The 144,179-nt window shown below is 38.5% G+C and overlaps 1 protein-coding gene across 4 annotated transcripts; it reads left to right on the plus strand.

Moving 5' to 3' along the window:
- Positions 1-10,657: 10,657 nt before the first annotated feature.
- LOC131050802 (inositol-pentakisphosphate 2-kinase) lies at positions 10,658-88,093 on the plus strand. Of its 4 annotated transcripts, XM_057985078.2 has the most exons (10): positions 11,043-11,061; positions 11,164-11,276; positions 20,117-20,247; positions 49,579-49,722; positions 49,995-50,207; positions 85,219-85,366; positions 85,886-85,926; positions 86,223-86,333; positions 86,506-87,147; positions 87,418-88,093. In XM_057985078.2, the coding sequence occupies exons 4-10, from the start codon at positions 49,621-49,623 to the stop codon at positions 87,565-87,567; spliced, it is 1,407 nt and encodes a 468-aa protein (XP_057841061.2). In that variant the 5' UTR covers positions 11,043-11,061; positions 11,164-11,276; positions 20,117-20,247; positions 49,579-49,620; the 3' UTR covers positions 87,568-88,093. The 4 variants fall into 4 exon arrangements, with proteins under 4 accessions (XP_057841062.2, XP_057841059.2, XP_057841060.2 ...); XM_057985077.2 differs by lacking the exon at positions 20,117-20,247 and having other exon boundaries at positions 11,035-11,061; XM_057985076.2 differs by lacking the exons at positions 11,043-11,061; positions 11,164-11,276; positions 20,117-20,247 and adding an exon at positions 10,659-10,828.
- The last annotated feature ends 56,086 nt before the right edge of the window (positions 88,094-144,179 follow it).

Below are 144,179 nucleotides of genomic sequence, written 5' to 3' on the forward strand. Positions count from 1 at the left end.
CCTAGTTAGGGAACCGTCAGACAAGAGACCTTTGTAATTTCTTTTGATGTGTTCAGTTGGATCAACTTCTATAAAGGAATCATTTATGTATTTATTGACCGAAGTGGTCGTTGTATAGTGGTTGTGTTCGCCTATAAGGCAAGATGTAAATGACATGAAACTTATGTAACCTTAACTATATTAATTGCCAGAGGGATCTTGCAGTTGAGCAGACCCGGAGATGTAGCCCTCTAGGGGTGAACTCCGAGATCATATCTGTGTTATGTGATGCTTTTGTCTCTCTTGTTTCATTCTCAGTGCTAGCATGTATGGTTGCGTTTTGTCAGTGTATAATGGGGATTTAATGGAGTTATTTCTTGAATGCATGAATAAATTCCTCTTGTTAAATTTTGTAATTAGGGTCATAAAAGATTGTAAATATGATTATGGAAAGTATTTTGTTAATGTTAATGAAAAGAAGTAAGCATGGAAAGAAACTCACTAGGTTACAATTATTGGATTAACTTATCATAAAGCTTGTAATTTGAATGTAATGAATGGATAACAAATATTGGATTAACTGTCATAATATCTAAACTGAAAATCTAATGGATGAACCTCATTTGGTTATTTACCTTTTTATCTTAATAAGTGAGCATTGTCATATTCGCTCTATTTCACTAAATTGGATGAATTCATTTAGTTATTTACATTTCAACCTTAATAAATGAACTTCACCATAATAGCTAAAATTGATCTAAAATGGGAGAACTCATTTAGTTGTTTATATCTTAATCTTAGCAAATGTATCTCTTCATATTAACTTTATTTTAACTTTAAAAGAGTGAACTCATCGAGTTAGTTATATTTTAACCCTAATGGACGATCTTCATTATGATACTTACATTTTTAATCCTTAACGAATGAATTTCATCTTATTAGCTATATTTTAATTAAAGGGATGAACTCATGTGGCTATATTACATTTTCACCATAATGAATGAACATCATCTCTTAGCAATATTCTAACTACAATGAATGAACTCATTTGGCTAATTACAATTTTAACCCCTATAAATGAACTTCGATATATTAGTTGCATTGTATCTAAAATGGATGGCTCACCAAGTTAACCATACTTAAACCTTAATGGGTGAATTATTAAGTTAACTATGTTTTAACTTCATTGGGTAAAATCCCTCTTGTAGGCCACTTCTGCGATCATAATAGATGAACACTTCATAATCTCTATAATGTTAATTCACTGAACAAATCATATCCATGTTCCAAGTAATAACATGTAATTAAGTTATTCAGTTTAATTAGATCTAATGTCGTGAGTTGAGTTAGGTGTTAAGTTACGTAATCACGTTGGGGAAACTCCTTAGGTTCGTTTAGTCTTCCGCTGTGCTATCTATGCGTTAGATAACTCCAATGTATCTTAATGCTACGACTTAATATTAACACTCTTCTTATTATTATAAAAATATATATTTACACTCCATTTGAGTGTTTTAGCTTTAACCCTTCCGGGTTTCCTGGCGGGGCATTACACTTTATCAGTCCAAGTGGTGAAGCCCTAATTTTCACCACCTTATGTATCAATTTTATAATTGTTATGATAAATAAATTGTATGATTGTTTGGTGTGTGTGTATATGTAAACCATCATACCTAACTAATGTTCTCTTGGAGTAGGAAGAATTAAATGTTTTGTTTCATGGTTGATTCACTTAGGGTTGAGAGAGTTGAGTAAGGATTATCAAAATTAAAACTCTTCATGCATATTCTCATAATTTACATAGCTAATAAGATCGTACTAGGTTTCGTATACGCTGAAATTTTTTCTCTATTTTACTTATCCATAAATGATGCTAAGTCTAGTTGTGATTTAGTCAATGCATTTTCTTGAAAGTATTTAAGAGTATTTCTATAGTCATTTTATATACCTTTCACTATCATCATATTTAATAACTATTGATAATGTGTTGTGTAAATGTGTAATTGTGTAAGTATTTCTATATATATTTAAATATATACTCATTCAAAAGGTTTTGCTTTACACCACTTAATGAAGTAGAAGAAACATCTGATTTTGAAGTAGTCACAAAGTTATCACTAAGTTGTTTAGACAAAGTGGGTTGCTTTTCAGGTTCAACCGTATCATCCTGATTTTTAGTCTTAGGCTCTATTGGGGGTATTTTATATTCTCCTATAAAAGAAGGTGTAAAACCTAAAGATCCCCAATAATCACCTAAGAGTACCTCTTCAAATGAAGAAGTATCTTCAACAGGAAATGGTGATTCATTTTTAATAAAAGAAGTAGGAGTACTTGGAGAAGATTTGGAATTAGATGAGGTTTGCAAACAAGCTTGTAAATTGGTAACAACATGCAAAGTATACATCTTGTTATTAAATGAATTTAACTTGACGATAAAGAGTAGAAGGAACAACTCGCATACTGTGAATCCAATTTTGTCCTAACAAAAGATTGTAAGGCTATCAAACATGACTTGAATAGGTGCATATAAAATAAGAGGTCCTACTTTAATAGGAAAGGTTATAGTACCTAAAGAATTTCTAGCAACATTGGCAAAATCACGAATAGAAAGAGATTCAAGTTTTAGAAGAGAAGTATCCACATTGATCTTACACAATAGATAAATGCTACAAACATTGCAAACAAATCCATTGTCCACATAGGTTCGTCTTATAGAATTGCAATTAATAAGGAAAACAATCATAAGAAGATCATACTAATTTTGAATCTCTTGAGAAGGCAACTCATCTTCTGAGTATACAATTTGAGCTTTAGGTGTTTTCATAGAGTCAAACAAAGAAGCCATGTTATTAGCTGTCATTGTAGGTGGCAAATCTAAGTTCTTTAAAGTATCTCGTAACATTCCATGATGTGTGAATTAAATCCCAAAGGGATATCTTGGTAGGAGTAGCTTTCAGTTGTTCAATAAGATCATACTCTTTACCAAGATGTTGTGATATATGAGGTGCTCGTGGAAGAATGGGTTGAGAATAAGGAAGAGAAGAAGAAATCATTGGAGGAGGAATGGGTTGCCTAATGTTCCTTGTATTGTAGGTATGGGCAATTGAATTATAACTCTCTCTGGTAATTTGTTTAGCATACTCATAAGGACTCTTGGCAGGATACCCTCTTTGCACAGTAACAATTGGTTTGTTAGGAGTGCAAAAGGCATTATTACTATAACCGCCTTGATCTAAAAATAGAGGCTTGTTAAGAGGTTAAGAAGTTTGAGGATAACTAGCACCTTGAACCACAAAAAGAGGTTTATTGGGTGTTGGAAAATTATGTTCATAGCCAGTCACATTTATCTTGTTAATCAATCTCTTGAATATTTTAAGATTGGTTGAAGAAGTTTTAGTAGAAATGAAATCACCAAGACCATCCTCTAACATAGCATAATCATGACCACTAAATGGTTGATTATGGGATTTAATGGGAGATAAATCATCATAAAGAGGATTGTCATATATCGCCATGTTACTAGATTTGGAGGATGACTCGATAGGGATGACTTCATGAGGAGAGCCATCCAACTTATCTACGTCATCATTACGAAATGGCATAACAACTTTGTTGATGAGTTTTTGGCAAAATGTTTGTTTAGAAGGCTTAGGATAAAGAAACTCATCAAGTTCTTCCTTACTAAAAGTGTAATCATCACAAGAAAATGAATTATCAAAGGAATGAAAATCTTGTAAATAAAGATTTGTCATGATTGAAAAACTAACTTTTGAAATGAAAAGTGCATATAAAACTTAAAGACACACAATGCATAGAACAATATTTTTGAAAGTTTTATGTTTTTGATATAAAAGAAACATGCAATAACAATATCTATGTAGATTTATGTTTTAGTATAGCAATATAAATTTTTATTTATTATTTTGATTATATTATGATGTAAAACATTGACCGAAAATTATTTTCATTTAAATTGTATTTGTAAGTGTAGTGTTGTAAATTGTATTTGAGGAGGAGAATTCTTAAGGTAAATCTTATAAAAATATGATAGATATGATGTAGTGGTCAAGGTGTATGATGGTTTCTCTTGGCCTACTATTAGTTCTATTACTCTTCCCGTTGAGGTTGGTACTAAGTGCTTAGATGTGACTTTTGCTATCATTCCTACATTGAATCAATTTCGTGTGAAGTTGGGACATCCTTGGCTCTCTTCCATGAAAGTGATCCCTTCTACTATTCATAAGTGTCTAAAATTCCCTCATAATTGCACTATCATAACAATTAATCATGACATGTACCAATCCATGGTGAGGCGTAGAGATGTCACCCTTGAATACTTTTGGCCTAAACAATTTGAGCCTCTTAAGCCTCGAAGCGATGCTCTTTTTCTATCCTATCAAAAGTGGAAGAATGAGATTATCTCAGATCTTTGAGTAACCCTAGAGATCCTAGACTTATTCCTCCTCCTCATGATGGACTTGGTATCCTTTCTATGCCTTCTATTGCTCCTATATATATCGCAGTCCTACCTCCTATGTCTTACAAAAGAAAGCGTCTGACATCTCCTATTTCTCGACCTAGTAGACCTTCTCCCATACCTCCTCCTTTAAGGAAGAGAAGAAGTTTTTGTCCATTGATCCTAATCCTTCACGACCCTCAACTAAAAATAAAATAAATCTTTGTGCGAGAGAACACCAACAAAGACGTTGTGCTAAGGCTTGTAAAATTTCTTCTCAAACCATTTCCTTGCCAAAGACACCAAATGTTGACTTAGTCCCATTTGTCTAGCTTTCTCCTAAACCTAGGGAGGATGTTCAACCTAAATCACCAAGATTTAAAATGCTTAAGAAAAATGATGGTTCGTGCTCTATTCATATTAGAGATCATATTTTTATTAATCTCGATGGATAAATGGATAATGATGTTGTTGATGATAACAATGTCGATTCTAATGATTTTGATAATATGTATGAGATTGTTAACATCGACAATAATTTTTCTAAACAATTTTCAAAAACATTAATCCTAGCTCCTAGTGACAGAAAAAGTAACCCATCATTAGAGCATGGTCCTTGTTTGGAACTTGTAGTACCTCCATCTATTGTACTCGAAGTTGCTCCTCTTGCATCTTGTCCACATTCCCAAAACAATGTTCAACAAGATTGGGAGGCAGACGATTTGCTTGACTAGCTTCATTCGTGTCATAGTTTCTCTCCCCTCTCTTGCTTATTCTTAATGTGTTTCCTCTATGGCATGTTTTTTTGTTATGTTAGATTCTCTTTGGATTCATCGTTGTCACTCTGTTGGCGCGAGGTAATAAAGATGTCAAATTTGTTGTGACATTCTTCTATTTGTATCTTAATTCTTCTATTTGTCGTCCCTTGTATTGTCTACTTGGGGACGATACAAAGCATTGAGATCTCTTTTGGTCTCTTTCATGTTGACCCAAAAGGAACATGTTCCCTTCTTCCAACGTGCTTGTGGTTCCACTACCTTTGGGGGATGAGGTAAATTCAATGCAAATATTCATGATATACATTATTTATCATAAGAGCATTCTGACCCTAGAGTTACTGGATCCCTTATGTGTTTTTATGTTTTGTGATCATTATCATTTGATTTTTCCTTTCTTACTATAACATGCAAATTACAAGCATGTTACCATATGTAACTTTTTTTGATACTCAGGTTACTTTGCAAATTGAGCCTTTTGCTTTGTAATTTGTAATTTTTCTTTTTTCATGACTCATAGCAAGCGAATCTTACTAGGCTAATAGTCATGATTCTCTCTCTCTTTCCTCTCTCTTATGATGTCCCTTTTATCTTGATATTATCCTAAAGTCCCTTGGGGGCTTAGTGTGTCTTGTCTCTTTGATATTTTGATGAAAGTTTTCTATGTAGACCTTTGTACTTTATCGTGAGTATGCTTAGTCTCATACTGCTGCTAAAGTGGGGCTAAATGTAGCATCCTAAATTGTACTCGCCTACAATTTTGTCCTCACTTTGGTATTCATCCTCTAAGGCTTGATTAAAGAACTGATTCTACTCACACATATTACTGAACTCATTTTTCTCACCATTTGCACTTTCTCCCCCTTAATCCTGGAGCCCTAATGTCCAGGATCATGGCGTTGGGTGTCATGGTCCTCTCAAAAAGGGCCCATTTTGGGTCTTCATATTGGTCACCCAATTTGGATGGGGACCTAGATCCTGTGTCGGCCTGTGTCAGAAATTCAATTTGTTTTTTGACCAACAAGTATAAAAGGAGGTCTACCCCTCTCATTTTGATACCCAATCGATCAATTTATCATCCTACAGTCTAGAAAATTCAAGTGAGAAAGAAAGCAACCTTCGATCAAGCATTTGAGCAGAAGTAAAGTCAAGATTCAAGCATTGGAGATGGCATTCATGTTCTATGTTTTATGAAGAATATCTCCATGAAACCCTATCTCCTTATGAAGACAAACAAAAGTTCATTAAAGGTATATCATTAGGTTTTCATTGATTTTTAGCCTTTCCCTCAAAAGAAAAGTATTTTACTACAATACTTCATTTACATTTTCAATTCAATTTCATGGTCAATTCCAAAACTGGGGTTTAACCTAAGGAAAACTCTTATTCCCAACAATTTCCCCTTTTTCATTATGTGTAGGAATATGTACAATTTTGTGTTTTGGAGGATCAATAGGGTTCGCAAAGATGAACAAGTTCACTTTTTGATGGCATAAAGTTTAGAAGACCAAGGCGACCACCACCACAGTCCTGATGAATCAAGTTGAATTTTTGGGAACAGATCCAAACCACATCCAAACCTTCATATTCTACTCAAATCCAGGTTTGTGGCTCCATATGATGACTGTAGCTTACTGTTTCTATCAAATTGCTTCAATAACTCACTATTTCACCCTAATCTTTAAATAATTCAAATTCAATTCAATCTCAGGGAAATAAAAGCCCCAATTAGGAGGTTTGGAATCTAATTAAAATATTGGTCTATTAGGCTTAGATCTATCAAATTCCTCTCTCTCCTTAATGTGATGGTAATTAAGCAAAATTAGTGGTTTTATTACATTCTATGGTGAAATCCTAATTTTCACCGTTACAGTATAGTGTATTTATTTTTCTTTTATATTCAATTGGGGTTTCTTCACAAGTATGCAAAATTTTATGAGAAAATGTAAAGACAGTGTGATGATGTTACATACAAAAAATTAAGTAGGTTCACAAAATATAGAAAATAAAAGCTAAGTTGAAACACAGTGAATAATGTTGTATTGATTCAATAAAATCACACTATAAATATCACAAGACTCACCAATGGGGTAACCTACTTTGGGCAATGCTCAATATAATATAATATATAAATACCTATTGTACAATCCAAACTCTCATATTTGTACTAATTCTACTCCATAGAACTATTACCTCCCAAACATGTGGGATAAGCTCACTTAAAAGCATTTTGTACTATCCAAACCCTTCTACTAATTCTACTGAATAAACCTACGACATTCCAAGCATGCGTGATAAGCTACATTAACAAGAGGGACTACTTACAATGCATATGTATCTAATGCTTTCATTAATCCTACCTTAACACAAAAGTTTTTAATTAATAAAATAGTTAGAAATGCAACCTCTAACATGTCCTTCCCCTTAAAAAGCTATCCTCAAAGTTTGGGATGAGGAAACTCATTTTACAATTAGAAGAGGGCTTCCCATGTTCCATCTTTTGGTTGTATACCAAGCAATTAGATGAGAGCTATAGTGATGGTGCATTTGGAGAGTAAGAATGAACATATATCAAGGATAAACTCCAGTGTTGAGAGGATAGAGCCCATTATATCTAGCTCAAGTAATGTAGACTAAGCATGAGTGTGTTGCATGAGAACCTTTTTCAAATAAGAAGAATGGTAGGAATGGAGTTTGGAGAAGGGAGAATAATTCAACTTATCTACAACTTAATTCATCTGTTGTAAAATTTTATAGGGACCATAGAAACTAGGCGCTAACTTCTGATATGTCTCCATCTTTAACAATAACTATTTTGAAAATAGAGTTGAATTAAAATATCACGTCACCATGACAAAAGTGCGTTATAAAAAGCGACGATTAGTTCATTGCTTCATATTTTCCTTGCTATGTGTATATTATTCTTAAGGGTACAAATAATGGTGTTGTGTGTACAATAGGTGGAATCCACTACATGCAAATTTGAGCTATATAAAATATATGTCGACAAAGATAGAGACAATTGACCATATATAGACTCCATATGATGTTATCTTGGTTGTTGGGTGATATGCAATATTATACCACCATTCTATAAGGGGTAACCATTTGGTCCAATGTTATTGGGGATTTGAAGAAAAGCATTGTAAATAGGTCTCTAGACACTTATTGATATTTGTAGTTTGGCCATTTATCCATGGATGATACACAAAGCTCCTCTTGAATTGGGTACCAGCGTTTTGGAAGCATTCTCTCCAAAAGTGGCTAGTGAAAATGAGATCATAATCACTAACAATGAAAGTAGGAATACCACAGAGGTGAGAGATCTAATCCACGAATGTTTGGGCAATGGTGGAGGTAGTACAGGGGTGGGCTAAGCAACAAAAATAAGAATATTTGGAGATATGATCTACTAGTACTAGAATGATATATTTCTCTATAAACTTTGGTAGGCTTTCAATGAATTTTATTGAAATGTTGATCCACACATAGATAGGAATGGGTATTGGTTAAAGTTTCCTTGGGGTAACAACTATTTCATCTTTGTCGCATTGATACTTTTCACATTCTATCAAAAACTATTTTTTATATTTTCACACCTTTATACATTCCCTCAACATGTAAATTAGGCCATAACACCTTTGTATTCCCTTGACATTCCCAATAAATGAGGCTCATAAGATGATGAAGGTGTCATGGGAGTTCAAACTCCTTAAACAAGAACTTGGATTCATGTTGTCAAACGACATTGTATGACTTAGTTCTACAACTTTTGATAGCTCCAAGGGTGATGTGGAAGTTGAGGTTCTTTGCTATGTGGCTCCATAGTATACATAGCTCTATTTTATTGGGGCACTTTGTATATGTCTACCTCCTTATGTAATATATTTGTTTATTATTTTGGTTGACATAGGCATCTTATATTTTCTTATCCTAATAAGCTAGCCTATGATATAGGTTGATAGGGCATTTTTGTAACTAGAAGCCCCAACTCTTGTAACTACAAACTCTTGATCTAAAGTTGTTGTGCCTTTGCCAATGTCTAGCATAGAAATTTTCACATGTATTTTGCAACTTATTTAGTACAACAAGTGTGATCCTTATGTTGCCTATTTACTTATAAAAATAACTACTCATATATAATGAGTGAGAAGGAATTAATTCATATTAATACAAACAAAATAAATTAAATTTAAAATAATTTAAAAGTAAAATAAGATCTCTTTAGTAAATACAATTAAAATATAATGGATATATACCTAAGTAATACTAACATATCTAACTATCTTTAGAAGAATCTATGTAAAAGATGTAAAGAGATATTTCTAATTCTTTTACAAAAAGAAAAAAAAATACTATTTCTTATTTGACATCAATAGTATTTCTTCACATTATTTAAAAAAAATATTTATCTTCATATTTAATTTTTAAATATTTATTAGAATATAATTTACATTTGTTTAATTTACCTAAATGTATATTAAAGGGTTTTTATTCTTGCCTAGATTAAATGTTCAATGTGAATGGAAAAAATATCCAGTGGTGGAAATTGCCCAAGCCCTAATTTTGTAAATGATGGTGTGCATGCACTAGTTGGTTATTCTAATATAAAGGTTTGTATCTCATAGAGCCAAAATCCTTATTGTTCAATTGAGAACTAACTCTCATCAATTTCGATGTGAAACAGGGTGGTGGAAAAGGTAAAAAAAAAACGTGGGAAGAAAGGGTGTTTATTTTTTGCACTTCCAAGGCAGTTGAATTTGAAAGCCAAAATTCTTATTGTTCAATTGAGAACTAACTCTCATCAACTCTGATGAGAAACATGGTGGTGGAAAAGCCCAAAACAAACTTGGGAAGAAAGAGTGTGGATTTTTTGCACTTTTGAGGTTGTTGAATCTGAATGACACTTCATTTTAAAGTGTGCTGCTTATAGAGACATTAGGAGCAATTATGATAATGTTTTGATAGCTAGTTCTTGATATAGCCTTTTCAATGAGGGGCCTGTTGAAAAACTGGGGGAGCTCATCATCATCTTGTATAGAAAAAAGAACCAAAATGCACAAGTCAATGATGACAACGCTTACCATCACATAGGCTATTATTGTTTAGCCTTGTGAACTTTAAAAGTTCTTCTTCTTCAAGCCTCTTCAATTTATTTCCTATCCATTGTTATGAGATGATAAATTTTAAAAATTAAATTAAAAAACAGCCCATAAATTGAACTAATCATTAAGAAAATTTAAATAAGTCAAACATACTATTTATTAAGTGTGGTTTATAGGTGGAGATTAATGTTTTCCCTGCACTATTTTGATATTAGTGGCTACCTTGGAACCCGTGCATGATATAAAATACGAACTTAAAACGAAGTTTCTATCTCCTCAAATTTTTGTATTAAAAAATTCTTTTGTATTTTCTGCTGAGGTTTTTTTGACGTGTCTATTAAAAATTGGGGAAAAATATTAAGCATATCACCAAAGTTTCATGTTGAGGGTTCTGGTGGGAAATGGCATTTGCAAACCAGCCATAGAACTCAGAATCTAGTAGCTGTAGAATGAGCATTTGCATTCTTCAGTATCCGAATCATCTGGTGGAAGCTTTCCTCTTAACATTCCAGGCATGTACTAATATCATAACAAATGCCTTTGATCAGTCATTAACAATGTCATTTCTATGCATTTGCAGTTACCAACACAGCTCTATACAGCCACGCTAAGACTTATTTTGCTTTACCTTTTCTTTCTATAAGTTAAGACCTGTTGTTTGTTAGCTTTTTCTTTTCCATTTTACATATTTGTATGAAGCAGTCACACTGCTACTACTTTGCAGATTAGGATACGGACAATTCAGGTATGCTTACCCTTCGAACTCATTAATAATCAATACTGAACATGGTGTTGAACGCACTGATGTTCGTATTTGCTAAAAACTCTGACGAAAAATTTTGAACAGTTTTTTTACGCTAGGAATTTGTGCTGTTGAGAGTCCAGCAACTCTACAAGAGATGCCCCCTGTATCATGCATGCAATGTTCAAACAAAAAATAAAAGTTAAAACCATACAGCGGTGAGTCTGATAAACCAAAGTTCTAATTTATTTATTTTTTATTTAACATTTTTCAAGATGTATCTTCTATTATTTCATGGGACAAAGAATTACCTCAATCTGACTAAGGGAATTCCCTTACTTCGAAAGCTAGAAAAGATAACAAGGTACATATATTCAGTTTTTTTTCCCCAAATTTTATAAAATGCTACAGAAGATCTCCCTAAGCTTTCTTTGAGGCAATCAGCGTGTTAACTACGAGTTAATCAAAAGACTTAGGGATTTCAATCATTGTTTTCCTCTTCCACTACTTCATCGGTAGACCGGAAGCATAATCCAAACAGAGACCCTCTTATAGTCTTTCACCAAAGTAGACAAAGTTATACTGTATTGAAGGTGAAAATGGACTGGTGGGAAAAATAATAGTTTACAAATACCAAGTTCACAAAATATCTGATATATAGTTTGTGTTTCCATCTAAAAGACCTTTCAATGAGTTGCTGAGGATAAGTTTATTCTATACTTGTTTCTAAGCATGCCCAGGACAAGACTGCGGACAATAACATTAAGTCACTATTGAATATGACATCATGATGAAGTTTTAACAATTGTCTACCTTTGCCAGTTAATTATGTAAGCAATGTCCATGCAGCCTTCAATGCTAAATTTCTTAGGCTTTACTAAAAATACTTGTGCAAGGGCTCTTCAAATTAGGGAATGTAAACATCCATGTTTAGATGGACTCTCGTATGATATGTCAAACATCTGATATTTTAGTATAACAGTAAAAACAGTCAATTAAATGTTTATCTTTTTCCTAAAGAAATAAATTTGAATCCAAAATGATTAAAAAGTAAAAACCAATTGCTCCCTCCGTTAATACCTCATATCTCTGTTTATGCCCACACAGAATGACATGCCATAACATTAAAGCTGATAGAATATTCAAAATAGTCAATGTTCTCTTTGTAAATAGTGCCATACAGGAGAAAGTGATTATCAAGTTTAGAAGCATGACAAGCCAATGGACGATTACTATGATGAAAATAAATTTAGCGAAACTATTCATTGTTAGAGTGAGAATAGTAAATAAATTCATCAAAGAGGTATTTTTATGACATCGTATCTTCATGACAAACCAAATGTGTCTTCAACAAAGGTTTTGTTCTGACCAGTGAGATGAAACGGTGATGCCATGCTCACTCATCCTTTAGAGCATGTTTTGTATTTACATGGAAAAAGTTGCCAAAATCTAACACAAGTAGGCTAACATAAATTTTTCCAGGGCTTTTTAAAAAAAGTTAAGAAACACATCTGGGTAACAAAATTTTCTTTGACAAAAGCCATAATTTAAAGATAGAAAATAAACATAAACATACCTAGAACTGGCAAATTCAAACACTTTTCCAGTGCTGGAAAAGTGTTTTAAGTGCAATATCTGCATTACACAGTATAGCCAATTCTTGAGTTTTTTTATCAGTCCCCCTCCTCTTTGAAAATTTGACTTGCCTGCTTGTTGCATTCTCTATTCTCTTATGTCCATCTTCCCTCTACCCATAACTGCTTGAGATATATTCTTTTTTCCCAAATAATTTTGATATCTCAGAGTTACTATACAGGGGATATGAAGAAGATGATAAGGTGGCTTGGCATGGTCTTAGAATACAAAGGGCTACTGAATTAGTAAACTAATCAAGCAAGAAAGTATACTACTCAGAAATTAGAGTAGAAGCATTCTTATTTTAGGAAGAAAATCCCAATCTAGCCCAACAGCTAACCACACAGCTTCACATCCTTTTCAAAAATATGCTACCCAAAATGGAAAGGCCATCCATTCAAGAAGAATTCTATAAAACTAACTGTGTCAATTGATTTCTCTTCCTTAAGTAGATCTTGTTACTGAACAAAAAATAAATAGCTTGTACCAGAATGAACAATCAAATTGGGAAACTTGTTCTGTAGTGTAATATCCCTTAGGAATCTGCCCCTGTTTTGCTGATTTAGACTCCAAGGAATATTGTCAAACACTTTGCACACAAGGTTTGAACTTGCTGATTGATGATTCTTTCAGTATTTTAAACGAAGATGATGATAATATGCATTAAATAGGCTCAAAGAACATATGCAAATGACTGAAATGAAATGAGGATGTAATGCAAGATATATATAATGCAATTATATAGCTGATGTGCCACTACAGCCAAAGGGCATTAATGCAAACACTTGGCAAGCAACCTACCAAAGTAAATAAACACCTACAGCAAGAGGGTATTTTTGCAGACAATTCAATGCAACTCCAAACTCCTTTATTGCAGCCTTCAGACTGATTATATTGACTGGAAATGTATAGGCATTATCACAAATGGTTGGCATGCAAACTTATTATGACTGAAACTAATACCCATATGATGTTGCAGCAATAATGCATTAAGACAAACAGTTGTCTTGCATTCTAAACTCAGTAAACCTGATTGCAAGTGGATTGCCAAGTCTCAGCATACAAAGGCAAGATTGATTACAATGCAAGACTATTCGATGAAACAATTACAAGGCTGCCTCAGCATCGATTTAACTGAGTTAACTATATGCAAACTAGTATGAGAATGAAGCTGGAAATATTGACAGCAGATTGTAAACTTCCACGTGGCTGTGTTGAAGATTGTTTAGCAGTAATAACATGGCCTTCCAATGATGACTCTTTCAATCTGCTCTTCAAAACCCTTCTAGCTGCTCAAACAACTTGGATAATCTTTCACCATTAAGCTCGAACTTGACCTCTGGATGAAGCCAACAGTTAAGCAAATCTTCAGCTGATATCTCACAACCTCAGAATGCTGATACAATGAAGAAGCTACACTCTCCAATGCCGAAATAGCAGAAACCCTAAGGTTCCTTCTCCAAGAGAAGAGCTCTCCAAACGTACAAGTATAAAATGATCGAATGATGCCTTCATTTACTTTTCGATGGCCTTTATATATTTCTTCAATTAGGTCGATCCCTTCTAGAAGTCTCATTTAAATCATTAAATGCTTTTATAATTTCACTTAAGTCATTTAAATGACCACTTCAACCATAAAGTTATATTTTATCATTGTGATGCACTTTATTAAATGACTTTTAAGTCATTAAGTGGCCCCATTCACATAAAGTGGAAATATAACATTATAATTGCACTTTATAATTAATTATTAATAAAGTATTACTTTATTAATAAATAAAATAACATAACTCCAGAAATAATCATTATTTCTTGTTTCCGTCTGAACCTGGGAGTTAACCATTGTATCCACTGTGCATCCAACTGCCTTACTAAAAACAGTAAGGGCCCCTCTCTAACATCCCCTGACTTACTATAAATAGTAGGTCCCTTTAAACGGAACTAGAAACCTCTGAATATCAATGCCTCAGAACATATGAAGGATCTAGAGAGATAAACACTTACAATTGCCACCTGAAGAGCTCCATAACGCCCAAATTGGACCCTCTATTCCACCACACTAGCCTACGAAGGTCAACTGATAGGCTAATCCTTCGAATTCTGATGCTCATGCGAATGGGGACATTACATGTAGGATCTCAAAGGCGTGTCTGGGTAGGGATGGTCACAATTTTTTATTAGTCACCTGGCAGACAAAAAAATGCAGAAATGGTTGTTAAAACATTAAAAGGCACATAAATACCTTCATATGAGATTCAGGCTGATTGACATACCAAAGCTAGTTAAGCCTTTTACCATGCAACTTGTAAAGCACAGAATGACTTCTCTTGGCAAGATCAAAATACAAACATTTGGCAAGATCAGGGTGAACTTTCTTAAGGGAAGCAATCAGCTCGGGTGAATCATTCTTGGAATAATCAACAACACCTTGCCATGCACAATAGCCTAAATACCTGCATAGGTGAAAATGAAATTATGCTTATGCTATCAGTTTCTACACTCAAGTCTTAATTGGCATTTATCTTTACAATGTCTTTTGCAAAATTTACAGTGTGCTCATTAAAGAATTAAAATTTCAATTAGTCTCCTAAAATTATCTGCCCCTAAATAGCAATATTTGTAGAAGAAATGTATTCTGCAAATAAATGATCATTTAGAAAAGACTGCCAAATATATTTTGAAGATATAGATAAATTTGTCATTTCATGTAATTGATTGATGAACATATAAAAAGGAATTGAACTTTAGAATTGTACTGCTCGTTTTAAAGATAACCACACTTATTAAGATGTCTGAGCTCAAAGTTTTGCTGTGGAAAATTTCTCAAATAGCAGAATATGTACAGAGGTCTAAAGGCCAAGACATCCTGGTCATTCCAGAATTAGACATGATTGCAGGAGGAATTATTTCATCACTTTGAACCTTAGAAGGTCAATTGGCTCTCTTCTGTGTACCTAGGAAGAGGGTTTGTCCTGCTTAGTTGGATGGGTGGCAGCTCAAGCTTGTAGTATCTACTAAAACAAATTAGGGATCTAGGATTGGGAAACTGGAAATATTTGCATAGCACATGATCATCAACAATCCAATGCTTAACTTCAAAGCTTGGCTGTGGAAGTGGCGACTTGATATTCAAACTGATGCTAGGCTATGAAGGCCACAGCTGAGTAGAAGATTGCATCTAATGCTAATGATGACCCAGGAGTCCAAGCTATCACCTACATCAAGCTATTAGTATCTATTACGGAATTCGTGGGGACTCTATTTGTGTGCTTGGTATGTGTCCAGAAGATGATTTCTTTGTTTCCTCAAGAAGTTGCAACCTTTAAATTTAGGCACTAGACACCGCAAAAGATCTCCAAGGCTGCTAGATTGATTACATTCTCATGTCAACTGATTGCAACTAGGAGCATCAAGCTCCCTGTGTCTACCATTAACATAGTAGAAGCTTAAATGATGTACCTAAGAATCTATTTGTTTAGAACACCACATATTGTTAAACCCTAAAAACTGAGAGTGGTGAATGCAATGTTGTCAAAATCCCAGGGCAAAGGCCATATCACCATTAACGTTGACCTCTTCTGAAAGAGTTTCAACCACATATTGATCCAGAGCCTTGAGAGGGTTGAATAAGACAAGACAATTTTTGGACACTACTTCCCAAACCTGGTTGGATCCACTTGGATCAGACTCTCAACAGTCCACAAACCCCTCACAAGGCACTGAGCATCAGTGATGACATACCAAGTATGATGGACAACTCATCATGCAATACCTAGCCTAATCCCCTCTAGGCTTCAATACTCAATCACAAGACAAGCTTGAGCATGATATGGAATACCTTAGGTAGACATCCAAGAACCTTGGAACATGTGGGCAATGACTTTTGTAGACCCCAAATAGGTTTGGTTTGGTCACAACCTCCAGTCTAAAGTTTGGCACCTCATAGACCGCCTCTAGACCTAGTAGCTTTCAATGTAGGACAGCACCATCACACACAACCACAAGGTGCATGAACCCAGCTTACATACATGGAATGAATTGTTTGAACAAGGCCTAAAACATGTTACAAACTCAGACCTTGACACCTTGAATAGACCCTTAAAATGAAGACTCTCCTATTAGGCCTAGAGCCCCAATTAGGCCTATTTTACAAAGGGACTATCCTCCAATTTGATCAAAGAGCCTAACCACCTATTGGAACACCTCGAATACATCTCCAAACCACCGAATTCCACAATATTTGGGGTCCACCCCTTCAAGTTTCGGCCCACTTCACAAATTTGCAGTCAAATGATAACCTGTCACATAGAGATGCCAGGTTAAAACTGTTTGGATCTCACTTCTCCCTTCACGGCCATCCCTGCAACCTTGAGAATCTTATAGTACACATATAACCCTGACATTCTGCCAAGTGGCATGAATTTTGGACAGGGGAATGTCAAGTTATTAGCATTTTGGTTTAAAACCCTAGGTTTAGAGGGGTTTTCTTGACCCGGTAAGACAAAATTGATTGGATCTCCTTCAAATCTGCACCAAAACTTCTTAAACCGGTTGGGAATGAAAGTTAGTTCAATGCTCTAACATCCCATACATATCTTTGGCATCCACCAATCCGTACAAGAAGGTACAGAGGTCTGAAACACGTGATTTGCAGTGAATTGCAGGGAAAATAGTGATAGCTTTATTGCCAATCCTCCAAAAATGCATCAACAACCATTGCCTCGGTCAGAGAGAGGCTTATATAGTCCAATTACAACTTACCAACTGGCCATAACCACCTTTTGAACCATATGGCTGTTGGAATACAAATTTTGCAAAAGTTGTCATGCACTTTTTGCAACATTGACAACATTGTACTCTAGCCTATCAAACTCACCTAGACACATGTCAATCATGACAAATAGGCCACATATGGCTCAAATATGACAAATACATTGATCTCACCCATTGTTGCACACTTGGGTGACCATTGACCACTAGTTGACCAAATAGGTCTTGATAGGTTACAAAGCACAAAATGGCATGAATGCCTTACACCATTGTCAAAACATCATGAAATGGTCCAATGGACCTTATTACATCACAAAAACATGAAACAACACAAAAACCAAAGACTATGATCCTCTTGAGCCTCTAGGTGCTCCCGCACCACATATTAAAAGGGCTTCTCTTGAGCAGAGTGCTTTGCTATCTCTAGCTCCAAGGGAACTCAACAGATCCTTTTAGCCCAAGTCACTCTGTAGATGACAACATCAGACTTAGCTGGCAAATAAAAGCTGTTGGTAGCAGAACAGATTCTTCCTCTATTGTTGACGAAGAGTACAAGTTCTGCACTTTTTGTCCCATTGCTAATCTGTCCCAATATTTTCAATTCCATTTCACTGTATTGTATTTTTGCAGGGACTGTCTGTTTTTTGACTAATGGCATGCATTTAATAATTTTACAGGGTTTAAAGTTTATTGAGCAGAAGCATAATTTTTAATTCCCTACCAAGGGAAAACCTTGCAAGCTGTCTATGTTGAAAATTTGCACTTCAACAACACAAGTGTAAATTTTATTTTGCAAAATATATCTCTAAATAGTTTTCAAAACACTACTATTCCTTGGCTACTGATTTTGGACCATGATTCTATCATAAACCTCCCAAAGAAAAAAGTTCTTAAACGAGACCTTTAATGAAACCTGCAACTAAATTCCAAATATTTTTACAACATATGTTCCATTTGCTCGAGGATTTGCCCATATGCACATGTCTTCCCATCCTAGAAACTTCTTGAATCTTCATCTCTGGTTGATAGCACTAGAAATTTGTCGAGGGAAGCAAATGGCATTGGAACAATCAGAATTGTCATGCCACCTGAAGTTACAATCGTTGTGTTGATATGGCAGTGTGACTACACACGAAGGCATAATACGTTTTGCAAAACTAAAGTCCAACTCCAGGGAAAAATTCTATGATATATCTTAAGTTTCTTTGGTATATGTTTGAAATATATAGAGTGGGTGTCACATTTTTGTTATCCATGCAGTCTCCTCCAACCGATCTAAAGATTATTCTATGCATGGAGCTTCTCAAGAAGTGTGTATCTCTCTTGTAATTAGGAAAGCCAAGATTTGAGGATGAAATGACTAGAATTTGGACTTGCAGAACTTATTATAAACTTGAATGTAATGTCCCCTTCTCAGCAGTAATCAGTTCAGTTGGCCGTTAGCCTATTCCGGAGACCCGTAGGCCGGAAGCAGAAATTAGGGTTTCCTACTTCTAGGGGGATATTTCAATGTTTTTGGTGGCTTGCATGTTGGAGTTTTACAGTTTTGATTCTGGATTCCTTCTGGGTTTTCAGAAAGATTCGCAATGATGGTACATGCATAGCAAGCAGTGGAGTTTGGTAAACTTACTATTTTTAGTAAGTGGGGGGCAAGGCTCATTTCTCTAGTTTTTTCTGGGTTTTTTGAGAGTTTCGCGATGGTGTGACATGCAAATGAATCTAGAGACTTTTCTGGACTTACTATTTTTAGTAAGTTGTGACGGCAGCTCAAAATGTGGTTAAAATGCATTTGGACCCACTTACTATTTTTAGCAATATGCTATTTTTAGTAAGTGCTATTTTTAGCAGTACTATTTTTGGCAGGGTTTTTGTAGCTTAGTGCAGTGGCTATATCTGGTAGGGCAGTTCTCTCAGTTTGATCTCCCATAATCTTGGAGCTTGTTTTGGCAAGTTCAGTATTTGATGAAATGGTGTTTTAAGTGAATTATAACTTAAGGCAAAAAAATGGACGACTTACCTAAGGGGTTGCTTAAGTTATATTAATATTATAAGTCATTTTCTCAATTATATATTTGGCGCTCACTTTATGTATTATTTGCATTTTAATAAAGTGATTTGTCTAGGCAAAATGGGACGACTTGGTGAAGGAATGAAATGAAATGAAATGCAATTTAAGGAAAATTTGAGTGTCATTGTTTAGTCCCACATTGGAGGGAAAAGGAGGTTCGATTTGGGAGGAAGTTATAAATAAGTGCCTTGGCCCTCATTTGAGACTATCCATGAATATTGTAATGAAGTGTTGTTGAAACTCTTGCTTCGAGGACTGCATACCTCCTAGCCTCCTTCAGTTTCGTGCTTGAAAGATAGCCCCTAGCCGAATATTGTGATTGTTTCTCATTCAAAGGAGCAGATTGGGCTTAACCAAGATGAAGATATTTGTTGTTTATTGATTTTTGACTGTTGTTTTTAGTTTTGGAGTTGCTGTTTTGTGTGGTGCTGAACGTGAAATTCATTAACAAGTCTTTGAAAGTTCAGGCTCTGTTTCTGGGTATTCTTCCTTTGTTTTCCTCTTGGTTAGGCGATCCATTTTGCTAAGTTTCGTGGATTTTGGTGTTGATTTGGATTTTCTAGACTAAATTGCCCTTCTTGCCAGGTCGTACAATGCTGGAGGCTGCCTTGGAAAGCATGCAGTGATATTGGCTCAGATTTGTAGCGAGTTGTTGGCGTTGGCTTGGACGCCTTCTCTTCAGAGATCATTCGCACTTGATTTCAAGTCATTCGGAGGTGTGTGAGTAAAGTTATGAGCATTTAGGTGATTTCTCTCATTGCTGGTCTGTTATTTCAGTTAGCTGTTCTTTATATCAGACCTGAATTATTTACCTATTTGGTTACTTTCCATATGTTGGATAGCTCATATTTGTTAGAGGATCCTATTGACGTGGCTAAAACCGTATTGGTACGACTCTTATCCGGCCAACGCAGAATAGAATGTTCTCGATGTGTATCCTATCCTCTCTCGAAATAAGGGATCCCTAATGCTGTTTTTAAGTGATCAACGGGGACGACCTCAAGGTTCCAACTGTCAGTTCATGACTGCAGGAGAACTCAGTTGTTTGATGTGTTTTGCTGGAAACACCAAGGGGACTTACGTGGTTAGATAAAATCAGTTTTGGTTGTATGGGTTCCCTAAGACTCTACAGTCTTGACTTCATCGAATTTCTCTTTAAGATGATGCTATTTGGACTTCAACTTTTTGATAAAAAAGGGAAAAAAGAGGGGAGCCGAGAGATAAAGCAGCTAATTAATCTATCTAAGACAACACATTCAGGAAAATAGATTGAAACCTTCAAAAACCAGATTCAACTTTACCAACTAACAAAGCACAATTACGTAAAACCTGATGCAATCTTCAAGGAGAGTTGGATTTTCATGCTATTAAACATAAATGTAGAACTTTTACATCCATCCATTTGATATTTAACAACTGAACTAAGCATATAAGTGGGTTCAGATTAACCATGCAGGGGGAGTGATAATCAATCAATCCTTAATGGTATGAACTCGAAGGTTTCTATCAAATACTAACCTGAAAATACTATCTGAAAACGAAATACTTGACATGAAAATTAAATAGTGAAGAAGGAGACCATGCACTCACATAAAATCAAGACAACTTTAACTTCCATTAAATCTGCATAAAGTTTGCCAGAGTTTCAGCAAGGATCTTAGAACTTATTACAAATAGAGGGAAAAACAATCCCTTATATAGATTTCCAAAATTGGATGAATGGCCCAGATTTAATCTTACAAGCGGCCCAGATTCATCCTCTAAGGCATGGCTGCCCATACCTATTAATAAGGAACAAATATCTGCCTACCAACTACCAACTAACTAATAACTACCCAACATAAAGTTGCTGTTTGCCCTCTCGGGTAAATGGTTAAATGCAGAAAGTAAATGCACAGAACATAATGGAAATATATTAAATAACCAGCCTCTGTATTAATTCCACAGTCCATGTACAATAAGTGCTTACATCTGACATGACTCACATGATCATACTTCGAAGAAAAGGTACACAGTATATAATACCCGAAGGGGTGTGACACAACCGTTGCGACTCCAACTACTTACCTGTCGGCTAACTAACTGACCGCCGTAACTCATTATTACCGACGACAACATAAACATAATATAACAACATAACATAATGATTATTCCCGTCAACATCATCCCCCCCAAGAAAAGAAGTCGACTCCGACGACTTAATACAAAATAGAGATGAACGGCAGGAACTACTGACGCCAGTCGGGCCCGGATCTTATACACTTCCTGCGTCCTCGCCTGAAAAACCCTTTTCTGCTACCATCCGATGCTCAAGTGCGGATTTCACCAATATTGCTTCCTTTGCCATCACAGTCCTCCTGTGCCTAACCCAAACTTGTCTGCAAAACACGTTTTTCAGTCTCAGCTTCCACCAACTGCTACTCAATTGATACTGTCTCCCTAGCCAATTTGTCCTTGATAGCCACCCGTGCTGCTCTCCCGGCATCCAACTCCTGCATATGCTGAACTAAGTCTCACACGACTATTGCCTCCAACCTGGTGGTCAGCTCCTCCCGAGCCCTCTGTGCATCCACCACGGCAACCTCACGTCCAGCCGAGACATATTCCGAGTTCCTCAAAGCGTACCAGTCATGCCTAGAGGTGGCCACAATCCACTGGCACAAATGCTAGGAGACACCTCAAATCCTCCATCACACTCCCCAAAGGCTAAAAACTGAACTGAATAACTCCCTGGTGTCATACAACTGCGCGGATCTGCAATGCCTTCCCTCAAACTCTGTTTGTTCCCAACCTCCAAATCCGTCTCCCTCTACGACTTATGGCTTCCCCGCCAATGCTTAGCTAGAGGCTTCTTTCTCACAATACGGACAACCACAACACTTCCCGTGGTCTTCTGTAGCTCAAAATAAACTGGGGGTTTGGGGGCAACGCCCCCAGTGGGGTCGAGGGGCAACGCCCCTCGCGGGGTCCTGGGGCAGCGCCCCAGGTGCGCGCACTGCATTTCTGTGATATTTTAAGATGCCAAAAACCCTTCTTTTCCACTCTGAATTTCCAGTGTCCTGGCTTCAAACTCCAGCGAATCATTTTAAATCTAGTCGTCGTCGTTCTTTTTTTTTTTTTTTTACTATAATGTTCCCGATGGCACCCCGGCCATACAACCTCCCTGTACGGTCAACAACAGCACTGGCACCTCCAATCGTGCGGCTGCTTGGTCTACCTGTGTCGGTCGTTTTGCCCTTATGTGGCTGTGTGGATTGTGCGGGCTTGGTCTCTTTTTTTCTTTTTCCTTTTGCGGCTGCTGCACATAACCCTTGCTGTGCATGTTGATCGGGCTGTACGGTGCGTGGTCGGGCCGTGCGGTGCGTCTTCCTCCTCCTTTATCCCTTGCTGTGCGGCGGTGTTCGGTGTTGTGCGGTGGTCGGGCTGTGCGGTGTGCGGTGGTGGGCCACCGCACGGTGTGACCGCCGCACGATGGTGTCCCCGTCGATGGTTCCACCGCACGGTGGTGTCACCGTCGGTGATTCCACCGCACGGTGGTGTCACCTTGGTGCTTTCACCGCACGGTGCTATCACCTTGGTCCCACCGTACGGTGGCCATTTTCCCTTTTCTTTTTTTTTTTTCGTTTTTTTCTTCGACCGTACGGTCGCTGTCGTACGACCGTGCGATTTTTCTTCTTCAAATTTTTGATCGTACAGTTGCCTGTCATACGACAGTACGCTTCTTTCTTTCTTTCTTCCAACCGTACAGTCATCTGCCGTACGGCCCCGTACGGTGGTGTTTTTTTTTTAAATTTTTTTTTTTAAAATTGTCTAGAAAGTCTTCGGCTCGGGTCCCCTGTCTCTGGGATCGCCCCTCATCCTTCTCGGTTTTCCTCGCCCAAAAGTCTCCTGCTTTTGTCCCGTGCCTCTCGAGTCGCTTGCCCGGCCTCTTAGGTCCCCTTCCATCCTCTCGGGTCCCCCTTCGGGCTCTCGGGTGTCCGTCCGGCCTCTCGGGTCCCCTGCGCGCTTCGCGTGGTAGGGTTTCAATTTGGGCCCGTTGGTGGCCAATCTATTTTCAATAGCCATCCGAAGTATTTTCAATAGCCATCCGAAGACCTGGAACCACAAATTCTACAGGGACCACGACCTCCTTCCCGTACATAAGAAGAAGAAGGATAATAAAGATTTTGAAGACTGCGGTCTTCCATACAGGGTTCCAATCGTGGCCAACACTCTTCGGATTATCTACGTTGCCAGGGTTTGGGGCGTCTCCCTTCCAATATTCTTTGTATTCTGGCAGGTACACCTCTGTTGGTTGCTCCGGTTCCTCTACTTCGAGCTTGTAGCTTTGGAACATTTTGTAATCCTCCATTTGCCAGTGGAAGAGCCCATTAAGTGAGCATATCTCATCTTCAGAACATCCCTCCAATTCGAGCACCCCTTCACTGTTCGGCTCCATCGCGTTCTTGCCCTTGCTTTCATCGGGACCCCCTTCCCCTTTATTAGAGTCCTTTGAGTCCGAGTCTGAAGAGGCGAGCTCTTCGCCGACATCTTGGGTGTGTAGGTCAATGGTATATTTCCGCCCTCCCTTCTCCATGGAAAGTGTATTTTTCTTCCAGTTGTGGTTTACCCTTGCGTTGATCAACCACGCTCTCCCCAGGATGGCGTCATAGCCTTTCTTCTTCGAGGGAATAACCACAAAATCTAACAAGAATGGTTGCGTACCAATTGTCACTTGCTGGGCCATCAACAGGCCGAGTGGCTTAATGCCGTGTTGGTCCGCTCCCACTAGGTTGAATGTGGGTGGCCATAGGGTGGGCTTCCCCAGCCGCTTCCATGTTTCTTCTGGTAGTACATTCACCCCAGATCCCCCGTCCACAATGGTGTCCTTCAGAATGGTCCCACGGATACCCATTTCTACCACGGCTGGGTGTCTACCACTGCTCACGGCTAGTAACATCGCGTCAGTCGAAGGGCTGACGGAAACCTCCACCTGTGGTGTACTCTTCGTAGCGGTGGCGGGAACCCCTACCTGTGGTGCACTCGACGATGCGGTGGTGGGAACCCCTACCTGTGGTGCACTCGACGATGCGGTGCTTTTCACATTGGTGAGGATGGCAGTCCTCAATTGTGGCATAGAGTCTAGAAGGTCTTTTACCTTTATCGACACCTCCATCTGCAATATTTGCCCAATGATGTTATTTTCCGCTTCCGTACGGAATGATGTACTCGCCACCTCGTTGTCCTGTTGTTCGGTCGTCATCTCACGTTCAATATTGGCCTTTGCCTCCTGTAATCTCTCCTTCTTCGTACGGGGGTCGGGATAAGTGGCTTTTTTCGTCTGGGTGCGGGTGATCGCCAGTACTTCTTTCTCACTAGTCTTCTCATCCTTCTCAATGTTGAGGAGATTAACCCCTGCTTGCGGGCAATTTGCGTCCTCATGGTCGCCTGGCCCACACCAACGGCAGAGGTGCTGAGGGGTGGCTTCCTTCGTGCAATCACGGGCGAAGTGCCCCCACTGATTACAAGCCCTACATTGGATAATTGGCCGGCCCTTGGCGTCATACTGGAGACGGCTTCCATTATTGTTATTGTTGCTATTCCTTCCGCCGCCGCGTCTATTGTCCCGGTATCCTCCAGATGATGTCGTTGTGTTAGTATGTTGGTCGGTACCTGCTGGTGCGGATGTTGTGGCTTGCTCCGTGAACAACACCTGGCTCATTTGCGTACCTCGGGTTTTCATGTTGTACGGGCACTCCTTGGTGGAGTGTCCCATCACTTGGCAAATCTCACAGAATGCCTTCTTTTGGCAAGTACCCTTTGTGTGCCCTTCCTCTTTGCACTCAGTGCACCATATGTCCCCTTTGTTCCGACCAGTGCTTCTCATTATTTTGAATTCCTTTCTCATTCGCTCCATGTCTTTCTGGAGCGCTTGCACCCGTTTGCCAGCCTCGTCGTCGCTGCTGCTTTCCTGTGAAGAGTCATTGTCCTCGGATGAGGATTTATTACTTTTCTTCTTCTTTGATGTTTTGTGTTCGCTCTCCAGGTCCATCGCCCTATTATAAGCGTCGTCATATGACGTCGGGGGTACAATTTTCATCTTCCTCCATAGGGAGGATTTCGACCCTTCAACGAACCATCGTTTCTTCAATCCATCTGCGGGTTGGCTTTCCATTTTACCCAAGAGTTCTTTCAACCTCCAACTGTATGCCCGTACTGTCTCCCTGGTACCTTGTTTGGTACTGTATATCTCCGTTACAATTTCATTGTCATCACGGAGCAACTGAAACTCCCCCGTGAATTCCTTTTGTAGATTGGCCCACGTGGCCACTTTTTGCTTGTCCACATCGGAGTACCAATCTATGGCAACTCCTCGTAACGTGGTTGGGAACTGCTGTACCCAGTCATCCTGGTTTGTTACTCCGTTGGCGAACCAAATGGTTTCACATGTACGATAGTGCCGTAAGGGGTCTTCCTTGCCCTCCCTTGTGAACTTTGGCAATTTTTGTTTACTCGCCATCCCACCGCTAGGTCTCGCTCCTCTAGTTCCTTGTGTGCTTGTACCTGGCGATCCTCCGCCTCCTGCAACTAAACCTCCACTCGTGGGTCCTCCGGAAAAAGTTGTTGACACCGAACCAAACAAATTGCCTCCCGTACGGTACCCTTGTGCTCCCTCGGCACCTTTAGTCGTATCGTCACCTTCCGGTGTCTCCCTCCGGTTGTCCTCTGAAATGGACAAATTCTTTAGCAAGTCTCTGGTAGCATCGATCAGGTTTAGACTTCGCCTTGTTTGTTCCACCAACTCTTCGCGGCTTCTTACCCTACGGTGGTATTCTGGCGAACTGTAGAGTTCTCCTTCGGCACCCTCCGTGACTCCTTCTGGCAGCCCTACAATAGTGTAGACAGTGTAGTTCTCTCCGTCTATCTCTGCCTCCGCAACCTCCGTGACACCTCTTGGGTTCCCTTCGGGCAACCCCTCGGCCGGTCGTCCCTCGGCAAGCTGCCTTAGCCTACGCCTTCGTTCTATCTGCTGTCTGAGATTCAACGCGGTTTGTGCCACTTCCCATTCGTCACTCTGTATCTTTTTATTTTTGTCCTTATTTAGTCTATTGGGCATAAGTCACTTCCATACACAGCAACCACACGCCATGTACACAAAAAAACTTTTATGATTTTGATTTTGATTTTGCCTTTCGGCCACAATTTATATCAACAGTGTGTCGGGATTATTACAAGGTTCAATTTCCTCCTGGCCTGCCGCCATCTCGTTCCGTTACCTATCGGCTGTTCTCTTCGTAGCGTTGCAGGATTTGTTGTCGTCGCTCTTCCTGGGCAATCTCCTCCAGGCGGGCCTGTTGTGCCAGCGATGCCTGTGCAAGCAACCGGGGGAGGTGGTTCATCAATCGGTTTACTGCCGGGCTAACCTCCAGTGCTGTCCACACGGCACTTGGTGGGGTTTTTGCCTCCGCCGCTTCTCGTCGAACGTATGTCTGAATGGCACAACTCTTCTCCTGTGTAAAGTTCTGTCCGCGCGTCGTCGGCCTCCGGGTTTACTTCACCAACGGGTAGGCCCATTGTGTCTGTGCGCCATCCGTGTCTTCCGTTCCCGAGTTCGTCTAGGCAACGGCGCCAAATGTTTGCCCTCTTGGGTAAACGGTTAAATGCAGAAAGTAAATGCACAGAACATAATGGAAATATATTAAATAACCAACCTCTGTATTAATTCCATAGTCCATGTACAATAAGTGCTTATAACATTACATCTGACACGACTCACATGATCATACTTCAAAGAAAAGGTACACAGTATATAATACCCGAAGGGGTGTGACACAACCGTTGCGACTCCAACTACCTACCCGTCGGCTAACTAACTGACCGCCATAACTCATTATTACCGACGACAACATAAACATAATATAACAACATAACATAATGATTATTCCCGTCAATAGTTGCTCCCCAAAAAGTGCACTTACATGGAGCTCAAAATCTGCAATGACTTTGGGTAGTTGGAAAGAAATAACTACTTTGGAAAAGTGCATTTGGAATTTGGAAAGAAACAACCATTTCTAGCAAAAGCATTTTTGAGAATCCCAAAGTAGATTCTCTCTCCAAAAAGCCCCTTTCTATATCCAAATAGTCCCCCCAGATATCCCGGTTCGCTGCGCGCTCCACCCGAACATGTTCTAGGAACTTTATGCACACAACCCTCACCAGATCGAGGGGAGGCATAGGTGGGTATAGCATCCGGTAAGCAATGTCCTTGCAGCGATTATCCACTTCTTCGACCACATGGGTCCAATAAGCTCTTTCGGTCCCATACTCTTGCATGGCCGTCTGAAATTTGCTGGCGCGTGCTAAATCATTAACAATGTATGCACCTTCCTTCTTTAACTTCCCAGAGGAGTTTGAATTCACTTGGATCCATGTTCGGATTCCGATTGTCAATTAGAATCTTTAAGAGTTTTGTTGAGTACTGCTCAATACGGAGTAGAGCTGCCTTGTTACTTTCCCAATCATCATTGAGGTTGTTTAAGACATCATTCTTCATTGCTATAGCTCAGAACCAATCTTCAAAAATACTGAGACCATAAGGCTCGAAGATTTGCTGCGCATTTGGAATTTTCATGCGGGTCCAGAATAAGGCTCTCATGATCGGAAGCAGATTGCCAATTATCTCCCGTTTCCTTCCAATGTCGTCCCTTAGGGATTTGACCCTTTGGAAGATTTTGCTTGCATCTTGCTCATAATCAGCTAAGTGACTAATCACCGTGCCCCCCATTCATGTGATCTCCTCTATCCACTCCTTAGCTGCTTTTGCGGTGTCTCGGGCACTCTCGAACTCAACTGTAGTCTTTTGCACCAATGCCAATGTAGGAATATGGGATTCAATAGCATGCTGATGTGGTTTTAGTAAATGATCTATGTACCCCTCAGCTTGCTTGGCCCGAGCTCGATATGCATCTCGTTCAGCAACCATGTCATCTAGCTGCCTTAGCATGTTCTGAACAGAGTCCTTGAACTCTTCTCTCTCCTGTTCTTTGGTCGCCTTCCCTAGGGGGATAGATGTGATGCTATAATCAGCCAATGCGACCTGTTCTGTTGGTTTGTCCTTGGGCGGAGCAGCAATATGAATCGTCTGATGCCTCTGTTCGTCCTTGGTGATCCTGGAGTAAGTTCTTGGCTTCTTCTTTCCTTTGGCTTGTGATTCTCCCATCTGAGAGAATATGTCCTCCAGGTTAATTGGCGGCTTGACAGCTGCTTTCCGTTGTGTCCGGGCTATCAACCAGTCATGAGGGATGGTTTGTCCTGATGTAACCACCAACTCCCCACCTTGTCCCCTAGATGTCTCAACAGACTCGCTGCCTATCCGTGGCTGATTGGACGTAGGTGGATTAGGCGTTGTATTTGGTCCTTTACTCTCAGTTGAATTTTCTCCCACCTCACTGAGCAACTGATTTGTAACTTCTAATAGTGGTTGCTCCTTAGTTCTACTAGGTTCTTGGGTTCTATCTTCTTCCTTTTCTTCCTCAATTGTGGTGTTATCTCTGTTGTCACCTTCCTCCTGCTGCACCTCATGTTTGCTCCCCTGTGTGAGCTCGTCTGTGAGTCTCCTTATCTGGAACATTCTCCATCTTCGACCCGATTTTCAGGTCTCTCCAAACCAATGATCTGTGTCTTTGTTTCTTGCTCACTTTGCGTCTGCGGATCATTCGTCTCTGGTGCAATTGGATCATTTGGTGAAGGTGGGGTAGGTAGATGATCAAGCTCAACTACATCATCATCCGAACTGGGATCCTTGGACAAGGTAGTGACTTCTGGCCTCCTAATTGGTATCTTTTCCCTTTTTGTTCTCTTTGATGTCCGGGTTCCCTTGCTGGCCTTTGCCTTCTTTCTTTTCTTCTCAGGTTTTCAACCTCTTCTTCCCTTGCCGCACTTGACGCTCCTTCATCCTCTGAAGAACGGGAATCAAGATTGCCCATCATATTATAGGTGAACGGGGTCCCCTCATGACTTTTTTTTTCTATCTGCTTGGATAGCCAGTTGTCTGTATATCTCCTAGGACCTTCCATGATGAACTCCAAGTCTGTGATCGGGTCCTGGGCCCAGTTAATGGGTGGTGGGAGGTCTTTGACTACCTCATAATCTTAGGTCTGTAGGCAATCTCCATAATCAACTTGATGAATACTAAGAGAGGGGGGGGGTGAATTAGTATACCAAAAAATACTGAACTCAAACACTTAAACAGTTTAGCAGTCAACCGATACAACAGATTTACTAACAAACCGGTTAAAACAAATGCAAACCAAACAATAAATAAGGCATTCACCCACAAGAGAACAATCACCATAACACAAGAAGTTTTGACGTGGAAACCCAAATGGGAAAAACCACGGTGAGCAAAAACTCACAAGTAACTATCTGCAGAATAGAAACCAGATCGGTTAAAGTCATACAATGTTCTTCACCAGAACAGATCCTGTTAGGAATCTAGATCTCTGTTAGGAGATAAGTCCTATTGAAGACTACCTTGTGAGAGGATTTTAGATTCATAGTTGTGAACCACCTTGTTAGAGGATTTACAAAGGCTTTGCCAGGCCTACTCGGTTAAGGGTTTCAGACTTGTCGAAGATGTGAGTAATCAACGAGTGAGTGATCTAGATACTAGCACAGTATGCTTGGTTAGATCCATGATAGCTCATTGTTAATGCACATTTAGCATTACTTCAGTCTTCAATTTCCACACTCTGTTTCTTCACACAGACCTGATCTTCTCTTCTATGATCGCACATACACAAACCTTATCAATTACTAAAACCCTAACCACTCCTAAAACCTTAGACATGATGTCCTTATAAAGGAATCTAATTTCATGTCGGTCCAATAGGATTACATTGCAAGTTCCTAGGTTTAGTGCATCTAGACACATTTGGTAACACGACACAAAATCACTGCCAAAGTGTCGGTGGATGATAACTCATCACAAAAATACCAGTTGGTAACTCATCACAGAGTAATACCGGTTCATACATTTTATCGATTATCGGTTGTCAAAATGAAGACTGGGAAAAGTGTTAACTACCGCTTTGTTCTTTCGTTCTGCTTGAGATCCTCGAACTGCTTGAGGTCATAATACCGCTTTGGGTCTTCAGTCGGTTTGTGACCGGTTAACACCTTCTGCAAAACACCAATAGTCTAAAGACTATGATACATAACACCGGTTGGAACAATTACCGGTTGAGCATAACTCATACATAAGGAAGTGATCATAAAACAAGTGTGTCCATCAATGACAATCACAACATCATCAAAATGCCAACAATCTCCCCCTTTGGCATTGATGGCAACACTTAGGAAAATTTTGACATCTAAGTGTTTTTACATCAAAAACATGTCATAATCAAAATTACTCCCCCTAAGCATATACACTATCCCTTTTGCAGAAAATACAATGTATACTACTCCCTTAATGAGATAAACATGGAAGTATACATAACATTCATCAAAATTTTAAATACTACTCCCCCTTTGCCAACAATGACAAAATAATGCAGAATAACCCCTGTTTCTCATTATCATTAAAATAATAAATGTTTATGACAATAATGAGTGAAACTTATCAAAAACCGATTTAAAATCCCGCATTAAAGTCTTCATGGATAAAGACCATGACTCAAGTAATGAGGTAGCCACCTCACTTTCCGTCTGCATCTGTGATACCTGTTCTTCCATGGCATCAATTGTACTCTTCTTTTGAGTTACCGTCAATGCTTCCAGATTGAGAAAGCACTTCTGAAGTATTTGCAGTCTGGGAAATAGAACGAGTTGAAGTTCCTGCAAATCTCTGGTCCGGTTGCTAATCTCCAGTTCTATCCTAGCAGACTGGAGCTGATACCGGTGAACAGTTTGCCCATATGAAGTGAAAGAATCATATAGCATCTTAAAGCTGCTTATGTATGTCTGCAAATCAGATTGCAGTTTATCCTTCTGTGCAAGCACATCATCACAAAATAGATGGGGTTGGCTAATTTTGCTCAGTAGAAGTTTTCCCTCATCCATAGCATCTCTTATATCCTTCTGCTCCTTCAGAAGTTGAGACCGGAGCTCATTTAGTTTCTGTACCGAGGCAGTATTTAGTGCCTTTTGATGCTTCTTCTGTGCATTAGCTTCAGCAACTTCTTCCAGGCATTGTACCTGGTCTTCTACAACTGTACAAAGAAGTTTTAGCTGGGCCAGAGAGGACTCGGTACTGGGGAGGTTAGTACCGGGAATCAAGTTGGTAAGAGTGTCAACCGCAGTTTGAATAACATCTTGTTCCTTTTTCCTCCTTAATGCTTCTAGTCGTTCTTGTGCAAGCTTTATGCTTTGGAGCAACTCCGATTCATTTGCAGATTGAGGTCAATAGGACTGGTGATGTCAGCCAGTTTGGCTTGACCACCGGTAGCCTTTGGAGTCTCCGCTTGCTTGTTCTTTTCCGCTTCCGTCTTCTCTTCCACTCTTTTCTTTTCCTCTTCTTTCTCCCTTTGTTCAACTTCATGCTTTTTCTTCTCTTCCTCCTTTCTTTCTTCTTTTTTTCGCTTCTCCTCTTCTTGTTTCTTGTCCTCCTCTGCTTTCCTCTTCTCCTCTTCTTTCCTCTTCTCCTCTTCTTTCCTTTTCTCCTCCTCTTTCTTCTTCTCCTCCTCTTTCTTCTTCTCTTCATCTTGTTTCCTCTTTTCTTCCTCTTTCCTTTTCTCATCTTCTTTTCTCTTTTCTTCTTTTTCCGCTTTCTCTTTGTCAGCCTTTTCCTTGTCTAGCTTTTGCTTTTCTGCTTTTTCTTTATCCTGTTTTTCCTTTTCTGCCTTTTCTTTATCAGCCTTTTCCTTTGCTGCGTCTGGAGTGACATCTTCACCATCCAAAGCATCAACATCAATGGTGTCCACCTGTTCAGCGATTGGTTCTCCTTCACTGTCATATACCTCATCTGGTTTTCCGGTTTCCGGTTCTTGTTTGGCCTTCTTGTTGGCCTTAGACACTTGATGCAACTGGACAGTAGCTTTGGCATGCAAATGAGTGTCCTCCTCTACTTCAGAGGTTTTGCCTTCCAGCAACCTGAGTCTTCTTCTTCTCATGAAGAAGAGACCTTTATGAGTGGCCATAATCTCATATAATTCGGAATTGGAGGCTTCAGGAAAGTACTGATCAAATACTTTCTCCCTTATTTCCTGTTCCTTTTCTATGGCAATGCGCCATTTGTTGTCTAAAGAATTGTACAAAGAATTAGGTGCCTCAGATCTAATTTCTGATGGCGATCGGTCATTCATACACAAATAATTAATGACTTCCCGTTCTGTTTCCGCTTTTTCACTATCGGTAAAATCATCAAAACACTCCTTTAGATCACTAAGCAATTTTCTTCTTATATTCTTGATAGTCCTTTGACAATGTGTCATTGGCTTATAAGAGGAAATGTCTATATTTACCAGTGCTGATGGTGCAGGTTCATTGCCGGTTGTCTTTGCTTTCTTCCTTGTTTGCCTAGTCTTCTTAGGCTGTACTTTAGGTTCTGTATCCTTAGACTCTGGTGAGTTGCTTTTAGTCTTCCGCTTCCTTTCAAATACTTTAGTGGGTGCAACTTTCGGTTTCTTCTTGGCAGGTGACTGCTTGGTCACTTTAGGACTTGCTGAGGTAACCGGTGCCGATATCGATGGCACCGCCTTTCCCTTCTTCATTGAAGGTTCTTCAACCGGTGTTACCCTTTCCAAGTAGGTGTCGGTTCTCTTATTCTTCTTTGGATCAAGAGGCGAGGCAAGTAGGGTAGAGGCATACCCATCTAACATGTCATACATCACCTCATATCCCATGGGCTCAACTTTTTCCTTTCTGGGCTCAACCGCCTCCATTATGCACTCATCTACTCTAATGGTAAAGCAGATGTCCTCTTCATACTTCTTAACAATATCTCCAGATATCCTCATCCTCTGGCTCATCTTCCGTTTGAATTCATCAAAGTATTATTTCAAGGCTTTAGGATATCCGGTTCCCACCGCTTGGAGACTTTCTCTGATTTGTTTGGTGATTGGTTGGTCAGCAGACCATTGAATATCACCGACTCCCGGGAAATAGCCTTGAAAGTAGAAAAACAGACCTACCAAAAGTTGTCCAAATTTGAATCTTAGGGCACTGTCCTGTTTGATGGACTTCAAGTTTATCAGAAGTTGCTTCTGCATACAGGTGCATAGATCAAATGAGGCGTCCTCCTTGATCATTCTGTAGGCAGCATTTACCGCAGCAGCAGAGATAGAGTTAATTCTGCTAGCATAGAACGTTCGGTATCCAATCACCATGCAAGCGTACTTGACCAAATCATCCTTGATGGTGTTGACGGTCATTCTCCGTTGGTCGCTCATAGAACCGGTGAGCTTAGTCATTTCAGTCTTGATGACTTTCCTTAGGGTAGGAACCTCACCAGTGTTGAAGAAACCGGTGACGACATGAATTGCTTCAGGCGTAATGTCATGCGTCCTCTCGAGATACATCTTGTCACCATACACTCTGCTCAGGATGATGTAGATGTGATCTTCCGTGAATTCTTCAATAAAGTAAACCGCATTGTGAAGTTTCTTCCTCTCTAGGATGCTATATTTTGGTTTGATCTTCTTGTCATCCCCGCAGGAAAAGACTTAGCTGGGAATGGATCACTAGAGATCCTAGGTCTTCCAATTTACAGTCAATGTACCTTGAAATATCATCTTCCACTATGACTCCAAAGGGTATCTGGGATAGGGCATTGTATTTCAGCTTCCGTTGGATAAAATCCGCTGAATTGACAGGTGCACTAGAACTGGAGTGCGATGCAGAAGCCATGATTTAACAGATAAACAAAGTTTCGAGAAATATCTTCAGAATTTTGAAATTTAGGGCTTGACAAATGCAGCTCACACTACACCACTTCGGTTGCTTGAATACCGCTTAGCGTTCTTCACTGATAGGTTGCAAGTACCTCAGAATTCTTCTGCTAGATTAGAATTCACTTTGAGTCGCAAGTCGAATCGCCTTTAGTTGCTCCGCACTTGAAAATTTCTTCGCTCGCAAACTGATAAGTGAAAATGACTTTGAAAATTCCTTTTAAACGAATTCTTCACCTACCATAATAAATGCTCCACCGCTAGGGTTCTGTTGTGACGTATTCACACATCGCCCCATTGCAAATGGGGACCCCTACTTTTTTGCTTTCTGGGTTTTTAGGGTTTGTCTGTTAGCCTTTGCATTTTGAGTGTTGCCAGGGGATCACTAGGATGGCAGGCTCTGCTTGAGCCAGGGTGAGTCCACAGGGCCTCGGAATTAGGGTTTCTTTGAGAGTCTTCCTTAGGGCCTGGTTTTGCTCTTGTTGCTAATTGTGTCTTGCTTGGTGAATAAGTATCATCCTTGAAGGTCTGAGCTAGGTCAAGTTGGTGAGTGATGAAGTCTGGAATGTCATCCTGATCTTCAAATGCCCTGAAATTTGGCTGTCTGGAAAACTGAAGAATCCTCCAAAAACTAGATTTTGCATTATAACTCTCGGAGGTCCTACACCACTCTCAAACATCCTAACAGTATATATGGAATATAACTTAAAGTATACTTATACTTAAATGTTATATTCCATAAAATAATCCTGACGGAGAGGCTAAAATGTCAAAATTCGTTCCTGACCCTTCCAAAGGGTCCAGAGCGAAAATTCACCAAGGACTCAGGATCTCGCCTAAGTCAAAGAGTGGTCGAGCAAATTTGCAAGGATATGGAAGGAAATGGATCTAGGATCGAGTCTTAGACAAAGTCAAGTCAGTTTGAAGGTGAATTGAGCCTAGAATAGGAATTTCGCTCCTGACCCTTCCAAAGGGTCCAGAGCGAATTCCTCTACAAGACACTCCACCTTGACCCAAACTATGAGCTAACCCATTCCTAGCCTTGAATGAAGGTAAAAGCACTTGTTTGAATGAAGAAATGCGAAAAAATGAAGTCAGGATCATAGCCTAAGATGAATTTCGCTCTTGACCCTTCCAAAGGGTCTAGAGCGAAATTCATATAAAACCCTATTTTTCTTCACAAAGTCTCCAAATGGATGCCAAGGTGAGCTTGATAGAGATCAAAGGAGGCCTAACAAGTTATGTCCAAGCCAAGGAAAGGAGAAAGGAATCAAGAAATGAGCCTAAAATGAGAATTTCGCTCCTCACCCTTCCGAAGGGTCCAGAGCGAAATTCATATTTCCTCTATTTTTCTCTTTAACATGGCCAAATTTGTAACTTCTAGGACCTGGTTGGAGGCCTTGGATACATGTTTGCCTTTCAAAGGAGGTTTGAGACTACAAAATGGTGAAAATCAACCTAGAATGGAAATTTCGCTTCTGACCCTTCCAAAGGGTCCAAAGCGAAATCTTCCATTTGACCTTCTATCTTGCCTAAAATGTTGAATAGAGTTTGAAAAGACCTTGAAATTGATCAAGTTTGAGAGAGAATTGGATAAATCAAGATTTTCGCTCCTAACCCTTCCAAAGGGTCTAGAGCGAAAATCCTCATAACCCTCATTTCCTTCCTAATTTTGGCTAAGTGTTGGTCTCTAGGGCATGTTGGAAGGTGGATTGGTATGTTCTTGGCTTGAGAGGGAGTTGGACGCTTGAAAGATGAAGATTTTGCCCAAATTATGAATTTCACTCCTGACCCTTCCAAAGGGTCCATAGCGAAATTCATTATAAACCTCATTTGCTCCCTTGCTTGGGCTTCAAACCTTGTTCCTTGGGTGGAGAATGATGTATTTTTGCCTTAAAAGAGGATTAGAGTTGAAAGGATGAGATGTTAAGCCTAGAGTGTGAATTTCGCTCCTGACCCTTCTAAAGGGTCCAGAGTGAAATTCCCCAAAACCACTCTTTTCCCTCAATTTTATGCCAAGTTTAGGGTGGTTCAAGGTGAATTAGGATTGGGAGTGTCCTTAGGTGTGACTTTGACTTGCCAGTGATCATCGAATTTGAAGGATTGAGCCAAAACATGAATTTCGCTCCTTACCCTTCCAAAGGGTCCAGAGCGAAATTCCTAGGATCACCCTTTTTCCCTTGCAAATCAAGTCAAGTTTTTTGGTTTTTATGGCCTAGATAGGAGTGAGGCGATGTGCCCTTGGTCTTGGAGGTGGATTGGAGTTGAAAGAATCAGGAAATAAGCCTAAAACAAGATTTTCGCTCTTGACCCTTCCAAAGGGTCCATAGCGAAAACCCTAAAATCCATCTTATCCTTCAAATTTTGTGCTAAGTCAAGCCTAGATCTAGGTGAGAGAAGCCCTTTGGATTGCCTTTGAATGATTTTTGATCACCAAAAATGCAAGTTTTGAGCTAAAACATGAAATTCGCTCCTAACCCTTCCAAAGGGTCCAAGGCGAAATCCTAGATAGGTCCTGTCCCTGGCCTTGATTTTGAGCGAATTTTCTCTTTTAGGCCTTTTGGGGATCAAGCAAATGTTGTCAAAATTGAGAGATGGATCCAAATGAGGGAATCAAGGGGAGACAAGGTGAGAAGAGTGGAATTGAGTGAGGGAAGACAAGCTAGCAATGAATTTCGCTCCTGACCCTTCCAAAGGGTCTAGAGCGAAATTCTTCAAATCAACTATTTTTTTCCCTTGTATGAGGCCAGGACTTTGATTCCTAGGGCGTGGTTGAGGATCGAATGGTGTTACTCTGCCTTGCAAGATGAAGTGAAGTGAAGGAGATGAAGAATCAAGCCTAAGACTTGAATTTCGCTCCTGACCCTTCCAAAGGGTCCAGGGCGAAATTCACAAAATGTCCTTTTTTCCTTCAAGCTTGAGATAAGCTAGGATAGTGGTCAAGGAGGATTGGACTTGGAGATTGCCACAATCATGCATTTGAGTAAGTTTTTGGGTCCAAGAGGTAAGGATTTTGAGCCAAGAATGAATTTCGCTCCTGACCCTTCCAAAGGGTCTAGAGCGAAATTCTAAATTTCACCTAACTTGCTCATGATAAAGGTCAAGGCATGGATCCTTGGGCTCTGGAGGAAGGAAAACTATTATATGTTTGCCTTGGGAGGAGTTTTGGAGTAAACAAGTGATAGAATCATCTTGGAATACAAAATTCACTCCTGACCCTTCCAGAGGGTCCAGGGCGAAATCTTTTGAAACTCCTATTTTTCACCTTGTTTGGGCCAGGCGAAGAGCTGGTTGTGAGGTAATGTTGAAAAGAGGTCTAAATTGGCCAGGAATGCAAATTTCGCTCCTGACCCTTCCAAAGGGTCCAGGGCAAAATTCTTATAGGGCTTGTCCTTGGGAAAGATTTTGAGTAAACTTTATTTTAAAGTCTTCTTGTTGATGATTTAAGGTGAAAATGCTTTGTTGAAGTGAACATGTCATATGTACTTAATCACCCTTTGGTTTATTTTGCAGATGAAGAAAACTAGTCCAGCATCATCAAGGACAACCTCTTCTAGTCCAGCATCATCAAGGACGACCTCCTCCAATCCAGGGTCAAAGCAAGGGTCCGTTGAAGAAGCAGATAATTTCAGAAGAGTTAATTAAAGTTAACTTCTCAGCATCATCAAATTGAACATCAACCAAGTTACAAGTGTCAGACAAGGTGGCATCCCAGTCATCATTCCTCTAGTTGGATTGGTCCACTTTAGTGTGTCCAGATTCAATGTACCTGACTCATCGGGGACGGCACAAACTTCGAGACACCTACCCCTGCTTCTTATTGGTCCTCACTCCTAGAATGTAATTTTCTCATTGGCTAGAGGAAGTTTGTTGTAACAAACCCTAATTAGGGTTTCTATCTTGTAATCCTAGCCATTGATTCTAAATCAATTAGACCCGTCTATTTGTAAAGGGTTTCTCTATATAAGCTTTGGCTTCTCATTTGTAAAGGTTAATAGTTGATAGTGGGTGAATAGTTGGTTAATAGAGAATAGATAGTGGTGAATAGTCTGAGAGTAGGAAATAGTTAGAGTAGAGTAGAAAGAGGAGGCAAAGATTGTTGCCAAGATGTTGTTGTAAAAGACTTGTAAACTTCATTGAAGAAATGGTGAATTCTATGGGTCGATTCAACAATTTGCATGGTCTTTATACTTCTCAAATTTGATTTCATGTTATTAGATGAGTGTAAGAAATGTGTATGATCGATGGTGAAATTTGTATATCCATACTATTAGCAGTTTGTTGATTGCAGACTTGCCTTGTGTAGTCAACTGGAATCATTCAGCTTAAGCTTAACTTTAATTGTCGCTTCTTCATTGATATGCATCAACGTGATGGTGTCCATGCCTGTAGCGGTGATCTGAACATCATAAAGCTTTCCTCAGAAGATCGCACTAACCTTGTGGAGATGGTCTTGGGATGTCAAAACAAGACTTAGTTAGAATTTCATCAAAGGTCATTCATTACTCTTACATTCTTAGTATTAGAAATAGATCCCGTTTCAACCCTTCTCCTTTTTCCTTTTTTTTCAAAATCTAGGACTAGTAAAATCTCACGTTCCAGCAATATCCAAAGCAAATCAGACGTTCAGGTTGTCGAATGTAAGTCCCCTTGTGATTCCAGCAAAATAACATCGTACCGCAAAGAGCTTATCCACACGTAGAGATCCTACATACAAGAACCTTGGAGTTACTCCGACTGATCCTTCGGCGAGATCTTCAACAGTCGGGAAACTTTGTTCAAGAGAGGATAAGGTACTTTTAGGTATTTTATTCTGTGTTTGCATGTGTACAAAAAACACATCAACAGGTTCAAACCCTAATTTTGCCTTTTACCGTTTCCGGTCTTCTGTCGATTGATAGGTAACACATACCGGTTAAGGTCTTTTACCGATATAAATCGGGGGTTCAAAACATTTCACCTATTTGCTCCCCCTAAGCTTTTCTGAAGCTTAGTTTGCCGGTTCAGAGATTTCCACACTAGGTGCAAAAACCGGTTCATCTTGTGACACTTCTTCTGGTTTCTTTTTCCATGTTTTATTCATTCTTGCTTGAACGGTTTCATATCAACTGGTATATCATCTGATATGTTCTTATTCTTTAGTGCAGTTGGGGGTAGCAGTCACATACCTTCACCTGATTGGGTCCATTCCCAATTTCACCCTTTCAGATCAACCCTGGTAGCTACTGATGCCTAGCGAACATATAGACTAAGTAGGAGGTCATGGTGAATTATTTCTTCTCCTCGATTTCCACTAGCTGCGTGTGAATGTTATCACTAATGATCTGAGCCCAATCAAACTTAGGCTTTCCATTAAAGACTTGCTCGGTGAAATAGAACATCCAATCCTCATACAGGTTAGACTGGGGGAGCCCCATAACTCGGCTAAGCAGTGTGACCATGTCTCCATACTCGTCATTGAACTCGCTTCTATAGGTCTTTTTGCTGATCCTAGTACTCGGGGCTCTTCTTACTTTAAACCATTCTTCGTTTACTAATATCTTGCACTTATTGGGATCCTTGTCAACAGCTAGCTGGGCCTCATCAATGGTCACTGCGGTGGCGCGTTCAGGTAGCGTGATGTCAAATGCTTCCTCGATAGCCTCAGGTGTGAAGTCGACCATTACCATTCCCTTTACCACCACCATTCTTGTTTCCGGCTGATAATGCTTTGCGGCCTAGACCGCAAGCTCATAATTTTGGACTGCCGGTGGGAAACCAGCAGCCTGCGCGATGGCACTGTCTAGCATCCACTTGGGTTTGCCATACGCATTTGGAGCATACATTGTCTCTGAAGTCTTGAATGCCTATATGCCCAAGGTCTGTATCCTTAATATTATCCCAATCACTCTGGACCTTTGACTCTTTGATCAACCCCTGATACTGATATTTCAGTTTTTCCAGCTTGCGGGGAATGTCCGCTCTGGAGGTCTGTGATGTTCTTGGTGTGTTGGGTGCCTTTGAAGACTTTGCCACCTGATTAGGCATTTATCCTGCACATCCGGACACGGATCACGAGATAGGTTTAAGGTGAAAAAGCAGGTCAGTAGTGCTAGAAGACGACGTTAGCACAAAAATTGTTAAATGATGAGATAGCTTAAAACTTGAAAGTGCGTTAAAACAGGCTATTCAAACAATTCAAACTCTGTGTTTTAAATACGAATTGGACATTGAAGATTAGTTGGTTTCGGGTAGTTGGTTTGAGCAGATTTTTAAAAAGCGTTGCTCTCTACGGTGCTGAGGAGTGAAAAGTTGCAAACATTATTGGTTTGCGTGATTGAGCGTTTAAGTTGTCGATTTTAGTTTGCGTTGATCGTTTTGAAGATGATTCTGCGTTTACAATTGCGGAAAGATGAGTTTATGCGTTTTGCAGTTTTGGACCAGAATTCCTAAATTTTGCCCAAGTCTGAATTTTGGTTGAAAGGTCGATTTAGCAAATGATAATTATTTCTTGGGTGCTAGTTTTCAAAATTAATTTGAAATTTTACTTCGTATTTTAAACCCTAGGTTAAAAAAAAAACATGATTACTTCGCACAATTTTAACCATTCGAAGGTAGAAATTTTGAACTTACCTATCAGCGAGAAGCTTGTCTTGGGTGCCCTTAGAGGGTAAAACTTTTCTCTCTCGAAAAATGCGACCTCCTGCAACTTGACTTTACCTCTGGAATAGAATTTCAGGTATCCTTGAATTTTGGGCTTCTAGAGTCGATTTGCACAACTGAAGCTCCTTTGGAATGGAAGATTTGCTTTCAAAATGTCTTAAAGTGCCGATTTTACCTCTGTCTTCTTGCTTTGGGCTTGTTAGCTCCCTTCCTACTTCGGCTAGATGAGGTAGATTGTGTGCTGATCGTTTTGAATGCTTTTCAGCCAACAAGAAAGCCCCCCTAGTGCAATTATAAAATTACTTGAAGTTTCAGCCTAAATGGTATCGCACGATGTGATCTTTGAATGATTTTCGGTCTATGAAGACCCTTTGCGCGACCTTTCTTTTGGATGATTCTGGCCGAATGAAAATATTTAGCGAACTTGGAGTTTTCACTTGCTTTCGTTTTTTACTCTTGAAGACTTTGCACAAATCTGAAATCTTGGTGATTTTTTCGGCTTAATGAAGCTATATCGCATGATTGAAAACTTTGTCCATCATCTTTGGCTTGATTGGAGCTTTTGCGCAAATTTGCCTTTTCTCAAGTTTTTTCGCGAATCTAACTCTTCTGTGACTTCGGTTTAATGAAGCTGATTGTGCGATTTTGAAACCTTCGTCCATCTTTGGCTTGATTGGAGCTTTCGCGCGAAGTTGCCTTTTCTCAAGTTTTTTCGCGAATTTAACTCTTCTGTGACTTTCGTCTTAATGAAGCTAATTGCGCAATTTTGAAACCTTTGTCCATCTTCAGCTCAAAGCTCCCTTGGCGTGATTGTGGACTTGTTGATCATTTTCGGCTCTAAGAGTTAAAAATGCGAACTTTGGCTTGCTTAAGTTTTCGGCTTACAGATGGTGTTTTCGGCCTAAAGAGGTGAATTGCGAACTTAGTCTTGAGTTTCGGCCTTTTGGGCCTTCTTGCGAGATTATAACCTTTTCTTTAGTCTTCAAACTTCGGGCAAATTGGTGTCTTTGCGTGTTTTACACGTTTTTTTTTCTTTTTTGGGCCAATTGGAGAAGATGGCACGATTTGGTCTTAACGCCCTCGTTTCTTTCCTTTTCAGCTTATTGGCCGATTTTGCAAACTTAACCCTTTTTGGCCTTTTGAGCCAATTTGAAAGCTTGGTGGTTTACTTCACATTTCGGCTTTTTAGGCCGATTTGTGAGCTTTGAAGTCTTGTTATTTTTTTGGGTTATTAGCCGATTTTGAGAGCTTTTTAAGTTTTTCAGCCCATGAAGTTTAAAACGTGAACTTGGATGCTTTAACTTTTCGGCTCATGGGCTCATTTTGTGCTATTTGAACCTTTTCTTTCATTTTCGGCTTAACGGGGGGGAAAGTGCGATTTGAGCATTTGTTCATTATTTCGGGTAAATGAGGGGATTTGACAGTTTAACTTCTTCTTTTCATTCTCGGCCTAAATGAGCCTTTATGCGCGATTTACTTGAAGTGAAAATGCTCTCTTAGTCAAATTCAGCCAAATTGGGCATTTTGAGAGATTTTAACTTCATTCCTGTTGCCTTTTCTTCAACAATTTTGGGCAAAATGGGTTAAATGTGAGATCTTTTGATTTGCCTTGAGTATCAGGCTTCAAACTTGCTTATGATCAATCTTGGATTTGTTAACATCTTGGGACTTCACCTGATGCTCTTCATCACCTAGCCAATTTTCTTATCAGCTCAAGACCCTATGTCAGCTTTGTAGTCTGATTCAAATGCAACATCTTGCTTCTCATTTTCAAGATGCAAATCCTCCAGTATCTAGGATTCAGGCTGGATCATCTTCTCAATGCTCAAAACCTTTACTGTTGCGATTTCCCTCTGCTCAGCTACAAAATTCACTCAGGATCTCAACGAGGTAACAAGACGCAAAAAGGGGGTACCCTATCGACGACGGGGAGTGTGTGCAAGGCACCACAGATCCATTCCTAACATTTTGGTATGATTAGATATCAATTTTCTATTGTAATCTGCAAGCTAATGCCCTCATTGTAACGCTGAAATCAGTAGTATTGATCAGCCTTTGCTTATGGCATTTTACATTTTGTATTTCCCACTATAGAAGTGGAAGAGGATGATGGCTTAGCTGCCTATCTATTACTTCAATTGGTTTTCAAAGTCCTTGCGCTGAATAAGTGGTTGAGTGATTTTACTTTCAGTTTTGTAATAATTGTCCTCCCGCCGAATAAGTGGTTGAGTGATATCATTTTCAGTATTGTAATAGCTGTCCTCCCGCTGGAAAGTGGTAGAGTGATTTTAGATTTGAGTTGTTCTTGCCCGTTGAGCAAGCGTAAGGGGCTGGCTTGCCGCCCAACATTGTACTTCAGTTTGTGTTTGGAGCTAACGATCCCCTATTCATCGTATGCTCTCAGCTTCCCATATTGGGCTCTTGGTGCACAGAAAGTGGAAGGGTTACCTTTCAGCAGTATTGTATTTCACTTTCCTAAGATGTGTTAAAAAAAAGGAAAAAAGTAAGGGGGTCATTTCATTGAACCAAGGTGAGTAAAGAATCTTTGGTAAATAATGTCCCAAATCAAATAATTAAAAAACCCACAGCCTAATATGTGAATGACACCTAACTTTGTCTCATTTTGTATCAAATAAACTATTGTTGGAACCTCAGATACCTAGAATGGTAAGACTGCCACACATTCAACTAGAGAATAGATAACATCTATTAATGAATTTTTCCACTTTAAGGAAAATAAAAAACTTAGAATCTATAGATGGCGTTGCTATATGGATCTTCCTTTTGATTTTAATGGTGCACGGTGTACAAGTATTCTTTGTTCCCATATTTCATTTCAGCTACACAAAAAATTAAACTTGGTCACTTTTGGCCTAAAATGAACATGACTCAGATGCCTAGATCGGTAAGACAGCCACACATTCATTAACTAGAGAATAGATAACATCTTTTAATGAATTTTTCCACTTTAATGAAAATTAAAAACTTAGAATCTATCGATGGTGTTGCTATGTGGACCTTCCTTTTGATTCTAATGGTGCACGGTGTACAAGTATTCCTTGTTTCCATATTTCATACCACCTATACAAAAATTCAAACTTGGTCACTTTTGGCATAAAGTGAACATGATTCAAACGCCTAGAATGGTAAGACAGCCACACATTCATTAAGTAGAGAATATATAGCATCTATTAATGAATTTTTCCACTTTAATGAAAATTTAAAACTTAGAATCTATAGATGGTGTTGCTATGTCCTTTTGATTCTAATGGTGCACGGTGTACAAGTATTTCTTGTTCCCATATTTCATACCACCTACACAAAAATTCAAACTTGGTCACTTTTGGCTTAAAACAAACATGATATAGAATCAAAATATTACATATACATTGGAGAATTAAATGCTTTACTCAGAGCGCATGTCATTTGAACATGATCAATAAGCCTAAGGCCAACCTCAAACAGGGATACTATGGCTTCCAAACAGATCATTTTCTCTTTTCAATTTCTCTCCGACCTACATTGTTAAGTGGCTATATCTCAGCTCCCGTTTCCTTAAGCCAGTAGTAAATTAACCTTATTGATGTGATTGATTCTTTGACTACTTTTAACTTGCAAAGACAAAGTCCCTCTTCCGTCCTAACATCAATTTCCATTATCGTTATTTGAATCTCAAATTAAGGCTTTCAAATAACTGGGCTCCATTTATTCTGCTCGTTATATTTTTTTCCTTTATGTTTTATATTTTTAATTTTATTTGTACCTTGGTATGATTAAATGCACTTTATGCTACAGAATGGAAGAAAAAAAATGTTGGATATATTGCTGCCATTTGCTTCTTATAATTGATATTGCCTGGTGAGTATTCTTTGGAATTGGGCAATTACAAGCTGAATAGTAGGCCACCTTTTCAGTTTTGAGAATTGGATTTTGGAAACCAAACCCTCCTGAATTTGTCACAGATTATATTAGTGAGAGTACTTATCTTGCATTTGTATGCAGAAATTGCACTTAGCACAACAGTTTCTTGCAACATCCTTAATTGCAGATCATTTTCTGCATTGTCTTGAGAATGGCTGAGCTGCAGCTTCAAGCTCAATTGCTTTTGGCTAAATCGTGACATTGACAAATGCAAAAGCCATAAGAATCAGACTAAAGCAAGGAAAATGAAGACATTTTCTAATGTTTTGTTTTAAATGAATTATTCTTTGCTTTTTCATAACAAGTTTCAATCAGATAATACTTATTAACTGTCTTGTATTTGTACGGAAAAATTGCACTTAGTACAGCTGCTTCTTGCAACATCCTTAATTGTAGATCATTTTCTCCATTGCCTTGACAATGGATGTACTGCCCTTGTCACTGTCATCTATCATTCTTCATGAAACCCTGTCATACTGCCCATCTATGCATTATGAGTCTACCTTTATTTTCCATCTTCTCATGGGAATATCATGCTACAGGGCTTGTCGCTTCATGCTTTTGTGACTGCCTTTAGGACTGTGCATTCATTTCTAGGCTTCTTTCCACCGTCCTTCCTATGACTGTCATGTGTTCTTTAAGTTATGATGTCTTCTAATGGGCATAGGTATTATGACAGGGTTATGCACATGCATTTCATGGATAACTTTAGTTCACCAAACCTTTCATCATGACTATCCCATAACTGTGACGATCATTGTGACTCGTCATGAATCTCATGCTCTTGAACACACAATTCTCTAGTCATTTGACTGCGCTTTTGAATTGCCATTGTCCACAAAGTCACTTTTCATACCTGCACATTTTCGAACTGTACTCTTGCTCCTATAGGATTGAATACCGTCTACAAGAATACTATCTGTTTCTCATTTTGTCATAATTTTCTCCTGTTTATGAGTTACAAAAAAACTCATCATCTCCAAATCCAACATGTGTTGTCACTCCTTTTTGCAAGTGAATGGGTTCTTACATAGAAACTGGTCTTTTTGAAGAGAAACAACCAATCCTGACATAAACTTGCATCCTCCTCTGAGTCTGCAAATGGGTTAGACTGTCCATGTTGTCCATGAAAGACCCAGCACAGTCTTCATGATGATTTTGTAACTCCATGGCCTTTGTGGAATTTGTAGGGTTCAAGCATCTAATAATTTGGCCTTCTAAGACCTCTGCATTTCTTCCATGTGTTAACTAAAACAGTGCGAGACACGCAATGGATTTTAAAGAATCGATGTTGTTCAATTAATTGAGGAGACAAAGCTCCTTTAAATAGAGTTACAAAGACGATGTTTCTAAAAGAAACAATCGTTAACTAGAGGCGAAATTAGAAACAACTTAAATGACCATTAATAACACAAAGAGAAAGATATTATTCTAATACCCTCCCTTAATGGTCATCGTTCTAACTACCAAGAGAAATAACATAGAAGGTTGCCCCCTTCGTCTCAGAACACGCTGCAACAGAAGATAAGAGCCTGTCACTAACTCTGCCAGAAACTGCAGAACTTCTGGAGATACCCAAAACAACACCAACCGTCCAACCTGATGTTGGAGAACGATCCCTCATACCCAAAACAACACCAACCGTCCAACCTGATGTTGGAGAACTATCCCTCTCTGTAACTAGAGACACACCAAGAACAACTGTCACGATTTTGAGGAAAAAATCGGCAAACCCTCCAAACTATTGCATATGAGCAAGATGCCTGAAAATAGACTGCAAATAAGAGACTAGTGCAGATGTTCGCACAACAACTCCAGGTGCAACTAAAAACAGACTGCAGCAAAGTACAATTTTAGAGGAAAAAATCATAAACCCTCGTGATTTTTTTTTAACAGGGACAAAAAATATTAAAAAACCCACAGATAATTTTTTAGGACAAAATTATTAAAACCCCCTTAAAAAAATATTAAAACCCATCAGAATTTTTTTTAGGTAAAAAAATATTAAAAACCGAAACAAACATCAATGCCCATAAGCCATCTTCACGCTTTTCGAGGCTTGAAAAACGAAGTATTGAGAAGATGCTAAGTGCACAAAACCTGACTGCCTTCCAACATCAAGCTGGTCAATGATGCCATCTTGCACGTTTCCCAATGCACGGAAACCGAAAAATTGAGAAGAGGTGTTGGCACAAAATTCGAAAATTTTGAATCTAACTGCAGAAATAGAGGCAGATGCAGGTACAGACTTCAAAAACTGAAGTACGGCTGACACAAATTTCAAAAAAAAATTTCCGGCTGATCCAGAAAAATCCAAAGACAACCCAGAAATCCTTGCGAAAAACCTAGAAGGGATCTGTTGTAAGAATCTAGGTCCGCTGGCTCGAAAATCGAGGCACAAAAATCGAGGTACCCAGAAAATTTTGATGACGACCCAGTTGAGGTCTCGAAAAACCCACCACGAATCTATACTCAGAAATTTTTTTCGACTGAATCTGGAGGGTCAAAACCCTAGCCGAAAATGCAGATTTCCGTCCAAAAATGGCAGAAAAAAATCTGCAGGCGGGAAAAAACGCATCACGTGGTTGCGCGAAATGCATGAGAGACGGGTCGTGAGAGGGCAGAAAATAGCGAGAAAACCCTAGTAGTTGCAGCCAAAACGAATTGCCAAAGTAGCAATTTCGAATAAACAAAGAAATTTTTCAAAAACAACTGTTAAAAATTCATGACGAATTTTTAATTGAAAAATTATTTCGAAAATAACCAAGGCTCTGATACCATAAAATAGTGCAAGACACGCAATGGATTTCAAAGAATCGATGTTGTTCAATAAATCGAGGAGACAAAGCTCCTTTAAATAGAGTTACAAAGACGATGTTTCTAAAAGAAACAATCGTTAATTAGAGGCGAAATTAGAAACAACTTAAATGACCATTAATAACACAAAGAGAAAGATATTATTCTAATATTAACTTGACTGCCCTTGATTATGTTTCATTAACTGTCATCACTGTCCTTCTGGAGGTTATTGTGGGCTTCTTCATAACTGCACTCATGCATCACCCAGTTTGTCTTTTTCTGCTATTGGCCCCTATCTTCCTTGGCCTTAGTTGCTCTCTACAATTTTCAAAGCAACAGAAAGGTGTTGCACAAGATTTATCAGGCAGAGGACGCCTTAGAGAGAAACCTTCATTGATCTTAATGGACCTCTTGACTGTTATACCAGTGCATTCGACCTAGTTTGATGATGGATGGGTCCTTTAAAGCACAGTGAACAGGGTTCTACTTCTATTGCATGGAATACCTCAGCAGACCTGAACTTTTTTACCAAACTTTCAAAGATATTCATAAAAAATTAAATACCTTCACTCATGACTTCAATGACTTCATGAAACGCTTACAGGGGTTCCCTTATGCACCTGATATTGGGTGAACATGTATGCCAGTAATGGAAGGGTTATGGGAATTATCTTGCATACCTTTTAAAACATTTGATGAGCTTCTTCTCCTTGCATCCTCCAAGCCTCGCAAGGCCCCTATAGGTGTTAAAATTTTCTGGCATTCATCTTTCATGGAAGAGGAAACCTGCAATATGTTACTTCAAAAATCTTAAACTGTGGCTAAAAACTCTAAAAGCCACGACCTAAGACTTAGGTCTTTTTTGAAAAAAATTCTTCCCTCCAACCATTTATACCATTCATCAAAGGGAATAAATTTGACTCAATCTTAGGCTTGTAGAAAGCATTTAACAAAATTGAAATACAACCTTTAAAATTTTTTAATGGAAAAAATACCAATTAAAATAGCTATTTGGGTCAAGGGACTCAAAAGTGTGTAACAGAGACAAGATGTACAGTAGGAAAGAGTATATTGTTGCACATAAAATGAATGACACATTGCAATCTATACAGCTAAATGTAGCTAGTACAATATACCATCTGCACAACTTTTGAGCCATGCTTGAAAATGAATGTATGAATGTATGTATTTTCTGTTTATAAAAATGTTTTTAAAAGAAAAACTTTTTTTTTGTATTTTCTTGGGGCAGCCCTTCGGTCCCCCTGGGTTCCTCCCAGGTTCACCTAGGGTCCCTCCTGGGCACCACAGGTTGCCTGTGGGTTCTTCCCTGAAGTTCCGACAGGGAACTTGTGGTGCCTGGGATGGACCTTGAGTGAAACAGCCTGGGATTCGGACCCAAACCGTACCCATATAGGTATGCTGGAGGGGGGGGGGGGGGGGGAATTAGAGGAACCCGGTAACACAGTGGATGACATTATATGCATGTATAAAGAAGTGCTTATTTAATTGCCATGAAGACGTAGGACTTCTGGTGCATGGAGATTTGCTGCATCTCCTCCTCTCTGTGATATGGTCATGCTATCATGGTGTGATGTATTGACTTGATATGTATATGCTCTATTTGAAGTTTTGTATTTATTTCCTGTGATATGCAAAATTCCAATATTAATCTCCTATATGTTAGTAATGCATTCATTTTTGGGTGCCATTGTCCTGATTGTTTCTATTGCCATTGACTTGCCACCTTGTGTATTTCCCAAATTTCAGTATTCTTTAAAAGAAATTTATAGATTTAGTAAAGTTGGGAGTATTCTTCAGTTTTTGGCAGGCAAAGTCAAAGGCATATAGGGCCAGAGAAATATGGTGTTCCTTCTGGAGGCAAAAGATGCAGAGGAATGGGGTTATAGAGGCGAGGGTGCAGCCAATGTTGTGATGGGCTATCGTGGGACATCACCAGAATTTGTACAACCTTATCTCACCATAGTTTGTTTTTGTTTTTATGTTTTTCCTATTATAAATAATTTGGATAACGTTTAGGCATGTAAGTTGTACTCTGTTTTTCTCTAGTTTTCATTTACCATGTTGAATAATGTTTCAGAGAATTTGTTGATCCTAGAATAAGGTTTGCTGATATTCTCTTTTTATATAATTAGTACCTGGTATATGGATGTGTCTTTGCTAGATTGTTGTCAGCAACTCCTTTTTCATTTTAAGAAGCGAGTGCCCCTTTGCAGGTTGGAAAAGTACTACGTGTGAAGAAGGCTTCTCCAGATAAGCCCAATCACAGTAGCTCAGAAAAGAGTGCTCCACTTTTGTCTGTTGAAGAACAAGTTCTGTGGTCTGAGTTGCAAGAATTGGTTTCATCAAACTCTAAAGAGATTCTAGCCCAGGGATATGCACAACATGTCATAGGCCCTTTATTAGGTTCTGATCATGTTGATCCTGGGGTATGTTCTGTGCCAGATTTATGTTCCTGATATTTGACAGATTATATTGCTATAAATTGACTATGCTTCTTTTCATTTGCATTCATAAAGTCAAGATTTAATTGTTGGTTCCATCAAACTCTCAAGAGATTCTAGCCCAGGGATATGCACAACATGTCATAGGCCCTATATTAGGTTCTGATCATGTTGATCCTGGGGTATGGTCTGTGCCAGATTTATGTTCCTGATATTTAAAAGATTGTATTGCTATAAATTGACTGTGCTTCTTTTCATTTGCATTCATAAAGTCAAGATTTAATCGAGCAACTTTTCTTTTGACTAATTTCTTAATGGTCCTGAAATACTGCATGAAATTTTCACTGATGAGTGCAATTTACTTTTCATTTGTCTATACATTTCATGTCTTAATACTGTAGGATCAAATGTAAGAATTCTAGCCATACAATAATGAGTTAAAACAAGTTTCTCTATGACTTTTGTTTAGATTACAGATAACACACTAGTTATTTATGCAGTACGCCTGACTATTTATTATGTTTTTCTCTTGGCTGAGAATATGCTCAATTTTCTAACATTATATTTTGTTTTGATTGTTCATTATTCTATTATAACTGTTTTTATCACACCCTACTGAATTTATCTAGGTCAATCAATCAAATGCAATCAATTAAGCACAATTAACGTTGATAAAAAAGTTGTGACTGATAATTGAATAAATGCTGAAATTAAACTATTAAACGTAATACTTAGCTCAATAACTGATAATGGGAAAGTGATGTCCCAGATGTCAATAACTGATTCACCTTGGTTCGGGAATTTTAGTACTCTCTTTGATGAAGATCTCAGATTCTGAAAATTGACTGTCTGTCATTCTGGTTCAAATCTGCAATCGCAGAACTGATCTTTGTGAATGCAGACCTGATTTAAAACTTGTGGATTTGAACTGGCAGGGTGTGGTTCAATTTAATTCAGCTGCCTTGATTTTGATATCTGAGCTGGTGTGAGGATGAACTGCATTTATGAACACTTTTGGGGAATTTTTGGAATTGTGGAGTCAAATTTTCTCTAGTCAGATCCCTGGCAGACCAGCTTTACTGCTCTTATTGAGAATAGAAGCCAAACATGCAATGGGCCTAGGATGAAGTGATTTTTGATTATGTGCTAAATTCAGAATTTATCCTCTTTGCAAATTGAAATTTAGATGTGCTCAATGAATTTCCAGTTGATTTTCAAAAGAATGAGCAAATGTCTTTAAATACAATATCTAACTCTAAGCACACAAATCAACATTATCATTGTGCACACTAAGTTCGCTCATAGCTGCTAGTGGTCAGCAGTGGGTGATTTGAATTTTAAATTTTAGAAGTGAAGGATTGATATCTGCAATTGCAGAAGTCACCTCAGTCAGGTTGACACTGACAAATTTGATTGAGGGTGGTGAATATAGACTTCAGCATCAGTGATGTGAATTTAGGAATTGCTGATGAAGGGGACTGGGATACAAATGTCATGAGCCAATTTCATTCAGTTTGCCAATTATAAGCTATTACATTTACAACACTGTAATCAAACCAGGCCCTGAACAAATTTTTACCATTACATATTGCCCTTACTTTGATGTACATGTGAACAACTAGGTGGATGTACATCAATGTAAACTAGTAGTGAATGTTTTTAAACAGTAAAATGATAATTGATTTGTTTAAAGCAACACACCATTATTGAATTCTATCTATCTTGAGTGCTTTGTTGAAACTTGCGAACCAGAGAAAATATGCAATGAGTAGCTTTTTTCAAATATTTTGAAATAAGTACAGACCACAACTTGCATTGAAAATTAACTATCCTCAAAGTAGTAAAAATAAAGAGAGAACGATGAGAGATTTCCCTTATTATGGAAAGTGATACAAAGCTCTGACCATGCAGATAAGGATGTGACTTTATAGATAGCTCAATGAGAGAGTCAATGAGAGAGTACTCCAATTGTGTGGTAAATCCTCCATTAGACAAGGGAATGAATGCAAGTCTATTACTGCAGAACATACCTCACAAAGGAATGGCAGTGACACATATGCCACCCTCCTATTGGTTACATGCAAATTATGCAAGTAATCAGAAGAGAGGAGAAAATCATACTACGTGTAGTAAATAATAACATCATACAACATGCGTAAGTTGGAGAAAGGAATCAAGGCATGTGTAATAAGGTTGCCCCCAATACAGGCAAATGATAAAATATTGACGTACTTAAAGACAAGGATCATATAAGCACATTAAGGATGTGGTAAATATCTATAGATAACATTGTGCAGACACACATGAGTAGGAGATAAGCTCAAAGGCACATCTAAAGGGGTTTGCCCCCAATATAGGCAAATGCTAAAATGATAACCCTGAAGGCTTGATAAGGATCACATAAATACCAATAGGGTGTCAAGGATGTGGGCATGAACAAGGTCATGACATGTAATTATAGCACGATAAGGATGACGAGGATTATAGAGATAACGATATGGTCATGACAAGGGTTATAAGCATGATAAGTATCATAAAATATGAAATAATAAGATGTAGATATAATAAGGATCATAAGCTAATATAATAATTATCAAGATCATGATATATAAGCAACACATAAGCATGGAACATAAGGTGCAAAGAGACATCATTAGATCATCTAACATCGGAAAATAGAAATATCATGAGTCATGGACAATAAGATCATAAAATCATGTAGACAAGAAACAAATGTAAACCAAGTGGAAATCATAAGAGCTAAACATGACATATAAGAAAGCATAAGAAAGCTCCCAAGTGGGGATTACAAAGCACAACAAACATGGTATAAACAAAAAGGCCAAAGTGTAAATACAAAAGATAAAATAGAGGGTAGCATATATATAAGGCATGCTAATATTTGATGTCTTATGGAACATATTTTAGAGAGATGCTTCTCCAAGAGGCCATCTTCTTCCAAAGAAGTAGCATCATATTCTTCTTCAATTACATTACTTTGTTCTTCAATTACAATTGTTTCTTTTTTATAGGAATTTTCTCTTAGCAAAAACCCTATTAATAGGTGGAACAATAGTTTCTTTTTTATTTTCCCATTTCTCTTGTTTCTTTGGAGAAGGGCTTAATCAAAAGATTTTACATTTGTTAACCACCACATTTTTCTTTGGAATTCATGAAGTAGAGTAACTTATCTTCCAAGCCATGAAGATAGCTATCTTGTAGTAGAAACTTGTAACTGAATGCGTCTCTGGCTAATTGTTGATCTTTAAGAAGATTCCAAAGTGAAAAAGTGCGAGAGGTTCTTCCTAGCATAGAGTTTTCTTTCACCACATTTGTTGGTGTGAATTTAATGTTGATTTGATAAGTGTCATAGCACTTTAATAATGGTCATTTCCTTATTGCATGTAGATTTTTGGAAGATTAGAGAGGGATTATCAAGCATGTTTAATTGTTAAGTATTATATCTCTTGTCATTTTATGTGCTGTGTCTTTTGGTCAGTTGTGACTCTGTAATCCATTATAAGGCACTAGTCTTGGAAATGTTGACCCTCCATGAACCTTTAAAGTGAACAAAATCATCAGCAAACAGTGTAGGAATTGGTAATTATATACACTGCATGAACTGGTATCTTACCCAAGGAAAACATTTGAACAGATCCTTAGTAGGCAGGCCCAAAGTTAAAAGATTCTCACTCATCCATAGTTAAAAGACTCGCACTCAACAATAACTTGGCAGGCCCAAAGTTTTTTAGAAACTTGGGACTCAGCAAAACCTTGAGGAAAAACTCGGCAATAACTCGGCAAATTCATCGATCATTTGAAAATACACACATATATACTGAATCTGTAGAACATATTACTGATTTCGATCAAATTTAAATTAAAATTTGAGTTCAATACAAATCATAGACCAAAAAACAAGTACAACCTTTGAATACATATTAATTTCAAGTTTTGGTATCAATGAAAATTATAAATCATAGATCTCATCTATATGACTAAAGCTCAAAAAAGTTTGTTGCCACTGTGTGGGTATTGCTGAAGTAGATGGTATAGCTGCAATATCCTCAATAAGTGCCTCAATAGGTGCCTCATCCATAGTGATAGGATCAAGCTGTGTATGTGAGGATACTACCTTGATTGTTTGACAAACCTCACTTTTTGCCTCCTCATATGCTGCTACTTATGCTTCCCATTAGACTGCTTTCCTCTCCAAATCAGCTAACTCATCATTAGTTAACAATGGATCCACATCAACATCGTCAAGCTCAGTAATCCAATCCAAATATGGATCAATGTCATCAAGGTCAAGTGCTTCATCTGAACTCTGCTCTTGTACCTTATTTTCCTGCAACTAAAGGTTGTACCACACATAGGTCATTCAAGCGCTTTTGAGTCAACTTATCATGCTTCTTTGTGTGAATGGCCTAAAAAACACTCCAATTGTGCTCACAAATAGAAGCACTACAAGGCTGAGATAAAATATACATGGCAAGATTTTGAAGAGTAGGCGTTGTGGCACCATAATCTTCCGACCACAAATCTGCAAGGATAACAATTGCCATTTATAACTTAGTAAGGATTTTAATAAACTTAAAAATCAAAATATATAGTAGAATAAAATTAAACATGTTTTTTTAACCTAGCTATAGAGTCTCTCTCCTATGAATGTAAGGATTTCAAGAAAACAATGCGCCTTTGACCTTGGTGGGCCTTGATGTAGGTTTTGAAACCTTTTTTGGAAGCCGAAAATCAAAGCAAATCTCTCTAAAGGTTTTATAGAAGGATTTTTCATATTTGAAGAGCTCAAACTTGATTTGAGTAAAAGATTTTATGAAAACTCCAACTTTAGAAGCATGAGAGAACCAACATATTGAGCAATTAATAGAGAAATTCTTGGAACACAAGTTTGATGAATGATCGGATTTGGAAAGAGGGCAACACTTCTCTAGTGGAATGAAAGGCGAAGAAAATTAAGTCTCAATCAGTTTGAGGAATTCTTTCTTTGAAAAGGTTTGAAACAATCCCGATGAGGTGTGGTAGTTGCAAATGAACATTTGCACCTCCCTTACATCCATTGCCACCTATTTCACCCACTCTATCTTCTTAATGTCTTTGAGTGCATTGTTTTAAGTCTCAATCAGTTTGAGGAGTTCTTTCTTTGAAAAGGTTTGAAACAATCCCAATGAGATGTGGTAGTTGCAAATGAACATTTGCACCTCCCTTACATCCATTGCCACCTATTTCACCCACTCTATCTTCTTAATGTCTTTGAGTGCATTGTTTATAGAATGTACACAGAAAGGGGCGCAATGGATGTGCTTGCATGTAGATTGAATCAATATACATGCCGTTCTACAAATATTTGCTAAATCAGTGATCACCTATGCTACATTTTGAGGACCTCCCTGAATGGCTTCTCTTAGGTTATAAAACTAAAAGTCAACATCTTTGTGTTTTCTTGAACAATCAATTGCTTGCAAGAAATAAGGTCCATCAATGCATGAAACTATAATGTTGAAGAATGGACGGTGTCGAATATCTATCTTTTTGTCTATCTATGCATGATTATGCTACAACCATGTGTTATCCATTTGACCTTATTCTCCTCCATCAAAAGGTTAATCTTAGAATCTCTTTTTCCAAGAGAGTGGTTCTCAATGTAGTATGCTAGGACCCACATAACCAGGATTAACTTTGTCTATCTTGTTCAGCATTTATTTGTACATAGGGGATCGAGCAACATGGAAAGGAATGTCGTTACCAAAATAGAAATTGGGAACAACCTCATTTGCAACCTTACTTTCTTGCCCATTGAACATATTTGTGATTGAGTTCAATGATGGTTTCATCCTTGATTCCATTGCTCTCACCCATAGAAATGAGACTCGGACTCGGCGCAGACTCAGCAAGGGTGACTCGACTTGGGGCTCAAGACTTGGCAAAAAAGCTCAGCAAAGTGAAAAATCTAAGAAATTTAGAGACTTGAAGGATTTAAAACTTGTTCATGCACCCTTTATTTAATAAACCTTAAAGGCACAATAACATCATCAAATAGAAGTTGATTTGATCACATACACAAGTATACATCGATCACTTAAGGATAAACGCAAATTGTAGTTGAAGGAAATAGCAAACTTAAATATATAAATATTGTCAAATGTATACAAAACTCATGGAATATAAAATCCATGACATCAAATGTGTTGTCGGGTAATTATGTCATAGTGTAATTAGAATGTTACGTGTGCTAAGGGTCAGTGGTTACGTGACGGTTGTCGGCAGTTGGCACCGGACAACCTGTACCGACACCTATATATATGTACTTGGTTTCCTATTTCAGTGTGCAGATATTGTCGAAGAAAGCTATGTTTTGAATGTACTGGCATTTGGCATTAATGAATACAGACATATGAGTTCTTCTGTTTACTTGCATTGCTGTATACTGTCATATTTCCTACATTTCTATACTGTTTTGCATTGAATACACACACACCCCTCGGAGGAAAACATTTGCCGCCATTGCCAAATTAAACTTGGAATGACGGGAACATACTATATGGCACGACGATAATGGGGCAACTAGTGAGCGAGGGGACAACTAGCGATCCCGAGGAAGAGCCAACGAAGTTGTTCGAAGGAGAGGGAGCACTGACAAGGGATTTCACCTGCATCCTACAGGCATCCATTGAAACTTACGTACAGAGGGAGGCCATGACTCAGGACGTCCCTGAGAGCGTAGTGTGGAGTGCCCTTGTCGTAAGTCCGATCGTAAACCGGTTGATGAACAACTTGCCTAGCTTGTTGGCACTAGCGTTCCTTGCTCTCCAAACTCACCGAGAAGAAACCTACCGCGAGACTCGTCGGCAACAAATTTTGCAGCAATTTGAAGAAAGAAGTCGACAAGAGGAGGAACGTGACGAAAGCCATCGACGAACCTTTAACCCCATGGCAAGAAGGAATTGATGCCTGTGATGCTGAACAAGGATAGAAATCATGTGTCGAAGGGACAGGAAGAAGACGCGCACGAGGCAGCCGCGAGGACGCTGAGGTTAGAACAACAAGCAGAACGTCGGCGACGACTGAAGAAACTTGCTGAAGAAAGTGCAACTGGCAACGATGGCTCGAGTGCTGAGGGCCAAGTTTCCGTACTAATAGAAACCACTAGAAAGCGGTTGGGGGACCTTTCCTTGACATTGGAAGAGATTGGTGATGGGAGTACGATAGAGCCGTACACCACACAGAGGTGCCGAGACCAGGAGGGAAGAGGAGGCAGAGACCGAGAACAAAGAGGCGGAGGATACCAGTGCGACCGAAGGTGTCGGGAGGACACGAGGTCACGGTAGTAGAAGCAATCTATTCGGTTTAGGCTCATCACACCCTGGTAGTTAGAGCAACTTGGTGGGACCCAACGTACCAAATCTCGGCGGAGTACCTTCTTGAGGACCAGTGTCTGGAGGAGTTCCTGGAGGGTCGAGTTCGAGTTCCGGAGGGCAGACTGGGCCGCCGCCAAGGAGCGTGATGGCGAATCGGCAAAAAATGCGAAAGTTCAATGGAGACAGGAAAGAAGACCCGGTACGACATTACCGTACGTGTGAAACAATTTGGTCGGCCAATGGCGTGGCCGACAAGGCGGAATGGGTGGTGCAGTTCCCCGCCACCGTATGAGGGGTAGCCATCGATTGGTACTTCGATGCTAATAAAACGAAGCTGGCAACTTGGGATGAATTGCATAAAGCCTTCGAAATAGAGTTTCGACTTCTCAGGGACGACAATGAAATCGTGGCGGAAATCCTGAGTACCAAGCAAGGGAAAAATGAGACCGTCCGAGCGTATAGTCGGTGCCTAAAGGAATTGTTGGGAAAAATGGACAACCAACTCGGTGATGGATTAAAGAAAAGGTGGTTTGTGGAGGGTTTGAAATCGTCTCTCAGGAGGAAAATGAAATTTGTACCACCCACCTACGAAGATGCCTATAACCGGGCAATGGACCTGGAGAGTGAAGGCAAGACATCCAGGAAGAAGAAAGACAAATTCTCTGGGGGGGAGGACTCCTTCGAGGGAAGTAGCAGCAACGAGGGGTCGAGCAAGAAGGTGCAAGCCCTCTAGAAGGACATGCATCGCATGATGAAGGAATTCAAAAGTATGAAGGGAAGCACCAGTAAGAATGAGGAAGTGTGGTGCGTGGAGTGTAAGGAGGAAGGTCATACAAAAGGCTCCTGTCTTAAAAAGGCCTTCTGTGACATTTGCCAAGTGTTGGGACACTCCACCAAAGAATGTCCCTACAACATGAAGACACGAGGGAATCAGGTGCTCTTCACCTAGGAGCAATTGTCACCCTCCACTACAGCGGGCACATCCCAGCATCAAGCCAACACCACGACAGCCGGTTACAGAGGTAATTGAAGGAGAGGGAAAGGCAACAATAATAATAACAATAACCGGAGTCGAATGCAGTATGATGCCAAAGGACGACCGATGATTCAGTGTCGGGCCTGCAACCAGTGGGGACACTTTGCGTGGGATTGCCAGAAAGAGGAAACACCCCTGAACTTGTGTAGATGGTGTGGTCCTGGAGACCACGACGACACAAATTGCCTCAAGCTAGGGGTTAATATTCTCAATATTGAGAAAACCGGCAATGATAAAGAAGTGTTGGCAATCACCCATGCTCAGGCCAAGAAGGCCACTTATCCCGACCCTCGTACGGAGGAGAGATTACGGGAGGCAAAAGCCGACATTGAGCGGGAGATGACGACAGAACGACGAAAAAATGCAGGGGTGGTGAGTACATCATCCTGTACTTCAGTAGAAAAGAACATAATTGGGCAAGTCTTGCAAATGGAGGTGCCGATAAGGGTGAAGGACCTTCTGGACACAATGCCATAGCTGAGGACCGCCATTCTTAGTACCATACAAAGCACTGCACACACACTTTCAGGTGTGACGCAGACGGAAGTCTTGTTGTCGAGTAATTACGTATGTGTTAATTTGTGTGTTAAAGGTTGGCGGTTAACTTGACGGTTGTCGGCAGTTGGCACCAAGTAACTGTGCTGACACCTATATAGTCGTCCTTGTTTCCAGTTTGTGGGAAGGATAGTATAGGCTTGATGTTATCTAATGTACTGACACATGTTATCAATGAGAATGCAGTATTGAGTTCATCTATTTGTCTGCATCTGTGTATATTGTCATATTCTGGTTATCTGCGATGCACTAAACACACACTCACACCCGTAGGGAAAACATCTGGCGCCGTTGCCTAAATGAATCTGGAGCACGGGAATATACTACATGGCACGTGGATAATGGGACAACCATTTCCCAAGGGGACGAGCAATAACTCTGACGAAGAGCCTGAAGAACTGTTTGAGGGAGAACTAGCACTTACGAAAAATTTCTCCTGCATCCTCTAGGTGGCGATCGAAACACACGTACGAAGAGAAGCCACCACCGAGGATGTTCCAGAGGATGCTGTGTGGAGTGCGCTTGGTATAAGCTCGACGGTAAATCGTTTGATGAGCAACTTGCCCAACCTTCCGGCATAGGCATTTTTGGCTCTTCAAAACCGCAGGGAAGACACCTATCGAGAGAACTGATGACAACAAATCCTACAGGAGTTTTACGAGCGCCAAGAAGAGAAATGCGATGAAACCGAGTGGGGGGTAAATAATCCTGAACTGTGTACGGGCGAAGGAGAATAAACAAGAACACCCCCATTGTAATGAGTATGTCAGTGACATACATTATATACGAGGGATGAATTAATAAAAGTGTTCTTTTTAAGGAGAATTTAGAATTAATGCCCAATTTGCTAAATAAGGACAAAAACAAAAAGGAATACGTAGGGGACTCTGAAGCCGCCCAACGAGCATGAATTCTCGAAAAAGAAACAGAACGAAGAAGATTCAAGAGGATTGCTGAGGAAGGAAGCGACGGAAATGGCAGCAATGGCTCTGGCGAGGGCCAAGATGTGGTGCTAATCGAAACCACCAGGAAACGGCTGGGGGATTTGTCCCTCACGTTGGAGGAGATCGGTGACGGGAGTGTGGTCGATCCATACGCACCATTTAGGGGAAACGAGACGAGAAGGGAGAAGGGGATTGAAACCGAGAGCAGAGAGGTCGGGGATACCGGTGCGGCCGAAGGTGTCAGAGGGACACAGGGGCACGGTTCGAGAAGCAATTTGTTTGGCTCGGCGGTATCCAATCCTAAAAGGCAGAGTCACGTAGTAGAAACCAACGCACTAGTTTTTGGAGGACCAACCTCTGGAGGGTCAGGTTCGGGAGGGACAGGCATAGCGCAACCAAGAAGTGTGATGACAAACAAACAAAAATTGCCAAAGTTCGCGGGGGACGGAAAGGAAGACCCCGTACGACATTGTTGTACATGTGAGACCATCTGGTCCTCCAATGGGGTGGTGGACCAGGCTGAGTGGGTGCTGCAATTTCCGGCCACACTGAGGGGAGTAGCCATTGATTGGCACTCCGACATAGATAAACAAAAGGTAACTACATGGGCTAACTTACAAAAAGAATTTCAAGCAGAGTTTCGGCTACTATGAGATGATAATGAAAATGTGGCCGAATCTATAGTACAAAACAAGGCAAAAAGGAGACGGTCTGTGCGTATGGGCGGAGGCTGAAAGAGTTATTGGGGAAGATGGATAGCCAGCCAACAGACAGGCTGAAGAGATGGTTTGTGGAAGGATTGAGGCCTTCTCTTCGAAAAAAAATGAAGATTGTACCTCCCACATCATGCAACAATGCGCACAACAGGGCGATGGACCTAGAGAGTGAACATAAAACATCTAAAAAGAAGGACAAATCCTCGTCTGACGAAGACGGCTCCTCGGAAGAAAGCAGCAGGGGCAGGGAATCCAGCAAGAAGGTCCAGGCGCTCTAGAAAGACATGGAGTGAATGATGAAAGAGTTTAAAACAATGAAGGGGAGCACGAGCAAAACCGAGGAAGGCGATTTATGGTGTACTGAATGCAGAACTGACGGGCACACGAAAGGTTCTTGCCTGAAGAAGGCCCACTGTGACATTTGCCAAATAATGGGACATTCGACGAAGGAGTGCCCTTATAATATGAAGACGAGGAATCAACAGATCCTCTTTACACAAGAGCAACCATCAGCGTCTGCAGTAGCGGGCACGTCCCAGCCCACCAATAACAATGCATCATCTGGCGGGTACCGAAACAATCGGCGGGGAGGAAAAAGCAATAACAATAATAACAATAACAACCGGAGCCGGATCCAGTACGACACAAAAGGGCGACCAATGATCCAGTGTAGGGCCTGCAACCAGCGGGGGCACTTCACCAGAGACTACACAATGGAAGAAACCCTGCAAAATTTGTGTAAGTGGTGTGGACCAGGAGATCATGACGATAGAAACTGCCCAAAATCCAGGGTCAACCTACTAAACATAGAGGGAATGGGGACGGAGGAGTTGGTGTTGGCTCTCACAAGGTCGAAGACGAAGAAAGCCACCTACCTTGACCCACGTACGGAGAAACAACGAACACTGGAGGCGAAAGCCCAAGTGGAGAAAGAGATGATGGCACAACAGAGGGACACCTTCGAGACAGCAAGTACCTCCCGCTCGGAGGCAGAGGAAAAAATTCTGAAGCAAATTTTGCAGATAGAAGTATCCGTAAAAGTGAAGGATCTTCTGGAAACAATGCCTCAACTACGTACGACACTCTTGCGTTTAGTACAAATAATCGTGTAGAGTTCGATAACCCAGGGTACAGATGTCTCTGGCGGGTTGGCAACAGACCCCTTGATCCTGACATTGAATAACGGTTGGCATCCAGCAGTCGTGGAAATGGGCATACTCGGGACCATCCTAATGGACACCATTGTAGATGGCAGGTTTGGGGTAAATGTCCTTCCTGAAGAAACTTGGAAGAAGCTTGGCAAACCGACACTATGGCCACCAACTTTTATCTTACTTGGCGCTGACCAACATGGGATAAAACCCCTGGGAACGCTTATGGCACATCAAGTGACGATCGGAACACAACCATTTGTCTTGGATTTTGTGGTGGTCCCACTTAAGAAGAAGGGCTATGATGCCATCTTAGGGAGAGGGTGGCTGGTCAAAGCAAAGGTGAATCACAATTGGAAGAAGAACACCCTTTCCATGGAGAAAGATGGACGGAAGTATGAAATTGACCTCATGAACCAGGTTGTCATCGAGCAGCTCGCATTGGACTCTGATTTAGAAGGCTCAAACAGATGGGAGTGGGATTCCTAGGAAGGCAGAGACAACATGGAACCAAATAACGAAGGAGTGTTTGAACTGGACGGTTGCTTAGAGGACAACATATGCTCATTGAATGGACTCTTCCATTGGCAGATGGAGGATTATGAGTTGTTCCAGTGTAACATGCTCCAGATAGAGGAGCCAGAGGAGAACAGGTTCCCGCCAACGTACGGAGAGTACACGGAAGGGGACACACTCGTAAATGAAGCACCGACACACGAGTTTGACATGGCGAAACCCATTCGGTACGAGGAGCCTTCCGTAAAAGCCACGAACCTCGGTGAAGAAGCTGTGCCTAAGAATATTTTGGTAGGTGATGATTGGAACCCTGTATTAAAAGCTGCCACATTTAAAATTTTCATGGAATATAAGGACGTGTTTGCATGGAGCTATAAAGACTTGAAGGGTGTACCACCAGAACTATGTGTACACCAGATTCCTTTGGTACCGGGTGACGTACCTGTACGGAAAAGGTCGTACAGGATGAACAAGAATTATGCGGCAAGGGTAAATGATGAGATTGAGCGTATGCTTGAAGCGGGGATCATTTTTAAGGTGCAAACCAGTGAATGGGTATCCCCGATAGTGATATCCTTGAAGAAAGAGGCCAATCAGATCATAATCTGTGTCTACTTCAGGTGCCTCAATGCAGTCACTATCAAGGACCCGTTCCCTATACCATTCACCGACACCATTTTGGAGGAAGTGGCCGGGCACGAAATATACTCGTTTATGGACGGATTTTCTGGTTATAACCAGATATCCATCGCAGAGGAGGATAAGTTGAAGACAACCTTCGTGGTGGAAGATGGCGTCTATGCATATAACAGAATGCCCTTCGGCCTATGCAATGCGTCAACAACCTTTCAAAGAATAATCCTCCAAATCTTGACAAAATGTCGGTGGGCAACTTCAAGGCTTTCTTAGACGACTGGTCAATTTATAACACACAGGATGCACATTTAGCGGCTCTCGGGGAATGCGCATGGAAAGATGCAAGAGGGCACGACTGGCACTAAATCCCCAAAAGTGCAGATTCATGGTCCCCGAGGGGAAGTGACTGGGACACATCGTATGCAAGGCTGGACTGAAAACCGACCCGGAGAAGGTTTGGGTGATTGTGGAAATGGAGGCACTAGCGGATGTCACTGGAGTAAAGTCCTTTCTCGGACACATTGGGTACTATAGGAGATTCATCAAGAACTTCGCTCAAGTGTTGTAACCACTGGACAAACTGACACGGAGAGGAGAACCGTACGCGTGGGGAACGACGCAGGAAGAGGCATTTCAAGAACTGAAGACACGGCTGGTGGGTGCACCAATTCTTATGCACCCGAACTGGAACAAGGAGTTCCATGTCTACGTGGACGCGTCCAACTTTGCAATCAGAGCCACACTGGCACAAGTTGGGGACCACAGACTGGACCACCCGGTTTACTTTGCGAGTCGGTTGTTGTCAAAGGCTGAAAAGAACTACAACACCACGGAAAGAGAAGCCCTGGGGATGGTGTATTCGGTCCAGAAATTCCGGCACTATCTTTTGGCAATGCCATTTACATTTTATGTGGACCACTAGGCGTTGATGTACTTGGTCAACAAGCCGATCATCCAAGGATGGATCAGCTGGTGGTTACTCCTCCTACAAGAGTTTACATTCAATATCATCGTGCGACCCGGGAAAAGCCATGTGATCGTTGATCAATTGTCAAGGATCAGGTCTGGCGAGCCGGCCGAGGGAGTCAACGAAGACTTTTCGGATGCTCATCTATTTCGAATTGCTGTCTTGCCTGCTTGGTACATCAGCGTGGGGGAGTACCTTACAACGTCACAGTTTCCAAAGGAGATGCCGCCAAGAGAAAGAAGGAAGCTGGTGCTCCACAACAGGACGTTTCAATTAATCAATGGCCTCTTGTATAAAATGGGACCTGACCAAGTTCTACATCGTTGTGTGGTAGAAGAAGAGGTTCAGGGCGTCTTGAGGGAAGCACACGAAGGGTCAGCAGGTGGACATATGGGGTTGGATACAACTGCCAGGAAAGTGTTGTTGGCAGTTCTTTGGTGGCCGACACTCTATAATGATGCCCGAGAATGGGTGATTAGTTGTGATACGTGCCAACAGGCCGGAAGGCCACTTAAGAGGGATTTCATGCTGTTCAACCCATCGCACGCATAGGAGCTATTCGAATGATGGGGGCTGGATTTCATCGGTCCCCTGAAGCCAAGTAGAGCACGTCGATGCAAGTACATCGTGGCAGCGACAAAGTACTTAACAAAGTGGGTTGAGGCCCGAGCTCTCCCAAACAACTTAGCAATCAGCACGACAAAGTTTATCTATGAATAGATCATCACCCGATATGGAATTCCTATCCAGTTGACGAGCGATCGGGGGGGCCACTTCGTAAACCACATCATCCGGCTGCTAACCATAGAGTTTAAAATTTTCCACTCCCTGTCACGTCCCTATTACCCTCGAGTGAACGGGCAAGCCGAGGCAACCGATAAAATAAGTGTCATTTATAAGTTGTGTGGGGTCGAAAAAGATGATTGGGAGGAATGACTACCATCGGTACTCTGGGCCTACTAGACAACGTTTAAAGTGTTCCACCTCTTGAGTTGGAGCTTGCCCAGCAACGAGCTAGGGCCAGTAGCCTGGAGGAGGAGTTGGCAGCTGCCACGGGTGAGCGAGCATTGTTGGAGACCCGACTCACTTCTGCCCTGGACGAGCTTGACAGGAAACAAAAAGAGCTTATGGAGGCTGTCCATATGGTGAAGCGGTTGAGGGAGTGACAATTGGTCGCTGAGAGGGATCTTCGCCACAGTACACAATAGGTGTACCAGTTGGGGGAGCATATGGCAGCCATACCAGCGGGCCCTTCTTCATCAGGGACGCCCTCTGTACCACCTCTGTCTTGAGTTTCTTTTGCTGTATATGTTACATCATTCCCATTTTGGTTGTATGTCGTCTGGAGACGACCCTTCTTTTTGGGGGGGATGATGTTGTCGGGTAATTACGTATGTGTTAATTTGTGTGCTAAAGGTTGGCGGTTAACCTGACGGTTGCCGACAGCTGACACCGGGTAACCGTGTCGACATGTAATGTCCCCATTTTAGCAGACTTGGATTTTGTGAGATTAGCCTATTATCCTGACCCTCGTAGGCTAATGTGTTGGATAGAGGGTCTCTTGAGGATTGGTATCATCTCCAGTGTTCAGAGTGCTTCAGTTTGGTCTTCGTTTGGCATCATTCAAACATCATTTGCTCTACTTCCTATTTTTAGTAAGTCTTGGGATGTTAGAGATGGACCCCTGCTATTTTTAGTAAATGGGGTATGGTCATTTGCAGCTTCATCATGTCAGTGCCCAGTTCAGACGGCGTTCAAAAATGTTGAATATTAATGGAGATATTAATGTTTATTTAGTTTAAATAAACATTAATGTTTTGAGCTTATATTATTAAGTTATAATATAATCTTATATTATAACTTAAGGAAGGGTCCAAGTATCATTAAAGGGGACCATTTAATTAATTAATTGTGGCTTTTTTACCAAGGTGAAATATTAAATGACAAAGTGAAAATATTATATCATTAAATGTCATTTAATATCATTAATTGATTTAATGCCTTATTGGAGAAAATCGAACCCTCATGGGAAATATATATAAGGCTTTTGAAAAGAAGAGAAGGGGAAATTGATCATTGTTATTTTTGATGAGAAGACTTGTCTCTTGGCTTTGGAGAAGAAGCTGGGGTTTCTGCAGCTTGTCTAGAGTATCGGCATTGGAGAACGTGAAGACTTCATTGCATCAGCAATCTGAGGGTGTGAGATATTCATCTGAAGTTGCTCCTAGGGTTGGCTTCATCCAGAAGTTGACATTGTGTTGATTGGGGATTTATTTTCAGATTTATTGGCATAGTTGAGGGCATATGTATATGGCAGACTGAGAACATCATACAGAGGGTTTATTTGCTGCTACAGTGTTGTGAACAGTGCGCATGAACAGTGCGCTACAATACCCGTGAATTGTAAATTGCTACAGTAAATGCTACAGTACCTTGCCAATTTTGTGGTCTTTGTGGAGACCAAATTGGAGATGTTTGTTCAGATTTATGATGAAGATTGAATAAGGAGTCTTTGGCTGCTTCTTCTACATTCTGCAAACCCCTGTAGCCGCTTTCATCACCTACAGATTGGGGTCGATTGATATTCCAGGTGACATTCAACATTGATCAGCCACTTAGCTTTCATGCCAACCGTTTGCTTAAATGCCTAATGGCTGTAGGTGTACTTTGGGATGCATGACAAGTGTTTGTCTTAATGTCTACTAGCTGTACTAGTTAATTTCAGTCATTTCATGTGTGTGTAAGCTCTAAAACAGCTAGCATATCATTTCTATAACAACTTTGCATTGTTAGAAGCTTTCCATAACTTCATTTACAGCCTACAAACACAAAGAAGACAATTAAAGAATTCACTACAGCGGCTTCAAACATTGTATGCCAAGTGTTTGACAATATTCCTTGGGCTTCAATAAGCGAAACAGGGTCAGATTAGCCAAGGGATATTACAGTCAACACCTATATAGTCGTCCTTGTTTCCAGTTTGTGGGAAGGATAGTACAGGCTTGATGTTATCTGATGTATTGGCACATGTTATCAATGAGAATGCAGTATTGAGTTCATCTATTTGTCTGCATCTGTGTATATTGTCATATTTTGGTTATCTGCAATGCACTAAACACACACTCACACCCATAGGGAAAACAAGTCCTAGTCAGCCCTTCGGCTGATCCAATGTTGTTGGCCTTAAATAGTGGTCGGCATCCTGTGGTAGTGGAAATGGGAATCCTTGGGACTATCCTCAAGGAAACCATTGTGGATGGAGGATCTAGGGTGAATGTGCTACCAGAGGTTACATGGAAGAAGCTCAGGAAGCCGACACTATGGCCACCCACATTCAATTTGGTGGGAGCAGATCAACACGGTATCAAGCCACTTGGCACCCTGATGGCCCAGCCCATGACCATTGGCACACAACCCTTCTTACTAGATTTTGTGGTAATCCCACTTAAAAAGAAGGGCTATGACGCCATCTTAGGGAGAGGGTGGCTGGTCACAACAAAAGTGAACCACAATTGGAAGAACACCCTTTCCATGGAGAAAGGAGGGCAGAAGTACATTATTGATCTGAGGACCCAGGTCGTCAGCAAGGAGCTTGCATCATCCGACTCTGATTCAGAAGACTCAAACAGATGGGAGTGGGATTCCTACGAAGGCAGAGACGAGATGGAACCAAATAATGAAGGAGTGCTTGAACTCGATGGCTTCTCGGAAGATGACATCTGCTCATTGAATGGACTCTTTCACTGGCAAATGGAAGATTATGAAGTATTCCACCCGACGTGCCACATGCTGCAAATTGAAGAAGAGCCAGGCGAGAAAGATGAGTTCTCGCAAGAATACAGGGAGTATAAGGAGGGAGACGCTAGAGTGAATGATGTTCTGGCGTACAAGTTTTCAAAGGATAGACCAATGCGGTACGAAGACCCCATCGTGAAGGAGACGAACTTAGGAGACATTGCCACCCCTCGAAATATTTGGGTGGGAGACGATTGGAGCCCGGTGCTGAAGGCGGTAGCATTCAAAATTTTCATGGATTACAAGGACATGTTCGCTTGGTCCTACAAAGATCTGAAAGGAGTCTCGCCTGAACTATGTGTCCATTGGATACCGTTGGTCCTCGGAGCCCAGTCGGTACGGAAGAGGTCGTACCGAATGAATAAGAACTATGCAGCCAAGGTGAACGAAGAGATCGAACGGATGCTGGAGGCCAACATCATATTTCGGGTAGAGACAAGTGAGTGGGTCTCGCCGATCGTGATCTCGCTGAAGGAGGAGGCCAACCAGATCTGCATCTGCGTGGATTTTCAGTGCCTCAACGCAGTCACCATCAAGGATTCGTTCCCTATACCTTTCACAGACAACATCCTGGAGGAGGTGGCTTGCCATGAAATGTACTCATTTCTGGACGGCTTTTCCGGATAGAATCATATTTCGATAGCTGAGGATGACAAGTTGAAGACCACCTTTGTGGTGGAGGACGGAGTCTATGCGTACAACCAAATGCCGTTCGGTTTGTGCAATGTTCCGACAACTTTTCAAAGGATAGTCCTTCACATCTTCGATAAGATGTTTGTGGGAAATTTTAAGGCCTTTTTGGATGACTGGTTGATTTTTAGTAGCGAAGATACTCACTTGGTGGCATTGCGAGAATGCATGGAGAGATGCTGGAGGGCCAGGTTGGCCTTGAATCCAAAGAAATGCAAATTTATGGTACCGCAAGGAAAGTTGCTGGGCCATATTATTTGTAAAGCTAGATTAAAAACTGACCCGGATAAGATATGGGTAATTGTGGAGATGGAGTCGCCTATTGATGTAACGGGAGTAAAGTCCTTCTTGGGACATATAGGATACTACCGGAAGTTCATTAAGAACTTTGCTCAACTTTCATTCCCATTGGACAAACTGACAAGAAAGGGCGAACCGTACATATGGGGACCGGCACAGGGGGAAGCATTTGAGGAACTCAAGAGGAGACTGGTGGCTGCACCCATTCTAGCCTATCCAAACTGGGACGGAGAATTCCACGTACACGTGGATGCCTCAAACTATGCCATTGGGGCTACGTTAGCACAGGAAGGGGGACATGGGTGGGGCCATCCCATCTATTTTGCCAATCGCTTGATGCCGAAAGCCAAGAAGAATTACAGTACCATCGAGAGGGAAGCCCTCGGAATGGTCTATGCCGTACAAAAAATTCGGCACTTCTTGCTGGTGACACCTTTCACTTTCTATGTGGATCACCAGGCGTTGATGTACCTGGTAAATAAACCCATTATCCAAGGCAGAATAAGTAGGTGGCTACTGCTCCTTCAAGAGTTCACATTCACAATAATTGTACGGCCAGGCAAGAGCCATGTGATCGCAGATCAATTGTCTCGGATTAGGTCAGGAGAGCCGTCGGAGGGAGTCAATGATGATTTTCCTGACGCACATCTGTTCCAAATTGTGGCACTACCTTCGTGGTATGCAAACATTGGGGAGTACTTGTCCACCTCTCGAGTCCCAGTCGAAATGCTACCGAGTGAGAGAAGGAAGTTGGTCTTGAGAAGCAAGACATTTCAGCTAATTAATGGGTTGCTGTATAAAATGGGACCCGACCAAGTCCTCAGAAGGTGTGTGATGGAAGAAGAAATTCCGGGAGTGCTCCGGGAAGCACATGAAGGGTTTGCAGGAGGCCACATGGGTTTAGACACCACCGCACACAAAGTATTGCTGGCTGGACTATGGTGGCCCACCTTGTATAATGATGCCTGGGAATGGGTGGTGGGCTGTGATACGTGCTAGAGGGCAGGAAAACCATTAAAGCGGGACTTTATGCCCCTCAATCCATCCCATGACCAGGAGTTGTTTGAACGTTGGGGTCTGGATTTCATTGGACCTTTGAAGGCCAGCAGAACACGAAGATGTCGTTACATTGTGGTGGCGACAAAATACCTTACCAAGTGGGTTGAGGTGTGAGCACTGCCAGATAACTCATCTTTGAGTATAGCCAAGTTCATTTATGAACAAATCATCACAAGGTACGACATCCCAATCCAACTGACGAGTGATCGTGGTGGGCACTTTGTGAATCATGTCGTCAAGCTGCTCACAACGGAATTTAAGATTTTTCATTCCTTGTCAAGCCCATACTACCTGAGGGCCAACGGGCAGGCCGAGGCCACTAATAAAATATTGGTGTTTGTGATCTATAAGTCCTGCAAAGTTGAGCAAGAAGATTGGGAAGAGAAGCTGCCATTCGTAATATGGGCATATCGGACCACCTACAAGGTCACCACAGGCCAGACACTCTTTTAGTTAATGTATGACCAGGAGGCCATTGTGCCGATAGAATTCATGGTACCGAGTTTAAGGATTGCAATCGAGAATCGCCTAGGAGATATGGAAAGCCTGCGGGAGCAGCTGTACTCGTTAGGCAAGTTGGATGAACGCAAAATGATGGCCCAATGGGCCATTGAATCCGCCCAACAAAGACGAAAATTTTGGCATGACAAGCACATCCGGCGCATGGAATTTCGTCCAGGTCAGTGGGTGTTGAAGTATAATGGGCGGAATGAGATTAAGCTTGGGAAATTTAAAGTTCGATGGCTAGGGCCATATAAAATCTGCGAGGTAGCTGTGAATGGAGCAATTAAGTTGTCGACATTGGGTGACCAACCAATAAAGGAGACGATAAACGGGTCGAAATTGAAAATTTACCACCACAAGCAGCAGCGAAATGACCCAGTTCGTCCGGAGGCGAGGCCTAGCCGGACAAATTGAAAAGGCAGTTATTTGACTTTTGTTTAAAAAAAAAAACAAAAAAAAAACGAAAAGGGAACATCGTACGGAAATAAGAAACACCGTACATCGTATAGAAATGATGAAGACCGTACAAAGTCCTATTTGTAGGCAAAATCCGCACTATCCAACACAAATTGAATCCGTACGACAACAGAGAGGAAGGAATCTGGACAGTGGTACAGGGGAAATCCGTACAACACATTGAATCCAAGAGTAAATCCATACTTTGAGCAATGAATCCGTACAATGGAGGCAAAATCACGATTTCCGTACAGACTGAAGGAGAATTCGAACAGTAGGAAGCAAAGTTCAAATCAGTACATGGCCAGGTGATCAGAAGAATTCGTACGATCAAAAGTGAAGGCATGCAATCCGTACGGTCACACAAACTGGGGAATTTGTACGGTCAAGGGGAGCACGAGAAATCCGTACGGTAGCTGAGGAGAGGAATCCGTACAACCATTCAAATCCATACATTGGCAAAAGGTGAGTATTACAAAACCGTACGGCGACACAAAACCATGTGAAATCCGTATTGCGAGGTGAGCTGTGAAATTTGTATGGGAGATGCAGTAGACAAGGAGACCGTATGGTCGAGGAGGAGACGACCATTGTGCATGTACAGTGCAATCAAGAATTCCGTATGGTAGTCAGAGTAAACGACAGGAAGCGCCTAATTTCCGTACAGGGTCAATTCAAATTCCAAACGGTAAATAGGCATATTGCCGTACAGAGAATAAATAAGATTGCCGTACAACATACCGTACATAGGGTAGCATTAGAAGGAGAAGCTGCCGTACAAGGTAGAGCATAACGGAATTTCAAAAGTTTATTAAGTGTTGGCGTTGGCAGTTAAATCATTCAAATGGAATTAGGAAAACCGAGATTAGGAAAGCTGGACTGGCGAAAACGGTTGCAGCAGTTAGACCAACCGTCTAAATCAAGGAAAATGGCAGAAGGAAGCACGACAACCAAGGACAAGGGTAAGCGGGTGTTGCAGTTTAGAGTAAAAATTGCAAGGCCAGCAATATAGGAAAGGCCAAAAAGAAGACAATGCCGGAGAAAATCACACCTGACACTATTACATTTGAAGGATTGAGTGGAAATGTATGCAGGACCTGGTGGCTGGAAACCCCAAATAATTATGTAATTAAAGAATCTCTCAGGAAAGCACGGGTGCATTGGGCAATTGAAATGCCCATCTTTGCCATCAGGGATTTCGAATCATGTCTGCGAATGATGGTGGCCACATATGACAACGCGACGAGGGCATCCACTTTCTCTTACCAGCAGAGCACTGTGACTGTCTCCTTTGCACCCGACGATTTTCCTAGGGTATTTGGCATACCAGACGAGGGAAAGAAAATAGACAAGAATGCCACTAAGATGTTGCCAGAGAGGAAAGAACAATTGCTGCAGTGATTTGTCAAAGTGATCTCTCAGAATAGGAATGGGCTGCGATCAAGGCACCTAAGGCAGAGGGTTGAGAAAGTCGTACATCGTTCCAGGAGATTGGCAGTGTTTGCTGGATGTTATGAAAATAAGACTTACGGGAGCCAGCAAGGCATCAGACACGGCGGTACCCATGATTGCACTTATGAATGGCCTGAGGAATGGGACGGTGTACAACTGGGTAACAGTTTTGTCTGACAAGGCTTTTTACATGTCGTTTCACGCCATAGGGTTGTTCCTCAATGCTGTACGCACACAGGTATCGCTAGAGAAGCATGTCTGGAAACCTCGAGAGACGATGGACCCTTCACAGCCAACCATTTTCTATTGGACCCACCTGGATACCATGGCAGGTAGTGGGGAAGCCCATTCTAGCAGGAAGCGACGGAGACCACCACATGTAGACGGGGAACAGGAGACAAAGACAGTTGACGAGGATGCAAAACAAGAGGCTGCAAAAGAGGTTGATAGTAGTGCAGAGGAAGGGGAAGATTTCGAGGACACTTCTTTTAGGAGCAGCCAGAGTCACGATACATTCTGCCTTGCTAGCCGGAAGGAAGTAGAGAAAGCCCCTAGTACAAAGGAGAGTAGTGGCCGTGCAGTGTTTTTTGGGCACGTGACGAGAAGAATCCGTGGATTACTGTCGGGTGGAGTGCGACTTGTGGGAGTAGGCCGACTGGTGTATGCACCAGTAGTATTGACTCAGGATGGAGGACTGACACCTCTCCAGATTTAGGGGGTGATGGTGGGAGCCATACCAGCCGTACCCATCCCAGGATTTGGGCAGTTGAGACCTCGACCTTCATTGCCTACACCTAGGGTCGCCACAGCAGTTCCGACAGAGGAGGTTCTAGCAGTGTCATTGGTTCCCGGCGAACCTCCTTGCATTGGGTCTACCGTACAGAGGGAACCGGTATATACAGAGGTCTCGACAACAGAGGGCACGGTGACCGGAGAAGATGATGCCACCATGGATGCATGGCTGGGTCGCTATGAGATGCCTCCTATGACACCACTGGGACCCTCGCCTGCCTCACCCCAGCCACGTCCTTTTCCTGAGATTGTGGACTTCGATGATGGTAGTTCTCATTAGGAGGTGGGACAACAGGAGTTGGCGATGGACTTCATGCAGGACACCGTTGGGTTTGAGGAGGAGATGACAAAGATGCAGCAACAGGAGCAGGCCACTACTGAGAGCCAGCCGGAGGGCATAGAGATATTTTTGGCAGAGATGGGAGCCAGTGCGCAGAGGATGGCAGCAGAGGTTGAGGCCAATGCACGGAGATTGACAACCTCTATTCAGGAGATTGGAGGAGTGAGGAGATGACCGGGGTTAGTGGAGTACACTTGTTGCTACAACGGGTAGAGAAAGCCTTCTGGGATGGGTATTACCAGCTCAGACGTACCCAACATGGTGCCTCGGCAGCAGAGACAGAGCGGGTGGCGGCCATCACAGCTCGGGAGGAACTAGCCACTCGCTTGCATACGATGGAGATGGAGTTGGCATAGTAGAGGGCCCGAGCGACCAGCCTAGAGGAGGAGTTGGCTTGTGCCAAGGCAAAATTGGCCCAGGAGACGGCAAGGCGTGCACACGAGGTAGCAGAACGGGCAGCCCTTGAGACTTGTCTCACATCTACCTTAGAGGAGTTGGATGGGAAGCAGAAGGAGCTTATGGAAGCAGTTTTTATGGTGAAACGATCTAGGGAGAGGCAGTTGGTAGCTGAGCGAGATCTCCAGCATTAGACACACCAGGTTCACCAGTTGAGGGAGCAATTGGCAGCAGCAGCAGCACCGGCCCCTTCTTCATCAGGGATGCCCTCTGTACCCCCTGAGCTTTAATTTTTCATGTTTGGTCTTAGTGTCATTTCCCATTTTGTTGTACGTCGTCAGGAGACGACCTTCTTTTTTTGGGGGGATGATGTTGGGTAATCATGTCATTGTAATTATAATGTTACGTGTGTTAAGGTCAGTGGTTATGTGATGGTTGTCGGCAGTTGGCACTGGACAACCTATACCAATACCTATATATATGTACTTGGTTTCCTATTTCAGTGTGTAGATTGTTTGTCCTCTCGGGTGACTAACTTAAGACAAAAAGAACATAATGCAGACTAATGCCATAAATATCAGACAAAGTATATCAGATGTTCTATTCATAATAAGTGTCTATATTAATTCCACAGTCCATGTACAATAAGTGCTTATAACATTACATCTGACATGACTATCATTATCCTACTTCGAAGAAAAGGTACACAATATATAATACCCGAAGGGGTACAACACAACCGTCGCGACTCCAACTACCTACCCTTCGGCTAACTAACTGACCGCCGTAACTCATTATTACCAACGACAACATAAACATAATATGACAACATAACATAATGATTATTCCCGGCAACATCATCCCCCCAAAGAAAAGAAGTCGACTTCGACGACTTAATACAAAATAGAGATGAACGGCAGGAACTACTGACGCCAGTCGGGCCCGGATCTTATACACTTGCTGCGTCCTCGCCTGAAAAACCCTTTTCTACTACCATCCGATGCTCAAGTGCGGATTTCACCAATATTGCTTCCTTTGCCATCATAGTCCTCCTGTGCCTAACCCAAACTTGTCTGCAAAACATGTTTTTCAGTCTCAGCTTCCACCAACTGCTACTCAAATGATACTGTCTCCCTAGCCAAGTTGTCCACGATAGCCACCCGTGCTGCTCTCCCGACATCCAACTCCTGGGTACGCTGAACTAAGTCTCACGCGACTATTGCCCCCAACCTGGTGGTCAGCGCCTCTCGAGCCCTCTGTGCATCCACCACGACAACCTCACGTCCAGCCGAGACATACTCCGAGTTCCTCAAAGCGTACCTATCCTGCCTGGAGGTGGCCACAACCCGGTGGCACAAAGGCTAGGAGACACCTCAAATCCTCCATCACACTCCCCAAGGCTAAAAACTGAACTGAATAACTCCCTGGTGTCATACAACTGCGCGAACTTGCAATGCCTTCACTCGAGCTTGCTTTGTTCGCAACCTCCAAATCCGTCTCCCTCTACAGCTTATGGCTTCCCCGCCAATAGTTAGCTGTAGGTTTCTTTCTCATAGTACGGACAACCACAACACTTCCCGTGGTACTCTGTAGCTCAAAAATAAACTAGGGGTCTGGGGGCAACGCCTCCAGCGGGGTTGAGGGGTAGCGCCCCAGCGGGGTCGAGGGGCAACGCCCCTCGCGAGGTCCTGGTCGCAGTACAGGGCGGGGTCAAGGGGCAGCGTCCCTGCCGCCAACACCAATTTACAACCCTCAGAACCATATGAAAGTCCATGGCGCACAGCATTTCAGTGATATTTAAGATGCCAAAAACCCTTCTTTTCCACTCTGAATTTCCAGTGTCTTGGCTTCAAACTCCAGCGAATCATTTTAAATCTGGTCGTCGTCTTTTTTTTGTTTTTGGCACTGTAATGTCCCCGATGGCACCCCGGCCATACAAACTCCTTGTACGGTCAACAATAGCATTGGCACCTCTGATCGTGCGGCCACCTTCCTGTGCGGCCTACACCCCTCCACCGTACGGCGGACCATGACGACGGAGCGGCTGTGCGGTTGACCACCGCACGATGGCATCCACCTTCGGTGGCATCCACCGTCGGTGTCCACCGTACGGTGTTACCACCGCACGGTGGTCGCCGTCGGTGTTGCCACCGTCGGGGTGGCCCACCGCACGGTGGTCACCGTCGGTGTTGCCACCGTCGGGGTGGCCCACCGCACGGTGGTCACCGCCGTACGGTGGTTCGTTCCTTTTTTATAAATATATATATATTTTTTTAATTCTTAATATAATTTTTTGACCGTACGATCGCTGTCGTATGATCGTACGATTTTTTTTCATTTTTTCAGTAAATTTTTGACCGTACGGTCGCCTGTCATACGTACGTTTTTTTTTTCTCATCTCCTAATTTAGTTGTCTTAGAGAGTCGTCTTCTCGGGTCCCCTGTCTCTGGGATTGCCCTTCATCCTTCTCGGTTTTCCTTGCCTGAGAGTCACTTGCTGTGGTCCTGTGCCTCTTGAGTCACTTGCCTGGCCTCTCAAGTCCCCTTCCATCCTCTCGGGTGTCCATCCGGCCTCTCAGGTTCCCTGCGTGCTTCGTGTGGTAGGGTTTTAATTTGGGCCCGTTGGTGGCCAATCTATTTTCAATGGCCATCCGAAGACCTGGAACCACAATTTCTACAGGGACCACGGTCTCCTTCCCGTACATAAGAAGAAGGATAATAAAGATTTTGAAGACTGCGGTTTTCCATACAGGGTTCCAATCGTGGCCAACACTCTTCGGATTATCTACGTCGCCAGGGTTTGGGGCGTCTCCCTTCCAATATTCTTTGTATTCCGACAGATACACCTCTGTTGGTTGCTCTGGTTCCTCTACTTCGAGCCTATAGCTTTGGAACATTTCGTAATCCTCCATTTGCCAGTGGAAGAGCCCGTTAAGTGAGCATACCTCATCTTCAGAACATCCCTCCAATTCGAGCACCCCTTCACTGTTCGGCTCCATCGCGTTCTTGCCCTTGCTTTCATCGGGACCCCCTTCCCCTTTATTAGAGTCCTCTGAGTCCGAGTCTGAAGAGGCGAGCTCTTTGCCGACATCTTGGGTGTGTAGGTCAATGGTATATTTCCGCCCTCCCTTCTCCATGGAAAGTGTATTTTTCTTCCAGTTGTGGTTTACCCTCGCGTTGATCAACCACGCTCTCCCCAGGATGGCGTCATAGCCTTTCTTCTTCGAGGGAATAACCACGAAATCTAACAAGAATGGTTGCGTACCAATCGTCACTTGCTGGGCCATCAACAAGCCGAGTGGCTTAATGCCGTGTTGGTCTGCTCCCACCAGGTTGAATGTGGGTGGCCACAGGGTGGGCTTCCCCAGCCGCTTCCATGTTTCTTCTGGTAGTACATTCACCCCAGATCCCCCGTCCACAATGGTGTCCTTCAGAATGGTCCCACGGATACCCATTTCTACCACAGCTGGGTGTCTACCACTGCTCATGGCTAGTAACATCGGGTCAGTCGAAGAGCTGACGGAAACCTCCACCTGTGGTGTACTCTTCGAAGCAGTGGCGGGAACCCCTACCTGTGGTGCACTCGACGATGCGGTGGCAGGAACCCCTACCTGTGGTGCACTCGACGATGCGGTGGCGGGAACCCCTACCTGTGGTGTACTCGATAATGTGGTGCTTTGCACATTGGTGAGGATGGCAGTCCTCAATTGTGGCATAGAGTCTAGAAGGTCTTTTACCTTTACCGGCACCTCTATCTGCAAGATTTGCCCAATGATGTTATTTTCTGCTTCCGTACGGAATGATGTACTCGCCACCTCGTTTTCCCGTCGTTCGGTCGTCATCTCACGTTTAATATTGGCCTTTGCCTCCCGTAATCTCTCCTTCTCCGTACAGGGGTCGGGATAAGTGGCTTTTTTCGTCTGGGCGCGGGTGATCGCCAGTACTTCTTTCTCACCAGTCTTCTCAGCCTTCTCAATGTTGAGGAGATTAACCCCTGCCTGCGGGTAATTTGCGTCCTCATGGTCGCCTGGCCCACACCAACGACAGAGGTGCTGAGGGGTGGCTTCCTTCGTGCAATCACGGGCGAAGTGCCCCCACTGATTACAGGCCCTACATTGGATAATTGGCCAGCCCTTGGCGTCATACTGGATACGGCTTCCGTTATTGTTATTGTTGCTATTCCTTCCGCTGCTGCGTCTGTTGTCCCGGTATCCTCCAGATGATGCCGTTGTGTTAGTATGTTGGCCGGTACTTGCTGGTGCGGATGTTGTGGCCTGCTCCGTGAACAACACTTGGTTCATTTGCGTACTTTGGGTTTTCATGTTGTATGGGCACTCCTTGGTGGAGTGTCCCATCACTTGGCAAATCTCGCATAATGCCTTCTTTTGGCAAGTACCATTTGTGTGCCCTTCCTCTTTGCACTCAATGCACCATATGTCCCCTTCATTCCGACCAGTGCTTCTCATTATTTTGAATTCCTTTCTCATTCGCTCCATGTCTTTCTGGAGCGCTTGCACCCGTTTGCCAACCTCGTTGTCGTTGCTGCTTTCCTGTGAAGAGTCATCGTCCTCGGATGAGGATTTATTACTTTTCTTCTTCTTTGATGTTTTGTGTTCGCTCTCCAGGTCCATCGCCCTATTATAAGCGTCGTCATATGATGTCGGGGGTACAATTTTCATCTTCCTCCGTAGGGAGGATTTCAACCCTTCAACGAACCATCATTTCTTCGAACCATCATTTCTTCAATCCATCTGCGGTTGGCTTTCCATTTTACCCAAGAGTTCTTTCAGCCTCCGACTGTATGCCCGTACTGTCTCCCTGGTACCTTGTTTGGTACTGTATATCTCTGTTACAATTTCATTGTCATCATGGAGCAACCGAAACTCCCCCGTGAATTCCTTCTGTAGATTGGCCCACGTGGCCACTTTTTGCTTGTCCACATCGGAGTACCAATCTATGGCAACTCCTCGTAACGTGGTTGGGAACTGCTGTACCCAGTCATCTTGGTCTGTTACTCCGTTGGCGGACCAAATGGTTTCACATGTACGACAGTGCTGTAAGGTGTCTTCCTTGCCCTCCCTTGTGAACTTTGGCAATTTTTGTTTACTCGCCATCCCACCGCTGGGTCTCGCTCCTCTAATTCCTTGTGTGCTTGTACCTGGCGATCCTCCGCCTCCTGCAACTGAACCTCCACTCATGGGTCCTCCGGAAAAAGTTGCTAACACCGAACCAAACAAATTGCCGCCTGTACGGTACCCTTGTGCTCCCTCGGCACCTTCGATCGTACCGTCACCTTCCGGTGTCTCCCTCCGGTTGGTTGTCTCCCTCCGGTTGTCCTCTGAAATGGACAAATTCTTTAGCAAGTCTCTGGTAGCGTCGATCAGGTTTAGACTTTGCCTTGTTTGTTCCACCAACTCTTCGCGGCTTCTTACCCTACGGTGGTATTCTGGCGAACTGTAGAGTTCTCCTTTGGCACCCTCCGTGACTCCTTCTGGCAGCTCTACAATAGTGTAGACAATGTAGTTCTCTCCGTCTATCTCTGCCTCCGCAACCTCCATGACACCTCCTGGGTTCCCTTTGGGCAACCCCTCGGCCGGTCGTCCCTCGGCAAGCTGCCTTAGCGTACGCCTTCGTTCTATCTGCTGTCTGAGATTCAATGCGGTTTGTGCCACTTCCCATTCGTCACTTTGTATCTTTTTATTTTTGTCCTTATTTAGTCTATTGGGCATAAGTCACTTCCATACACATCAAACACACGCCATGTACACAAAAAAACTTTTATTTTTTTATTTTTCCCTTTCAACCATAATTTATATCAACATTGTGCCGGGATTCTTACAGGGTTCAATTTCCCCTTCGCCTCTTGTTCCATGTGCGTGTCGTCGGTCTCTGGGTTCACCTCACCAACGGGTAGGCCCATTGCGTCCGTGCGCCATCCGCATCTTCCGTTCCCGAGTACGTCTAGGCAACGGCGCCAAATGTTTGTCCTCTCGGGTGACTAAATTAAGACATAAAGAACATAATGCAGACTAATGCCATAAGTATCAGACAAAGTATATCAGATGTTCTATTCATAATAAGTGTCTATATTAATTCCACAGTCAATGTACAATAAGTGCTTATAACATTACATCTGACATGACTATCATGATCCTACTTCGAAGACAAGGTACACAATATATAATACCCGAAGGGGTACGACACAACCGTCGCGACTCCAACTACCTACCCGTCGGCTAACTAACTGACCGCCGTAACTCATTATTACCAACGACAACATAACATAATGATTATTCTCGGCAACATAGATATTGTCGAAGAAAGCTATGTTTTGAATGCACTGGCATTTGGCATTAATGAATACAGACATATGAGTTCTTCTGTTTACATGCATTGCTGTATACTGTCATATTTCCTACATTTTTGTACTGTTATGCACTTAGTACACACACCCCTCGGGGGAAAACAAAATGTTCCACACAAATATCAAAACAATAACTACAAGTCTGTGGCTCAAAGGAGCCCGCATCCCTCCTACGAAAGCGTATAAGGTAGGTCTTGGATGATTCAGCAGCCAGTCTTTGTCCGTGACAACATGCCAACCTCACCAAAATTAGCTGTGGGCCTGTGGCTATGTCTTGTCGTTCTCTAACCTCCTCCTTTGCCACGGCTAAAACCTCAGCCTCTCTATTTGCTTGGTTGGCCCAATCAAGGTCCTTGTCACTAAAGACAAGATCCATAGCCTTAGTGATCCACACAAGGTGTTAGATGTGAGAAAAACCCAACGATAGAATGGGTGCGTTTCCTCGCTAGCCGGGAGTGGGAGTTCGGGGGCTATGCCCCCGATTTTTTTTAAAAAGAAAAACATCAAAAAATGTTTGCTTGTGTCATTTTTTGAGATTAATTTTTTTTTTTTTTTGTCGGGCCGAGTCTAGGCATAAGGACTCGCCGGGTCTGTGCTGAGTCTGCGAGTTTATGGACTTGCTAGGACTCGCCCAAGACTCTGACGAGTCTGAGTCTGGCCCCCTGGGACTCGCCCAAGGTCACCTGGCTCGAGACTCACCGAGTCCTGGCAAGTCTTAGAACTCTGCTCTCACCTCAATTCACAAAAATGAAGGTGGTCTATGTGAACCTCATTGTGTACTAGAAATTGTTGGTGCAATAATGTCCTTATGAAATAATTTGATCATCTCATCCCTCTTGTCAAGTAAGTTTCTCACAAGGTCCAACCCCTTTACCAAGGGAATGTAAAAAGTATGCTTTAACCCTTGTAAAGCTACCATTCCAACCCTCTGATTAAATGTTGCATTTCCATTTCCGATTTCCACCTAAATTAGATATTTGTTTGTGTCAAGTATTGTTGCGAACTGCTGTGAAGGGTTTTTCCTGTTAAATGTGCCTTTGGTATATGTTGTCAACAACCCTGAAAGGCATTTCAATAAACACAACTGAACCATTTGTGGCTTTGCTTGGGGTTTACATTTGGCTGCTGTCAACTGATTCTTTATTAGTTTTTTCTCCAAATGAAGATCATCATAGCACTGAATATATCCATCTTCACTCATACAACATAAAAATTAAGAAACAATAAATTTTTAAATTTTAAAATAATGTCTGTTAGAAAAGAAGCAACTTATTGTGGTTTTCTTCAGCTGTCAAGGGAGAACTTTGCAACATTTGCAGCTGTCAATGGAGAACAACCCAATGATGGGAAGCAAAGAAAAGGTTAAAGGTCTCAAATTGACATTAAATTACTACAAAGTCAGTTTTGATTTTTCATTTTATATGGTATCAATGACAACAGAAAATATGGTAATGGGAGTTCAATGACTGTTCTATTAGTTGCAAAATGCAAAGTGCAAATGAATTTATTCCAGTCCACAAATGACCAAACAAATTGGTAATGAGGCAAAGTCAGAGTTTACAATTATGGGTAAGACAATTAAAGTGTTTCATGTGAAAATTGGAAACAACAATTAAAAGAATAAAAAGGAAATCATACAAAATAAAAACAAAGGGATTTCAAGATTTGTTAGACTCATAACCTCTTCGATTTCTTCTTTGCAAGCAAAAAGGCTGAACTCCCAATGTTACGCTTGAGGTGCCTTTTCAAACTGCTGTACAATAGTATGCTATCCTAATAATGACTGAAAAATGCTGATGATTACTGTAGATAGAGACAAACAATAAAAATTCTGCTTATAGCATTGCTGTAGATGCTTGAAAGTGAAGGCCAAAGAACACTGCTGCTAGGAGTGATATGGAGCCTACAAAGAACTCTACTATCTGTTGAAAACCTTGTAAAAACACTTGATGATCCTGCTGTGTATGGTTGAAATAGGAATGGCAAAATGCTATGAGGTAGTATGCTACTGTCATGATGACTAAAAAATGCTGATGACTACTATAAATGGAGACAAACAACAAAAAAATTGCTTCTAACACTGCTTTAGATGATGCTTGAAAGTAGAGGCCAAAGAAGACTCTGCTTATAGTAGTGATATTAAAACTACAACAAACTCTAGTCTGCTGATAAACTGCTAAAAACACTTGATGACCCTGCTTTGTACACAAACAGAAATGGCAAAATGTTATGATAAAGCAGGAAAGGAGAAATGACGGGCCAAATAAAGACAATTAAAGTGTTTCATGTGAAAATTGGAAACAACAATTAAAAGAATTAAAAGGAAGTCATACAAAATAAAAACAAAGGGATTTCAAGATTTGTTACAGACTCATAACCTCTTCGATTTCTTCTTTGCAAGCAAAAAGGCTGAACTCCCAATGTTACGCTTGAGGTGTCTTTTCAAACTGCTGTACAATAGTATGCTATACTAATGATGACTGAAAAATGCTGATGATTACTGTAGATGGAGACAAACAATAAAAATTCTGCTTATAGCATTGCTGTAGATGCTTGAAAGTGAAGGCCAAAGAACACTGCTGCTAGGAGTGATATGGAGCCTACAAAGAACTCTACTATCTGTTGAAAACCTGCTAAAAACACTTGATGATCCTGCTGTGTATGGTTGAAATAGGAATGGCAAAATGCTATGAGGTAGTATGCTACTGTCATGATGACTAAAAAATGCTGATGACTACTATAAATGGAGACGAACAACAAAAAAATTGCTTCTAACACTGCTTTAGATGATGCTTGAAAGTAGAGGCCAAAGAAGACTGTGCTTATAGTAGTGATATTAAAACTACAAAAAACTCTAGTCTGCTGATAAACTGCTAAAAACACTTGATGACCCTGCTTTGTACACACAAACAGAAATGGCAAAATGTTATGATAAAGCAGGAAAGGAGAAATGACGGGCCAAATAGAGATAAACTAATATTTTTCATGTGGAAGGCATGTAGGGACCACACTACTTGTTAGGGTTTTTAAGAAATTAAAAAAAGTGAATGGTTTGCATTTTTTTAGGAGTTTTAAATTGTGACTAGGCACGGGGGACATCGGGACATTCTTGTGACATCATAGGGATGACTTGATTCTCCCTTTGGTGGTTCTCAAACAGGGAAGTGCCCGAGGGATTTTCTGTTTGTAGAGTCGGCATCCCCTTTCCAGGAAATGGATAAGAAGTGGATAAGAAGCTGGGAGGACATCCTTGGGGTTCACTGCTTTGGCACGCAAACCGCTCAAAACCGTAAAAGATGAAAAGATGGATAAATGAAATAGGAATTTGCCAAGGGCTGATATAAATTACAAAATCATATCTGAAAATGAAATCCTCGAGGCACAAACAAGGGTGAGTAGGGTGGGTGAAAGCAGGATCACATAATGAAATACAAACTCTAGAGAAAAGTAAAACAATGAAGCATAAAAAAGAAAAGGGAATCAAAGGCTAATCAAATCTAAGAATAGGGAAAGCACTTGGAAGAATCAGATCTAAAAAGCCCCTAATTTGGAAAGCAAATCCTAATACCAAATCCTAGGGGATATAAGATGAGTGAAGTTCAGCAAAAATGCAAGGGTTTCTTATCACACCTCACTAAATTTATCTAGGTTTATCGATCTAATGCAATCAATTAAAGCACAGATTAACCTGAATAAAAAGAAGACTGATAATTGAAATAACTGAAAATAAATGTGGAACTGGATATTAAAACAATTAACTGTGATACATATTTTGATAACTGATAGTGGGAAAATGATGTCCCAAATGTTTTTAATTGATTCGCCTTGGTTTTTGGAATTTCGGACTCTTTGTGATGAAGATCTCAGATTCAAACATTTGACTGTCTATCGCTCTAGTTCAAGTCTGTGACTGGAAATGATTTGCAGTGCAAACCTAATCTGAAATTCACAAATTCATACTGGCAGGATGTGGCTTGATTTAGTTTGCATGCCTTGATTTTGACATCAACTGGCTTAAGGACAGTAAATGTTTATGAACATATTTAGGAAAATCTACTAAATTTTGAGGGTCAAGTTCTCCCAAGGCAGACTTTGGGTGAAAAGATCAAGAACAATAGACAAACATGCAATGGGCATAGGATGAACTGATCTCTAATTATGTGCTAAATTTTATTATACTCTGCAAATTAAAATCTGGATGTGCCATATGAATTCTTAAGTGATTTTCAAATGAATGAGAGAATGTCCTTAAATACAATATCCAATCACACACATCAACATAACACATACTAAGTCAGCTCACAACAGCTAGTGAAGTGGTTGAAAGTGGTTAAATTTGAAATTTAGAGCTGAAGGATTCAGATCCATGACCATGGAAGTGACCTGGGTCAAGTCCGCAACCATGGATCTGATCCAGGTTGGTGAATAATAGATCTTGTGATAGGGATGCAAATCTGGGAACCAGTGATGAAGATGATCAGGAAATGGGATGTCATGAGTCAACTTCACACAAATTATGCCTCCTATAAGCTGATTATTGCATTTACAATACTCTAATTAAAGCAGACCTCAAAAATAAGAGAAAGGGGCATGGCTATGCAATTTTTAACATTACATCTATATTTCATTTTCCAAATTTCTGAAGAGTTTTATTTCCTTGGAAGTTTACCCTTTTCCTGTATTAAATTGCTAATAGCATTTTCATGATCTGGATCATTAGGAAAGAGGATGTAAATTTGATCTTCATACGATAGTTTCCTCTTATCTGTCTTTTCATCTTTTGCTGTAGCCAGTACCTTTTTGAGCTTGTCTGTTTATTTTGAAGTCTGCCCTATGGCCTTTGTTTTGATGCTATTTAATAGGCAAACTGTTATTTCAAATGGAGGTTTTCTTCTCTTTGTAGCTTGTTTCATCCAATATCTGAATTTTGGAAGACATGTGAGTTGTTGCAGACACTAGTTTGTGTTTCAAAGGAGTTTTTAGAAGCATTGGATCAAAACATCTATAAGAAACGTCCAGAATGGAGGATTAGAGATACCAGGATCAATCTCCAGAGTGGCTATGCACTTCTTATGTCAGATCATGCAACCTTTTCACAAGGTATAATTGTATTGTTGTGGAGGTTTCTCTCATTTTATTTGTTTGCCCTTTCAACTCTTTTTAAAGCATTATTTCCCATTTTAAAAATATTTCAACCTTTTCCATCACTAAATGTGTTAAGGTGTGTCCCTCAATTTGTGAAATCATGCATCTTTCATAAGGTATAATCATATTGCTCTGGATATTTCTTTCATTTTGGTTGTCTTTCTTTTCAACTCTTTTTGTTCTACGAATGATAGTCCTTTGTTTAGTGCCACTGCTGCCTTATATCAATAAACATGTTTGAGAGGTATCCTCCAACTTACCAATATATGTCTCTGTAAATGACTTATCATTTTTTTTGTATCACTGTCACATACGTGTTATCTTTGTTTTATGCTTTGTACAGTTAATATATCATCAAATTCTCAGTTGGATATCTCACTTTTGAGGAATTTTACCAACCACGTATTGTGGGATTGTACAATTTTCATCTCTGTTATTTTTGATGTGAACTTAGTTCTCTTTTTGAATTGACAGGTCTTGATGGTGCTGCACCATGTATCTCAGTAGAAATCAAGGTAATCTCTCCTATCTTAATATTGAAACATTTCTTCTGGTTATTCAACTGCTTACAATTTTCTTCCAGGATACATGTGAGATATTGAATATCCTTTTTACTCTACACTATTGTGTTCTTTTTGGTTAAACATTAATTTCCAGTTTCAAATTACAAACATTATTGACAAGATTCAATTTTTCGTTATGTACATTTTCACATGTTAACTATGAGTACTCTGATCCTTGAAAAAATAATCTACGAATGTTATGGTTGCTGTCACATTGGTGCCATTTTTATTCAATCTTTTGAAGGCAGCCAAAATGTGGGTTTCTTCCTTGTTCAAGTTTCATATCATCAGAGAATCACCTGAAGAGGCTTGTATCTCGATTTGCAATGCATCAACATCTAAAATTATCCCAACAGGAGGTGAAATATTATCCTGGATTCCCTTTAAAAAGCAAAATATCATATGTTTTTTTCTTTCCAAATTAAGTATGCATTATGAATCACTGATGAAATTCAGTGGGCAGTCTGCTTCTAACTTTCTTGTAGAATTGCAGTGTTGTCAGTTTTATAATGGAATTTCCTTTTACTTCAGGTAGCCAGTATCAGCAAATATTGTCCAATAGACTTGTTCTCTGAATCACGTGATAGAATCCATCAAGCAATTGGGGGACTTTTGGAAATCCCTCAGAATAATTTATGGATATTTTTGAATGGCTCGTTGATCTTTGGTGGATTGGGAGGTTATGCAGAGGAAGGCTTGCTTAATGGTTCCATTACTGAACAGGCAGTTCAAAACTTGGAAGACATACTTGAGAATGTAATGACATGCCAAAAGGGAGAGCAAATGACATGCTTCAAGGATCTTATCACAGAATCTATTCTTGAAACTAGAATGTTGAGCAAGCTTCTTGCTGTTCAGAAGATGGACCTTTATGACATTGAAGGTGCAATCCATGAATATTTCAACATCATTAGGAAACCATGCCAGATATGCACTTGTTCTTCAGACGAGTCAGATAATCAAATGCACAATCATATACATGATTATTTTACCTCTCTCTCACTTGAGGAAAGCAGAAGGATTGTTTGTGATTTTCTGGTAGCCACAACTGCAAAAGACTGCAGTTTAATGCTCACTTTCCAGCCTGTGAATCATGATGGCACAAATGTAAATTCATCGGATGTAAATAACATGATGCACTTTACAGCAACTAAACAAACTTTTCGCTTCAAGGTTTGGAAACGGTCTCACCCATTTTCTTCAAACTGTGGCGAAATTTGAGTCAGATAAGCTAATGGTAACATTAATTTATTAGGTCATAAGAGTACAGTGTTGCTAATATTGTAAGTTCAAAAATATTGGTCTATGATGAGACATTAATTTTTTACCACACTAAAAACTCTATACGTTACAACCTGAGGGTTAATTAACCAATCGACTATTGTTTGCAGTTTGTGTCATCAACGAACTAACATAAGTTGTTGCTATTAACTGTATTTGCAGGCTTACTATGTAGACTTGGATTTGAAGCGCTTGGAAAAATTGATCCACTATTACAAATTGGATCAGAAAATAGTAAGTATTTACACCAGAATGCAAGGAACAAATGGAAGTTCAAACCATGAAGATTCTAAAATGTGTGAACCAGTTTGATTGGCTTTTTCACATCAATATTGAGTTAAAAAATTGAAATATACGTGCCTCATTGACATTTCCCACGTGAGCAGAAGCAGACATTCACGTGCTATGCCAGAGCAACTGAGAAATGAAGCCATTCTTCTGAATCCTTTTATGTCATAATTATCATAAAAGGCTCAAAACTAATAGTTTCCTCAGCCTCTAGTGTGGAAAAGTGATTAGTTTCTTTGTAATTTAAATTTGGACAAAAATATTGCATGGACTGTATCAAAACCTTTGCAATGTGCAGTTCACGTTTCCTGGATGCCATCAATGACAATTCTGTCCAAGTGCATTCCACAAGGGATGCATACATGTACTTGTTTATATGGTATATGATTAAAGTATGCTGAGCCATGTATATGTTCTAGATGATAAAATATTTCTTCAATCAAGTAGTTCTTCATAGTTATTGAAGAAATTGTGGAATTATTCTATGAAAAACAACTATTAAACAATTCTGATTTTAAATCTAGGAAAACTGTGATGTAGTTGAGGAAAAGTTTGAATCACTGAAAATGAGCTAACCTCCAGACTTGATAAAAGATGTAAAAGGTGAAGGGGCAGCTAACGGGTTTAAAACCCTACTGCCATGCTCTAATCTTAGCTCGGTCCTCATGGGAGCTATGGTTCTTAGAAATTGGTTAGACATTGCAATAACTACCAAATTTATGGAGGGAAGAGGAGAAATTTTTATTGCCTCTCAAGCCAATGGTGGAGGAACTTTTTGGCAAATGGGATCTTGATTTTATTAGAATGATGAATCTAGTATCAAGTGCAAGTTGCAAATAGATTCTAAGTACCATTAATTATTTTACCAGATGGAGCAAATCAGTTATATTTAAAGATGCAATAAAAATGTTTGTTCTCAATTTTATTGAGGATACTGTTACTAGATTTGGTACACAATGGTTGATAATATCAGACAATGCAAAAGCATTCCTGTGATCTAAATTTTAGGAGTTTTTCTTGAGGAATAGATAGTATCTAACGATTTCTTTAAACTACTATCCTTAAGGAAATAGATGGCAGGATCAACAAATAAGAATCTTATAAGGATAATCGAGTATGTTGGCTAGAAGTATCAAAAGGATTGGCATAAGAGTCTTAAGCTAGCTCTATGGGTTGATCAGATCACCCTGAAACGAGTAATTATGTCTCCTTATACTCTTATGGACTCAAAAGAAGTTTCTTTACCTATTTCTACTGAACTTCAAGCATTGTAAATACTCACAAAAATATAAATTAAAGAAGATAGGATTATGGAGGTATGCATTACAAAATTAATGAGCTTATAAGAAAAGAGAGAATTAGCACATAATTATAAAATGGGAGGAAAGAGAATCAAAGGTACCACTCAAAATTTGAGTCACCATAGGGTGGTCCATATCAGATCATCACTTGCAAAAAATAAAATGCAAGAAGTATTAGTCAAAATCTTGATTAACAAGATTTATTTTACCATTGTCTCTTTTTTAAAGTTAATTTACTTAATATGCATATACTTCTTTATTGTTGTTTATTAGTTTGTGAAGGTAAAAATATTAATGCATTCATTGTATTTTTTTTTTTTTAAAAACAATTTAACCAATCATTATATAGAATTATTTGTTTTGAACAAAATTCATATAGTTATATGAAATTCTGTATTTTAAATGATTGTAGAAATGCCATTTATTTGTCTTTCTATTGATCTATATACTAGAAACAAGGGCAAAAATTAAAATTTCTTCTTTTTAAAAAATGATGTCTCAAGGCATTTAATTCATCTAATCAAATGTTAATTGTATTGATTGCTTGAATGACATGATCACTATTGTATTAATGGCTTGAATGACATGATCACTATTTTATGTCATATCTGGACTTTATTGTGTATTTTAAACAAAAGTTGTAATATTTTAAATTTTGTGATTAAATTGTCAACTTGAAGACAATGTATAGTGTTATAGATATGACATGGTGGCAAAACATTTAATTGGAAAGTTATTTCACCTAAAATTTAACAATTTGCAATTACTTATAAGAGATTTCCACAATCCATAAAATAAATCAAAAGTTGCTTTTGGATTAAATTGTGTATAAGATTTTTTATATCAATGTTTTTCATCACACTCCATGGTCCATCATCAGGATAAAGAGAGAAAAATAATCATTTTGTTGATTTCAATTCATCCACACGCATATGAATTTTTCTATTAGATTTTTTAATATATTAAATTATTTTGGTTATATTTGCACTATTTTATTTTCATATTTGTATACTTTTATTGATGTATCATCTTTTGTGATTTTGATCCTCACAAGTGAAAAAAAAAAACAAAAAAATTCTTAATCTTTAGACTTTGAAAAAAGTAGCGATTTCTAACAAATTAGTAAGCAAATCCTTCTTTGTGGTCTTAACGTAATTCTTTTGAAGATTTATTTAAAAGTCCTTGAAGCTTTTGATATTTTGGCCCATTTTGGTAAACAATGCTAATTAGGTTTGTTCTTTGGCAACACTAATTAAATCTTTAGATTAACACAAACAATCACATTATTGACAGAAACTTGATGCAATACATCTGAATGCAATTTTTAAGATTATAGCTTGTATCATAAATGTTGATATATATGTATATCATATCTTTCATGATCAGGAAAGATTTCAAATATTGTAAAAATCTCATCATGATAGGTTAACTACTACTCACGAGTGTTTAATGTAGAAAATAAAGCATCGAAAGATGACAATCATACAAAAAAATAGGACTTATGTAGACTTGACCATATAGATGGAGTGCTTTCAAGAAAGAGGTGGTATCATTCCCATAAATTATCCCATTAATACAAACGTCTTTGCTATTAAAGGGATATGAACTACTAACAAATGATATTTTTCATCTTTGAGATATCTTAATTAGTTTGTGCTTAAAAAAGTGGATCTCACAAAGAATTTGACAAACATCTAAATGCTAAAGACAAGTGCTATTTGTAGATGTTATAATAAAGTCCAAAGATAGTATTTTTTATGCTTCAGCACCTGTATAATCAAATATGTAATTATATATGGAAAATGTAACAATCCTCGAGGAAAGGAAATTTAGTAAATTCTACATTAGTGTTGAATATAATAGATATAATTTTTGACACCATGATTTCAAAACCTACCCCTTTTTTAAAAGGAGGGGCTCACTTTCATATGTTAGAACATTTGAGAATGAAAGAAATAGAAAGATTTGAAATCAAAGTTTTTAGTTCAACAATTGACATAATATACATTTGTTTGGAATTAATATTTTGAGTTCAACAATTGATACATTACACATTTGTTAAGTGCACTCATGCCTATAACTTATTTAGACTTGTGTAGAGGCTTATAATGAAAAGTCCAGAACCATTCAAGAAAAAAGTATTAGATAGTTATCAATGAAGAAACCATCTGAGAAATGTTTTTGTCTTTCTTTAATAATGATGCTTTCTATTGTAGTTTTAAGAAATCGTATAAGACTCTGAAAACTAGGAGCACCCAACTTTCCTTTATGAGTAAAAAGTTACATAAAAAATAAGAGTAATACAAAACTTCCATCCCTCCCAATTAATTTAGTATAGTTTGAAAAAAAAGGGTGCTTTCGTATGATAAACAATTTTTTTCCTTGATGAGAAAAGTGTGCATGATTTTCAACTAGGGGATCTACATTAGATGAAGGCAGGAACCCATATCAAGATTTCAAGTTTAACTTTTTTTATGTCTCTATAGATAAAATGAAGTACTAGACGACATACTTTAGTTCTCAATAGGTTTTCAAGTATTTTTCTTTCCTTCTTCATTTGATGTTCTTCTAAACATACATACACCTTTCAATAGTCATACATGCACCTTTCAATAGTTTATTTGTTAATATACGTGCAAAAGATCCCACCTATGTTAGGATGGATAAACGTGCTATCTCAAACATATGTTTTTTATTTCTTGGAAAAATTTCAAGCCCCAACTCTTATAGATTTAAATTTTGATGAGCACATCCCTAAAATAAAGAAAATAGAAAGTTACTAATGAGTAGGGGAAAAATCCATGACATGTCTAGTTATTTGGAGAGAATTATACCACGATTCAAGTTTATTGGTTTAAGGAAGACCCCTTCAAGCTGCACAAATTCTTTACAAATCAATTTTGAACTATTGAATTTTCTTGGTAGTTGGATATCATAGACTCTAAATATGGATATGGGAGGAAAAAGAGGACACTAAATGGAATTTCCTTCACATATGGGGATGTGATGGTTAATAGAACACATGTTGAATATCTCTTAAAGATGAATTTGTCATATTTGAATATAGATATCATGATAATAATTAGATGTATGAACCAAATAGATTCACAACTAGTTGGTTTAGCATGTAAAAAATAAAAGAAATATTTGTAAATTAGAGTTGCTCTAAAGTTGAAATTAAATTTATCTCATTACAATATTTCTAGGAATTATGTGGAAACACATGAACTTCCTATAAAACCAATTTCTTCATTGAAAAGTTTTAATATTCTTATGTGCACCTATGACCCATCAAAGATAATGATTGATGGTATTTGTAGGATTTTCAAGAAGAAAGAACTAAAAAAGGGAAAAAAAGTCTATTGAAAATATATATAATAAATTATGGAATTTGAAAAGATGTATGGTGTGGTTCTAACCAAAGGCACCTGGAAACAAGTCAAGGTTAAAGAGATTAGTTCTTTGCCTTCTGGATATGGTATTAGTAATATTCAAAAGATGAGAGTTTAGGAGAAGAGGAAGAGTATACTCACATATCATCATTAGTAAAAGAAATCACTTTGACAAAAGCAAGAAGCAAACCATGACCACCCCCATTATATCAAATGGAAGCACACATTTCATAGGATCCTATTCATTTGGTTTAATTAACTTCAATATATTAGAGCATTGGGATGAAACATCCTTCTTGCAATAGTCTAAGAAATATCACAAGGTATTGAGAAACCACTAGTGGAAGTAGTTGCTACTAAGGAGCCTAAGAAGAAAGTGAGAAAATACATCATGAACCTAGAAGTAGAGAAAGAAGTTAGAGAGACATTTATGACAACTAGGCCTACTATCACTACTACAACTTCAATGATTGTAGATTTAAGTATTTCTTCTCCCCTCCCCTCTTCTCAATCTATTTCAATATATCCTCAAGTCTCCCCTCTTACATCACAACCTATATCACCCATTCCTATCCACATGACATTACACTTGCCTTCACCTTCTTTTCATTGAAAATCCTATTTCATCCCATTCATAATAATTTCAAAATATTCCACCATTTAGCCTACCTACCTTAATGGTACATTCTTCATTACTACCAAAAGCCATAATGGTTCTTGCATAATAAGTAACATTTCATGATTACCTCCTACAAGGTACTACTTTTGTAGGTGGTTTCTACCAACAGGCCTATATCAATAAATGAATATTGCATCCCAAACCTACAATGCCAAAATAGAGAACTAGAAATAAAATCAAGATGGTGATCCTGTTTTATACAAGGACAATTGTTGAACACATTGAATACTAAGAGGAGGGGGGGAGGGGGGGATGCATCAATATTCTTTAAAACTTAAACCTTTTAGCACAATTCAAAAAAAATATTAAATAGATCACTAGAAATGAAAGATAAATGAATGAACACCAATACACGAGAACACCAGATTTACGTGGAAAAATCAACAAGGGAAAAACCACAGTAAGAAAAGGCTCACTAATGATAACATGATTATAATTTGTCTTAAGGTTCATTGCCTTAGGAAGTATGTTGATCCTTGAAGGACTTGCTAAAGAAATTAACTACCTCAAAGCAAGATACAAGGATCGGCTGAAGAGATTCACTATGTCAAAGGAAGATACATGAAAATTTGAATTACAATGAATTAGCCTTCAACTCATAGCCTCCAACAATCTCCTTAGATTGTAGCCACCCTTGACATTGCTTCAATCAACCATTAAGCAATTCAGCTCCAAAACTTCCACCACTCACTTTTACTGCACCACATTGCACATATCACAATCTACTCACATTGCAATTGATATGATCTTCTATATATATCCTCTATAAGCAAGAAAAATATTAAATTAGTTTGGCCAGAATAGGAGACATGTAATGACCCCAACAAGTCAGCCTCAAAAATATATTGCAGTGAAAGCAGTCCAAACCAGGAGATAGAGTGGACCTAAAACAACTTATTGCACCTTTCTATGTAGCCCCAAACAACAAACATATTGGTGCTCATCTTCCCAAGTGAACACCAGAGTAATGTGTAGATGAAACATGTAACACTTAACTAGTTGGCCCAAAAACACAATATCCAAATGAATTTACACAATGTAGCTCATGTTGAGACATAAAAAGGCCCAAATAAAACTCATCAAAACCACGAATGTCGGCACAAACCCCTAAATGCATAGCACAAGAAAAGAGAATAAGCCTTGTCTGCCAGACAACCACAAAACACCTTGAAAGCCAACTTCAAACAACATGCAACACCAAAAAGATCAAACACTGTCATGTAGACAACATAGAGACATTCCATGAACGTTCAACAACATTCCCATACACCTCTTTCATACTATCATGTCAAAACAAGCTGACACAACTAGAAAGATATAGAGTTCTTTATACTCGAAAGGCCAAAAAACATAGTCATTAGATAGACCAATATCAAACATACTTGTGGTACACTTCATCACCTAAAATAAGAATTGAGACACTATGCAGACAATATAAGCACATCCACCAAGCCACAAGAGAAAAAACAACAATGCAAAGCACTTTGCAGACCAATCTTGACAAGTGACTGAAACCACCAACATATTGTATTTACCAAAAATATCTGTGGCAACATTAGAGACTTGAAAAGATAAGAGTGCAACATCCACAACACATACACGTTAAATCCCAAACTACAAGACCATATCTTTAAACACAAAGTAATGCAAAGCATTCTACTAGACAGTCTTCAAAACACTTTCCTCCAAATTTACACTTGATCAACCTATAGAGATCAAAACATCCTTGTAGAACCATTTCCTCACTTAGGAGAAACAAGAGAGATAGAAAAATACCTTGTGACATGTACAAGACCATCAACATCATATCCACAACATCACACTGGTTCTAATCCTCATCTTAATATGATATCATCATTACCATAAGAATCATAATCATCGTACGAGTGCAAGCATCATTGACACCACAACACACTAAGGGTTGACATCAATGACAATACCACAATTGCATATGAGACATCAATGACAACACAACATAATTCAACAATCTCCCCCTTTGTCATTGATGACAACACCCATATGATAGAATAGTCATCTATACTCTTTCCTTAGCATTCATCTATACTCTCTCCCCATTTGGCATCAAGGATAAAGCACAAAGTTATCCATTCTCTTCCAAAATTGTCATACATGATTCCCCTGTCAGCAACAAACAACAAACTACCTACTCCTGAGAGGTAGCTCACATCAATCTAGGAGAAAATGATATACCTTGAATTTCTCTCCCTGGATAGATGTACCATCTTATGCATCTAGTTAGAAGGAGGGGCAATAACCCCTAGTTTTTGCCTAAGATAACCAAATGTATCTTTTGAAAGTGCCTTTGTGAAAATATCTGCAATCTAACCTTTTGTAGGAACATATTCCAATTTGACTTCTTTCTCTACAACGTTCTCTCTCAAAAACTGATATCGAACATAAATATGCTTGGTCCTTGAATTCATCACTGAATTATTTAAAATATTTATAGCACTTGTATTATCACAAAATAGGAATATGTTTTTGATATACAACCTTGATATCCTTCAATGTTTCCTTCATCCACAACACTTGGGTGCAAGAAGATGCTTCAACAATGTACTCAACTTTTTCTATTGACAAGGACATCGAGTCTTGCGTCTTACTGAACCAAGAGATCAATCTATCTTCCAAAAAAAATGCTCTACCATTGGTACTTCTCATATCATCCACACAATCAACCCACTCAACATCGATGTAGGAATTCAACAAGAAGTCATCATCCCTTTTATACCACAAACCATAATTCACAGTGCCCCTTCATCTGAATATCCTTTTGACAACCTTCTCATGAATTAGTTTAGGATTGGATTGATATATTGCAACCAAACATATCACATGCATACTATTAGGTCTAGAAGCAATCAAGTATAGTAGTCTTCCAATCATAGACCTAAAGAGTTTGATCAACTTGAGGTGAATCATCATCCTTGCTCAAGTTATAACCATTAGTCATAGGAGTACTCATTGGTTTGAAATCTCCATGCTAAAATTATTCAACTTCTCTTGAACATAATTAGCTTGAGAAATGATGATACCATCATCTAGTTGAGCAATTTCTACTAACCTATTCCACTCAGGGGTCCTAGGAGCAGACAAATGTCTCCTAATTCCATGATCTTCATAAAACTTTTCAAACTCATTTGAATTAAATTTACATCCTCTATTAGATCCTAGACATTTGATCTTAGAATCTACTTCATTCTCAACCACATATTTAAAGGCTTTACACTTATCTAGATTTTTTTTTTTTCAAAAATGTAACCCGAGTCATTCTAGAATAATCATAAAGCAACATAAAATACCTTTCACCATTGAGTCTCTTTGTCCTGGTTGGTCAACACAAATTAATGTGTATTAGATCCAAAGGTTTCTTAGAAGAGTATTCCTTGATTTTGAATCTTGTCCTTGTCTTCTTCCCATTTGACATTCCTTGCATAAGATTTTTGTAGGCTTGATGATTCTTGGCATGTCTCTAATCATATGCATAGAGTTGGCCTTCATCATGTTGTCAAAGTTGATATTACCCATCCTCTTATACCATAGCTAACATTCACTAGTTTGTGCCATTAAAAAACTTTTTCCATTAGCCTCCTTTAGGTGATAAACATTCCCATCAGTCCTAGTTCCTTTTGCAACTAGTCTTCTAGAGTTACCCTTTCTGATTTCAGCACTTCTGTCATAAAATGTAAAAATATATCCTTTGTTGCATATCTGAATAACATTGAGTAGATTGTGTTTTAGTCCTTTAACATAAAGAAGTTCTTTTGTCTTTTTCTTTCCATCAATTGTTATATTACCATTTCCATAGATTTGTGTAGAGCCTTCAACATCAAATTTGATTGATCCTCCATTGCACTTCTTAAGGCTGATGAAGTTTCCTTTGTCACCAGTCATGTGATGGGAACACCCACTGTCAATCACCCAAGCATTTTCTTCTTCTCTTGCATGCAAGGCAATCCATACAATAATTGACTTTTCATTATCTTTGTTGGCCTACAAGGTACCAAACTTCTTACATTTGTCAATATCACCCTTTTTATTATCAACTTTCAATGCCATGAAGAGCATTTCATCATTTGAATCATCATGATCCTCATCTTCTAAAGAACAATTGCTCTTCTCGGAATAAAGACTTCTTTTGAAATTCTCTCTTTTATTTCTATCTTTTGATTCTCTAAAAGTACATTTAGAGGAAAAAGGACCAATTCTTCCACAATTAAAAAATTTAAAAGGCAACTTACCTTTGCACTTGTACCCTTCTTCAATCTTCTCATAAATTTTTCTTCAACTTCATCAAATCCATCAAACTTATTAGCTTCTCCATCTTCTACCTTTTAACTTTGAATGCAACTTCCTTCTTTGGGGCATCTTTGTCAAATTTTTCATCTCAGAGATAGTGAGAAAACCATATAGTTGATCCATTGGATACTTATCCAAGTCCTTACTTTCCTTAATAGAAGATTCCTTACGACTATAAGATTTAGGAAGAGATCTAAGTACCTTTTTGCATAACTTCATCTTACATTCTCAAATTTTCAAATTTTCACTTGAAGGTTTGCATCTTGATTTATTTACTTTATCATCTTCATAAATGTTGCTAAGCTTTTCCTAGATCTCCTTAGTAGTACTACAGTGCATCACCTTCACAAATTCTAAATCTATCAAACTACTCAAGATTGCATTTTTTTAATTTGTTAGTGTTTTCATACAACCTAATCTCAGCCAGATCTGTTGGAGTATCAAGAGTAGTGTAACCATCCCTGATTGAGTTCCGAACTCCAAAGCCTAAAGAGGATAAATATGCTTTTGTTATTGCTTTCCAAAAGGTTTAGTTTGTTTCACCAAACCTAGGTGCCTTTTGAGATCCATCTCGTTCCATCCCAAACGTTCCTCAAGTAGTTAAGCTACTTCTGAGGAACTTGGCTCTGATACCAATTGTTGAACACACTGAATATTGAGAGGGGTGGGGAGTGAATCGGTATTCTTGAAAACTTGAACCTTTTAGCACAAACAAAAAAACCCATAAATAGATCAACAACATTAAAAGATAAATCACTAAACACCAATGCACAAGAGAATGCCATATTTATATAGAAAAACCAACAAGGGAAAAACCACGATGATAAAAGCCTCACTAATGATAACAAGATTACAATTTGTTTTAAGGCTTGCTGAAGAAGTCCACTAGCTCAGAGCAAGATACAAGGACTTGCTAAAAAGATTCATTATCTCAGAGCATGATATATGAAAATTTGAAATAAAATGAATAATCCTTTATATCACACCTCCAACAGACTCCTTAAAATGTGGCTGTCCTTGACTCACTACCTTAAGAAACCATTAAAAAATTCAGCTCCAAAAATTCCATCACCCACTTTTACTGCACCACACTACGCATCTCACAATCCACTCACATTGAAATTGATATGATCTTCTATATATATCCTCCACAAGCAAGTAAAACATTAAATTAGGTTGGCTAGCACAAGAGACAAGCAATGACCCCAACAAGTTGGCCTAAAAAACATATCGTGGTGATAGCGGCCCAAACTAGGAGATATAGTGGACCTAAAATAACTCATTGTATCTTTCTATGCAACCCAACATAAAAAAACATATTGGCACACATCTTCCCAAGTCAACAATATAGTAAGGTGTAGATGAAACATGTAACACTTAACTAGTCGACCCAAAAACACATCTAGATGAATTTACACAATGCGGCTCATGTTGAGACATAATAGGGCCCAAAGAAAACTCATCACAACCACCAATGTTGGAACATACCCCTAAATTCATAGCACAAAGAAGAGAATAGGCCCTGTCCATTGGACAACCACAAAACACCTTGTAAATTAATTTCAGACAATATGCGGCACCAAAAAGATCAACCACTGTCATGCAACTCACATAGAGACACTCCCTGAATGGTCAAAAATATTCCCATACACTTATTTCATACTATCATGTTAAAACAAGATGACACAAACAAACAGTTACAAAGTTCTTTATATTTGAAAGGTTAGAAAACATAGTCATGAGATATAACCTTACCAAACATACTTGCGGTACACTTCATCACTTGAAATCTTAACTAAGACAATACACAAACAATATAAGCATGTCCACCAAGCCGCATGAGTCGAAACAAAAAAGCGGATAAATGCAAAATATTATTTGGACTAGTCTTGACAAGCAAACAAAACTACCAACATATCGCATATACCAAAAACACCGCGACAACACTAGAGACCTAAAAAGATAGGAGTACAATGTCCACAAAACATACACATTAAATCCCAAACTACAAGATCCTATCTTTAAGTGTAGAGGAATATAGAGTAGTCTCTCAAATAGTCTTCAAAATACTTTCCTAAAATTTCACATTTTACCAACCTATAGAGACTAGAACATCCTTGTAGTACCATTTCCTCAATTAGGAGCAGCAACAAAGATAGAACAATAACTTGTGGCATGTACAATACCATCAACATGATATCCAAAACATCACAATGCTTATAATCCTCATCTTAATACTTCTAATCCTCATTTTAATGATTCTAATCCTCATCTTAATATGATATCATCATTTTTTTTAATCACTAATTTTGAGTTTATATTATAAATTTTAAAATAGTAAAATATACATACTAGGGGAAAGGACCCATTAGTTGTGCACCCTAACTTCGCGCTTCTCAAAATCCTACTTGGAAATTTCAAATCACTCCGATTTTTTTACAGAAGCTTACTTGACAAGTCCCCTGCTTATAACTAAGGTTTCAGGGCCACATCATCAAATATGATGCCACATTAGCATGCTTTTGGCCAAGGTGTCCAAAACAACCCCCCAAAAAAGTGAGACCAATAGGTGTGCAAAAGAGACTCCAATAGTTGTGCAGCTGACATGGCATCACCTGATTGGTTACTTTTTACAATATTAGTACATTTCTTAACAACTATTGGTACATTTCCTAACAACTGTTGGTACATTTCCTAACAACTGTTGGTACATTTCCTAACAAAAATTGATATTTTTTGTTTCAAACAATAGATTTTATTTGTTCAATTTTTGGAACAAAAGGTATCAACAACCCTCACAACAATTGGTACATGCTCAACTACTGGGTCCTTTCCCATATATTGTCAAAAACATGGATTAACCCTAATACTAGTTCCAAAGCATGAAGAAAAATTACTAACCACTAAACAGTCACACCCCCATCTGCCAAACCACTACAAAAACTATCTTATGAAAATTAACACTGCCTACACACATACCATAATACCACCATCTCCAAAATGTGTTATGTAACCACCATTACAATTCATCAGATTTGACCAAATAAAAAAATAAACCATTCACTACCCAATTGTCATGTCCCTCTTTTTAGCCTCCCTTGCCAAGTGCAGCTCCACTTCCCTCTCTCGCACGTAGTCCTTTAGAGCCTGCCATCCCACTCGATCCTCCTCTGTTTGAGGCTCACGGTCTCCACCATCATTCCCGAGAATGAAGGGGCAATATTCAGCCTCCACACCATCCTGCATGATGCCCTCACCAAATGATTGCCACAAACCTTTCCCCACCACCACGTGCGCCATGATGGATGTCAACCCACACAAAGAGTGATCCGAAACACAATCTTTTTCCACCCATACTACTTCCTCCTTCAACCCAAAACTAGTCCCCATGCCACAACCATTGAAACGATGTCAGTGTTCATTTTATAGAAAAACTATGACTATAAAACTATGACTGTAAATAATCCCCACCAAGCAACAACTCCATTATTTGGATGAAGGTGGGATCATAAAACTTAAAAATCATTCCAAGCCGTTTCTTCGAAATCTTACCGAAAAAGGCAAGTTGTTGTTTGATAAAGTGGAGCGAAAAGTTTTCTTCCATACCATCCAGCTAGAGCACTCCCAAACACCCTCATGTCACAATCTCTCAAGCTTCTTCGACACACCAACACTTGAATCATTTAAAAAAATGTCCGCCCACCCTTGCCTTCAAAAAACACTAGCTCACTCATTGTTAAAATCATAATTAATAGGCATTAATCCTAACACATATGATGGTGTACGAATCAGTTCTTGGCCTGATCAACTTCTCGGTAATCCTCCCATACACCCTCCCCATCCAAGTTTCATGCAATGATGTGGCCGATTTCAAAAGTACACCAGCCACCTCATTGCCTTCTCTCAAAACATGAGATATTTTAAATGAATTAAAGGTTTCTACTTCCATTTTAATAATTTGAATAAATTTATTAATCTTCCAAGACGCTGTCTCTCCTTTGAAAATGGCATTCACAATTAATTTGGAAATCCTCCTTCAAATGCACACACAAAAAAGATAAACACTGCCATTCTCACTCCCCACAAGGCCACCTACACCTCAACTTCATTATTCGTTCCATCCATCAACTTCCTCACCGTGATCGCCAAAATATTCTTATTCTCATAGGAGGGGTTTGCCCCCACTAAACTTCCTGGTTAATTGATTTGGGGGGAAAATACGACTAACAAAGTTACCAAAATTAAAGCTCAACAATGTGATCAATCACCACATGCCAATAGGATAACATTAAGTGTAACTAATCTTACACCAAGTTTTATGTTTATATAAGGTGCCCAAACACTAATTTATTAGGTAAAAATTAAGATTGATCAATCTCGACTAGTACTTTCTCTAGATGTATCCTAAGCTTAAGGCTTGGGTGAGATATTGCATAATGCACTCTTGTAATGCTTGTAGTTTGGAGATGTGGATATCTTGCGATGCATTGACCTTGATCTTGGATATGTTGAGCTATGTTTATGCTCTTGAGTGCTTGTTCTATGATATGCTTCAAAGTTTATTTGGTGCTCCTGGTGATTTATAACATGCTTGGACTATCAATTGTTGGGTGATTTCATCATGATATGTGCATCCAATTTCTTGTGCCTAATTCCTTAAGATGGTTTGATGTACTCTTGCGTTACACTAGTTCATGTGGTGTTTACTTGAGTTTTAATGTTAAAATGAATAATGTTTTTGATTATAAAGTAAATAAAACAAGGGTGCTGACCCTATACGAACACTGGCCAAATAAGCCACTTACAACATGTCACAATCATACCATTGTCAATAAAACAAAGGCTAGAAAAAACCACTTACAACACAGTAGAAATACAACTAGGAGCCCACAACAAGGGTGGGAAAAGTTTCTCCACAACTCAGGGAAGAGTTTGGGAGGAGGAAGAACTACCTTTCTGCCTACGACTAACAATAGTTCAAGCAATACTATTATTTAGAACATCATTACATGTGGGATCATGAGGGGAAACCCCCCTTAGAGGGTCTATCAACACCAAGAGAAAACTATTAACTGTAACCACCAAAGGCTTAAGAAAAACAAGAGCATTAAGAGTTGTTTCCATAGGGCTAGAGAAGGCCACATTGGTAGTAAGTGGCAAAGTATAATCCACGAGGCTTGAGGAGGCAACACCAGAAACAAGAGGCTCAAAATCATCTTGGGAGGACTCATCACCAATCTATGAAGAGTCATCAAAAGAAGAATTTGAAGGTTGGACATGTGTGTGTGAAAAGTGACCCTGTATCTGTAAGCACAACACTTCAATCAAGTCATTACATGCATGGTTAATCAGATATAATCAATGAATAATAAACCATAACAAATCGACCCATTGCCTTCTAAAAGATGCAAGTATCAGATTGCTCTCAGATTATAGCAATACCAGTGACTAGACAACATCAAGATGAAGGATTTTATCTATATGAACATGATGAATGCTAGGTGGATGCAATATTAATCTAACAATATTTTTGCAATATTAAACTAATTGATTTAATCAATGTGAAATAATTAATATGCAATGAGCCTAGAGCAAAAACAGTATAATAACAATGTATTATCCAGCCTCTTTTGAATGAGAGATGATCCTGAATTTATAGAAAATTCAGAAAGAAACCAACGACTAAGATCAACTGATGATGAGCGGTCAAGATTTTCCAAGAGGAAGCACAATCCAGGTGAATTGATGTGATTGGATGCTTTTCTCAGTTTTAAAGGAAATTGAACTAAAATTAAGATTAAATCAAGAAAAAACTGATTTAAAGGAAATTGAACTAAAATTAAGATAAAATCAAGAAAAAACTGATTTATTATCTATTTCATTCAATTTTAATATTTAATTGTTTTAATTGCTTTCTTTGAGATTATTTATCACTTTTTAATTTATTTTTTCAAGATTGTTTCCAATTGATTTCTTTTCTCAATTAATTCCTTTCTTGGTCAATTAAATCCTTTTTTGATTTATTTCCATTTTTGAAGATTTGTGCTCAACTGATTTATTTAATTGAATTAATTCCTCTTTCTTGATTTGTTTCATTTTTTGAAGATTTATGGCAATTTGATTTATTTAATTAAATATGCTAGGATATTTAATTAAAATAAATAAGATAATTGTTTAAAATGATTTACTTGGAATGATTAATTAATTAAATAAATATTAAATTAATATTGAGTGATTGATTTGCCATGTGACATTTGATGATTTTAGGAATTAATTGTGAGCTCAAGATTTGTTTAATTACCTTTGGTTAGGACCTTGGCAACGTTGTCGAGATTAGGGGCCCATGGTTTAGATGACCATTTTTAGGTATTACAAGACAATCAAGTGATCATCACTAGCATCCTTCCACCAAGTAGAAGCGCCTTTACGTCATGAGAGACGGAACAATTCGTAGTTGAATGACTAGTTGAAAATAATCTACAAAAGTGAAAGGGGAGGCCCTCATAATACAACGATTAAGTCCATGGGCTATCCCCAACCATAAGAGCCACATACCTAGGAAGAGGCATAGAGATGTCAATGTAGACCAACATGTGAGAAAAAGTAGAATGACCCATAAAGGAATTGGTATCATCAACCTTCAAGAAGCATTTGATAGAGTTTCCAATGGCCTCATAACAAGAGTTTGGGAGGAGGAAGCTTCCCATGGTTTGAGCAAGAGAGCGTTAACTCCCCAAGCCTACAGGTTTCTCAACACCAAGTCATCAAGCAAAGGAATCAATAAAAAAAACATTAGCACAAGGGAAGAGCTCAATGTTACTAGTAACCAAGGTCTTCCATGAATCCATCACCTAATGATGCAAATATGGGAGAGAAGGCCAAAGACCAATAAATATAAACACTAACCTATAGCATTGGTAGAAATACATATTTTTCACCACATCTTGGCCACAAACCACAATAAGGGAGGTCTTGGAACAAGAAAGATGATGAGATTTCCCCTTGTAAGGAAGGGTGGCTTAAAATAAATGATTTTATATTAATTAAAAGTTTGCATCCCTTCTCAATCGCATGAACCATCTTAAGGAAGAATCCTTATGAGTAGAAGGAAATATTGTTAGCCTACGAGAATTTATGGTATAATCATAGCTTCTATAGAGAACATCAAACTCAAAGAGAAATGTGTTTGTTTCCTTTGTAATGAGCCCATAGAAATTAGGACGGGGTGAAGGTGGTATACTTTTGAGTGCAACATTTCTGGCTTGGTCCATAATGAGGAAGTGAAAGGTAGCTCTCATTATCTTGGTTATCAACCCCTGCATCCTCCATTTTTGGTTGAGATTTAATCGATGATAAAGAGCCAAAGAAAGAATCAGAGCTAGAGTGGGAAGTAGTTGATGTTGGTGGAGAATGATAAACAAGATGCATTTTTGCCACAAAGGCCAGATTGATTTCTCTATCAATGTATTTAGGAAGGAACCTTCAAAGGTGATTAATTCTCCTCTGCATACAATATCTATAGTCCACAATCCAACTAGGCTACACATTGTTAGTAAAAAATATTAATTTTTGATTAAGTTTTAATGATCCCAAGTATTGAAAATAAAGATTTATAGTCCTAGGAAAATATAAAATACTACTAAACAACAAAAATTCTCATAATTTGATATCATCCTCGACAACAACACCAAAAATGTAGTGTTCCTTATATCCACTTGATAATTTAGGTTGATTGGGTTAGCTTCTATAACTTAGAGATGAATTCATACTACACAAAGCAACCTATAATGGTGTATAAGGTACATTTAACTATCAATCTAGGTTCATGAACTTGAAATAGGTTAGCAATTTATGTGTATTATGAGCTATCTAAGTTGCTAAATTTTGAAAATCAACTACTTGCATTCTACTAAGAAGAAAACATCTACTCAAAATAAATTGCATGTATAGAGAAGATGTTAACTATAGTAACAATAGATAATGTTCAATACAATAAACAAATAAATTTATGCAAGATTATTCTTATGAAATAGTACAACTACATGAACTAAAAATATAGAATCATAAATCTATGCTATAGATTATCAAGAATGAATCATAAAAAATATTGAATTTAAAGTACTAATGTGCTAGATAATAGAAATGGACTATAGAGTGGTACTTTAATTCAAGTGGGTCCCAACTTGTGGTAAATTTACTATTCAATCATAAAACTGATCATACATAGAAAGTGATATACCATTGCAACCAAAATCTTGTATAAAAAGAGTTATTGACCATATGTGGTATTTACATGACATATTTATATAATATCTCATCCTAACTAACGAACACTAGTTGTCATCCTTAGTTAATAATCATCATTTATTTGGTTGATTATAAGTTGTGAATCACCATAAACATGAAATTCCTTAATGTTCCATTCAATAGCCATTTTGAGCCCAATAGTTAATGCTTCATATTCTGCAATATTGTTTGTGCATGGAAACCACAGTCTATATGATTTTGGAATTGTGTGTCCTTGAGGCGTGATGAACAAAATTCCAACACCTGATCCATATTGTGTATAGGAACCATCAAAGTACAACTCCCAAAATTTTGTGCTTATTGTCAGAATGTCTGCATCAGGAAATTCAATGTGCAATGGTGTGTCGTCCTGTAAGGGTGCTTCAACCAATTGATCAACAATAACCTGTCCTTTGATAGCTTTTTGATCAACATATTCTATATCAAAATCACTTCGTACCATAACCCATTTTGCCAGTTTGCTTGTCAAAGTTGACTTGCTCAGCAAATACTTTAGTGGATCTATTTTTGCTATCAGTTTCACAAAATGAGTCAGCATATAATGTCGCAATTTATAAGTTGCGAATACAACTGCTAAGCATGTCTTCTTAATTGATGTATAGTTCAATTCATAGCCTACAAGTGTTATACTGATGTAATACATTGTAATATGGTAAGCGCCAAAAATGTTGAGGTTAAAGTTGAACTCCAAAGAAATATCCTGAAACTTGTTAGTCCATCATACAATATAAAAATGAAAGCTACAGGAAACTTAACTTCAACCAATGAAGTAACATGAAGTAAATGAAATAAACAAGATTATACCTTTCATGATTGACACCTCATTGTGTCCTAACTCCACTGTTCCTGGTTGTAGATGATTTTCTCTTAGACAAGCACTGGTAGCTTCCAAGATGGCATATGAAGAATTGACTGATAGTTAACTGATACTATGATATGCACATGCAAAATATTTAAGCTAACATGATATTAAGCTATGATAAGAATTCTAAAATTCTAATTGCTTCAAACTCAAACTCACGGATGCAATATAAAGACTCCTAGAATGACTATATGATTAGCTATTAGTCTATTAGTTCTAAAAAGGCTTAGAAGACCTCTTTTTATAGATTTTTTGAATGCATGAGCTTAGGTGATGGAATCTTGCAAATTGGATGGCTATGAGCAAGAGGTTGAAGGTTGAGAGAAAGGGGGAAGGAGAAGACAAGTGTCACTCATCTCACCTTGATCGAGTTGAAGACTTGGGCGGATATAAGATAGTTGGAGAAGATGTAGGAAGGAGAGGACAAGTGGACTCAAGTCCTCCTAAGATATAGGGATGTTGGAGAGAATATAGAAGAAGGTTAGGAAATATGTGTACGTATACAATATTTCATTTATTTTGGAAGTTGGAGATAAGTGGCTAATAAGTGATTTAATTTAATTTAATTTTGTTGAATTAATTTAGCCACATGATGGATGAGTTGGCAAAGAAGAAGTGATGTGGAGAATGAAAGGTGAGTTGGAAAAGGAATTAAAATAATTAAGAAATTATTTAATTAATGAGACTATAGGATAGTAGATAGAGGAATAAGTAAATATTAGATATTTAATTAATTGATTAGAAGAAATAAGTAATTAATTAACAAAATGTTTCAATTAAATTAATTAATAGAAGGACATGAAATGAATTAAATAAATTAATCTTTTCAAATTAACTATTTAATGGAAGAATAATTATTAAATAAATATAAAATATTTATTTAATTGATCATAGCCATTTTAATGTGTATACATATGATATGTATTATGTTCCTTTGGTTGAAGGAACTACCTTTGGCTCTACTATTAACAACTATAAGAAACCCATAAGAAATTTGTCTGATTTGCTAGAATGACATATTATCACATAGGAACATTCCATAAATGATAATCACATAAAATTCAACACATTTGCATACAAAATTATTGATTTATATATTTCTATCATCCATAAGAAAACATACTTTAATAATCATAAAATAGTCTTATCAATGGAAAAGTGTCAAGGATTCAAGGTAAAAGTCTATAGCAACTAAAGCATTAAATTCTATAAACAAGTCATAAAAATAGACTCAACATATGACACATTGTTCCATCTTCTCTTCTATATTTATTAAAAAAATATGAATATATTCATGGGAATCAACTTCTCCCATATGAATCTACCTCATTACTTCTTCAAGCTCATGTAACACTTCTTCTCCCAACAATCTATTTATTTTTTGCATCTCCTCTTTCAATAGATTATTGTCCTCATCTTAATCAATTTCCTCATCAATTATAAGACCCTTAAAGTCATTCCTCATTCCTCATTCCTCCTCCTCATCTTTATATTATACTTACTCTCCATTTCTCACAAATAAAACCACATGTGCTAAAATTAAATTTTATTACTAGATTTTGTCTTTTCTTCATCTTCTACTACAACTTGTGTAACATCATCTTCTTTACATCCTTCATATTTGAATTATTTAAAGATAGGAAATATATCCAGTCCATAATGTCTATTACATCTCCCTTGTTCTCTTCTCTTCTCTTCTCTTCTCTTCTTCCTTTATTGATAATTGAGTTGGTTACTCCCAAATATTTCTCTTTTCATGTGCCTTCTATCAAAGAATTCCAACATTCCTTTTTATCATTTTTATTTTCATTGTCATTGATCAAGATGATTTTTATCTTTACAAATATCTTTATTGCATGAAATATATCTAACTATTCTCCCTTTTCAAGATAGCAATATATCCTTCATGCCCCTCCACATCATATCTATCATTTTCCACCATTTCACCTTCATATAAACTCTCCTCACATTTTCTCTTATCTACTCCAACTTCCTTGCATTGCTTAATATTTAATGTATACTATCTTATCCCAGTCTCTCTTCAATTAGTCAAAATAAAAAATTTAAACCTCATTTCTTGCTATTCTTCCATAAATAAGATTCACATGTCCCTTCATTACCTTTCTCATCATCCTAGTTAAATAGATATTCTTCTACTTCCACAAACTCTCTAGAGACTCACATGTCCCTTTGTAGTCACAAGATTCCACTTGCAAGAATATTTCCAACTTCTAAGGTGTTAAGCCTCTATAGTTACAAGATTGTATCGTTAACAAAATGTTCAAACTTATCAATTAAAATTTATAAAAACAAACATACCTTTTATCTTCGCATGTCTCCTCTACTCTCTACAATTATAAAACTATCCTCATACGTCAAAAAATTTGTCTAGAACTCAAGCCCTCTTTAGTTGCAAACCTTTTCTTCTTTTCAATAAATTCTTGTAGAACTCAAACCCTTTACAATTATATAATGTACTCCTCTGTAAAAATATTCTAGGGTTTTATTGAGACACCTTTTATTATTTGAGTATGTTCCATAATCTCTCTAACAATCTCTTCACCTTTTATCCAATAAACAATCATTCATTGTCATTTTTTATATTGATCTTTTTTTTTTTCACTTGCTTTCTTCTTTTTGCAACTTTTTCTTCTTTCTTCATTAAGCCTTTCCTTTAGTATTGAAACTCTTCACCAACCAATAAAATCTCTCCACCATTTCAAATTCTCAATTTCCTAATGAAAAAACTTTTCTCTGATAATTTATATAATCTTATTTTCTGTAATTATTTTTCTTCGTTTTTTCTAAAGAACCTTTCCTCTTCACACATTCTAGTGTCATACTAACTTGGATACTTTATTACCTCATCATTCTTCAATTCCATGTCAACACATGTTCAAACAAATATCATACTTTGATACCAATTGACATATATGAGACCATGTGATCTTATCAAATACCTAGTCATACAACTATTAACACATAAAAAAACATTATTTCTTAAGACAACACATTTTTATTAAATTCATTAAAATATAAATTACAATATAATTGTTAATAGAAAAACATTTTCTTAGTTCAATCTTCTTAGTTTGTCACTATTATCCTCTAGTAACATCTCACATTTTGGTGCTCTTTTCTTTGGATATGGCTTCCCATACTCCTGGTGACTATTGAAACATCTTAAATTACATTCTATGAAATTTCACATCATATACACCTTCCCTTTAGTTACAATCAAGAAATTTATGCTCTTTAACCTTAATCATAATTTTGAAACATGTCTTAACACTTTTCTTGTTTGATTCCTCAGTCGTTAGGTCCAATTTTTTCCCGTACATATTTGTGTTGTGCAAATGTCTGCATGGCACACTATCATCTAGTGAAAATTTGTGATTATGATAGTCATTGGGATGTTACACTTGCCATATTTGGATCATGTGACACCTCTACCAACCTGTAGTAACATCGAGAGCTCTTTTCCTTGGCTAAAACATCCTCTTTTGCCTCTATTTTATATCTTTTGAACTACATTCACAACATGCACGCCATCTATGGCATTTTACAACTTCCTTCTTACTTTTCTCTCACTCACAACAATTTGGCTACTCCATTATTTAATTATTATTCTTACTAGACTGATACCTTGCAGCTCTATTTTTATCATTCAAAGAGACCACTTTTATCTTGAGGTTTCTTGTTGCTTGTCCATTGCACCATTAGGTAGCTTGGCTTCTATACTTCAGGAATGGTAGCTCTTTGAGATTTTTATTGAGCATACCACCTTATTACTTTGATAGCACATTGTTCTTCTCATTATTTTATGTCATTTATTATATCTCATGTAAGGTTATTTGTGGAGGTAGGAATACTTAAGCAAGGTTTTGATTGAGGAAAACCCTTGTCAACCACCCAATCAATTTCTTTGGTCTTATGTTTTAGGTATAGGTGAAGGAGCTTCTAGGAGAAAGTTTGTGAGCTTATTCAAAACTTTTGGTAATATATGAACTTTATTTTCCTTGTCATTTTAATCATTTTATAACATCTAGTACTTTTATTTAATCTATTCAAATCACTTTGTGGTTATATTTAATTGGTCTTTGCATATTAGAATGTTGTATAGGTCATTCTACATTTCTTGTGATGATTCTATTTTTCTTTCTGTATGGAATGTTAGCATGCTACAATATTATCCGTGCATTGTGCATTTGTCCTGGATAAAGAGATTGTTGGATTGTTTGGGAGACCTTTGTGGTCTGCACTTCTAGTTTCTAAAGTCCAAAGAACTCAGATAATTCCTATGCATGATTAAAAAACACATTTAGTTAATTAGAAGGTAAACTTGACAATTATAGTTACTTGAAGGCTTACCTAAGTGGAGGGTTGAAGTTTGAATCCTTAAAAGGTTTAATTAGCCTTTGTAGTGGCTCACTTTTTGTAATCTACATTTTTGTGAACCTGATGTGAACTTTCCTTTTGTCAAAACTTCTCAAATAGACAACCTCTACAAACTAAACTAGACTTTTTTTTTTTTCTTGAATCCTCTTCTCTAATTTCTTGAGGTTCACATGACCACATGTTGTGATACTCTTATATGCGTTTCGTGACCTAGTCTACAACTTCTAGAAATATAGTTAAAATGATATTAATAATTAACATACCTCCAACTCAATATAGTCCTACTAGACCTGGCCCAATAGTTTTTGGAGACCGAAACTATCCTCAATCCCATCAAGTATTTGAAAAATCTTCAAATTAAAATTCTCAATCTATTTTTTGAGAAAACTCTCCTCTTGAGTCTCATCCTCTCGTGGATCATGATTTTTCTCCTAGGGTTATATTTGAGTAGGTATAGTCTTTGGAAGATAACTTGAGGGACTTTGAAAGTTTTCTTAACTGCAATAATTTGTTCACTCAAGAAACCCCTATTATCAGTAATTTGAGAGACCTACTCATATTATATTATAAGTTCCCTGAGTTACTTTATGCATTGACTAATATTATTAAGACACATGTGCCTTCTTACACATCTATTTTGTCTCACCCTCATGATACTCATTCAAATACCATTGGTCCCTAGTTGAATCTCCAAATACCCAAGGTGCAAGTGCATATGGTTGATACAAATCCTATCATGACACTTATATATTCTATTGAAAACATAAACATTGTGTCTGTGAATCCCTTTATACTTAGAATCAATGTGTCTCATAATCCTTTGGGGTATAACATGTCAGTTATCTATAGCAGCCGGTTCCATCGTCAATGCTTCCATGCTAATGCTTTTGCTACTAATGTTTTTGTTGTGATAGAAAATTTGCCTTCACCCCCCTCACTATATTATCCAATTCTAAACACCCTATTGAAAAATGTGGGCTAAATGCAGTCTCATCTTGCCAACCTAATAGATGCTACTGCACAATCCATAATGACACCCTATAGCCCTTTCGCTTTGACCATCCTAGATGCACCTATGCCCCAAAGGATAAATATTCTGAATTTTGATAAGTATAGTGGTAAGGGAGATCCATAGATATGTGCTAATTCTTTCATTGCACTTTGTAGCGATTTTTTGCTTTAAGATCATTGTTAGCTAAGTTATTCTCATGGTCCCTTACATTGGCTGTGTTAGAATTATTTTGCTTATTGTTTGATAACTTTATCTTCTCTTTTGATCAGCGCATGAATTAATTCTCACAGTGGTTTCAAATGAACACTGAATTTAGGGTGTGTAATTAAAATGTAACCTTCTTTTAACTCCTAAACAATCCAACCACAATCCTAGAATCTACAAAATAAATCAACAACACCAATAGATCTCTAAGTCAAGTATGTAAACAAAATAGATAAAGTTATACCTCACATACAAGAAAATATTGACTCCATTGTTCTCCTATCCTTCAAGATCTTGTGGATAATTGTATTTTTTCTTAGCATTAAGAAATAACACAATATGTCATAAAAAAATGGAGTGTGGTTGATTGATGATGCAAGCATGATGAAAATATGATAATGAAAGCAATGATGAAGCTCTATGAAAATTTGAGCATAACAGATGTAGGAACTAGTTGTAGATGATAAAATGAGAGGATAAAACCTCTTTATAGAAACATCCAAGAGAATCAAGGGCTTAGATTAAGAGGTTAAAAGATAAATGACTATGATTAAGAGGTCAAAGGAGAATGAATAGGATTAAGAAGTTACCGTGAGATGGAGGGATAAGATTAAGAGGTGGAATGAGAGTGAAGAAGATTAAGAGGTTGATTTGAATGAAGGGATGAGATTAAGAGGTGGGTTGAAGTTTTGGTTCAATGAATCTAGAAATGTGAAAGAGGGAAAAAGGTGAATGAAGAGGAATAAGAAATTGGTCACATGACTACAAATTTAGATTATGATCCATGTGAACAAGTTGGAGGGCTAGGATTAGAAAGAAGAGGATAATGAATTAATTAATTAAATAAAATTATTTATTTAATTAATAGTTGAAAAAGGTGGGATTATAATAATTAAATAAATATTTAATATTTATTTAATTATTAGGAAAGAAAAGGCTAATGAATTAATAAAATAAAAATAAATTATTTATTTAATTAATATAAAAAAGTGGTAAAATAATTAAATAAATAATAATATTTATTTAATTAAGTGAGAATATTTTTAGGTGTCTATTTTTAGGTGTCTACATTTTGCCCCTCTTTGAGGAAATGCAGTTTATCACATTGTTTCAAAGAAGAAAAATTAGATGATACATACCCCTATATGTCCTAGGTAGGAAGGTTCTATGTTCCCTTAAGAGATTGGATGAAAAATAAAAAAACTTTGGGTAATCTCTCGATAGGAAGAAGGATAAAGATTAGCAGGTTAGGATGTGGAAAATATGGTAAATGAGAAGAAAAGGAGATCAAGATAAGCTAGGCAAGGCTAGGGGAGATTGGGGAGATTGTGGCAATGCAATATAGATGGATTAGTGATATGGAGACTATATATAGGAGGGATGGGGTTGGTTTAGGTTCACTTGCACACTTTTCTTTTGAGAGCCCCTTATCGCAGACCAGAGAGAAAACTAGCAATAGAGATAGTTGGTATTCTAGTTGTAAATCATCAATTTGAGCACGTCTAACAATTTGAGTGGCTAGAGGAGTATGGTGACCTGCTATGCATCTAGCCTTAAACTCTTTAGGTAGTCATTAATAGGATAGAAAATTATTGAAAATGCAAAAGATGTCAGTTTCAATTAAATTTTTGTCGTAACATATGCAATTGACCTATATGGTATATTATGACACAATTCTAGCACAACTATTCAATTGTAGGATACCTACATTACTAATAAAGCTGCACATTTGTCAAGATATCACATAATTGTTCTAGGTCTTTGTGCAACTAATTGAGGTCATGCAATTTATACGAGGAATTAACAAATTTGATAAAAAATGGCACGATTGTTCAATAGAGGGTGGGTAGCTTTTTTTAGAGCTCACAAGGTAGGCCATAGAGGGCACAAACAAAGAATGGAGGGGTTATGGGTCCACCACCAGCATGACCAACACCTAGTTTAGGAGGACCAGGACCATCAGGAGCTTAACTACATGTGAGACTAGCTGGGTTAGAGGGTGAGAGTACATTATAGCTCCATTGGATCCTTATTTTACCATTTTAACATAGAGATATAGGATGGGGTGATTTTGGAGGCTCTTAGTAGCCATTTATGTATTTGGACATCATTGTACTATGACAATGATTATTTTTGATATATATTAGATGACACTCTTTTGTTGGTGATCTATATGATTTGCAAGTTCCTATTGTGATATCTATGATTTATGCATTATATTATGGTATCCCTATGTGATGCTTATAATGTATAATTCTATATGGATGTATGAATTAGACGAATTAACATGTTATTGAATATGTTCTATATTGATCTGGATGGATGCATGTATATAGTTATTGATGGATATATGGTTTATTATGGTTGACACTATGTTATACAATGGATATGCTATATTATGATGGACTGACTTATGTGCATGTAGGACGTGATGCTATATGATTATCTAAATAATATTATGGGTTAACATTTGGTTTTGTAGGAAATGTACAATGGATAGGGTGAACCTCAATCCTATGTTTTTGGTGTGTCATTGTACTCAATCATTCAATACAAGACTAATTGAGAGGAGAGAAGAAGAAGGTGATGATTAATTGATGGCCATAGAAGAAGTTATGGATATAAGTGGATGGATAGATAGGAAGGATGAGGGTGATGGAATCTTGTGCTTAATATAGTGCTATGTCATCATGGAGGTTATTATGGCAAGTGGATACAATAATATAGATATGCCAAAACCTATATGACTTGCATACCATTTGCAAGGATTGGAGACACTTTTTTTTTTTCGATTGGTAAATGGTACTTTATATTGATATTTCAAAAATAGTCTATTACATACAAATTGCAGCAAAAAAAAGAGACCACCAAAACACTAGCCACCAAAAAACTAAACACATGAAGTCTGATAATTACATACGAAGGCTGGCTAAAGATCAAAACAAAAACCAACAAAACATAAACTACTGTTGTGTAGTAACCACCACAATCTCCTTACCTTTCTCGCATCCTTCCATAGCATGCTCACGCTGATCCTCCTTGTAGACATGGTCATCATGGGCTTCTGGGGGGAAGCCAATCCATAATGACCTACCATGCGTGGTGTTCTTGGAGCCTTAAGGCCTTCCGCATTTTTTATTTGGAGAGGAACCTGAGCTTGAGTTCCTGCCCAGTCTCCTTCCAAGAGAGGGGCTCCATTTTTCCAACTCCAGTCAAATTTTAGCATTTTCCCATGTCCTGATGTATTCCTGCACTCCTTGCATACCAATTTGGGCCGAAGCCCTGTGAACCTCCTTACTATAGTTTTCACTCCATAAAATAAATGGGCGTAATGAGGGTTGAAATTCACATGAATGCAACCACACACCATTCAGGAAAACAAAGCCTTCCCCATCCCTCACCATCTGAATGAAGTCCGCCAAGTCGCCTCTCCATTCTTCCTTCACACTATTCAAGACTAGCTAGTGAACGCGATTCACCCCTACCAACTCAAAAGCCCACACAACAAACATGAATGCTATATCCATGTTAGTATGGTATTTGAATTCCCCTCGCATGTATTCATCACCGAGCACAATCTTTATTTTGTTGAGAAAGTATCGATCTTCAAACCTGAAGAAATTTGAGAGACGCTCATCAGAGATGGCACCCCAAAAGGCCACCATAGGACGCGTCACCTTAAGATAAAAGTTTAGCTCCATTACTATACCAATGCATAAAACCTGCACTACCAACACTCCCGCACTACCTTACCAAAGGATCACTTCTCTATGCTCAATATCCAAGATCAAACTTTTCTTCCCTAACACGATAACTCCCTTCTTAAATGAAAATCATCCTTCGATATCCTTGAAACATTCCCCGACTACACACCATTAGTGCAAGTACCCCTTTTGAGTATACATCAGATTTGGCCATCTCTCGAGCTCCACCACCCTGCCCGATAAAACTACCCGCAATGCAGAGGAATGGTGAACATCAAAAACTATCAACCCGTACCATCGCCAATATGCACTCAAAACTCAACATTAAATGCTCGTCACCTCAATGGTAACATATAGTATCTATAAAAAATCAGCCCCAAGATACCACATCTACTCGGGCACTGATATCCAAATCACACCAACCTCCAAATCCAAAGCCTCGTTTTCACATCTATCTGCCTCCATATTGCCACCTTGGAGAGTGTGGGATATCTTGAAGTCTTCAAAAAATTTCAAGCTTGACGTGATCATGTCAATAGCTTGACTAATTTTCCAACTTAGCGAGCTACCACAGATGATTGCATTGACGATCACAAGGGAGTCCCCTTCTAGATGTAGCTTGGTCACCCCTAATCTATGAGCTAGAAGTACAACAAGAACGACCGCTTTGGCCTCAACTTCATTGTTGGGACCATTTGGCAACCTTTGCCATCCTTCACCAATTTTGACCCCTAGAAAGTTCTTCGCAATACACCCAACACTCGAGGGTCCCGGGTTACCCTTGGACGCACCATCGAAATTGATCTTTTTCCATCCATCTTCCAAGGGTATCCACTCAACCAATCTCTCCCCAATGCCTATTGGATTAACCCGATCAGGCCCATTAACAGGCTAGGATTGGATACACTTTCAAACAAGAAGGAATGTTCTCATTCACATTAGACTCATAGGTCCTCGATGAACTTAGATAATCACATATTTGGATAAGTCATAATATTACTAATGGAATAATCCACAAGCACAACAAAAAAGTGATTATGCCCCATCATAGCTCCTTAAGTGATAATTAACATCAACATGTTTAGTACAAGCATGATACACAAGATTTTTGGCAAAACATATGGCACTGTGACTATCACATGCAATTCTCATTGTCATTCAATCAAAACCAATACCATTACCAAGTATTTGTATCCAATTTGCCTCCTTGTAGGCATGTGTAGAAACCATATACTTTTCTTCAATGGTGAACAATGCAACTATAGCCTATATTTTACTCATCCAATTCACCGCACCTCCAAACAAAGTAAACATATAGCTATTGGTGGACCTATGGCTATCCAAGTCACTTGCCCAATCCGCATCAACAAAATCCTGTATATCCAATGGTTTATCCACATCATCAGTATCATGATAAACCAAACAAGAATTTGAAGTACCACACAAGTACCTTAATACTCTTTTAACAAAAGTCCAATGCTCTTTAATTGGGTTAGACATAAACCTACTTAGAGCTCCCACTGTTTGGGCTATATCTAGTCTAGTACAAACCATTACATACATTAAAATAAAAACAACACTATCATAAGGTACATTAGACATCTCTTCAATATCATCTTTAGAATTAGGACACATATCTAAAATCAACTTAGTCCTGACCAAAAATAGAATACTTACTGGTTTAAAATCCTATATTTTAAATCTCTACAAAATAGTATCAATATACTTTGACTTAACCATAGGGTTTTGTGAACCCAATCTCCACTAATTTCCATCCCAAGAATATATCTATCAGTTCTCGAATCCTTCATATCAAAGGTACCAAAAAGATAAGTTTTGAGCTCTCTAATCATTGCCTTGTTGTTACCAATAAACAACACGCCATCATACAAGACAATAATTAGTAATTGATAATCAATAACCTTAATATAAACATAGTGATCCCTATGATTCTAACATAACCCAACTTTAATGCAAATGCATGAAACTTATGATACCACATCTTGGGTGATTGTTACAAATGATACAATGACCATTTTAACATGTAAACCAATTTTTCTTAACCTTTCATAACAAAAATGTTAGGTTGTCGCATATAAATCTCTTCTTCAAGATCCCCATGCAAGAAATTAGTTTTAACATCCATTTTCTCTATCTCAAAATCACATGCAATAGCTTAGAAATAGGAGAGAATATTTCACCAAAATCAACTCCCTCTCTCTGGGAGTAGCCCTTAGTCACCAATCTAGCCTTTTACCACTCTAACCAACCATCTACACTAAAATTCTTCTTGAATACCCACTTGCATCTAATGGGATCTCTTCCTTTGGGCAAACTAACAAGATCCATGGTGTCACAACTATCCAAAGCTATCATCTCCCCCTCCATGACCTACATCCAAGACTCACTTTCTTCAGAAGAGAGTGCCTCCCTATAAGATCTAGGTTAGTCATCAATACTAAGAAAATAAAATTTATAATGGAAATTTGATGGAGTATACCTATCAACTAGATTCCACTTTATTAAGGACCTTCTCAAAGGTGGAGTAAGAGGTTCTTTCTCATGCTTTTCATAACGATCACATTCTTCTATCACAACTAAATATTCAGAACTTTCACTTGAAATCTCTTCTTCTTCTCCATCATCTTGTCCATCTCTCTATTCTTCCACATGCACATCTTCTCTATTAGTTTTAAAATGCACTATCTTTGAATTTATTTGGTTGCTCTTTACTCGAGTCAGCTCTAAATTCCCTAAAAATCATATCTCTATAAAAGATCATTTCATGGGTTAGAGGATTCTAAATCTTATAAAATTTTACATTCCCACCATATCCTAGAAAGATGCATTTATGAGATTTTGGATCCAATTTAGATTGCTTATCTTGACACCCATGAATAAAAGACATAGAACCAAAGACCCTTAAATGTGAAACTGAAGGCTTTTTACCCAACCACATTTCATAAGGTGTTATACCAATGAGAGCTTTACAAGGAGATCTATTAATTAATTAACAAGTAGTACCAACAACTTCTATGCAAAAACATTTATCTATCTTAGCACTACTTAACATGCTCCTAGCTCTTTCCATTAATGCATGGTTCATTCTTTCTTCTACGCCATTTTGTTTAAGAGTGTAATGTGTAGTCTTTTTCTTAACATTCTTGCATGTTTGCAAAATTAAAATTTTTTTTTAGAGCAATATTCATCCCCATTGTTAGATCTCAATACTTTTATCTTATAATCTGATTTCTTTTCAACCAATGATTTAAATTCCTTAAACTGAAATTTTTTAAATTTTGAATGAATAAAATAAATCCAAGTATATCTTGAGACATCATCAATGAAGGAAACATAATACTATGATCTATTAAAAGGGTCAACATCCACTGGAGCATATACATTTGAATGAATAATCTCTAAAAGTCTCTTATCTTTTAAACACCTTTAGGAAATAAAGATCTATTTTGCTTACCGAACACACAATGCTCATAGAAATCACTCTTACTAATAGAATAATTAGAAATTCTCTCAACTAGTTTCTTATCTAGAATGGTCTTAAAACCATTTTTACCAATGTGACCCAATATATGGAGCCACAATATACATGCATTTTCAGTCCTAGTTACAAAAGAGGAATTACACAGAGTAGAAGCATGTAGCTTAAATAAAATCCTTGTCTAAGATCCTTTAGCAATTACTGAACTTACCCTTACCAATATATAACCAGAATTATCAAAAGTTACATTCATTCCAAAATCATTTAACTTGGAAATTGAAAGTAAACTTCTTGTAAGATCTAAGCATGTAAACATTATCAATAAAAACAATCCTCCCATCACTAAAACATAACTTTACCTTGCCTTTTCCAACAATCATAATTGAGGTGTTATCGGCAAGAAAAAAAATCTCCTCCATGATATCCTTTATACTTAGAAAACTACTCCTTATGAGGAGTTATATGGTGGGAAGCATTTGAATTAACCATCTAAGTATCATTAGTAATAGAGTTAGCTGAAATAAATAAAGCATCAAAACCACTATCATTCGAGGACTTAACAGTGGAAGCTTCAATATTCTTTTTCTTGTTTCTACACTCCTTTGCATGCCCTCTTTTGCCATAGTTCCAAAACTTCACTCTACTCTTTTTGGGGGTCTCAGAACATCCTTTTAACTTGTCCTTTTATCATCTTTGGGAACTTTCTCCTTAGAACATCCTTGAACATGCAAGGCATCTTGGAAGCCAATGTTCATGGTTTTTCTCCTCATCTCTTCTGAAAGAAGGCAACTACATTGTTCATCTTAGGATCTGCACCACCACTAAATATGACAAAAACTAGATTTTCCCAAGAATCAAGAAAATTGAAAATTAGTAAGATACATTTATGTTCATTTTCTATATTAACATCTATTGAAGCAACTTGAATTATAATAAAATTAAATGCATTCAGATGTTCAACAATAGAATCACCCTCTTTCATTTTTAGAGAATATAATCATCTTTTCAAGTACAACTTATTAGACAAAATCTTGGTAGATTTCACCTATTTTCCTCCATAGCTTGTAAGTGATGTCTTCTATAGAGACATTTAGTAGGACAAAGTCTATAAGTTAATCTAATGGTTCGTCATACCTTCTTGTCATTTTTCTTTCATTCTTCATCTGATAATTGAGAGTTAAATGGTTTCTTTTCTTCATAAACATACAACCATTGACCTCTTTCTTCAAGGAGATCTTCAACTTTAAAATTTGACATATCATAATGAGTGCCATTTAACTTCACAATATATTGATGATAGGTGGAGGCCATGGTATACAATCTTTCTCAAATAGGCAAAAACCCACAAAACAAAATCTCTCACTGTAGCCAAAAACCTTCAACTCTTATAGAGAAAGGCATCTCTCCCTCAACAAAACTGTTAGCTCTCATACCAAATGTTATAAAACAAGGTGAAGAGAGATTGTAATATGAACTTAAAATTAAATTTATTCCAAATCTAAAACTAAAGATTAACCACTAGCAAAGTGATTGCAGAATCAAAACAAGAACAAGAAAACCATTGCATATGGAACATTAGATTTACATGGAGAAACCATTTTAGGAAAACACTCCACCATAGAAAGAGAGGAAAACATATACTAATCCACTAAATATTATAATAGAAATAATGTTTTTGTAGATCTCTATAAAATTTGGTATCATTTTGTTATCCTACAAACTGAACAAGACTGAATGAATAAGTCCAGCTTAAGGCCTCAATTTATAGAAGTTTGTGAGGATGAATACCACCATGGTATGAAAAAAAAGTCAATAAAACCACCTGAAAAAACTCATGCCTACCTCCAAAATAACCTCTTACAAATGCTTCTTACAATTGTCATATGACATCTAGCTAATTTGGGTACCCTTGGACCAATAGAGGAGTCTCTGTGATAAATGCTTGTCATAGAATCAATAAAGAATGTAATAACCATCATACATTCTCTTACAAATCCTGAAAAGTGTCCAAGCACCTCAAAATAGAATATTCCAACAGGGATCCCTAGCGATTTTGTCCTTTTTGTAGAGGACAAACTGTAAAAGTAACTTTGCCTTTACATGGTCTCTTTCACCACCATTGGTTAAATGGTTTAACCTCTTACGGGTAAATTAAAAAAGACATTAGGAAAATAATAAATTAAAGGATTTAAAAGGTTATGGCACTTAAAACATAACATATCCATCCTTCTTATATGTCTATCTTCTCTTTCTAATTTTTATCTTTGTCTCCTTTCTACTCTATTAGGGCTGACCATTCTTTCTTTCTTCTCTAATTCAATGTGCTCCTTAAAATTTATTGAATTCTTGTTGTCACCTTTTTCCATGGGTGTTTAATATTTAGCATTGAATTACTCCAATATTCTGTCCCATAGTGATTACCCTATTAGTTATGCTAATAGTCACATCTTTTCATTGGTCTCTTTGGACCTTTCCCCCCTTTTTTTTCCCATTCCCTTGGTGCCTAACGAAGACAATTTTTTTTATTATCAATCAATAGCTTTCCTTTCATTTTTTTTTTATCATCTTGATTCGATAATAGTTTAAAAATTTAAAATTTCTCTCGACAAAACCCCAATAGAACCTAACTAGGGTCTTGACAATGAAACCAATGTTAGCAAGAAATATGAGAGATATAGATCAAAGTTTTGTACCCACTTAGTCCTATTGAGGCAACAAGAAAATTATTCTAGATCCTAAGTGTTGAACACAATGTACCACTAAGAGAGGGGGTGAATCAGTGGTTCTTGAAATCTTTTCCTTTTAATCAACCTCAGAATACCGGTTATCACCCTAAGCACTAAAAAATCAAACTGATAAGATAACTGTGGATATCAAAAGTGGAAAACACACAAATGCATAACCCACAACACCAAATGTGTTGTAGGAGTGTGTGGCTTGAGGAAGGTTGAACAAACACGATTGATGGGATACATCAATCGATCCAGAATGTCCTGGTGCAGAACGAGGCTGGTGATGCAATCTGTTGAACCATTTATGGTGATTGACCAAGTGTCTACATCTACGACTGGTATATTTTTGGAGTTAGTTGGTGTCTAAACCTTCCATCTCAAGTACTATTGTTTGGGATGATATAAAGCATAGTGGTCAAAAGTGGAGAAGCAACCAATAGGAAGAGGGAGACACAATGCCTGTAGTTTACTGGAAGATAGTGCCCTTTTCCATTGTTGTCAAAGGGGGAAAAATAATATGTAGTATATCAGATACTACATGTGTTGACATCAATGCCAAAGGGGGAAATTGTTGGCATTGTGTTTTCATTGATGTCAACTGGTATGGGAGATGCATGTGCAGTAACTATCATGGATGTCAACTGGATGTAGCTATAGGCACCAGTATACAAATTGATGTATGGGTATGAAGAAATCTGTATCTAGTGAATAAGTGGATGAACATGTTAGTATACATGTTGGTACTAACCGGTAAATGATGACATCTGTAAGAGAACAAGATGCTGGGATGTTGATTGTGATGAAGAGATGAAATGTTACAAAAATCACATCAACACTGGAGGTGAAGTATGTGCAGGCCACCAATATGCTGTCGGATGTCAATCTGTAGGACTCCCACCAATTTAAGAGAAGTGTGACAGTGAGTGTGCTCAATCAGATCATGTGTGTCTGATTGAAGATGTATATGATCAATGTTAGCTAAGGCATGATAGTGCAATGCTGGATGTAGAATGAGATGACAAGGATCCTCTCCCACTGGTAAGTGGTAATACTGAGCTTATCTCCTATTATGCATGGAATGCATCATAGTCCTCCAAGATAAGACAAAAGAGTAGATGGAAGGTGATTGAAGGCTCACACCAGATCAACTGGTGAAACACTAAGTTTCCCTAAGTGCACGAGATCAAAGATGAGCACCAGATCAGCAAGGACATACATGATGAGTTGCCGATACAGATAAGAAAAGGATATATTTGTCACTTTATAAAACTAGTTGATTGGAGAATTGGTCTATTGATGAAGAAGGCAAAGCTGAAGGAGTTGCAAACCAAGGTGCAACTAGAATGAAGATGGAGTTTGGTGCCATCGGTGTGCATGTTACCTTACCAGTATACATGCAGAAGATACTACCAGTGTAGATGCTTACTAGTAAAGTTGATAATGTGACAAGTGAAGAGCTATTATCCGATGAAGTTGCATATGCTGTGGCTTAGCATGTGAAGTGACCAATTTAGGTGTTCCACCAGAAGAGCAACAAAGTGCATGTTTGAAGGCATACCGATTAGGGTTTAACTGGTAGGGTTAGAGAACGGTAGATGAACCTAGTTGTGTGGTTGGCCGGTGATCTTTCCTGGACCAACACAATAGTCTAAGCTAAGGTGGATACTAAAAAAGGGGCCACGTGGAGTCAAGGTGGAGTACATGCATGCTACAGTAGATGGAGTATGCACCAATGAAGTAGTTACAGAGTCGATCGACATTAAATGTAGACCTCGTAAATCATGGGATGTGTTGTAGGAGTGTGCAGCTTGAGGAAGGTCGAACAAAGGTGATCGATGGGATGCATCGATCAATGCAGAATGTCTAGGTGCAGAACGAGGCTGGTGATGCAATCTACTAAACCATTTATGGTGATTGACCAAGTGCCATGCCGACAGACTATTCATGTTTGCTAAGTATAGAAAACGTGCCTTGGAAGAAAGAAGATATGGTAGGTGATGCCTGATTGCTTGCAGGTTGTTTATCTTCATGCAGAATGAGATGTGATTGGATTTGATGTCCTTGTGATTAGTGGAAGAAACCCTAGCGCACCAATAGTTTGAAGCTGCATTTTGGCAGGAATGCTCAGATAAAAGAATGGAGGCAGAAGACTAGATTTATTTGATGCTACCAAAAGGCGTGATGCTAGTTGAATAAAAAGAGTCAATCTAACTGAGAGAGTGATACAACTAATCATTTGGAGGTGAAACCGGTAAGAGGATTGAAAGTGGTCTAACCTATAAGGCCAAGGCAACCGGTAAACTATTACAAAGTTTAACAGTAGGATAAACCGGTAGGGTTTGTACCGGTAAGAAGCAGGCAATGAAGAATAAAGCATGCAGAGAGAGTGTTGAAGGAGATCCAACAAGGTAAAGGAAAAAGCTGGGTCGATTTGGTACCAAGGAAGTCATCGGCAACCAAGTGCAAAGACAAACAACCGGTAGAGCCTAAACTAGTAAGGCAACATCAATAAGCTAAGAAGAGAGTAAGTAGAGATCAAACAAGGAGGAGGTAGTGTGTTAGGAGATGGTAGTGAACTGGTAAGGTAGTGGAGTGTGTACCAGCAGAGAGGAGGTAGAGTGGAAGACAAAGAACACTATTGACAAAGCTGAGTAGGAGAGAAACCGATAGAGAGAGATTACTTGCAGAGGTTACATATCTCATTTGTAACTAGGATTCAAATATTGTATTATTTTGATATAATATATTGTTGTCACTGAGTTGGAGCTTGGTGCAGGGGTTGGTGCCCTAAAGCAGGAGTGGTACTTGTTGGGTTGGTGTCCTAAATGTTGTAACTGAGTGTTTTATTGTGAGGCTGAATTGGAGCAGTAGACTCCAATAACATTTTTAATGGAGGTTTTTTTTCCCATCTTAGGTTTTCCTCGTATTTATTGGTGTCATGTGATGTGCCTTTGTGTGATTGCATTGTGAAGTCTTGCATTATCTCACCGAGAGGTTTACTTGTGTTTGCCTTGCTAACTGGTACTCACTCTTAGGATCAAAAGGTGGAAGAGTTTTTAAAACCACTAATTCACCCCCCTCTCAGTGGTACATTGTGTTCAACAATTGGTATCAGAGCATAGGTTCCCGACTGATAAGATTTATCCATCTTGGGTTGGTTCTAGTATTTGAACACAATGGTTTGTTTAGTGTCACCCCCTACTATAGTGTTTGTTGGTTCAAACTTTTATGTTTGGAGTTGTAGGATGGAAGTCTACCTATCACCCCTTGGGTTTTATGTATGGATTCAATAGTAAATGGATTCCCTAGTAAAGTCAGTCCTCCCACTAGTCCTGAAGAAGAAAGGAGAAATAAATGTAATGATGAAGCTATGGAGGCCATACTCAGTGGGCTATCCAGTGATGTCTCCTCATAGGAGAACAAATGCAAATCAACAAATCACCTATGGGATAGATTGAAGAAAATTTATGGCAACGAACCTTGCACTGCATAATTGGTTTGTGGAAACAAGAAAAGAAATGAAGCACATGTGTCTGCAGATGATGAAGGCAGATCTATTAGCAACAAAAAAAATGATGAAGAGGAAACTCACCTCTTTATGGCTTAGGATTCAAAATATGAGAGGCACACATCAGAGAGTGATCACGCTGATCATTCCTACCAGCAAGATATGTTTGATAGTGATAATGAGGATGAAGCCAAAGTTGATCTTGAATGTGACCTGGTAAGTGCACTAGAAGAGATACAAAATGTTAGAAATGAATTTAAGAGATACAAAGATTCAGTTCATGAAGATTGCATCCAATTGAGAACATGTCTTGAAGAATCAAATAATAATATCTGCATATTGACATCTCAACTAGAAGAGGCAAAATGAATGACTGGTGAATAGAAATCAGTCTTTGATGCTAAGGAGATAAGATGTGAGGAGCTGCAACCAGAAATGGAGACAAAGGACAAAGAGTGTCAAGACCAAAAAGGTGAGATCAAGAACATTAGGAAAGACCTTGAGAAGTGTTAAGATGAGCTCAAGGCAAGGATCCAGTATGATGGTAGCACTAAGGCCTTGGACAAAATGTTGAGTAAACACAAACACTCCAAGGATACCAGAGGATTAGGATATGCTGCCGATGAATGCTCCACAAGAATGGATGTCTCCCACAAGGACATTCAATTTGTCTCCTCTAATAGAGATAACAAGGTTTAGATCTTGACAGTTCGAAGTGCACCAAGAAAGACGGTTGACCTAGCTACAACCAGTGAGGACATGAGGCTAAAAATGAAGACGGGTGCAACAAGAAGAAATAATGCAGATCCCAAAGGAAAAAGAAAGCTAAGAGAAGTCAGGTTCACCAGAAACAAGAATGTAAGAAGGAAACCTAAAAGATCCCCCATCGGTGGAAGACAAAGAGATGCTGCATCCTAGAAAAGTAGAAGTGAAGAAGCCAAACCAGTCAGATCACCTCATGCTTGGCAGAATGAATTTGTAAGTAATAAGTCTCCATTCTCCGGTTACTATTTTTCTTGTAAAGGATATGGCTATAGGGAAGAGGAATGCAAAATGATGTTTAGGAATATAGAAGGTGTTTTTCCTAAGAATAACAATTCAGTTTGTAAAAGATGTAATGCATTTGGGCATATAACATTAGAATGCAGAAACGTGCATAAGCTCACCCCCAGTTATGCTAACCAAAGTCCATTTGCTGCTTCAAGAAATATGAATTATATATGTTATAACTACAATGGATTTGGCCATAGAAATAATGAGTGCAGGAAGAAGATGATTCATGCACTAGGAAACCGACATAACAACTATGCCCAAAGGAGAACTACACCTGCAAAATCAAGAAGTCAGTTGAAACTGGTAGCGGGCTACAATGGCATGACCTTGAGAAGAAGATCAGATCAGTCCGATAGAAGGTCTTCAAATAATCCAGTTGGGATGAATGCAATATGCTTCTATAGAAATGTATCCAGTCATACTGCAAAACCTGGTAAATAAAAGACCTATCAGTAGAAGAAGATGAGACCTGCTCTAATGGATACAAATGAGAAGAGGAGGAAGTCCAAGAAGCTATGGAGGAAGAAGGATGAAAACATGACCATGGACTGACACTGTGCATTCAATGCATAGGTGATATCTCCTAAAGTTTAAAGGAGATACAAATCCTTAGGGTGAGCTACATGTTGATCAAACTATTCACCCCCAAATTTTGAGAAGGACAAAGATTAAGGACGGGTAGTCACCGACATGAGGGAGAAGTTGAGATGAAAGAGTCTATGCAATTCATATCTTGGCCACATATTCACATGGGCGAGATGGATCACTACTGCAAGTGTCAAAGTGGGATGTGACACCGGAAGGAGGGCCATTGGACAAAGTATACCAATAGAGATATTGGATTGGTATAGTAAACATGCATGTGTAGTATGTTGCCGGTAGGGACAATTACCGATATTGAAGAATATGTGTTGCAATACATTATGGTAACATTGTAGTGGCCCCGATGGTTTGGAAAGAAGAAATTTGCCTTGGACAATGTTGGAGAAACATTGTCTGGCAATGTGTTGAACTGATAATTGATCTCATGTGCACACATCCTAATGAGTTAACTGGTGGGATAGGCGACATGATGCTGATATAGGCTGGTATTGTGGTCATGGAAGAGGATGTCACAAGATTGTGATTGACATCATGGAAGTGATAGATCATTTGCAGTTCACAGATGCTCACTTCTACCAGCACAATGTGTAGATTGAAGCACCAGATTAGGACCTAACATGATAAGAAGATCAAAGATCTGTTGTTTAGGGGGAGTTCACAACTATATCCTCTAATTGGTATCAGGCATACTGAACATAGTGGCAGCTCAGGCGGTTGGTTGACCATACCGGTATGTTAGTGACTTTAGGAAGGTGCCTATTCAATTTGTCTATCTATTAAAGTGAAAATTAGGGTTCTTGGAAGTATAGTAGAGAATGAAAAGGATTTTCTCATCTTTCATTGGGCCACCAGGTGACATGAAGTGGAGTCTACTTTAGTAGAAGAAGAACCTACAAACGATAATAAAAGGGCTCATTTAACCAGTTGTGAGAACAAAGAGGGAGAGTTACCCACACAAGAGGAGAATTCATTAAATTGGCACCTGATTGCTACCAACATATTTTTGTTAGTGCAACCCTCACAAATTAAGATTATACCATTGGCGTAAAGTTAGCACAAATCATATCATATTCTAGATACCGAATCCTTACCTTGCTAGATCTCCTTCAAAACTCTCTCTGCATGCTTTATTCTTCTTTGCCTAGGTAGTAGGTCCAAGGCCTTAGTACTGCCATCATACTGGATCCTTACCTTTAGCTCATCTTGACACTTCTCAAGGTCTTTCCTGATGTTCTCCATTTCACCTTTTAGGTCCTGACATTCTTTGTCCTTTGTCTCCACTTCTAACTGCAACTCCTCACATCTTCTCTTCTTAGCATCAAAGACTGATTTCAATTCCCCAGTCATTCCTTTTGCCTCTTCTAGTTGAGATGTCAATATGAAGATATTATTATTCGATTCTTCAAGACATTTTCTCAACCGACTGCAATCTTCATGAACTGAATCTTTTTATCTCTTAAATTCATTTCTAATATTTTACAGGTCTTCTAGTGCACTTACTAGTTCACATTCAAGATCAACTTCATCTTAATCCTCATTCTCACAATAAAACACATCTTTCCGGTAGGAATGATCAACATGATCACTCTTTGATGGGTGCCTCTCATCTTCTTAATCTTGAGCCATAAAGAGGTGAGTTTTCTCTTCATCATTTCTGCTGCTGCTAATAGATCTGCCTTCATCATCTGCAGACACATGTGCTTCATTTCTTTTCTTATTTCCACAAACCGGTTTTGCAGTGCAAGGTTCATTGCCATAAAGTTTCTTCAATTTATCCCAATCAAATCTAATAGGGAGAGAAGATGTGAGGAGCCACAACTAGAATGGAGACAAAGGACAAAGAATGTCAAGACCTAAAAGGTGAAATAGAGAGCATTGGGAAAAACCTTGAGAAGTGTCAAGATGAGCTCAGGGTAAGGATCTAGTATGATGGAAACACTAAGGCCTTTGACCTCGTACCTAGGCAAAGAAGAATAAAACATACAGAGAGAGTGTTGAAGGAGATCTAACAAGGTAAGGATCCAGTATGATTGGTGCTAACTTGATGCCAATGGTATAATCTTAATTTGTGAGGGTTGCACTAACACAAATCTGTTGGTATGGAGACAAAAAGGTCCAAGGTAAGGCATCAAAATTGTCTTCGCTAGGTAGAGAAGAATAAAGCATGCAAAGAGAGTGCTGAAGGAGATCTAGCAAGGTAAGGATCTGGTATCTGATCTTCATACCTGTTTGCTAAAGGAAACAACCAAGCCATTAATGGTGTGTGACAAAGAAACACAAAAAAGCATAGTGTAGACATCCAAATATATAAAATGCACATTGGAATGAAAGATGTGTTGGCCATTTGGTGGAATTGATTTTGTGTTGCATTGATGTTTTGTCATTGATGTCCACACTAGATGTTTGGATGCTTTACCGACACCCTTCTAGTCTCGATAGGTTGAGTAGTTTCTGGTTGGTTTGGATTCAACATGATCTGGTAGGATCTGATATAGTTTGGTTATGGAATTGGCTTGTTCATGATACTCATGTTCATATTTAGTAAGTTGCTTTTGGTATGGTGATCAAATACTACCCTGTTTTCTTAGGATGCTTGACTTGCGGTTCCGACGAGGGTTTCACCGATAGAGATTTTGTTGAAGATGTGTGATGAATTGCATAAGTGGCGTTGGTGCAAATTCTGGTGGAGTTTCAAGATGCTGATGGTGATCATGTTTGAGACTTGGCAGATGGAGATCATTGCTTTAGCGTATGGACCTATATTGGGTCCCGGTTGATCTAGATTATGGACCAATTTAATGTAACATGTGGATTGGACCTCTCGATGGGTTTCTGGGATGTCTTATGTGTTGGATATTATTTGTTTGGTCTAAGGCTGACATGTTTTGTAATTATGTAATTGGTTTATTGTCTGATGGCAGACCTGATTATTAATGGTTGAGGGTTTGTATATATATGATGTAAGATCTCATTGTAGATCACCATGGTATGGGATATGGATATGTAATGTACAAATAATGTAATATCATTTAGGAAGAGGATTTGGTCAATCATTGGAGATCGAATTGGGTTTATGTAAGAGGATTTAGTCCTTCGGTATTGAGCTTAACCAAAATTGTTCTTAGGAATAGGAGATGCTATCTTTGCAATTCAACACTTCTCTGGATTGTAGTCTGGATTTCTATGTAGTCAGTGAGACTCCTTTTGTGATGAGAAGTGCTCTCTAGGATGTTGGCCTTCATGCAAGTGCACGCCCCTCAATTGTAATTCACATACTTAGTTCAGAAGTATTATCTGACTGTGGGTAGGCTTCCCACCATGGTTTTTCCCTTTACTGGGTTTTCCATGTATAAATCTTGGTGTCATGTGGATGGTATTTATTCTGTGATTATTGTTGATGCTTAATTGGTTTAACTACTATTTTGGTGTTTGGTTTAAGCATTCCGATATGAATGTTTTGGGTTCCGATATTAAAGTTTTAATTGCTTATGGTTCTGGTAATCCGTGACAAATGATTCAACCCCCCCCCTCTCAGTTGTCTTCCGGTTATTTGAATTATCTAACAATTGGTATTAGAGATCTAGTCCTCTCTGTAGAAAGCTTAACTACTTGGGGAAGATCCTATGGTGACTAATAGTTCAAGTTCATCTAGTTCATCTAGAGCTATCTTTCAGAGGGATATGCCTAGGCTTGATGGAACAAATTACATAGTATGGAAGATTCAGATGGAGACTCATCTGAGATGTCTTGGCAAGGAGATTTAGGAGATCACACAGAATGGTGTTACACCTTATAATCCGACATCTGACAATCCTCCTCTGAAAAACCTAGATAAGGAGCTTGAGAATTATTATAGACCAAGAGAAGCCCTCTTGTGTGCACTTTCTGATCAACAAATAATGGGATTGACTGACAAATCATCTGGAAAGGCTATATGGGATAAGTTGGAGACTCTTAATGAAGGTGACCCTACAATGAAGATTTCTAAACTTGATGGTTACCGGGTGAGATATGAAAACCTAAAGATGGAGGAAGATGAAAGGATTACTGCATTCATGGAAAGTGTAAATGAGATTGTTATGGGAATTTAATGTTGTGGTGGAACTTTGAGTGAAGATGAAATTGTTTCTAAAGTTTTGAGAACCCTACCATTGGCTCACAAGATGAAGGCTACTGCTATTAATGAGTTGAGAATAATGGCTAATACATCCACCAACAAAGATACCTTGGTTGGGAAATTATCTTCTTTTGAGCTTGAAGAATTTGGACCTTTTGGAGCTATGAAGATTGAACCTGCTTTTCATGCATCTGCATTAGCAACCGGTAAGCAAGATTGGAAAGCTTTGTATGAAAAAGAATTGGATGATATGAAAAGAGAAGATGACGAGTTTGAGCAATTTGAAGCACTATTTGCTAGAAAAGTACCTAAAGGACTGATAGGAAGTAAGTATGAAGGAAAAACACCTTTTAAATGTTTTGCATGTAATAAGATTGGTCATTTTGAATCTAGATGTCCTGAAAGGAATTCAAGATTTGAAGAAAGAGATAGAAGATCTTTTAAGCCTAACCTTGGATATCAACAAAGTATAAGTATAGGAAAACAAAGACAAATCATGCTACATAGTGGATGAGGAAGGCATTATTGATTTTGATGATGAACCGACAGAAGACTCTGCTGTGGTTCCGACAATGGGAAGGAATGGGTGTTCCTAGCTATCAAGGAAGATGTTTTGGTACTGGAAGAGAATGTACCTAAAGAGAAGGCACTTGCTGCTAAAATTGAAGACAAGGATGAATGGGTAATTGAGAATGGTTGTTCACATCATATGACTGGAGGTAAAGGGAAGTTTCTATCTTTGCAAGAGTTTGATGGCGGTCTGGTTAGATTTGGAGATGACAAAGCATGTATGATGAAAGGAAAAGGAACTATATCATTGGATGGTAAGAACAATATTGACAATGTTTATTATGTTGAAGGTTTAAGGCATAATCTTTTGAGTGTAGGAAAAGTGGTGGATAAGGGATTTCAAATACAGTTCAAGGATGGAAAATACAAAATCATTAACAGATCTGGTTTGAAGATTGCAACCTATACATAGACAAAAGGTAATATATTTCATTTAAATTCTGGTGAGAAGACATGTTTGATTACACTGATTGATGAGAGTTGGCTATGGCATAAAAGGCAGTGTCATGTAAATTTTGATTGAATTGTTAAGATCAGTTCAACTAAGGTAGTTAGAGATATACCTAAGATTATGACACCCTATAATCCAGTAGGTAAAGAATGTCAAATGGGTAAACAGGTCAGAACCTCTTTTAGGAGTATACAAGATAAATCTAATGATGTTATTGATATTATTCATACTGATTTGTGTGGCCCTACTAGAGTTAAAAGTTTTCAAGGTGATAGATATTTCATGCTAATCATTGATGACTATTCTAGAATGATGTGGGTTACTTTTCTAAAGGAAAAATCTGAAGCATTTGAAAAGTTTAAAATCTTTAAGGCTAAAGTGGAAATTGAGACAGGATTTAAGATTATATATTTGAGGTTAGATCATGGTGGAGAATTCACATCCAGTGAGTTTAATAACTTTTGTGAGAAGCATGTTATAAGAAGATAATTTTCTACTCCTCGAACACCTCAGCAAAATGAAGTTGTGGAAAGGAAGAACAAAACTATCTTGGATGCTGCTAGAACAATGATGATGGAAGCTAGTCTGCCTCATATCTACTAGAGAGAGGTAGTGAGCACAACAATTTATGCATTCAACAGAGTGCATATCAAAGGAGAAACTGATAAGACACCTTATGAATTATGGTTTGGCAATACACCTACAGTTAAGTATTTCAGAATCTTTGTTAGTAAATGTTATATCAAGAGAGATGATATCATTGGCAAATTTGATCCTAGATGTAATGAAGGCATATTTCTTGGTTATTCTAATGAAAGCAAGGCATATGGATGTTATAATAAGAGATTGTAGAGAATTGTGGAGAGTGCTAATGTCAAAGTGGATGAGATGAATAGAGGTCAAATCAAAGTTTATGAGAAGGAACTGGTGGTGGAAATGATTATATTTGAGCTGGTATCACCTTTACCAAAATAGAGTGTTGAACCAGTTACTCCGACAGTATCAAAAAATTCTACAGTAACTAAAGAACCAGGAAGAGGAATAGAGAGTCAAAGGACTCCTAGGTATGTGAGAGTGAATCATTCAGAAGATCAGATCATTAGGGATAAGAACAACAAAGTGATGATAAGAAGAAGAGTGGAAACTAATGAGGTATGTTTGATTTCACAAGTTGAACCGATATCAGTAATTGAGGCATTTAAAGATGAATATTGGTTGAAAGCTATGGAAGAAGAATTAGATTAGATTGAGAAAAAATATACATGGACTTTGGTTCCCCGGCCTAAAAATAAGAATTTTATTGGAACTAAATGGGTTTTTACAAATGAATTGAATGAGGATGGTCAACTTATAAGGAATAAGGATAGATTGGTTTGTAAAGGATATTCTCAAAAGGAAGGAATTGATTATGGAGAGACTTGTGCACCTTTAGCTAGGATTGAAGCTGTAAGATTATTTCTTGCCTATGCTGCCCACAAAAACTACAAGGTTTATCAGATGGATGTTAAGTGTGTATTTTTGAATGGGGATGTTGATGAGGAAGTTTACATTGAGAAAACTGATGGGTTTTCACTATCAGATGATACAAACATGGTTTGCAGGTTAAGCAAATCTTTATATGGATTGAAACAAGCACCTAAAGCTTGGTATGCAAGGTTGGATAAATATCTTTTGAAGCTTGGTTTTACTAAGGGTAATGGTGACAATGATTTATATTATAAGATCATTGATGTTGATATACTGATTATTGAAGTATTTGTTGATGACATTTTTTTGGAGGTGAAGATAAGTTATGCATGGAATTTTCTAAGAATATGGAGAAGGAATTTGAAATGTCTATGATTGGGGAAATGAAAATTTTCTTACATTTATAGATTACTGAAACTGACAAAAGCATTTTTATCTGTCAAACTAAGTATGCTAGGGAGTTGTTGAAGAAATTTGGTATGGGAGATTCTAAACTGGTAAGTACTCCTATGGTTACAAGTGAGAATTTGACAAGAAAAGATGTTTCTGCACTGGTAAATCCTACAAGATACAAATCTATGATTGGAAGTCTTCTTTATTTGACTCAGACTAGGCCTGACATAATGAATGCTATTTATATTGTATCAAGATTTCAAAGTGATCCTAGAGAAAATCATGAAAGTGCGGTGAAAAGGATTTTTAGATACTTGCAAGGTACATCAGAATATGGTTTATGGTACCCTAAGGATGATAACTTTACTTTATGTGCATATACAGATGCTGATTGGGCTTGAGATGTTGATGACTAGAAAAGTACTTCCGATGGAGCTTTCTTTCTTGGAAAGAAACTTGTTTCATGGATCAACAAGAAACAATCATGTACTTATTTATCTACTGCTGAAGATGAGTATGTTGTTGCTGCTACTAATTGTACACATGTTCTATGGATGAAGCAAATGTTGAAGGATATAAAGGTGGATTGTAATGGACCAATAGTTATTCACTGTGATAACTCTGCTACTATTGACATATCAAAGAATTTTGTATTTCATTCTAAGACAAAACACATATCTATGAAGTACAATTTTTTGAAGGAAAAGGTGGAAGCAAATGAAGTTAGAGGTTTATGCGAACACTAAAGAGTAGATTGCGGACTTCACTAAACCTTTGTCTAAAGAATCGTTTGAGTACCTCAGAGATAGATTGGGGGTTTCTGCCTCTCCGGTAGATAACTGATTGATGCAGTTTGGCATTAGTCTGGTATGCATTATCAGAGATACTATTCATTCCTACACTGATGTGGGGATGCTACTGCTCTGGGGGAGTAGTTAGCTTTGTGATTTAGTGGTTTATGTTTTTTTTGCTTTGATATTTTTGTCAGATTTCTGACATTGATGTCAAAGGGGGAGAGTTATTGATGTGAAAAATAAAAACTTAAGGAGTTATATACATTAGAGGGAGAGATATATGTATAATTTAGAGCTTTAAAAATATATCATTCAAAGGGGGAGTTTGGTCTTTGTTTCATAACTTCATTACTATATCTTTGAGCGGGAGATTGTTGGCCGTCTTTCATTGGGGGAGACTTGTTTGGCATTTCTTGGTACTTAGATGTTTTTCACATCTAGTGTTTCCATCAATACCAAAGGGGGAGATTGTTGGCCATTTGGTGGAATTGATTATGTGTTGCATTGATGTTTTGTCATTGATGTCAACACTAGCTATTTGGATGCTTTACCGACACCCTTCTGGTCCCAGTAGGTCGAGTAGTTTCTGGCTGGTTTGGATCCGACATGATCTGATAGGCTCCGATATAGTTTGGTTATGGAATTGGATTTTTCATGATGCTCATGTTCATATTTAGTAAGTTGGTTGTGGTCTGGTGATTGGATGCTATCCTGTTTGCTTAGGAAGCTTGGCTTGCGGTTCCAATGAGGGTTTCACCGACATAACTTTTATAAAAGATCTTTGATGAATTACATAAGTGGTGTTGGTGCAGCTTCTAGTGGAGTTTCAGGATGCTGATGGGGATCATGTTCAAGACTTGGTAGATGGAGATCATTGCTTTAGCGTATGGACCTATATTGGGTCCTAGTTGATCTAGATTATGGACCGATTTAATGTAACGTGTGGATTGGATCTCTCGATGGGTTTTTGGGATGTCTTATGTGTTGGATATTGTTTTTTTGGTCTAAGGATGACATGTTTTGTAATTATGTAATTGGTTTATTGTCTGGTGGCTGACCTGATTATTTATGGTTGAGGGTTTGTATATATATGATGTAAGATCTCATTGTAGATCATCATGGTATGAGATATAGATATGTAATGTGCGAATAATGTAGTATCATTCAAGCAGAGGATTTGGTCGATCATTGGAGATCGAATTGGGTTTATGTAAGAGGATTTAGTCCTTCGGTATTGAGCTTAACCAAAACTATACTCAGACATAGGAGATGCTATCTTTGCAGTTCAACACTTGTCCAGATTATCGTCTGGATTTGTATGTAGTCAGTAAGACTCCTTTTGTGATGAGTAGTGTGCTCTAGGCTATTGGCCTTCCTGCAAGTGGAGGCCCCTCAATTGCAATTCACATACTTACTACAGAAGTATTATCTAACTATGGGTAGGCTTCCTTGTTGGTATTATGGATGTGTTGCATTAGTTTTGTCATTGATGTCAACACTTATCCTTCTGGAGATCTTTGGTTATGTTGAATTGACACATTGTGTTCACCAATAAGTTCAATGACTTATGCACAATCACCAATAGGTTATATTGATCACCGAAACTGATGATGACTTGTTATCATCTGAAGATCACTTGATTATGTCAAAGACATGGTTTGGATACTTGGTTTTGGAATTCTGGTTATTTGTCTAATCGGGTTGACCTATTTGCTGTTACCGACAAATTGGTCTAGGTTATGGACCAGTATGCATTATCTATTCCAGATCAGTACGAAATTTTATGGAGATGATTTACTAATTGGATATTGTTGTAAATGTATTGAGTCGACATGATGCATCACATCAAGATATTTGTAATTGATTTGATTGTAATATTCTTAGTGAGCTGACCTACACATTTGGTCTTAGGTTTTGTATATATGTAAGATCTCAATTGATGAGACGAGGGACATGGTATGTAAGGTTATGGTATGGTAATGTAACATGGTATGTGCAGATATTGAAGATCATTTGAGAAGAACATAGAGGAGGTTCAAGGAAGGTTTGAAGGTGTTTGTCAGAGCTTAATCGGTATCGAATCCAGTATTGGAGATGCTATCTTGATTAGTACATTATTCTAGGATTTAACCATCCTATTGTAGTTATTGCGACTCCCATTTGAGAAGTGTGCTCTAGGCGGTTGTCCTTTCTGAATGTGCATACCCCATTTGTGTACACATACTATCTGCAGTAGTATCATGTGATTGTGGGTAAGGTTTCCCACCATGGTTTTTCCCCTTACAGGGTTTCCACGTTAAAATATCCATGTTATGTGTTGTGGATGTTGTTTCTCTTTCTATTTCACGCATTAAGTTTCACCGGTATTGATATTAATTGTTAATATGTATACCGACATTAAGTTTGGTTTACCGGTATTAAGTATCAAGTTTGAAGTAAGTTATATTTGGGTTGAAATTAATTGACAACTGATTCACCCCCCCCCCCCCCCCCCCCCCCTCTCAGTTGCCTTTCGGGTCCTAACATTCCCACCATGGGTTTTCCCTTTATTGGGTTTTCCATGTATAAATCTTGGTGTCATGTGGATGGTATTTATTTTGTGATTATTGTTGATGCTTAATTGGTTTAACTACTATTCCGGTATTTGGTTTAAGCATTTTGGTATTAATGTTTTAGGTTTTGGTATTAAATTTTTAATTGCTATGGTTCTAGTAATCTTTGACAACTGATTCACCCCCCCTCTCATTTGTCTTCTAGTTATTTGAACTGTCTAACAAGATGTTAGCGGTACTGATTGATTACATGCAAATCATCTCTCTAGAAAAGCAAATTGGATTAAATCTAATATAGATCGAGTCAGTGAAAGAAAAACCTAACATCCAGCAAGGTAAGGATCCAATATCTGATCTTCGTACCCATTTGCTGAAGGAAACATTTGAGTCATCTGATCTTTTGCAAGGTTGGTGCCTTACCTTAGACCTTTTTGTTTCCCATTCCCTTGGTGCCTAGCAAAGACAATTTTTTTATCAATCATAGATTTCGTTTCATTTTTTGTTTTATCATTTTGATTCGATAATAGTTTAAAAAAATGAAATTTCTCTTGACAAAACCCCAATAGAACCTAACCAGGGTCTTGAAAATGAAAGCAATATTAGCAAGAAATATGAAATATATAGATCAAAGTTCAGTACCCACTTAGTCCTATTGAGGCAACAAGAAAGTTATTCTAGATCCTAAGCTATAAATCAAAATAAAATATCATATACACATATTAGACCCAAAATCAGAAGTATTTATATTTATAGATCAATTCATAATCATTAAATTCCTTATATATCCTTTATATATATCTCATCTATATATTATTTCTATATCTTCTATCTCTCATATATATGTTATCTATTATGGTGAATAGATATATCTTCTCCACTTATATCTCCTAAAGGGGGCATAACCCTTAGATAGTATCCTTATGTCCTATCTTATAAAGCACATATTCGAGACCCTTGTTTCTAGTTTCTAGTAGCACATCTTTAGACCAGTGTCTATATACCATTTTCTTGCCAACAATTTTTGAAAACTCAATTGGAACATCATCAGAGTAGTCATAGTTTTCATTTTTAAAGTATTATTCTTGAATCCTTTTCCCCAACAAGAAATAGACTAGGTGAAGCACTAAAAGGAACTAGCCTCTCTAGAGGTCCATCTCCACTATAGGTCACCCACAACCTAGAGGTATTCCCATGTGTCACAAGGTTGTTCAGGTGAGAGATTAGAAAGGGTGTAGAATTTTGTGATAACACTAGTAATGCCTCCTATTCCTTTGGTTTTACCTAGCATAGAAAAAAGAAAGGCACCCACATTGTCAAAGCTGAAATCCCATGTTTTTTAGCTTCTCGTTCTTACTAACATTCCTCACCCTACTATGTATGGAAAGGGTAATCATGCTTCTTTAGTTTCTCCTTCACATGTACCACTTGCATCTCAATCTTTGAGGTTCCTCCTTTTGCTCCACCTACTCCCGAAGTTAAAGGAGGAAAGGTGCTTGCAGTCGAGGATAATGTCCTTGTGTTTGTAGAACATCTTGCTTCATCTATGGAGCCTCATCTTCCATCAATGATGGTTGCAAAGATGACTTTGCCTATGGAGAATGATGTTATGGAGGATCTTCATGCTTCCATTTCTAGTCCCCATCTATACTAGAACTAGCTTGTACATTAAAAAAAATGTCATCTATGTGAGATGGCTTGGGAATATGAGGCGACATTGAAGATGGAGGATCAATCTTCTATGTCAACTCTTGAGATTTATTCTTTCATTCCTATTCTAGTTTCTGTTGCTCCTATTTACACTTCTATTATTGTCTTTCTTCTAGATTCATTAGGAGATTCTTATGAACCTCACCCTAAGAGGGTGAAACTCTTCATTTCTCCCTTCCTAGAGCCACCTTTTATCATTTCTTTGCCTGATTTCCTTTGTTTGTGTAACCCATAGATATGCTTCATATGTGGGTCATGTATAATATGAATGGGTGTACTCCAACTACTTCTTTAGAGATTATTCATCCTAGCTTACTTGGGCCCTTCAAATTGCCATGGTTGATGTTAGGATTTCATATCTATCACCTAAGCATAAGTTTGAGTAGGGACCCATCCCCAAGTTTCATCACAAGAAATATTCTCTTTAGGCTCCCCTTTCTTCTTTTGTTCTTATAGTTTAAGAGGCTCCACCTTCTCTAGAGTTTGTCACTAGTCCTCTCCCATAAGTTGGTATTGTGACTCTTGTTTCATAGCCTTCAATTGAGTCACCTCACTCCTCTTCTAAGAAGTGTATGTTTGATTCTCTAGAGGATATTCTGGCATTGTCAACTATCTTCCTGAGATCATTGACCCTTGACTCACAAGAACTAGTATATGGGAATATTGAGGCAACCTCATCCCTAGCTCTTGCTACAAGTGAGAAACCTGACACCACTTTAGCTATCGTCCCATTGCAATCTTGACCTTCTTCTCCCTATGATCAAGATTAAGAGGATTTCATTAATTTGCTAGAGTTGATTGATTAAAGTAGTGCCTCTTTGTGTATTTAGTTTAAAGTGTGTTTGTTTGTTTGTGTTCCCTCATGATTGCTTGTATATGTTTGTGGTCTCTTATGGAGGACTTGAGATACCCTTGTAGGTACTTGGATACAAGGGAGAAATCATGTAATGAACTTCCTCTATTTGTATTATCATTCTTCTCTTTGTTGTACTTTGATTTCCAACATTTAGGGATGATACAAAGTTTTGAGGCATTTAGGCCCCTTCTATGTTGACCCAAATTTTTATTATTTTTCTTCATGTGATCTTCCTTCACAATTCAAATACTTTGGGAATATTATGATGATTCATGCACAATAATATATAGATGTTTTTGATATGAATCATGATGCCCTCAAATACTAGGATCCCCCTATATCTTTATGTTTCTGTTGATGTTGTGGGTTTTATGTGCTATCTGTTGCAAGGTAGCTTTCCATGGATACATGTCATTATGTTTTCATGACAAAGGTAGCATTCCATGGATATATCTTGTTACATTTTCATGACACAACATCTATTCTTCATAGAATACATTGTGCTCCTTTGTGTAGCACAAATCATTCTAAGCGGGGGATATGATATTCAAATTATAAATTTATTATCACATAGTTCTTATGTATATTTAAAATATGTCTACATCTAGCTATCTTATCCGTCTTCTAGTGTGGAGCAACTTGCTAGACCTTGTATTTATACACATCTATGTATTTGTTTTGTAACTATCCTATAATGTAGTTTGTAGCAGTCATAGTTTGATTGAATTTTCATAAGATCCGTAACATAACACAACTTGCTACCTATACATATCGATGCCAACTTATGTGTAAGAAATTTTTGATGTCTAATTTTTTTATTTTCTCCCGACGCCTTTGTCTGCAACTAATATGTGTATGGTGAGACAAAATTTTCAATGTAGGATTGAATCAAGTCTCTTCCTTGGGGAGAAATCTGCATGGATAAAAAAATTTACTTTCCCTTTGTATCTTGGGTATAATACTCTTAACTCTATTCTTTCTACTTTAGCTCGCTTTTTCTTTCAAACAAATATTCTCATTAAAGTTGGGGAAAAATGTAATGTCATAAATTGCATCCAATGTAATTTCACATCACATATGCCTTCCCCTTTAGTTACAATTAAAAAATTTATGCTCTTTAACCTTAATCCTAAATTTTGAAACATTTCTTAACACATTGCATATTTGATTCCTTAACCATTGGATCTGATTTTTGCCTAGACGTATGTGCGTCAAGCAAACATTCACACGATGTGCTAGCTTACAATAAAAATACACGTCTGTCCTAGCTGTTGGGATAATACAATTACTATATTTGGATAGTGTATCTCTATACCAATGTGCATCGATGTTGAGAGTCATTTTACTTGTCTAAAACCTCTTTTGTCTCCATTTTCCATCTTTTAAACTTCATTCATAACATACACAACATCTTTGGAATTTTACAACTTCATTCTTTCTTTTTTCTCACTCACAACACTTTTCCTACTCCATTATTCTACTATTATTCTTACTACAATGACACCTTATAACTCCATTGTTATTAAATGAAGATGTCACTTTCATATTAATGATTCTTGTTGCTTCTCCATTGCAACTAGCATGCTGCTAGGCTATTGTACTTGATGAATGGTAACTGTTTTGAGTTTTTTATTGAGCATACCACCTTATTACTTTGATATCATATTTTTCTTCTCATTATTTTGTTTCTTTTATCCATATCTCATGTAGGAATATCCATGGAGGTAAATGTTGGATATTGTTGCTGCTAGGATATGTTGTTGTCATTGATGTCAACATATTCCTGTGTTTTGGCATTCCAGTGATTGCAGAGAGTTAAGTTGGTAGTTGATCCATTGTGCTTCGGCATGACTAAATCCTTGGTTGCAAATTTGGGAGAGTGTTTGGGATGGTTCTGTGTATCTTTAGTTCAAATGGTTCATGATTTGGTGCTCTACAAGTTATCTTTCTAGTCCAAGTTGCTGTTGTTAAGTGTTCTTGAATATCAATGTGTTGATCAATGGAGATTTGATTAAGTGGTGTTGGTACAACTATTGCAGATGATCTTAACGTACTTGTTGGTATTTTCTAATCATGTCCTATTTGTTTTTGTGGTCCACGTTGATCATTGTGCGAGTTATTGAAGACCTTATGGGTCCGGTGATGTTCTTCATGTTATGCAGTATTTTCGGTAGTGTAGCGTGTTGCAGTTGCTCTTGGCAGGATTTTGGGTGGCGTTGCATGTTCGAGGATTTGATTTGGGTTCATGCTATGTTGGAAATGACATTGTATTGGTTTGGTGGTTGATCTATGTATCATGTGATGTACTTTTGTAATTAGGTCTTAAGGGTTGAGCTAACCTTGTAGTCAAGGTTGATGATCTATATAAATAGGTGTTATATTCATTTAATTTAGGGATCGGTGGTTGATGGTGGTTGTGCCTACATTATCAAAGAGTGGTGTATGTGGGAATAAGATAAATCATCTTTTAGTGCAAAGTTTAGAGAAGAGAATGTTGCAGGGAAGATAATTGTGCTTAACCGGAACTGTCATCAAACATTAGGAGATGTTATTCTTTCAGTTCATCTAAACTAGATTGTAGTCCGAATGTTATTGTAAGGTAGTGAACCTTACCTAAGGGTTGTATCCTTTTGGGTCATTATATTTTGAGCAGTGATCTCTAGGCAGTGTGCTTGAATGCATGCACATTCCCCATTGTAATATTTACACATACTACTGTAGAGTATCATCTTACTGTGGGTAGGTTCCCATCATGGTTTTTATCTTAACCAAATTTTACAACTCAAAAATCTTGGTGTTATATATTTCTATCATTGTGGTTATCTTTATTCTTGTTGTAGTTAATCAAATCTGAATTTGTGCTTAAATTGTTTAATCTGGTGAAAATTGATTCCCCCCTCTCAATTTTCCTTCATTGTTGTTGCCAACAGTGGTAAAACCAAAGTAGGGGTTTGATTGAGGCAAACCCCTATAGAGTCATCCAACCAATTAATTAAATATTATGTGTATAGTTATAGGTGAAGGAGCTACTTGAAGAAATTCTATTAGCTTATTCAACACTTTTAGTGATACATTAACTTTCTTTCTCTTGTCATTTCAATCATCTTATTATAGCTAGTGCTTTCTTTTTAATCTATTTAAAATCATCACATGGTTACTTTTTTTCTCATTGCATATCAGAATGATGTGTAGGTCATTCTACGTGTCTTGTAATAATTCTATTTTTATGTTTGTATGTTATGCTAATGTGCCATACTGTTTAAGGGTGAAAATGGAATTGGGTAGTATTAGGACCTAACTCCACTTTCATTAAAACATTGGAATATGAAATAACCTAGAGGAGTGGTCCTCTTTGACTAACTCTTGTGGAAGAGAGTCAAGGGATGCTTCTAGGGTTTCTATTCCTTTGCTTCTATGAAAGGGAATATGTAAGATATATGAGAATGTAAACAAAAGTCAATAAAATAGTAAGAACAATCAACTGATTGATAATATAATTGAGGTAATAAGTACAAATTTGAGAATGAAATTTTGTTGTGCACCTGTGATAAAAAACTGAGCCTGAACTAACAGGACCAAGGTGCAGTATTCCTTGGTTTGAGGAATTGTAATGAGTTGTAGACTGGAGATCTAGTTCTTGAGACTGTTTGAGCACTGTTTTAAAAATATGGAGCAGATCAAGGGGGACCAGGCCATGGGGCACCTTGTTCCTGGAGGACAAGGGTGTGGGGCACCTTGGTCCCTGAAAATGGCCCAAATTTTGATATGAGGTTTGCACTCTAACCAATGTGTTGAATATCCTGAACAACTAAGAGGGGGGGTGAATAAGTTGTACTAATTGAAATCTTTTACTTAATCCATAGAAACAAATCTGGTAAACAAACTCCTGATTACTTAACATATATAAGAATGAAAGAGAAAACACATAAAACATCCATGCATGAACACTGTTGTTCTCAAATTTTGATTCCCTTCTATCCTCCCTGTAAGAAATTTAATAACTCTGTTTGCATATGAAGAGGACACCAAGAAAATAGAACTCTAGAATAACATATAACAAGGTTTCAACAAAACCTTCTACACTTTGAACTTATCCAAATCTCAGGTGGGTATACCTTCTGTGAATAATTTCACACTTTAAAATTGAGATCCATA

Source organism: Cryptomeria japonica, chromosome 2 (assembly GCF_030272615.1).
Source record: "Cryptomeria japonica chromosome 2, Sugi_1.0, whole genome shotgun sequence".
Lineage (NCBI taxonomy): Eukaryota > Viridiplantae > Streptophyta > Pinopsida > Cupressales > Cupressaceae > Cryptomeria > Cryptomeria japonica.

Bases quoted from the DNA above. Each gene is read 5' to 3' on its own strand.
- LOC131050802 (XM_057985076.2), top strand. From the start codon at position 49,621: ATGGTGTTCCTTCTGGAGGCAAAAGATGCAGAGGAATGGGGTTATAGA. The intron at 49,723-49,994 runs GTACAACCTTAT...GCCCCTTTGCAG, and splicing joins GTGGGACATCACCAGAATTT to GTTGGAAAAGTACTACGTGT. The intron at 85,367-85,885 runs GTATAATTGTAT...TTGAATTGACAG, and splicing joins TCATGCAACCTTTTCACAAG to GTCTTGATGGTGCTGCACCA.